We start from the raw sequence: 144,179 nt of genomic DNA, 5'->3' as shown, positions 1-144,179 counted from the left end.
TTGCCACATGACCTCACTATATAGCACATTACAAATATAGTGAACAACATTCAGATCTATCTATCTATCTATCTATCTATCTATCTATCTATCTATCTATCTATCTATCTATCTATCTATCTATCTATCTATCTATCTATCTATCTATCTATCTATCTATCTATCTATCTATCTATCTATCTATCTGTATACGTCTGTCCGTCCATTGATCCATCCATCCTGAACAGGAGTGTTGCATTAAAAATGAAGAAAGACTGGCGGCTGAGGCTACATTGAAGCCGAGGGGGGTTACTAACAGAGATGATGAATGAAAGAGAAGCACACTCTGAGAAGCGTCCGGGGAACTGTTTGAGGGGAAACACTGTCCGTTTGTGGCCTATGATAATACTTTCCATTCAGCAGGGCTCACAGTGAGCTGATTCCTCTGATTGCAGCCTGGCGCCCTGCTGGCGAGGCTCAGCACCCAAATTAAATCCACTCTGTACAGTTATAAATTATGATGCTCTATAAACAACACCCCCACAGGGAACAGAGAGATAGAGGGAGAGAGCATACTTAAAACTGTACCCTTAAGGTGTGAATAGCTTTGCTTTGATATTCCTATATATAGAAGTCATTCAATCGTAAATACAAGAGTATACATTGTTTATTACCTCTGAAAGTTCTCTCAATAGACAAACACTTGAGCATTACAATATTTATGAGGTGAAATAGGCTGGTGACCATTTTATGTTGCAACATGGTGATATATCCTCCTCCACTTCAACTGGATTCCAAAGTTTAGGATTGTTTAACTGAGCCACTGAACCAAAACACTGCAGCTGTGCGTGACCAAGCCGCCTATATTAAAAATGTTTGAAAACACGAAGGGGAAAAGACATCTCTCCTCTTGAAAGTTTACTTTATTTAATGTTTTAATTGCATTGTGCATTGAAATGTATTAAACCAAATCGCAAAAACTCATAGTGTGGTGCAAATATGACTAGGCTAAAACAAATTAGCATTTTAGCACGTCCAAAGTCAATGAGTTTTTGGTTAAATGGCTGAACTAAGGTCTGATAACACAAGCTCAAGATACTTTCACATTTTATTCTACGACATACGATATGTAAGTGATACCCTCCTTAAATATATATAATTTTTGTTATGCTATGTGTCATGTGGCAGTTGCTAACAAGTAGCTAAATGTTACTACAGATTGCTTACAGCATTGTTATGCTTATAATCGTGCTCTTATAAACTATTCTAACTCGTACTTTCTGGGAAAATGTCTCATAGATAAAAACTGAAAGAGTTGTCGTAAGCTTAGACGTTAGACTGCGGTGTAGTTCGTTTATAGTCTACTTTTAGCTTTTTACTTCCGGTGACTGCATTTAGGCTTCAAAATTCATAGAAGTTGTGCTCATCTGTGAAAATTATCTTGATGGACAAAGCGTGCAAAATACGCTCCGTCTTCGCTCCATGAGGAAATTGCGAATAAATATTTATAAATATGCTTTGAAATCTCGCGAAAGTTCTTCTCATGATATATAGGCATATTAAATGCTTTTCCCAAGACATGCTAAGCTTATTACATGGTTATCAGCATTAAAAGTTAAACATCCTTGCCTTTTTTTGCAGTGCACAATTTGTTTGGAAAGAAGAAAATAACTACGTTTTCATCAGTTATTTTATCTGCGGGTCGCTACATTTCTTACAGATTTCTTCTCCTTTGAAATTAAGACAGCACTTTAAGATTACATTTGTTTGAATGTAATGCATTAGTGAGAGAGCGACTGCGTGTGTGAATAAGTGTTAACTGTTTAAAAATGTGTTTTCACCTGATCTCATAAATGTGTGTCTCTACTCTATAGCACGAATTACATTTTTAATTTTTTTTACCATTTTTACGCCAAAAATATTTTTCGCGTACACATGATACGCACTTTTGTGACATGTAATACGCACACACTCCACAGCCCTAATTCCACTCAAGGGGTTTAGTGTTTATCATTTGCACACAAAAACTATTTTTGGCGCATAAATGGCACGAGAAATAAAATTTGTGCTATATATACACACTTTCATGCGATCGCGTTGCAGCATCATATTCAGTTGGCTTGAGAACTATAACCTCCGGCAGCCACTCATGTCCATTATAACCATCAATTTTTTTTTTTCTGATTTGAGTGATCCATCTGTATCATGCTAGCTAAATGTGTTTAACGAGTGAATCCTTTCGACAAATGCAGTTCTATAATGGGCCGTTGGCATGAATTGTACTCGTAATGTAGCAGAAGTGGAGCGCTCTCGGAGCGAATGAAAACTACGACGCTCCGACTTTTTACAAATCCGATCCGCACTCCATTCAAAATCACACTGCTCTGGTCCCACTCCACTCCGCTCACATATTCTGGTACACAAAGCTTTAATTTATTCTACAAAGCTCTAGTTTTTGGCTGACAGTGCCTCTACTGGGGCATGTTCAAACTACACAAAAGTACTATAGAAGAAGTAGGTGGCGAACCCCTCCTGGTGTCAACTCTTTAAAGCAGGCAATGGAGCAGCTGGCATTCTGACAGCAAAAGAACAGAGTAAAACTCAACCTGCGCCTTTAGACAAAGTACCAAATGACAACATCACAACACTTTAACCAGACAGACATGCAAGAAAACAGGAGCTGACAATCTGCAGAAGAAGGTTTCGGGCGAAGCAAGTCCTTGAAAAGCTGAAACATTTCCATCTTCCTGAGACGTACAGTCGAACATTTGCGGGATCAATTCATAGCCATTGTTTCTTGGTGTATTTTCATATGTCAGTTTTTTTTTTTTTTTCACAACTCAATTCGGACTAATGCACAGCTCAAGCAGGTCTGCTGGTTTGTCTAATCCAGCCAAGAGTGCACTGTTGAGCCTTCGGTTTACAAACCAAAGTGCTGAATATTTTGTGCCTGCAGCAATTAACAGGAAATAGAGCAAATGCCTTTTGGTTTAAGGTGTATGAAGAAATGAGAGCAGGAGAGAGGGTAAAAGATCACGCTAGAGAGTGAGAGAGAAGGTTGAAAGCATATGTTCTAATGGTTTAGGAGGTCTGTTCCCTCGCCCTGCCCGAGGATGAGAGCTGTCAGTTCACATAGCTTGTGACGCGCTGCAGAAGTGAGGGCGAACAGAAAGAGGGGGAGGGAAGCAAAATGACTCTGTAGGTGGTTGAATAAGGAGAACAAAACAAAACAATTCTTGAAAAAAGACAAATTCTTGGCCAGTACATTAGAAAGAAATTTATTTACACATTTCGTATTCATCAGAGATGACAATTCACAGATACATTACAGGAATTATTGTGTGCTATATATGGGATGCTAACAATGAGCATCAGACACAATACCTGTGAGAACAGTGATGCTTTTATCCACTGTTACTGTTCAGTCATCTGTGTTTTCGCATCTTTCACTTGGCTGTGCAGGTGTGATGTGGAACCACGGGTCCACACAGAGAGCCTTTGTGAGAAACAATGGACCAGCAGGTCACAGTTTAACTCAGAAGTCTCATACTGCAGCTGCCCCAAGCTAAAACTAGCCATGCATCTAGTTTTAGGGGGGAAACACAAGGAAATAAAAGTACAGGGACTGTAATTATACATTTATTTTATCTTAATTGTTAATATGTTTTGAATATGTTACTAGTATGTACTATACCAGTAATATGTATACTTTGCATAGTATGCACAGTATGTGCAGATGTCCTGACAGGGCATGGAATATAGAACGTTATTGACACAACCTTATTTCTGCAATTAAAAGCAATATTAAATGCACTCACACATAACACATTTGAATTCAAAACTGCTATAATCTGTCATTTAAACTGTAAAGAATTATCTTTAAATTATAATATAAACCACTGTTTTTGGCAAAAACAAGAACCAGACTCAACAATTCAGTAGAATGTACTGGACTTTCCAACAATACATAGAAAGAGATGGCCCCAGTTGTGTATCAACATTGGTAAAAATAGCTTTTTTGCAAGAATAGCTACATTTTTAAGCACATGTTGATCGATTGCAGTGGTTTCTCAACCTTTTTGACCCCAAGGCCCCGCTTTGTCCAATATCCTTTCAAAGCTAGAATGTACCTCTGGTACTGCTGTTGTAATAAAATTAATAAAAGCAAAAAATATGATGACATTTCAAATTTTGACGTTGGTTCAAATTTTTATTTTTAGTGATGAGCATTTTATTAAGTAAATTTAAATAATTTTAAAGTCAGCATAGCACATAGCAATAATATTTTATTGAATATTGCAGCATTTATTATAAATTATATAGACCATTTCACAAGATGTAAACAACACTGGTCCAGAAGCACTTCCTGTTTCGGTTTTTTAACACTACATAAAAGCTGGGATAAAATACAACCAACAGAACATTTAAAACTGAATCAAAAAGTTAAACAAACATCTTTAAGATGTTTTCTTTACATGTGAAATAACGAAAACAGTTACAAACTGAAACAGGAAGTGTTTCTGGACCAGTGCTGTTTACATCTTGTGAAATGGTCTATATGTGTACACCATTATAAAATAAAATAAAAGTGCCCTCTCGCGAAGGCATCTACTCTTTTCTGATGACGTGTTTAAATGATCAAGGGTGGGACAACATGAGATTGCAGCAATAGCAAACAACAATGTTCCAACAATTCAATCAATTATCAAAATTAAGTATAAAAGTCTTTTTTTTCCATTTTGTCTCACTCGAATAAACGTCACAATAGGGAAGAAAATACTATCGTTGCTTCCATTTTTTTACAATACAACACACGCATCTACCTCTCTATTGTAAACAAACACATAATCAGCTCACGTGTGAATACGCAATTACGTTATGTGACAAGAAGCTCGCACTGCCGACTGCCGAAGGCTGTGGATTACAGGTAATAATGTTGTAAATGATGTTCACTTAATTGCACAGACCGATCATTTGCTATATAATACCTCAGCGTAGTGATGGGGATGAGACCGCCTATGCCAAGTCCGAGTCAAGACCGAGTCTTTGAAGGGTCGAGTCCGAGTCAAGACCGAGTCTTTGAAGGGTCGAGTCCGAGTCGAGACCAGGTCCCGTGGTTTTCAAATACATTCGAGTCCAAATCAAGACCGAGTCTTTGAAGGGTCGAGTCCGAGTCCGTTGGTTTTCAAATACAGTCGAGTCCGAGTCAAGACTGAGTCTTTGAAGGGTCGAGTCCGAGTCCGTTGGTTTTCAAATACAGTTGAGTCAGAGTCAAGACTGAGTCTTTGAAGGGTTGTGTCCGAGTCGAGACCAAGCCTTTGGTTTTCAAATACAGTCAAGTCCGAGTCAAGACTAAGTCTTTGAAGGGTCGAGTCTGAGTCGAGACCAAGTCCATTGGTTTTCAAATACAGTCGAGTCCGAGTCAAGACCGAGTCTTTGAAGGGTCGAGTCCAAGTCCGTTGGTTTTCAAATACAGTCGAGTCCGAGTCAAGACTCAGTCTTTGATGGTTCGAGTCCGAGTCCGTTGGTTTTCAAATACAATCGAGTCCGAGTCAAGACCGAGTCTTTGAAGGGTCGAGTCTGAGTCCAGAACAAAGTCAGGTGGTTTTCAAATACATTCCAGTCCGAGTCAAGACCGAGTCTTTAACCCTCTGAGACCTAAGGGTATTTTTACAATAAATTTTCCGTCTGGTGTCATTTACTAAAAAAGCTTGTAAAATATCAACCCTTTGGTGCACAGACAATTGACACACCTCTTTTTTTTCAGGACAAATTGAACTTTCAGCATATTTGTGTTACATTGATGTCACCTGAATGTAAAATAAGTTATGGGACCATAAAGACAAATGAAAAAATAAATCGGAAATGGAATCACTCAATTATTTATTGAAATCACACACAAATAAATAAAAGCTAAGCAATTTTCCTCTGGAAAATAGTTTGTTCATGTCTTTGGAGTCCTGGAGCACAGGAATAAACATTATAACTTGTACAGAACAAAAAATATTGACATTTTTCCAAAAGAAGTCCAGGCGTTTGGGGCCTCATGAAATTCACTGGTGCCAAGCCTCAAAACAGTTCCTATCAACAATCACACAGAGGGCCACATCACAGGTTTTGCATTTCTATTTTATTTATTCTTTTATTTATTATGTTCTTTTTATTCTTTTATAATACATTTATACTACTATAATACTTTTTTACAGTAAATAAATAAATGGCACTTCAGCTGGGTCTATCCTGGTAATCTAGTTCCTCATCTGTCAAAAAGCTCTGTTCTCCTGAAAATCCTTCATCCTGCAATGCACCAAAATAGACCAGCGCTTTATTTACGTCCATTTCGCTGTGTTTCTCTGTGAATCGCGCGTCTCCGTGAGTCTCTCTATCTCTTTACACTATATCAGCGCTTGGTTCATGCGTAATGACGCACACCAATGTTTACAACGGATCAGCCTGTAATTGGTCAAAAACCATCACGTGAAAACATCACGTGATATCCAGGATGTCCGCTAGCATCAAGCTAGCGGCAAAAATGACCGAATATTTATGAATTATGGGCTTCAAGATTATCAAAGTTTGACATAAAGCGTTTGGATTTATTGCTGAAAACCTCTGAAAGGAAGCACAAGTTCCAGGCTGGATAGAAAACCTTCTGTAAAGGCTAGAAAGACCCGAAAGACACCCCCGTGATGGCTAGCTCGTTAGCTTTCTGCTGGAAAAAACGGTAAGAAAATCGATAAATCTGTCATCGAGTTATGTAAACATTTATCGGAGGTGACGTGTGGCATCGTCGACGACGCCGTCGGGCTCAGGGGGTTAAAGGGTCGAGTCCGAGTCGAGACCAAGCCTTTGGTTTTCAAATACAGTCGAGTCCGGGTCAAGACCAAGTCTTTGAAGGGTCGAGTCCGAGTCGAGACCAAGTCTATTGGTTTTCAAATACAGTCGAGTCCGAGTCAAGACCAAGTCTTTGAAGGGTCGAGTCCGAGTCCATTGGTTTTCAAATATAGTCGAGTCCGATTCAAGACTTTGAAGGGTCGAGACCGAGTTAAGACCGAGTCTTTGAAGGGTCGAGACCGAGTCAAGACCGAGTCTTTGAAGGGTCGAGTCCGAGTCGAGACCGAGTCCGTTGGTTTTCAAATACAGTCGAGTCCGAGTCAAGACCAAGTCTTTGAGGAAGCAAGTCCGAGTCGAGATTTTGTCCCGACATATCAGTTTTGATATTCGGTATTTGATATTTGATATTTTGATATAATATGTTTTGCGACAAAGGTCTTCTCAATAATTTTCAGTTTTGTTGTAGGCAACTGTAAAGTTTCATTTTGGGGTGATCTATCCTTTTAAATTTGTAAGGTTAGCACTTTTAGTTTGTTGCTCAACACTGTATAATATATATATGGGCTACTGCAGTAAACAATATGCTAATATTCCATTTTAAACATGATTTTGGGAGGTAAATGTGTTTCTAATGTCCTCTCTGGCCTTTTCAGAACATGTTGTGGTAAATACCTTTTTTTGCATATGAAGAGAGTGATCTTTAAGTTCTCAAATTTATATCTAGCTAAGGAAAACAATTCATTTCATTAACTAATGCCACAGTGTCCTGTACCATCACATTCTGCTCTACTATCACTCAGTTTGTCACATGAAAACCATTGGACATAAACTCTTCTCAGCCTCACTTCACACCTGTGATTTCTTTACAAACTGATCTAATCCAAAAGAGCACTTAAAGAGCTTTCCACACCTTTTGGAACAAGGGTGAAAGAGAAGATGCAACCTCGGCATACAGAGCTCTTGCTTTTAGACAAAGCAGTGTCTTAGAATCTCTGGTGCCAAATATGCAACACATCCTGTGCTCCCCATAGAATTACACAGTATCTCGGTAGTGGTTCCTCTGACTGTGTCTGGCTGGCGTGGTGATAAATGGCCAGTGTTCCTGCTTTCACGCTGCTCCTCATGCGCTCACAACAAACCTCTGTTACAAATGCTGACCCCCTGAACTCTCGGATGGGAAACAGTCTTTGACCGTGAACATAGACCAATCCCCCCACAATCCTCTACATTCTCATCTCCAACTCGCTCACGTTCATTGACTCGCTTTTATCACTGCAAAATCCCTATGTCTGCTTTCATCTTCCAGTCGTCCAGTCTGTGTAAATGAAACATTCCTTCGGTCTAAACCACAGGGGTTGATTAAATTGCATGAAATTAAAAGAGTAAGTTGCTTATTATGTCTGGCAACCATGTCAACATCATGGGAATTATCAGAGTGTCACAGGACGAGGAACGTTTCCATCCTTCCATGTGGTTTATTCTTGTTAGTACTGGTTTAGCTCATGTACTGATACATGCAACGATAAAAGTGCCCGAGCTAAAGAAAAGAAAAACTCTTTCAAGTCAAAGTTCTTAGAAATGTACTCTTCTTCTTTTTGCGTTGGTTTCATATTGTTTTGAATGACTTTTTTACTATTCTCAGGAAAAGTTTCTCTACATGTTGTGACTCTACATTGTCGTGGTGTAACCATCAAGTAACACACATCTTCCTTACCCATTAATTATATGAGTGTAGACATACATATTCTTTGACATAAACAAGCACTGTTTGCAAATAAATAAATTAAAAAATTAAAAAATTTTACAAAAATATTTTTGAGCCATATCATTATGTTTTGTGTGTTGCACCACACCATAACAACCTGAATTAACCTTGCCTTTTCATAAAATATCATATTTTTCTGATATTTTATGAGACTTATTGACACAGTCGTGAGGGGATGCTTAAAATCACGAAAAGCCTTCCTTCCGCTAGAAAAAATAGTCCCTGAGCGTGAACAGCAACAATGTGGCGGAACGGGAGCTTATAGTGCCCTGGATGGGCATCCCACAAATGTCCATCAACTGCAAAATGCTATCCTATCAATATGGGCCAACATTTCTAAAGAATGGTTTCAGCACCTTGTTGAATCAATGCCATGTAGAATTAAGGCAGTTCTGAAGGCGAAAGGGGGTCAAACACAGTATTAGTATGGTTTTCCTAATAATCCTTAAGGTTAGTGTATATATACAGTATATACAGTGATGTGAATAAGTTTGGACACCCATGCTAAAGTTGCCTAAAAAGAGGAATAAAAAATCATCTTTTGGATATTGATCTTAATGCCTTAATTAGAAAAATGAGGAAAACTCCAACCTTTAAGGACACACATTTTCTTTGTGAATGAATATTGTATCATAAATAAATAAATGTTTTTCCTTAAAATACAGGGTGCATAAGTCAGGACACCCCTATGTTAAATTCCCATAGAGTCAGGCAGATTTTTTATTTTTAAAAGCCAATTAATTTCATAGATCCAGGATAATATGCATCCTGATAAAGTTCCCTTGGCTTTTGAAATTAAAATATCCCCACATCATCACACACCATTCACCATGCCTTGAGATTGGCATGGTTTTACTTCAGTTAGCCTAATAGCTGGTTTGATTTGCATTGAAAGATGATCTTATGGAAAGTACCCCATGCCAATCTCTAGGTGTGGTGGAAGGTGTGTGATGATGTGGGTCTATTTTAATTCCAAAGGCCAAGGAACTTTATCAGGATGCATATTATCCTGGATCCATGAAATAATTGGCTTTTAAAAATAAAAATCTGCCTGACTCTATGGGAATTTAACGTAGGGGTGTCCTGACTTATGCACCCTGTATTTTAAGGAAAAACATTTATTTATGTATGATACATTATTCATTCACAAAGAAAATTTGTGTCCTTAAAGGTTGGAGTTTTCCTCATTTTTCTAATTAAGGCATTAAGATCAATATCCAAAAGATGATTTTTTGTATTCCTCTTTTTAGGCAACTTTAGCATGGGTATCCAAACTTATTCACATCACTGTATATATATATATAATGCATGCTCAACATAGAAGATATGTATTCAAGTTATAATATTTATGTGTTTAAAAAGCTAAGTCGGTGTCTACACACTCACACACACACATTCACTCACACACACTGATATTCTTACAGACACCTTCTCCAGACACATTAAGAGGAAGTGAGAAGACCTTGAGGTGGCATGGTGTTAGCGCAGAGTTGTAATGACTGTTCGGCTGTCTACTCTAAAGATGACATCAGTTTGTACAAGTGGGAATGAGTGCATGTATTCACACACACTCAGTGAATGTATTAAAACGGCTTGGCAGGAGTTGACGTTATTGCTGTAATTATACAACAGTGTCACCCCATGAGGTGCTAATGTTTGGAGTAGGATGTCATCTCCATAACAGCCATGCTTAATGCTGCGCTGGGTTTCGCCCAATCACAAATCAACAAAAGCAGTGCTAGGGAAGCTACCTCTCTTACCAAGATACAAGATGCAAGTTAACTACCCTTTAAATACCCATGTCAGTCCACAGATCCTTCCACATTCGAAGGGCACATGAGAGCTGGGTGACTGTTGTGGGCTGTCTGTATTGGTGCCTGAGATGTGCTGCTTTTCTCAACATGCTTTACTTTCCACGTACCTGCCAGTTTAGTGGCCATTTTCAAAGTCTCCAAGAAAATCCATCTTCGGCTGGTAGATGTGTTTTGGAACATTGTACCTATTTGGTTCAAGATGATAGACAATTTTGGACCAGCTACCAGCTGGTCTAATCAGCTTTAAGGGGTCAAGATGTTGGCCTATCTGGTCAACCAGCTTAGACAACCTTAGACCATCTAGAAACCCCATATATAACAATACCAGAAAGCACATGTACTGTATGTTGCACAAACGTTTATTCCTTGTGTGTGTTTGCCAACACTATCTCACGACCAATTCGTACGAATTCGACGCATGATTAAAAAGTGTCTAATTCGTACTAATTTGTACGACCTCACTCGTACTAATTCGTACGATTTGTCTAAACCCACGTGATGGTTAGGTTTAGGGGCGGGGTAAGGGGTAGGTCATTCGTACGAATTCATACGAATTGGCCAATTCGTAAAATATGTACGATTTAGCAAAATCGTATTAATTCGTCCGAGTGAGGTCGTATGAATTGTTACGAATTAGCCACTTTTTAATCATTCGTCGAATTCGTACGACTTGGTCGTGAGATCGGGTTGTGTTTGCTTATCGGCTAAACATCTCTAAACGCTTCTTGTTTTATGCTGGAATGACATTTGGCAGATGTTTTTACAACATTTCTGATGTAGAATCAAATGTGTATGAATCAGCGCTTTTCAAGATGTTTATCAGATGTTTGTTCGTAGTAAATTAATAATTTATAAACTATTGTCAATACATATACAATCAGTGAGTTCTTAGTTCATTGTTACTACAAAGTGTTGTTGTTTAATTAGCTCATATGTTAAGAGTTGGAGAATGCTTTGTTAACAGCTTATTAACCATAAATAGTACTCACTTTAGATTAGGTCATGGAAAATCGTAAAATGTATTTACTTAAGCGCTTTAATCCAGCCACACTATTTGAATATAGTCTATTAATGTATCACTACAGTTATAAACTATTAATAGACTATAAACTAATAGTTTACAAATGAGTTATACACTGATAAAAAAAATGAATTTGTGTGTGATGAAAAAGTGTACTCAATTCTTCTGTGTAGATATCAATGTTATAAAATCAAGTACATTTATTAAACTTTTCTGATACTGGAGTTTCCATAATGCACTGGGGCTTAAATAATTAATTGATTTTTCACCGTTTTCCAGCTATATTTACATTGTTTTATCATTGCCTTTGTTGTTAGGATTAGTAACTTGTCATTTTGTGACATCTGGAGTTTTTTACTCAAGATGATACATTCATACACAAAAACAACCCATCAAATGTTACCGTCATTATGTATTGTGTACCAAATATTGAGTTCTCTGTGTTCAAAGTCTAACTTCTGATATGTAGATATGGTGTCTCAGACAATATCTATTGTGTTATTTACTTAGAAGTTTCTAGGTAAACTATACTTTAAAAGTGTGGTTTAATTCAGTATTACTGTATATTGTTTGATGTGATGTGAAATGTATTGCAAAGGAAACTTTAACTAAATAGATATTACTCAACCTTTTACTGGCCAAAGTAGAGTTACTACTGTTAAGTAGAGTTAACTTAAAGGATTAGTTCACTTTTGAAAAAAACTTTTGCTGATAATTTACTCACCCCCATGTCATCCAAGATGTCCATGTCTTTCTTTCCTCAGTCGAAAAGAAATTAAGGTTTTTGATGAAAACATTCCAGGATTTTTCTCCTTATAATGGACTTCAATGGGAACCAGGTCCAACCGAGGTCCAAACGACAGTTAATTTGTTAATTTAAACAGTTTCAGATGCAGCTTCAAATGTCTTTAAACGACACCAGACGATGAATAAGAGTCTTATCATGCGAAAATATCATTGCAAAAATGTAACTTTTCTAAGGACAAATGCTAGCCTTGTAATATATTGTGAGGCGCGTTTGCAACGTCACGTAATACGTAATTACGTTCAAAAGGTCACGGGGACGTAGCCGGAAGTACAGAATCAAAATCGTCCGACATCGTTGTTTTACCTTTTAATTCCTTTTTTGTAAACGGCGTTTGAGTTAGTTTTCACGTTCAACCTATGCGTTCAACTTGTAAACACTCTGACTCTGTATTTCTGGCTACGTCGCCCGTGACCTTTTGAACGTAATTACGTATTACGTGACGTTGCAAACGCGCCTCACAGAATAGAGCAATAGCATTTGTCCTTGGAAAAGTTACATTTTTGGAATAAGCTTTGAAATAACCGATCGTTTCGCATGATAAGACCCTTATTCATCGTCTGGTGTCGTTTAAAGACATTTGAAGCTGCATCTGTAACTGTTATAACTGTCGTTTGGACCTCGGTTGGACCTGGTTCCCATGGAAGTCCATTATAAGGAGAAAAATCCTGGAATGTTTTCATCAAAAACCTTAATTTCTTTTCGACTGAGGAAAGAAAGACATGGACATCTTGGATGACAAGGGGGTGAGTAAATTATCAGCAAAAGTTTTTTTCAAATGTGAACTAATCCTTTAATTCCATACATGAAATTTACTTTAAAAATATACGTGCAAAACTTGCCAAAGAAAAATTGAGTCAATTTTACATGCCTTGTTACTGTATGCATTTTACGTGCCTTGTTACTGTATGCATATTATAAAGTGTAACCGAAAAATTAAGTTATTAGCATCAACTTTAAGTTAGTTAGTCCTCAACTAAAAAGGCTAATGTTAAAACTAGACACAAGATATTCAACACAATGAATTATTTCAAAGTTGTCTGTAAAGATTATGCAACATGCGTAAGTTAACTGAGAAAAAAAATTAATGTGAGGCAACAGATGCATGCTTTGCAGGGAACAGGGAACAGCCTCAGAACTTTTGATAATGTTCTAAGGTTCTCTCAAAGTTATGAGCAAATGTTCTTCAAGTAATGTTTGTTCAAAGTTACCTTTATTGAGGTTCTCACTGAACGTTTTAGTTCCTTCGCTTGTTTCAGAATATATAGACAACATTCAAATTCTATATATGTTTGCAAAATAGAATGTTCCCTTAACTTTCACATAACCAAGACATTTTTTATTTTTTTTAATGACATTTTGAACGTTCAGAAATCTAGTTTTTATATCTTCATGACAGCCAAAACATTATTATTAGAACATATTTTTGTTAGCTGGGTAGGTGTATATTTAATGTTCTTAGCTTATTGTTTCTTCAGTCTTAACTGTAAGTATTACAAACATGCACTCAGACACAGGATATGTGAAGTTTCCCAGCATAAGCAACCTATAAACCGTAATAATATCTGCATTAGCAGTATTAACTGTTCAATTATTAAAAAAAGGAGGAGGACGGGACCTACGTTTACACCTGGTGTAACTCCCACAAAAATGACTTCACCTTTCTGTCTTGGTCACTGCACATCAGAAGATTCCATAAAACGCTACAAAGGCATGTAATTTTGGGAGAGTTTCAAAGGGAGGTCAGGCTGGTATGTAGGAAAGTGCTTTGCCTAGGCTAAAACAACAGTCTAGCGAGAGCCGCCGTGGTAACATCTGCATCCAATTACACACAACATCCTACCAGAGATCCGCGGTAACGAGAACAACGCAGAAGAGGCTGTGGGTCTGAGAGAGATGTCAAATTCAGGTTAACACACGGTGCAAGAGCTGAGATGCTTCATTAAATGAGATGAGAAGACAATCAGAGGCCAGACATGAGCATAGAAAGTTATTTTTGTCTGCCGTGAAGTGATATGGCCTCCCATGCATGGCCTCTGCATCTGAGACCTGTGCTTGATTAAGGTGGTTCGCTCAGCTTGATGTTTTCTTTTCATCTTTTACGTGCATTATTTGGTTAGACTGGTATTCGGACAAGGATTATGTTCTCAGTTTAAAAGTGCTCACTGTACATGCAGACAGAGTTTTTATGACACTTCTGCTATAACCACACAACAAAGCAAGGACAAGCACACACATTCAAGTTTATTGTGACAACTTCCGGAGAGATTGGCATGGTAATGGATATATAAATGTTAATTGACTTGGTCTTGGCGGAAAATATCTGCTCTTTGATATTGTCAATACATTCACAGACATGCTGCTGTGAGCATGTAAGACACGCTGCTGCTGCAAATTTAACACATGAAATAACCCCCGTATCGCAGATCTATACAGGTGGAGCTGGGGAAGGTGGAGGGTCTCTGAAAGCCTGTTACAGATTAGTATTTGTATTTGAATCATCAGCTCATTGGCCGCTGATGCAACATCAACAGTGTTGGGGAGTAGTTAACTACAAGTAGCGACGCTACTAACTTAACTACATTTTTCAGTAGCTTGGCTGTAGCTCAGTTGCTTTTTAAACAGTAGCTTTTCCAGTAGCTAACTACTTTTTGCAGCAAGTAGCGGTGTAGCGCGAACAAAAGCTACATTGCGTTTGTCGAGCCTGCGCGAATTAGCCCGATGCAAGGATATTCTTCTTCTTGTTAGATTACAAACTCATTTTTTGCCATTACCGCCACCTGTTGTTTAATCACGCGTCTTGCGGCTAACGGTTCACTGACGTAAAGAAGTGAACCGTTATTATGATTATGATGGAGCCAGAGTTGACGGCAGATTTGGATGATGGAGAAACAACTAAAGTTAATTACCCATAGCCTTATTTGTCCAAGTTCAATCGGTATTTTTGAGAAAATGTTCTAAATGCAATTTATGTTGAATGCATATTTTGTTCTTGCAATGTTGTAGGCTATTTGTTGCAATTTTGCACTTTTGACAAACAGTCTGCGATATTTGAGTGTTGTGTGTAATAAAACAATACTCTATGAAATCACAATTGTATTGCATTGTTTTAAACACTAAATATTTTAATTAAAACATTCATCAGACACTTATTCAGTTATTTATAATATATAATTTTATAGCATGTTATAATAATAATATGTAATATAATATTTATAATATGTTGTTCAAAAAGCAAAAGTAGTTTCAACGTAGCTAGCTACTTTTTGATAGTAACTTGTAGTGTAGCTAGCTACTTTTCCAAAAGGGTAACTTGACTGTAGTTTAACTACTTTAACGTACGAGTAGCTTGTAGCTTGTCAAACTACAGTTTCAGAGTAGCTTCCCCAACACTGAACATCAACCACGTAGATAATTATGTGATCGCTACCAAATTTAAGGACCTATCAGCCTGTGCCATGTACTGTAGAGTTTCATGACAAAACTGGCTATTTTATAATACAATATTACCATACTCAATAGTACGCGTTATACACTGAATAAAGCCCACTATTTACAATAGTATGAGAAACAATATGCAATAATAATTTTTTAACAGTAAAAAAAATTTTGGCTAACGTTCTGGCAAAGTTCTCTCAAAGTTATGAACAAACAATCTTCCAGTAACATTAATGGAATGTTTGTTCAATGTTATCTGGTCCTTAATTTTGTTCTCAAATGTTAGCACAAAAAAAAAAGTTATTTATAAATCATTCATAACGCGTTTTATTTATTTATTTGGTAACACTTTATTTTGATAGTCCACTTTAGACATTCTACTAACTATAAGTAACTTGCCGGCTACAAGTAAACTTATTCTTCTAACCCAAAGTCTAACACCTAACCATAACCTAACAGTCTACTGACAGTCTACTATAATATACTAATACTCTAATGACAGTTAGTTGACATGTAGTTAAAAAGTTACTTATAATTAGTAGAACGTCTAAAGTGACTATCAAAATAAAGTGTAACCATTTATTTATTTATTTTCTGATTTTTTTTTTTTTTTGGATGTTCGTCTGATAATTTTTAAATGTTACTAGTTGTTTCAGAACATTTAGAGAACATTCAAAAGTAACAATCAAATTATGTTTAAAGAGTGATAAAAGGTCATTTTTCCTTAACGCTTGCATAAAACATTTTAAAAAAAAACTTTGACATTTTGAGCGTTCAGAGAACATTCAGAAATTATGTTTCAAGAAAAGTTTAAATGATGGTAACAGAGATTAGGGAACACATATTCACTATTAAATAGTTGTTTATTAGCATTACTAGCATCTACATCCCTTAACCCCACCCCCTATACCTAAACATAAGCACTACAAAAATGACCTTACTTTCTATCAAAAAGCAGTAATTAGGAATTTAGGAAGTAGGCCTAGTGAATAGTGAATATGTGTTCCCTAATCTAAACTGTTACCGCAATGACTTTTTAAATGTCATGTGGAGTAAAAATTCTTAAATAATATTTTTGGGCAGTCGCACTATGACATTTCACAACCTGAACTAACCTTTCCTTGTCATAAAAAGGTCAAATTATCTGATATTTAAAGAGACGCATTAATCTTGACACAGCCATCAGTCTACAGGGGTCCTCCCTATGATACCATTTTAGTACATTTTTTGTATAATGGTTTTCTTTTTAAGAAAATAATGCAGAAATTAAAAGAACGTTTACAATAGACGAGGTGTATTCAAGTTATTGTGTATATGAATAGCATTTTTAATGCATTATTGAATAAATAACAGATAAGACAAATGGACCCAAATGTTGTAGGTCAGTCATGCATACAGAAAATGTCATACTGCACTCAGTATGCACTCTGTATACTGCAGAAATACAAATCAACATTATGGTGTTTGTTTCTGTGAAACTAGCCTGTTCTTAAGCATCAGCTGATGCACACTAACAGAAGAGACCTGACACATTTACCAGACATCGCAGCATGTGACAGCTACGGTCACTGTGTGAAGATCCATTAATATAATAAGCATTCACAGAAATCACATGACCAAAAACATTCCGATTCATACTTCCTCGGATTAATCATCATTAAATGTACCATAAACTGTGTTCTGGTAGTTTAACAATAAATTAGTCTTTCCAGTCTTTGAAGTCGAGTAATTAGCCACAGGCTTTTAAAGTGTTTTAAGATTGATGCAGCAAGTCATCTCAGGCAGAACTGCTGGAGCTGCACACTATACACGCAAAAGTACAAGTGCAGAGCAAGAGTCACAACACACGCAAGAGTGTACATGTACATACACACTCAAGTGCACACTGTCTCCCTATGGCAGGGTTGCACTGGTGAAGTGACATTTACCTAATGTGGCTTTGAAGCACAAGAGCTCCGCTCAGCACAACTGATTGTGATGAAGTCTGACTGCTGCTGCCTCTGACACTATTTCTGCTCTATTCACACATGCACAAACACAATACAAACACCCAGAGGGGAAAAAAATTATTGGTGAGAGATTGCTCTTTTATAGCTCAGGAGACACAATGGAGTTGTCTAATGAAGGAATCAACCTTGTTTCAGAAATTTCCTCATTCTGCAAGAGAAAATAATGATTGTAGATACAGTATGCAACATATATTAGTAATGTATACTCTAAATTCTACACTCTAAAATGTATGACTTATATTTTATAAGTACAATTAACTTGGATGTTTAAGTAATTTCAACTTAAAGGGATAGTTCACTTTGAAATTAAATTTTGATATGAAAAATACGGTGGAAACAAAGACACCTACATCTTGGATGCCCTTGAGGTAAGCTAAAACATATCAAAAATTAATTTCAAAGCGAACTATCCCTTTAAGTTGAAATTACTTAAACATCCAAGTTAATTGTACTTATAAAATTGGAGTCATTTCAACTTAAAGGGATAGTTCACTTAATTTCAAAGTGAACTATCCCTTTAAATTACATTAAACTGACTTTAAAAATGAATTGAAGAGTTAAATCATTGTAAAAACATATGTTGTCATAACTTATTGATCATATATATATACAGCATATATATATATATATATATATATATATTTTATTTTTTTTCTTTACAGTATATTTAAATGTAGAAACAGATGTCATAGATGCGGTCAATGGCAGGTTTTCTTACCTTAAATTTTAGACTTTTCCTGTAGTTTTATGGAAAAGAGCAGCCCGGGTTTCAAATGAGGAAACAAAAAAGTAATTCAGGGAGGTGAGTATATGATAATAGAATTTTGGGGTGAATTATCACTTGAATTCTATTTAACCAGCAATATTCAAAATAATCCATACATAAGCACACTATAACAGCAGATAGCAGTAACCACCCACTTTTTAAACCACGAGTTTGGTTCTGTAAATATTTTTTAACAATTATTTATATATAAAGATTTCCATATATATATATATATATATATATATATATATATATGAAGCAATGCCCATCAGATGAAGCATTCATCAAATTATTATAAATTTAAACAATGTACAGCTAATGATCAATTCACATTTATAGTCTGTAACTGACTATAAGTGTCAAATAATGTACATTTGAGGTTTTAATATTCAACTATACTCTTTTAATATAAAAACTATACTGTTGCTTAATGAAAGTGATGTCTCTGAGAAGAAACTGTGATAGGTTATCATAGTAATGCCACTTCTCTGATTGTTTAATGCTTCTGTCTTGAAAGGTTTATACAATATTGTTAAAAATCCCCTTTTCTTTAGGAAAATGAATGGGATTTTTACTTCCCAATACCCAGTTGCCATTCTCTATTTTTAGATCTGACTATGAGAGAAGCAGGATGTTCACTGTGAGAAAAGTTGAAAGTGACGTGAGTAAGGATTTAGTCACAGTCACAGTGTGTGAAATGATGCTGTGTACACTGTATAAAGTGTTGGATGACTCTCACTACGCAATGACACAGGAAGAGGTCATTTATGAGATGAGTAAGGGTTAACAACATCAAACTGTCAAACAGACCAGGATGAGATAGTACAAGATGTTTGTGGTCCGATCGGATGTGTGGGTGTGGAAGTGGGTATTTACAATGTGTTTGTGTACAGTAACACTAACACATGTGCAACTGGGAAGATTAATTTGTGTCGGGGTCACCGCAGAGACAGCGTGGGCCGCCTTGATGCATATTCCTGTGTGAGACGCATTAGTGACTCAGAGATTGGAAGTCCCAGATGGGGGCCATCCCATCCTTCCAATGGCATGAGAATTCCTTTGCTTGGGCAGGGAGTTTGTTTCCTTTGGCCACTGTTATCCCGTACCCAGAGGACCAGCAAATACTCTCAGACTATGACTTCCTTTTCTCTCATATCCCGAAAACAGCCCACCCTCTCAACCTAGTTTTATCTAAACATCCATCTATACCAGATCTCAGTAGTGATTAGGCCTTTCATGTCAAATCATACAGCACCAAACGCAGTGTTTACTGTACGGTGTTTCCACCCCCGACCCAGATCCACTTCACCCCCACAGTGTCATTCAACTATGAAAGGGTAGGAGGAACCACAAATCAGTTCCCCATGTGGTCACAACACCTTCTAATCAACTACTCGGGACTTCAACCTATTTGGCTCATACCAAAGACGTCAGCGGTTGATATATTCATCATGTGAATAGTAAACTGTAAAAAGGAATTCATCATAAAAAGACATTGGTATTGGACCAGTATTGGTCTATAGGGCCATTCATGCAAGACAAGTTCTTGTGTAGGCTACCATCTGTGCTATTTTTAATAGTTGGTCTACATAAATATATAAGATTGTATCTGTTATCTGAGTGCAGTCATAAAGTGTGTATACGATATTATTCAGGTGATAGCTAAAACATAAGGGTGTTTTAAAGATCTAGCATGGTCTAAAGCACACGGTGCAAGCACACTTAGGGCGTGTCCAAATCCACTTTTGCTAGTTTAACGACTGGAAAAATGGTCGGCACGCGCAGCGCATGGATTGAAACGGTTGTCTCTAATTTCTTAATGAGTAATGAGTGTGTTTTGGGCGTAACGGCCAATAAACCAGTCCGAGTCTCATCTCCCATTCCCTTTAAAAGCCAGTTGCACTCGTGTCATGGCGGATTCGCTGTTTACATGGCGGAATTTGCAAGTGTAAAGACTGAATGCTTCTCTGAGGAAAGTTAAAGCACACAAGCAGACCATCTAAGGCACATGTGTCAAACTCAAGGCCCGTTTTGACCGTTATGAATTTTATATCTACAATAACTTTGTTGTAAAATCCTGCTGGTACCTGACTTTTCCTAAAATTGTCTGTATTTTCATTTAAAATGCTTTTCATATAAATTAAGTTACGTAAACGTGAGGCAAAACAAAAAAAAAATGAGCATATTTACCTATTTCGCCCATAGACGGTCATATTGACCGCACTGAATTTTGCGGTATTTTTTTGTTAAATATCCCGCGGTTGATCGTGTTCTCTCTCAACTGTCAACAGAAAGGTCCGTCCAGTCACCTCTGTAGCAGTGTTTGCTATATAATTTCTACATTAGTTGTTGATCAGAAATAAGCAAATAAAACTGGACTACAGTTATCTTACTTACGTTATCTATAGGCTATATAGCATATTGCAAGGCTAAATGAGGAGGCGAATGAGGAGGAACATGACTCGAACCATTTCCTCCTCATCAGAGAGTGATTCAGAGTCAGAGTCCACATCAAGAAAAAAGAGACGGCTGCTATCATCAGACACGGCGGATCCAGATGTTCCATTCATGTCGAATGATCCTGGTGAGCTCTGCTGCCCCGTCCTGCGCTGTTTGTTTTGCTGCATGGGCTGTTCACTAGTTCTGCTAGTCCTATTATTTTTATTAGCATATTGACCGCTTCGCAAATCGTCCCTATCTAACATTTTCGTCATAGTTTTTGTCATTCAAACCTAGTTTTTATTTAGTTATCGTCTCGTTTTCGTCTTTGAAAAAATGTGGTTTACGAAAATAATTATGAAAATTATTCGTCAACACTGTTTTGAATCTAACGGTCAAAATGACCGTTTGTGGCCGTTCTAGTAGTTTTGGAATTCTGGCACTTCTAGTGTTAAAATAAAGTACCATATTTTCCGCACTATAAGGCTCACTTAAAAGCCTTTAATTTTCTCAAAAAACGACAGTGCGCCTTATAATCCGGAGCGCCTTATATATGGATCAATTGGTTAACAACGCTCCGCGTTATTAAATTCGCCCGCGAACTCGCGCTCTTGTCCATCTTATGCCCGCTTTGTCACACGGCCAGTTCAACCTCGTATAAATCAGGTTATGTGTGTAAGTCACGTGACCGCTCACGAGTCCCCCGCGCTGCTGAACCGGATCGTCTCATTCAAAACAGCCAGCTGTTGCTGTCAGCGAGCCGCCGCACATTGAATACTCATAAGAGTCAGGCTGCGAATGTAAGCTATGAGCCCGCCCCAGCGCGCTCACGCTAAACTAAAAAACGCCTCACTTCTGGCGCCGCGGACTCGCTACATTCCCTTTTGCACTTCTAGTCGATGCATACCCAGTCAAACGTTTGACTGCAGTATCTTGTGTGCGCCTTATAATCCGGTGCGCCCTTTATATGAAAAATGTCCTAAAATAGGTCATTCATTGAAGGAGCATGTGTGCTTTATAATTGGTGCGCCTTAAAGTAAGGAATATATGGTACGGTATGAGTTGGACCGATAGTTCTGCCCCTCTCAACTATGACAAAGTTTTGAACAAAGTTGATTTACTTACATGTATGTTGATAACTTGTGTTGATAACTTGTTTAATGATATTTGTCTTTTTTATTCACTTGACAAGTATGATCTTTTCTTAACCTGATAAATTAAATAAATTAGATAAATTTATGTTATAATAACACAGAGCAATGTGCTTGCATATATTTTACATTTATTTGAATGCATTTGCTGTATTTGTACACTTGAATAAATAGTTATCAAATCGAATAATTTAATAATAATAATTTGTTAGTGCTTTTCTAGGTACTTAAAGCGCTTTACATTGAAGGGGGAATCACCTCAACCACCACTAATGTGCAGCATCCACCTAGATGACAAATTCAGAGATGTTATTTAACAATATGTTAAGTAGTAGCTACATTTACACAGTTTTATAGTTACAACGGGCCCTTTGAGGCAACCCATAATGCTGATGTGGCCCGGGGTAAAAATCAGTTTGACGCCCCTGATCTAAGGGAAGCCGGATTCCACCATATGTTTATGTACACAATAATAATCTTTTACATTGTAATCCTTTTATTTTTAAAATTTGGCCTGTTTGTGTGCTGCTGCCCTGTGTGTGTAATAAGCAGAGTGTACGCGCGTTGTGCATCTGCCATAGGCGCATATTACATAACTTTAAATAACATAACAAATACTGCGCCATTGACTTTAGACCAGGTTTTTGTTCACTCTCAGAAAAAAAGGTACGAAAGCTGTCACTGGGGCGGTACCTTTTCAAAAGGTACACTTTTGTACTTAAAGGGTGCATATTGGTACCTTCATGGTACATATTTGTACAATTATGGTACCAATATGCACCCTTTAGGTACAAAAGTGTACCTTTTTGAAAAGGTACCGCCCCAGTGACAGCTTTCGTTTGAAAATGAGGTGTGTTCAGGCATATTGTTGGATTGAAATAGACTGCGCCATTGACGGCACAGTCTATTTCACTCCAACAATGTGCCTGAACACACCTCATTTTCAAACAAGCAAACCTATGGGTGCACAAATGTGCACAAATGCATTTGCTATTTAAACAACGTTGCGCAGGACATGAAAATGATAACAGCGTCAGGCTGAAACTAGCAAAAAACATGTGTGTCGCGCCTGGCGCCGCATTGCACCAAGTGTGTGATAGGCCAGTAAACCTTGACTAGCTTTCTTAGCAATGTTCTCTTCGAAATGTTGTTGAGAATGAAGATGACCTGTGAGAGGACCTGTAAGATTTATGCTATTTGTGACTGCGGCCCCTGTGGCAACACTGACAATGCACTTTATAGTCACAGTAAGAATTTTGTTCTGAAGCATTTAGGAATCCAACAGTGCATAAAAACAACCATCAACATGTCTGTGTTCACTTACTTGCTTAGAGTGTGTTTCAGGCTTTGCTCCATTATCCACTACTCATGTAGGCTACAGTACATTGTAATCTTGAGAGAAGTCCCTACTTGAAACGTTCAGCTTTAGTTTAAACTGGTCTGCTCGTTTTGTTATTGCGATGCTCACATGTTAAGTGTTGACTCGACATCACCTCTGGAGCGAGATAAATATTTAGACAGGGCCTTCTGTCGTGTGTGTGTGCATGACTGTAATGTGGAGAGAAAACGACACATCAGGCTCAGAGTGACATCTGAGAGAGACATGGGACATCTGGTGACCCATGCGCATCCCCAAACAGGGCTGTTAAATCAGGTGACAGCCCGCTCAGCCCAATGCTATGCACAATTCAGAATCAACTCATCCGCATGGCTCGCATTTATTCCACAATTGTTGGTGATCTGTTAACGCATTTCATGGCCTGACAGCTTTAAATAACAAAACATTTATGCTTGTATTTTATTTCACGGGTATATGGGTCTTCTCATTTCAGCTGAATTCGTCTGTTCACTTTCCTTTAAGTATTCGCTTATTACATTTAAAGGGTTAGTTCACCCAAAAATGAAAATTCTGTCAGTATTTACTCACCCTCATGTTGTTCCAACCCCGTAAGACCTTCGTTCATCTTCGGAACACAAATTAAGATATTTACGATATTAAGATCGCTCCTGCATACTAGTCCATAGGCTTCTTGAGGGAATGCCACTTGCTGGCATCGAAAAGTCATCAAAGACATCGTTAAAATAGTCCAAGTGACTACAGTGGCTCAATTTTAACTGTATCAAACGGCGAGAATACTTTTTGTGCGCAAAAACAAACAAAAATAACGACTTCCGTTTGATAAACTTAAGATTGAGCCCCTGTAGTCACTTGGACTATTTTAACGATGTGCTTTAATGACTTTTCGAGGCCAGCAAGTCATTCCCTCAAGAAGCCTATGGACTAGTATGCAGGAGCGATCTTAATATCTTAAATATCTTAATTTGTGTTCCGAAGATGAACGAAGGTCTTACGGGGTTGGAACAATATGAGGGTGAGTAAATACTGACAGAATTTTCATTTTTGGGTGAACTAACCCTTTAAGTATTAAGTCGAAAAGTGACTTAAAGGGGTGGTTGATTATGATTTCACTTTTATAACTTTAGTAAGTGTGTAATGTTGTTGTTTGAGCATAAACAACAATGATGTTCAAAGCAAAGGGAGACATTTTCTTTTAAATGAATTGCTTTAAGGACTCCAACAAATGGCTGGTAAGGAATACATGACATTCCTCCCAGGTTAGTGACATCACAAACCCTCAAATTTATATAAACCCTGCCCCGGGAATGGACAGACAGAATAAGCTAATCAATGGCTAGAAGATATCTCCTGTTCTCATCCCAAGGCGTCATATACTGACGCTTATGCCACTGCGAAATTTGAAATTTTCAGGACAAAAGCTGTTGTAGCTCCACCCCCTCTGCTAGGAGCAGCAGCTCATTTGCATTTAAAGGGACAGACAAAAAAATGGTGCGTTTTTGCTCACCATCAAAGAGTGACCATTTGAACATGCTATATAAAATTATCTGTTGGGTATTTTGAGCTAAAACTTCACATACACACTGCAGATTTTACATCTTGTGAAGAGGGCATTACACCACCCCTTTAAGGGTAATTTCTATCAAATGTTGTGGTCCAATCCTATCCATTAGAAGTGTTATGCCCTCTCATATAGCTGAGGCAAATAAATTTTAAATGCAACTTCCAAAACAATGTTTTGTATTTTTCATAATTAGGTGCTTTGCTTCATCTCTGTAGCCCACGAGAACGGCTTTCACCAGCGGACAAGTCTAAGCATTAATGTTAGTATGAACGAACATTCACAGCTCAGTTCTGTAGCATCAGTGGAGAGTATCGTGCTACCGGCACATGTGACGAAGGCCCACACCTCTTTGCACTGCACGTGTGGCAGACCGAATGAGGTACATCAGGTGGGCTGCATCTGCAACACCATATGCCCTCGTATAGTTCCCTAGGGGCGGCTGACGGCATGCACCCAGCTGCTTCCTCTGTCACCTCAGCTTGCGTACAGTTACGCCACATGATGAGTCTCTGGCCTGCTTGTGTCGGGGCATCTGCAGTCTGTGCTATAAGTGAAATTGCCTGGAGCTTTTCAGGGTGCTAAGTTAATACTATAAGACAGATCAGAGATTTCAGATATACTGAAATGTACAGGGCAAGTAAGTATTCAAATGGGCTTAGATGGATATAAAGAAGGTTAATGGACAAAAATGAAGGGAAATTGAAGTAAAATATAAGAGGAATGGATCTGGCTAAATGAGAAATAGCATGTGAACAAACTTTAGTCAGGATCATCTAATACAGAGATATTCATCTTGGAGACCCACTGTCCAGCAGAGTTTAGATAAGCTAATGAAGCTTTTCAGGATCGCTTGAAAATAACTGGTAGGTGTGTTTAAGCAGGATGGAAATAAACTTTGCAGTATGGGTTTCCAGGAGCAAGCTAGGACTGAAGACATAACAGTCTTTATTTTCATCCTAGAACAGCGGTGTCCATGCTTCTCTTAGAACAGGGGTGTCTAACCCAGACAGCAACATAGTGTCATGTGGATTCCACACAAATGTGCCCCGGATCTAGGCCGACGCTATAGTCCTTTCCCAAATGGCACCCTAAGCACTCCCGGTCTTCCTACGAGTCCGCACTTTCGTCACGTAATGCTGCTTTGATTGTCGGGTTGAAGTCTGCTCATGAGCTTGCATCAGGGCGCATATTGGCTGCAAAGGGGGGCACTTGCGAGCACAATTCTGAAAACTTAAATGACAAATGGGACACTCTACGGTCTCATGGACTTAACGAATATGAGTACGTGGCAGGCATTGTAAGTCCACAAGACCGTAAGTGCATATGAAGTGTTTTGAGTTTTGCTCCAAACCTGATTTTACACACCTGAACCAGCAAATCAATGTCTTTCTAGGCATACTAGAAACTTCTAGGAAGGTGTTTTGAGGCAGGTTAAAGCAAAACCGTGAAGGACTTAGGCCCAACAACCAGGCAGTTTCTGGTCAAGACCTTGATTCGGTGTGTTTAATTGAGGGATAGAGCAAATTTTCTTTCTGGAAGGTAGCCCTTCTGGAGCAGCATTGGACACCCCTTTCCTTAAAGTATAGGACAGCTGGTCCAGACAGTGCCAGTTGTAGTCTGCACAGCTACTAAGTGGCATTTGTGTGTGTGATCCAGATTAAAGGAAAATCAGAAATGAGATCACTTTAATATCTAAAACACACAAAGAAATGAAGAGTAAATGGAAAGTTCTGTCATCATTTACTCGATTTCATGTCATTCCAAACTCATATGGCCCCTGCTTCTCAATTCTTACCAAACTGGTTCCATTCATTCTGTAAATCATTGAAATAAACAATTAATATTAATATAAGCATGTAAATCTGGCACAGCTATCACAATGTATTCTCATCCCAAGGCGTCATATATGAAGCTTTTCCCAAAGCATAAACATCCAACGCACATGGCACCCTTTAGTGTCAATATAACACGCATAGAGTATGGGTAGGTTTAGGTGTGGGGTAGGGTTATGGTTAGACCACTAGGAGGCGCCTTCTTTCCCGTATATATCTGCATCTCATATTGACGCTAAAGTGTGCTATGTGCGTTGGATGTCTACGCTTTGGCAAAAGCGTCGTATATGACGTCTTGGGATGAGAACGGGCTGGCTTTCCACCTGGCTGGCCTCAAAACCAAGCAGCAAAAATGGCTGATTTTAAATTAAATTTATTTTGCAGGCCCTGTCTGCATGACACATCAAAACTCTGCCCATAAACATTCAGCTTGGATTATTTTTTTCCCCCTTTCTGTGGTGAAACAGCACAAAAGGAATGGGTCTTGTTAGTATAAAAAGAACCCAAAAACCCCTTATCCACCAACAAAGTATGTGTATTCATGTCCATTTCCAATATGGCTAAAAAAAAATCACATTATGACATACAAAATGTTCTGAAGTTTTTTTTGCAGACTTGTATAAACTTGCACTAATGCCTAACAATGTAAAACAAAATCTTCTGACAAGAATTGGCTCTGGTACCAGCATATAGCTATATATATATATATATATATATATATATATATATATATATATATATGTATGTATTTTTACATTTATGTCTGATATATGATTTATTACACATAACACCATGCCATATACCTTGACCATGAACACCAGCAGTTCACTCAACTTTCACAGCCCTTTCAGGATAAAGCCCTGGAGATTCCAGACTGCAACCTTTTACTCCAAACAAGAGCAAGACGAAGATGGGCTGGCTCCAGTTTGTTTACTGAAAGCCCCTTCGAGATTCCTCTCGGATACACGATAATGCAATGCGAAACGGAGCTGGCGCGAGAGTCTGTGCTGCCTCAGGCGTTGATTTTATGATTTTCTTGCTGTTTGTTTGTCTTTGTTCAAGGCTAGGATGGGTGTCTGTGGCATGGCCCCTCTCTTGCCTCCTCTCCCAGCCTCGCCTTTCCCGCGCTAAATGATCCTTTCATTTCCTCTCAGACTCGTCTGCCCTGAGGGCTGAGTGATGGGCCCCGTGGCCCTTCGCGCGGCATGTGAAGTTCACAGCTCGTCCTCCATTGGGCAGAACCCCTATCAAAATGAACTTCCTGTCTGAGCCCCACTTACGTGAGATTGCCCAGGGCCGAGGCGGCAGCCTTGACTCAAATATGTGAAGCTTAGCACCAAGCAATCATCTATGCTCACCGGTTCACCAGATGCAGGGTTTAAACTGGGATTTTGGATATTAAAATGTAATGCACTAGATATGACACGGTTTGGTTCAATGGTATGATACTATTTTTAATGCAAGCTGTCCCAAATTCAAACACTGCAAAAAAAATATAATAAGTCTTGACAACTTATATTTCAACATTTAAATTTTAAGTTTAACTCATCGGTAACACTTTATAGTAAAAAAAAAAAGTCTTACAGATAATTCGCAAACTAGTTTATATTTATGCTGTAGTCTCTCTACAATGTTATAATAAATATATAATATTATATTCATATTAATAAATCAATACTGTATATTAGCTAAAGAAATGTCATGGTAATTAAATAAATAAGTATGGTTAAAATTAGCTCATATAAACAGTTAGATAATGCTTTTTATGCTTTCTTAACTTTTGAACTGTAAATAGTACTCGCTTTAAATTAGGTCACGGAAAATGTCGTTAATTAAGTGCTTTAAACCAAACTTTATTAGACATTAATTAATATGAATATAAATGTGCTTAATGTATTTGTATACATGTTAAGGAACACTGAATGTGGGTGGTTTAAAGCATTTAACAAATGACATTTTCCCATTTTCCATGACATAGTCTAAAGCGAGAGCTACAATTAATAATCCCTTGGCAATGAATGTAGAACTCACTATTTGATAGCCTATTAATAACAATGTAGAGACTACAATATATTAATTATGAATTAAATATAATAGTTTGTTAATGCTTTGTATACTGTTTACTTATTGAATTGTTACCAACTCATCAAAATAATTTAAGAAATTTCAACTTTTTTATGTTATATAAGCTTCAGCTTGATTTTATTTTTAAGTCAGATCAGTATAACTTAAGTTGAAATTATTTGTACAGCCAATTCGAATATACTAAAAAAGTCAGTAACTGAACTTTTACAGTGTAGACATCTTAAATAAATCAAGAAAAATATCAGAAATTGTGTATATTTGGTTACATTTTGGGAAGTGCATTGTTTAATTTAATGATTTTTTTTTATTTATTTATTTTTTATTTTTAGTGAATACACTCACTAAATGAAGATGGAATGTAAAAACTGGAGAATTTTGAAAATATAACGGATTGACAAGAAATAATAATAATAAAAATGATGTGTTCAATTTTGTTTAATTGAAGGTGCCTGACCCAACAACCTCTTGCCCCATTCCCCCATCACAACCCCACCTTAATCCCCCTTCCTCTCATCCTCAGAGACCTGACTCCGGAACTGACTTAGGAAGTCCCTTAATGGTTACCAAACTGTGGGGGAACTGCGTACGCTCAGCGAGGACTAAACATATGTTTAGAGGAGACAACATCAGCAATCACCACTTGACCCCAGCTCTCATACTTCTGTTTTCCTCCCCCTCAGATGGGAGAAAGAACTCAGAACGGGTAATATAATCAACCAAAAGCACAAAACCAAAGAGGAGGTGCTGTGAACATGCCCAGTTCCAGATGTGCGGGCAGCCAAGTGTCGAGACAAGACTGAGAAAAAGGAACTTTCAGGATGTCGAGAAGGAATTAAATGGAATTAAAAGGAAATAAAGATGACATGATGCAGGATGAAACTTCAAATGCGATTTTTTTTTAATATCTCAATTATTTCTCCCAAACAACAAAGGAGTGTTTTCTGAATAATAGGACCCTAGTTCTTGTGAGCAATCTACGATTTCAGAAAAGATCTCAACAATGTCTCAAACTGTGCTCATATTTGCCAAAATACCAATATCAACCAAAGGTCAAGAAACATTCTAGTTTATGCTTTGAATATACTATTTAGTGGCCTACAACAACAATAGTCAAATCTGCAGGACACAAAATCTCACTCACTCACATTCAGTAAAGTGATTCCATACAGATGTTCAACCGTGAAGAAGAAAAGCCTGGGAGGGGAAACTGACCAAAGAGTGAGAACAAATTGCTTATGTCTGTTACTTCACATTCAGTGTGTAAATAAGATGTTCAAAGAAAACATTACAAAGTAATACCAAAATATCCCTGAAATCTCCTGCTCCCCCGGGAAGCCGTTTCTCATCGTTTTTCATTAACCTCATGCTGCGTGTCTCCAGAGGCCATTATTTACAACAGATGAAGAAGAGGTGTGGACAAACTCAAATCTCGAATCTCAGTTTTTAAAGTCCCCCAGTGGTGAAAATCAAGTTTGTAATGTTGGTGTTTTTAGCCATGTGCAAATTCATGTCAACACCATTGCTGAGTATTTTCTCCTTAATACTGCAGACAGTCTCAAGTTTGAAATGTTCTCTACATGTCAAATATGTTGTAACCAATCCCATCACCTACTGTATGCTTCAAAAATTCAGTACATTTAGAAATATAACAGGTGAATTCTGTAAATTACTTTAAAGGGTTAGTTCACCCAAAAATGAAAATTCTGTCAGTATTTACTCACCCTCATGTTGTTCCAACCCCGTAAGACCTTCGTTGATCTTCGGAACACAAATTAAGATATTTAAGATATTAAGATCGCTCCTGCATACAGTCCATAGGCTTCTTAAGGGACTGGCTCTTGCTGTCCCCGAAAAGTCATTAAAGACATCGTTAAAATAGTCCAAGTGACTACAGGGGCTCAATCTTAAGTTTAACAAACGACGAGAACACTTTCGTGCGCAAAAAAACAACAAAAATTTATTTTTTAAACTTTATTTAAACTATTCACGTCCTTCTCCATGAGCCTGTAAGTCAGTTAACGTAGTGTGATTGCGTCAACCCGGTCTCATCCCAAGACGTCATATAACTGACGTTTTGGGACGTCTTTTGACCATACGTCAATATTCGCCTTTTTAGGGCCCCCTTAAACGTCGGTAGATGAGGTTATGGGATCCTAACTCTACCCCATACCTAAACCTAACCCTAAACCTAACCCGTCACCTAACTGACGTTAAAGGTAAAGCGTCAGTTGTATGACGGCCCGGGATCGCCATCTACCGACGTTTAAGGGGGCCCTAAAAAGGCGGATATTGACGTATGGTCAAAATACGTCCCAAAACGTCAGTTATATGACTTTTTGGGATGAGACTGTGTTAATTGCGTAGAGCTACGTCACACGTAGGCTCACTATTGGCCGACGCTGGTCATGTGTGTGTGATGCGTGTGACGTACAATAACAGAAGCTTACGCTATTAAACTAGTAACCTGACTCGCTCAGAGGGAGAAATAAACGAATTGTTGAAATAAAGTCGTTATTTTTGTTGTTTTTTTGCGCACAAAAGTGATCTCGTCGTTTGATAAACTTAAGATTGAGCCCCTGTAGTCACTTGGACTATTTTAACGATGTCTTTAATGACTTTTCGAGGACAGCAAGAGCCAGTCCCTCAAGAAGCCTATGGACTGTATGCAGGAGCGATCTTAATATCTTAAATATCTTAATTTGTGTTCCGAAGATGAACGAAGGTCTTACGGGGTTGGAACAACATGAGGGTGAGTAAATACTGACAGAATTTTCATTTTTGGGTGAACTAACCCTTTAAATTGTTCTAAGCGTTTATAAGGATACTGACTTGTAAAAGGCCAGCCCGTTCTCATCCTTTAACGTCATATAGAGCGCTATATGCAAAAACGGCGCTATACTACGCACATGGCACCCTTTATCGTTAATATAACACGCAAACCCAAGACGTTATAAATCCTTTAGCGTGAATATGACACGCACACCCTACCCCACACCTAAACTTAGCCCTCACAGCGCGTGTTATATTAACGATAACGGGTGCCATGTGCGTAGTAGAGCGCCGTTTTGTCATATAGCGTTCTATATGACGTTAAAGGATGAGAATGCGTTGAAAAGGCAAGCTGATCATTAACATTAACATGAACATGGTTTGACAACACATTTGATAACGTTAATCAAGCAAAAGGCTAATCATATTAATTACCGTTGAGTGTCTGACATTGTAAAGAGTGATACATGAAATGCCCTGACGACCCTGTATAATTCACTTTTCCACTTCTTCTGAATCATGGTTACACTAGGGAATACACGGTTGCATTTGTTGACAAGCGATATCCCCGAACACTGCAGAAGGAAGGAGTTCTCACATCTTGGGCGGACTGTCAGCGTTGCGTGTGAAATGTCTTCATTCCAGTTACATTGGCGCAGGGAAACGACCCTCTCATTCACCGGGGTAAACTCCAACACATGGCGGCTGAGCTGGCGGGCTATAAGAAAATCCAAACCAGCCCATTGCCTCTCACCATGGGCAACTCCAGAGTGGTGAAGAGTCAACGCATTCTCATCCTTTAACGTCATATAGAACGCTATATGCAAAAACGGCGCTATACTACGCACATGGCACCCGTTATCGTTAATATAACACGCGCTGTGAGGGCTAAGTTTAGGTGTGGGGTAGGGTCTGCGTGTCATATTCACGGTAAAGGATTTATGACGTCTTGGGTTCACGTGTTATATTAACGATAAAGGGTGCCATGTGCGTAGTATAGCGCCGTTTTTGCATATAGCGTTCTATATGACGTTAAAGGATGAGAACGGGCTGGAAGAGTCCATCCTCTCTCAAGGAGTGTGGTTCCAGAGCCCAAGCCATGCGTAGAGATGATCCCGACTATCTCTAGTCGCACAATCTCATGCTAATCCACGTCCCTAAGGCTAAGGATCCTAAGGATCGTGGATCTACGTATACTAAATGAAGCAAAGGTGTAGAGTGACATTGAAGATCTTTTTGTTTTGGTGGTGATATAAGATGATTTTTAATGGATAAAATTATTGATTATAGGGGGACTTATAAGGCTTGTTCAAGGACGATATCTAAAATGATAGCTACATCATTAAGTTTTAATAATCCTTCTAATTCTATGAATACTAAAAAGATATGCAACTATAACGGCACAGAGTAACAATATTGTTGGAATTACTTTCAGAACAACTTTTTTTTTCAGGTGATGAATGATTAAAAAAATGATAGCCAATCAGAATTTACCTGGCATTTGAAGCAGCATTATGTTATTTTTGAAATTTTGCTCTCGGTTTCCCCCTACAGTTAGTAAACAGTATTGTCTTTTACTACTGTCGTAAAATCTGTCATGGTTACACTAGAGCCCCTTTCACACAGCGAGTTGATCCCAGGAAATTGCCGGGAAATTGCCAGAACGCCTTCTGTATGAACGCAAACATGACCTGGGATTGATTCTGGGATTGATCCCGGGTTGGGGACCTAGTAACATTACAAGAATCAGTCCCGGAACGCGCGCTGTGTGAACAAAAGCCAGGACCAATGCCGTAAAGGGTGTGTCATAGTGATGACGATCGTGCCATCGCGCGACTCTGTTGCTCTTAGAAGAAAGTTTGTGTTCGTCATCAACAAAGAAAGGACGAACAAATACCTGCAAACTGGAGCGAAGCAGAGACCAGGAGCTCCTCACTATCCGCACTGAAGCTGAGATCGTTCACCAGCTTTGTGGAATGGTATGCGCGTGTACATGTTTTCGACACGTCCGTTATACGTCTCATCCTGATGTCATATGTCTTCCCGGGATTTTTACGGGTTGTGTGTGAACACACTCACAGATCCCGGCAAATCACTGGCAGTGTGAATGAACCGAAATCAAACAATCCCAGGACAAATGCTGGGTCACATTATCCGTGTATTTTCTGGAATCTCTGTGTGAAAGGGGCTTAGGGAATACACGGGTGCATTTGTTGACAAGCGATATCCCCGAACTCGGAGTTCTCACATCTTGGGCAGACTGCCAGCGTTGCATGTGAAATGTCTTCATTCCAGGTACATTGGCATATATTTCAGCATGTCACATGACTATAGTTTCATGGGCTTTATTTTTTTCAAACATCAAAAGATTGCGTTTACAAGCCAACGCCTTTATAGTAACATTAGCCAATTGGCTACTCTTTTACATAATGGTTATGCTAATTCAATTCAATGTTTGTTGCTAGATAATAGCCATATCGTCAATATTATAATATCAAGCTAACATGGATGAATCTGCAAATTTGAAAAATCGATTTGCATGATAGCCTGAGGCAAGACACTTTCACCAGAAAAAAAGTAGCAAACATGACTATCAGCCAGCAGACATAGGATAGTTATCCTGACTGATTATTTTGTCCATCTAATCATGTATTATTTACTTGCAAGAATGTAGCCAGTGCATTTGTGTGGACACTATACATTTATTGTCATAGTTATCTGTACAGTTATTATTGTTGGTGATTTGTGTAGCTGCAAATTTTAAAGACGTTGTCATAACTGCACTATTCTACCCACCAAATAAAAATAAATCATGGCAATAAAAATGTGTTTGTTTCAAGCAATGATACAACAGTTTTAAAAGTAGCTCTCCAAACAGTGTACAGCAGGGCACGTCCAAAATAGAGCTTTTCTTCATTTCATGAAATCAGTCAGGCATGTGCTAACAAATGGCTGTGAGTTGACTGAGGAAACATCTCAAAGGAAGAAACATGAGGTGACAATGCGAGTGATAAATTCAATTCAGTGTGGAAAAGGTGTAATCATTTGAGAATAGTTACTCATTGCCAGGTATTACTCAGACCCAGCTGTGCAGCACACACACACACACACACACACACATCTATCTATCATCCTCCCCTCTGTCCACCCTCACAATGTTTAGTCACTCACATCTAGTTACAGATGAATAAAAAAACACCCGCTTAAAAAAACCCTGACGGAAAAAAATTATGGGAGTTTTCGGTTCACTGTCTAAGGTCAGGTATCAGCATTAATATTTGGCTGAAAAATGTCACGTTAACTATTTAATTATAAAACATTACCAAGTTCCCATTTAAGCATGCAAATATCCAGCCCATTCTCACCCCCAAGGCGTCACTTAACTGACGCCTTGGGAAGCATTTGGACATGCTTCAATATCTGACGCTTTAGGCGCCCTTTAGCGTCAGTTAGATGACGCCGTAGGATCGCGTCATGTAAGTGACGCTAAAGGGCGCCTAAAACGTCAAATATTGAAGCATGGTCAAAGGTGACGCCTTGGGGTGAGAATGCGTTGAAATATCTCATGCCTGCTTTACAGCCCATTCTCACCCCCAAAGCGTCACTTAACTGACGCCTTGGGAAGCATTTGGACATGCTTCAATATCTGACGCTTTAGTCAGTAAGATGACGCCCTAGGATCGCGTGTACCCTACCCCCACCCCACACCTAAACCTAACCGCGTCCTCTAACTGACGCTTCCTTTAGCGTCAGTTAGATGACGCCGTAGGATCGCGTCATGTAAGTGACGCTAAAGGGCGCCTAAAACGTCAAATATTGAAGCATGGTCAAAGGTGACGCCTTGGGGTGAGAATGCGTTGTGCTTTATCACTGAACATGTTCAGCAAAATGAACATTCACAAAACATTCCACTGCTAAAGTACAACATGTGATGCATGTGGTTACCTTTAACAAAAAAAGCTTGTTTTATTTTAGTTAAATATATAATTTAATCTCATATACATGTTGTATTTACTAAATATACATTAAGATGCACCAGTAAAAAATATTATGTCATGGTTTATTTTACCTCATGTAAATAATGACCATTTTGGAGTGTGATAGTAATGAACTGTTAAAAAAAGTTAGAAAAAAGTATAATTTTTTTTTCCTGTTGTTTTGATTAATAGTTTCGAAATTATTTTTCTTTAACAGAATCACTTTATGCAACCAAGAAAATAATCATTCATAACTACAAAAAAAAAAAAACGTATAAACATTTTTTTTCCGGAAGCAATTTTGTGAGCCGGGTTAGATTTCCCAGTAGAAATCATCAGCTTGGAGGAAATCATTTAGTCTCAGTAAGTGGCAGACAGCATCCTGATCTCACTGCTCTGGCTCCAGTCTCAGAGCAGCTCCTGAGCGCTCTGCAGTCTCTCAGCCCAGGACTATATAAACACTGCTTTAAGAGGGCAGACATAATCCTTGTGTGGCCTCCTGATTCTTTTTAGTCAGTGGACAGCGTTTCGGAAATCTTTAGAGGGCAAAAGATTCTTGAAAGACAGAAAGAAGAACAGAGAGAAGATAGAAATAATGTGACATCTAAATAAGAGATAACACAAGATGAGCTGAAGCAGGGGAGAATAATATCCATTTCTACAGAACACCCTTAGATCCCCTTATTACTTATCATAATGGCATGTTCTAGGCATAAAGATCAGAAAGAACATATATTTTTATATTTCACTGGCTAATATGGCAGTAATACTGACACCTAGCGTTGTGGAAGAGGCATCATGCAAAAGTTACTGATGCCTTTAAAAACTTAGCTATTTACAGTGGTTCATATTTTTCATATTCTAATTGTCTTCATCTTTGTTTACATCACTTTAAACACTTTTTTCTATTCATTCCTATTCATTTCTGTGTAAAACCGTTTTAAAAATAGAAAAACAAATGCTTCTGAACAGTGTGCTGCAATCATTATACACTCTCAGAAAAAAAGGTACAAAAGCTGTCACTGGGGCTGTACCTTTTCAAAGGGTACACTTTTGTACCCAAAGGCTGCATATTGGTACCTTTGTGGTACATATTAGCACCTAAAATGTACATATTAGCTCCTGAAATGGACATATTAGCACCTAAAATGTACATATCAGCACCTAAAATGAACATATTAACACTTTAAATGTACATATTAACAACTAAAATGTACATATTAGTACCTAAGATGTACATATTAGCCCCTAAATGTACATATTAACACCTAAAATGTACATATTAGCACCTAAAACATACACATTACCACCTAAAATGGACAAAAGTTTACCTTTTGAAAAGGTACAGCCCCAGGGACAGCTTTTGTACCTTTTTTTTTTCTTAGAGTGTAATATATGTGTTTATGTGTTTTTGAACATATTGTTAAAAATAACTGAATTTTTCTCCATTTTTTTTTTTTTTTTCAAACAGTCCCATGTACCCACAGATGATTTTAGGCTGTACGTTGACAACGAGAAGTGGTTGTTTAGGCTCTGGCATGTACATGTACACGTCTATTGCTTATTTAGTAGATTATGTCCGGCTGATTTGATAGTCTGAGCAGATTCATGCAGAGTGTTTGGCTGTTAGAGTGTCCTACGGGAGATGGTCCAGTTTAAGCGTTGTTTTGTGTGTGTGTGTGTGTGTGTGTGTGTGTGTGTCCAATTAAGATATGGGTGGAGTGGACATGGGCTACAAGACATGTAAGACGTGCCATATCTGCATTCAGTGCCAAAACATAAACACATTAAGTTAGTTTGACCTCACAAATCTTCTAGCAGTCGAATCGAGAGTAACACAGAACCACAAATCTCTGTGTCTTCACTCTGAGGAGTTTGTTTTTTGGACTTTGATAGACTGAATCGAATGGACATATGGAGGACGTGACTGTCCGATAGTTGCGGAAAACGGAACCATATTTTTTACTTTCAGAACAGCCCAACAGAACTGACAGAGTCATTTTCGACACCATCCCTCTCCTCTACATTTCCCTCCCTATCCAACAGAAACATGACTACATGTTACATGGCTGAGGCATGTAACATAGCTGGCCTCTACCTTGACGTGTACTGTACTTGCTTTATCAGAAACACATGCTCGCCTTACTTCTTATTTTGTCTTGGCAATTTGACACAAGCGTGGCTCACTCAAAATGCCACTGCCTAGTATAAACAGTGGAGATCACAGAGCTGAAGGCAGGACAATTCATTAAAGCTCCCCCCTTGTTCATTAAATGTAGGGTAGGCAATTTTTTATAAACGCTTTTTGTTATAGGCCTACTGGTTGAAACTCTATTCACATGCTGATAGCTATCAATAATAGAAGTGGTCTAAAGCAAAGCGTGCGAATGCATCTTCTGAGCTGTTCACGTCCTCAGACTCAGATTAAGCGTTTCTATGTCAACACTATCAATGTCGAAATGAATCTGAAGCAGTCAGGCAAGAGCTCTGTACATTGTTTAAATTCATTGGGGGCCAAGCACCGAAGGTGCGGAGGTGCCTATTGTATCTGTTCCCATCTTATTATTATTATTCTTCCGCTCTTGGAGTCTATGGCAGCCCATAGAACCGATTGCGTGAAAGGTGTTTTGGTTTGACATTCTGATAGAGGACAGTCCCAACATCAAATACACCAATGTTGGTGTTTCTAAGTCATTCCTTCTAGCGCCACCACCTGTCCAAAGTTTCACTTTTTTTTGCAATTAACTTTTGAACCGTCCATCATTAAAATATGGCCGCCATCTTGAATTGTCTGAAAAAGCTACTTTTTTCGAACTGGTCCTAGACGTTTTGTCCGATTATCACCAAAATCGAATCGTATCATCTCCAGACCATGCCAACTAAAAGTTATAGATTTCGTTTTGACAGCAAATTTGAGGCATGATGCTAAAAGCACTATTCAGGCTTTATCTTTGCAATGCCTTGACATATTGACACCAAACTTTATATGTGTCATTTTTACTTCACTCTGACCAGATCACATCAGTTTTGTAACTGCGCCACCTATTGGTCGAAAGTGATAATCCGTTAAATAATTTTTATTTACAGTTTCTATGATTTTTCAGCCATTTAGTCTACAATTGAAGAGTTCAGATGCAAAAGCCTCTAAGTGCCATTTGAAATTTTCTTCTAGAATGATCATTTTTATCAAGCTTGTATATTTAAGTTCAGTGATTTCACTTAAATGGCAATGATAATTACCTATTAATTGTTATTTAAGTGAAATTGCTGAACTTAAATATACAAGTTTGATAAAAATCATCATTAAAGAAGAAAATTTCAAATGGCATTTAGAGGCTTTTGCATCTGAACTCTTCAATTGTCTTTAGATATCTTTAATTGCTCATTGTTGCAGTTGGTCTGACACTTTCAGCAATTTTGGCATGTCTTGTCGTCTGATTGTGCTTGGCCCCGGTAATTGCTGCTTGCAGAAATTTGGTAATTTGCATACGTCAAAGTGGTAGTTGCCTGGACTGTCAATGAAGGGACAGAAATCTCTTAAAATCCATTACAATAACACAAATTTGTGTTTAGAAGATGAACGCAAGTCTTGCTTATTTGTAAATAATGACTAAATGTTCATTTTGGGGTGAACTATTCCTTTAAGCCCAATTTAAGTAGGTCAAAACAGCATGCTGAAAAGTTCAGCTAATTTGTATTAAATAAAATATAACTGATTTCAATTTTTATTTCAATTGATATGCAATTAGGTGTCTGAAAATTTATTTTGCACAATTCACACAAGTAGCCTTCATTCTTTATATGTATATTACAGTATTTTGAGGTGAACAGAAGCCAGGACCAGAATGTGTTCAAAACATAGAGTTAACTTTTCCATTTTATATTTACAATATCAATGATAAAATGTTTTAAATACCCTAAATAGCACTACCATTTATTTCTTCCTTTTTTATTTATGTATCATACTACAGGACTAACTAACTATACAAACAATATAATTATTCCACACAATTAATAGAGGTAAAAAAAACTACACAACAATTAGACAGAACAAACTCAGAATGTAGTTTCAAATCGTTTTCGAATATAACATCCCCCTGCACTTCGACAATAGTAGACCCTTCTCCTCCTCATTGTCACCTGCCCATGGTTCTTTATGAGTATGACCAGGCTACTCAGAATGAATACACAAAGACCTGCTCTGTGCCTCACAGGAACAGGTGATTAGATATCATCTTTCCTTACTGCCGACCCATCTGCACAAATAAACGCTCACAGGAAACGACCTGTCGCCCCAAAAACATGCAAGAATGATACTGGCCTGGAGGAAGAGATCGTGGATGGGTTGTATCTGGTAGGAGTTAAGGTTGACTCAACACACTGTTGTATACTTGGATACACAATACTAATGGTATGTCATTTAAAAAATGTGATATTCTTTTTCTGTTAATAGCTCCATAACTGCTAAAGGCTATAACGATATTTCACAAAGATTGGTCTCTTAGAAGAGTTTATTTCAGACCTTATAGGTTAGCCTAGCAGGCCATAATTTATGTCCATTACATTAAGATGAACGGTTTACGATTCCATTTTAAGTTCAAATCATTTCTGGCTGTAAATAAAAGTTAGCTTTCTAAAAGGATCCATTGTGTGCTTGCTGAATGAGCTTAATGTCATAAGTATTTTTGGAAAGAGACACAACATGGCCACACTCCAAACAATCTTTATCTAATAAGATTCTCAATGCATGTTTTAGGTAATAATGGTGCAAGCAAATTTTGCCGCTGATTTTTTATAATTAATGCATTAATTGCATTACAAGTGTTTCATAATGAAACCTGTAATAAAATCATGTTAGAAAGAGAAATGGAGAATTCCATTGCATAACACAATGCTGTCCCATACCTTTTTAAAACACTGAACATGCTCGTAAAAATCTTGTTACATGGTCATTGTTGCTGACCCATAAAATGTCTCACTTAAGGTGGAGAAGAATGCTCCGTCCAACAGATTCCATATGGCAGTGTACCTTCTTTCACCTGAATATTACAATGAAAGGACTTCAAAGAATGAAATGGTCCTACCATGGTATAACAAACAGATGCCAATGCTACCATCTTAAAAAATAATAATAAAAAAATAATAAAAAATGTGTTGCTAGCACATAGTTAGCACAATGCTATTGTGTTTAGCACATTGCTATCATGATTTAACAACAGGGTTTTTTCCAAAAAAAATTCTATTTTCTCCATTTGTCTCCTGATAGAGTTTGGATTCCTTGCCACTGTTGGCTCTGGCTTGCTTATTTATGGACACTTATTATTATACATAATATTATTTATTTGACTGCACTGACACTATTAGATTAGAACTGAGTTGGATGATGGCATCACTGTTTCTGCAGAACTGCTTTACAGATGAAATGAACTAATTTAAAAACTGAATCAACACTGAACTGACTTCAGCTAAACGATGACAATGTTTTCTTTTAGAGCTGCTGTACAGCCGAAATGGACTGTTTGCATCATTGAATCATTTTCCTGTTATCACTGTAAATCTGCTTTGAAACGATCTGCATTCTACATATTTGATCAGGTTTTAACATGTTGTTAGCATTCTAGCATGTTTTAGCTCATTGCTAGCATGTTTTAGTTTGAGGGTTTTTTATTAGTTAGATTTTTACATTTAAAAATAGGGGTGAAATTCAATGCAAAATTGATTCTAGGCTGCTGAGTTGTTGCCATGGTGTTGCTATGTGGTTGCTAACCGGGGTTACTAGGAGGTTGCCCCAATTCAGAATAGTATTTACTGTATGAGCGGGATGATTAGTTGTGTCTAAATTATGCTTTAATGTTTTGTAAAATTGTAAGTTAAATCACTCAAAAAAGAATCAGCTCATTAGCACAACAATCCTCACAATTTGAGGATATATGGTGTGAGACAAGTTAAAGGGTTAGTTCACCCAAAAATGAAAATTAAGTCATTAATTACTCACCCCCATGCTGTACCAACCCCGTAAGACCTTCGTTCATCTTCGGAACTCAAATAAAGATATTTTTGATTGAATCTGAGAGCTGTATCACTCTTCCATTGGATTCCTAAGGGACTGGCTCTTGACGGCCCATAAAGTCATTAAAGAAAATGTTTAAATGTTCCATGTGCCTACAGAGGCTCAATTATAAGTTTATCAAGGGACAAGACTACTTTTTGTGCGAAAAAAACATAAATAACGGCTTTATTTGACCATTCCATTACTTCCTTATTGGCGCATGCGCGAGAACTGAGACGAGGACGATCTCCTTCGACTTGTTACCGGCTGCTCACCGCTTAGGAGTTTTACCGCCCCCTACCGTAAAAGATGATGTGCTGATATAGCTGGAAGCGCAAAACTTTCTGTTTACAAGCAGAGGAAGATGCGCGCTGTACATACGCTTTTCAATTAGCGTATTTTCCGCACTACAAGGTGCACTTAAAAGCCTTTAATCTTCTCAAAAAACGACAGTGTGCCTTATTATCATCTTATACGGTAGGGGGCTGTAAAACTCCTAAGCGATGAGAAGCCGGTAACAAGAAGTGGTCGAATGAGAACGTCCTCGTCTCAGTTCTCGCGCATGCGCCAATAAGGAAGTAATGGAATAGTCGAATAAAGCCGTTATTTATGTTTTTTTTCGCACAAAAAGTAGTCTCGTCGCTTGATAAACTTATAATTGAGCCGCTGTAGGCACATGGAACATTTAAACATTTTCTTTAATGACTTAATGGGCCGTCAAGAGCCAGTCCCTTAGGCAGTCTATGACTGATCTAGCTCTCAGATTTAATCAAAAATATCTTTATTTGTGTTCCAAAGATGAACGAAGGTCTTACGGGGTAAACAGGTTCAGAGCATAAACACGAACAGGTTCAGAGCATAAACACGTCTTGTGGAAGGCGCTCATGCTGAAGTGTTGGTGTTAAGTACCTCTGGGGGTAATTCACCTAGAACCTTCCGTGTCCCGTCCATGGATGCGGGTACCATAAGTCAGAAGATCCTTCCTCAGAGGAATGGGCCAGGGAGCGACTGTCACAAGGTGTATGAGTTCTGGGAACCAAGTCCGGGTGGGCCAATAGGGAGCCACCAGAAGGACCTACTCCTTGTCCTCCCTGACGTTGTACAGTGTCAGTGCAAGTAGGCTCACTGAGGGAAGTGCATCTGTGCCGAGTGTTCCCTCGGTCAAGGAGTAAAAAAGCTGGCAGTGCAAGGTCTCTGAGGAGGCAAATAGGTCTACCTGAGCCTCTCCGAACTCTCTCCAAACCAGCTGAACCACCTGGGGGTGGAGTCACCATTCTCTCGGAAGTACAGCTCGTGACAGCTCGTCGGTCACACGGTCGAGCACGCCGGGGACATACATGTCTCGAAGCGACCTCAGATGCTTCTGACTCCAGAGGAGGAGATGGTGGGCGAGTTGCAACATGCGACGGGAGCGTAGACCACCTCGTCGGTTGATGTACGCAATGGTCGAAGTGTTGTCCATACAGACCAAGGGGACTCCTGCCCGCAGCAACAAAGTATCTGACTACGGGCTGATGGTTTGGCGGCACGCCGGTGTGATTTCCACCCGGTGAGTGCCCTAATGCCACGCCCATCTCGGGACTCGGCCGTGAAGCCAGTGCTGAAGCGGTCTCATATGAAGCAGGCCAATCCGATGGCATGTGTCTGATGGCCTCAGTCTGCTTCTGTACAGCCAAAAACTGTTGGGCGAAGTTCTCGACCACGTCGCCAAAGAGGCCGGTCTGGGACACGGTGGAGTTAAGAAACCTGAGCTTGTCGGTCTCCCGCATGTCAGCCAGACACAGCCAGAGATGGCATTCCTGGACCACTAGCATGAACATTGCATGACCCACTGACAGCACGGTAACCTTTGTCGCACGAAACACGAGGTCCGTTGCGATGCGAAGTTCCTGGAGGACTTGTTGATCATGACCACCCTCGTGCAGGACCTTCAGTGCCTTGGCCAGTGTACATGGCAGAGGCAGCTTTCCCACAGGCCTTGTAAGGCTTGCCGGTTAGATCCAACAAGTACTTACAGGCCCGGGAATAAAGACACGGTTCTCCACGCCACGCGTGTGTCCCTTAGCTGCCCCGCCATAAAGGGTGGTGAGGGAGGATGGGCCACCGAAACGGTTTCTGGTAGTGAAAGGATCTTTCCATGTCCTTATGAGCTCCCCATGCACCTCCGGGAAGAAGGGCACTGGAGTGGGTTGCTGAGAACCAGCGCGTGCCACTCCGAGATACCAATCACTACTCGCGGTAGTCCTCAGGTCACCCACATCACTGCCCGTAGCAACCCTCTGGGAATGACCTACTTTCTAAACTATCTGTGTATGCTCTTTTAGGAACTGCTCTCACAAGTGCTGAGGCACACTGGGCAACAGCTACCACAATCACAGACAGGAATGTGGACCCGTCTGTGCGCGCTCTCTCAAAACAGCTTTTGCGCGCTCTGTGCGGCGCACCTTACGAGCCATTAGAACAGCTTTTACTTGCTCGGAAGAGAGAGAGAAAAAGGCTGTTCACACTGTTGCACCATAACACCCGCACTGCCGTGAAGAGAAGTCCTCGTAGAAGGCTTGTAGTTTAATTTAAAAAGAGTGTTTTCTCCGAAGTGCAATCCCAGCTGCTGCTCGTTTTTATATGCGCAGCTGATTCAAATGATTGCACGACAATGTGTATTGCTTGTTTTAGTTTCCCTCAAAGTAGATTGCCTCTCTAGCGAGATTCCTATTGGTCAGTCATGACCTAAGTTGTAGTGACTGACCGAACTGGTGTTTTGGAAAATACTACGCCTAATTGTTGTGCTATCTATTGTTTCAGAGGGCAATGGGTTTGTTCAAAAAGGTTGCTTCTAGAGGTATTAGGTCTTAAGTGACTTCACATCCTGTTTCATCATCTACTGCCATTTTGAGACCATTTCATGCGTGCTGTAAATCCATGAATCATTCCATGTGTTGAAGCAATTTGCAGTTTTTCTCCCAGAAGCCCTTTGAAAGCAGAAAGAGCTGAGCGGGATTATAAATCTCACTGGCTGCCCGGGACATGCCAAATGCCCTGACGGTCATCTGAAGAGCCAAAGCCCTCAGGAAACAGGCCCTGCTCTTCCTCTGAGAGGTCGTGAAGCTTCTCCTGAGACATGTGATAAACAGAAGTTGACACGCAAGGCATGGAAGCACCTGTATCACACCCCTGGATCCATGGAGAAAATGTGGAACTTAACAAGTCAGATGTGAAAATGCAGAATGGCCAGAAGAAAAAGGAGGAGGAATCCAACAAACAGAAAGCTTAGGAGCAAAATTACAGGGAAGGGAGCTAATGTAGGGAAAGTGGCGACAGGGTTTCTCTCAGGTGCAAAGGGCACAGGATTAGTCTCCTATCAGAGCTGATAAATAAAAGCTGCTCTTGTGAAAGGGCCTCTGTAGGACTGAATATGAGCACTGTATCAAACAATAAGCCATTTTAATGAAGCGAGGCTGGCTAATAACAGGCCTGGGGTCAGTCTCCTCCAACCATATCCATTACCAGAGAAGCCACCCTCAACCCCCAGAGGAAGGGGAAGCCTCCAGGCGCTGCTATCAGACACAAGCACACAGAAAGGCAGCTGGGGGGGACACCTTTTCACCTCTGAGAGACAGGGGTCTTTGTACCTGTAAAGAGCCACTTCCATGTTCTTTGCTCAGCACTCACCTCTTGATCAGTATCTGCTGGCTAATTAAAGGCTAATAATAAATGAGAAAGACAATACGTTTCCATATGTTTTTCCGCATATTTGTTATTTTTTTGTGATTTGGTAACATTTTTAATCTTGTTTTGTAACAATATATAATGTTTTGAATGTTATCATGTGATTGAATAATTGAACTTCAGGTTTTTGAGTTTTTGAGCACACACAGAAGTGGTACAAAGCAGTATGTTTTTATACTGCATATTCAGCAGATATTATTCAAATGAAGCTATGTGATATTAAAAAAGGAAGCCTCATGCTGGGTAAGATGTAACAAGAAGATGGTAAGAACAGCAACTTGACTTTAATACTGATGAAAAATTAAGCCAAATGAAATTTGGTTGATGTTGTGTGATGCCAAATGATGCTTATATGTGTGTGTGTGGATCTTTGAAATAATAACACGCCGATAACATTTCCTAACTTACCAAAGCCCATTTTTATTTGCATTTAGAATGTGTTAATATTCATTACCCTGTATACCCTCCTTCATTACGTGAGACCACAAAGTGCATGTGTTACTGCATTAAGACAATCAGAACATTAATTAGATCATTATTATTGTGTGTGACTATCTATAACTTTTGTTCCTTTGCTTGTGCTTTCGGTGGCCTCTGTGGAAATGTCTGTCTGAGAGCTTCATTGATCGAGTGAAATTGAGATACTCCAACTTCACTCAGATTAAAACCAGACTATTTACTACAGAGACACAAAAACACACACATATACAGTACTCAATTACAATGAGTGGCACAGGCCACCATGTGACAGCTAAGTCCTTTCTTAACCTATCAGAAAGAGGTTTGGCGCTCAGAACATATGCACCGCCTGTTAGTTGTGCTATTTCTACAGGAGATAATGTCATGTGGCGCCTCTATAGATTTAAACCAAAACAAATCCCTCTCAGACAATGTGCCTTTTACTGGAGACAATGAAATCAGAGGCACATCTGCCATCACAAGACTGTTTGTATCATCCAGTGTAAAGGGCAGAGCTCTAACCCACACTTTGGCCCGAGAAATCAATTTTGGAAAGAAAGAATTAAGGAGAAGAGAAGAGAAGAGAAGAGAAGAGAAGAGAAGAGAAGAGAAGAGAAGAGAAGAGAAGAGAAAAATCTGAAATAATAGAGGAATAAAGTGAAATAAAATCATAAATAGGTATTTAGGTATGGGACAGGAGAGGAATGAAAGAAACAGTGGTCCTCAGTCTCAGCCACCTCAGAGACAATGAAGTAAGACAGTGTGATGTGTTCAGATAAGAGGAGGCGCCGTGCTGGTTGGGGCTCTGGCTGATGAGTAATCACACTCAGACTGATAAGTGACAGAAAGCAGCAGAGCACACACACACACACACACATTTATGAAAAAAACAACAACCTAGAATGCATGAAATAGTTAATTAAGCAGTCACATATCATTCAATCATCTACGTGTCTACAGTATAAGTGTTTATGTATCTATCTATTCAGTAATTGAATGTCACGTAACTTGTCAAGAACAGGGTTATATTTAATCTGTTGCCTATCAGATATCAGTATATAATATATAGTGATGCATTATTGCAATATGACAGTTTTCACCAAAATATAAAGAAGCGCAACTTACATCAACTTTGATAATAATAAGATATGTTTCTTGAGCTCCAAATAAACATATTAGAATGGTCTTCTGATGGATCATGTGACATCGGAGACTAGTCAAATAATTGTTGCCTTGGTGAGCACAAGAGATTTCTTGCAAAACATTGTATAACAGTGTTATAATTCTAAGTTCAACTGTATATCAGAGTATTTAACCAGTATTTGTTGTAAAGTAATGCAAGAAAAAAAAATTGTTTTTTTTTTCTGATTTTGGAGTGAATTTCTATTTTCTACTTCCACTGGTGTCTAAATGATTACACGGTATATTGACTTGACATTAAAAAATCGCATGCACAATAAGATGATCTCCATTCCCACCATAATCACACATTCAGCTTTCACTAACCTGTGTTCAGTTACATAACCACAGTCTGCAATCATTGTTTTGTCTCTGCATCAACAGCTTTGTGCCCGAACAAGCAATACACAAAGATTACTATTCATTCCACATCTTACAACAAATAACAGCTAAAACTTTGACCTTTTGTGTAGCAAAAGGAGACTGTTGTGAACCCTTTTTGGAAATACAGGAGGTATGACCCACTAGATAAGATGTTATCTAATATCTTTAATCAAATTTTCTAGGCTATACACAAGTCGAATCAGCAGAGGAACCAACTGTACAGTACGCCATCATGTGCCAAGCATGATTGGGTTATCCGCCTAACATGATAACAAGATAAAAACAATTCAGACTTCTTCTAGAGGATCCATTTGCTAGTACTAAAAATTCATATAGTTTGTGCATTATATGATGGTCAGAAAGTTTACTTTTCAAAGTAATATTGCATTACTTGTTATGAAAAATAATGAATGTTACACAAAAGTAACATTCTGAGATACTTTTGCATAATTTTGTCTTACCATTTGTTGAATTGTTTTTGTTTTGTTTTGTTTTTTTGTTTTGTTTTGGGTTTTGTTGCTGTGGACAAGTGTTTATCCTACCAACATAGTTTGCATGAATTAGACAGGCTGTACTACATGTAATGATGAGATGTCGTAATGTCATGAAAATGGCATGTCATGACAAAATGTATGGCAGCTGTAATTGCAAACTGCAAAGCAATCCACCTCTGCAATCGCTGTAAAAAATGAAAATCTGTAAATAATGTGACACAGTGTTATATCAAAATTTTAGTAATCACTCGCCACTTGAAAAGTACCTTGGAGTTTACGGTGTGAATTCAACTACTAACCTATGTAAGTAAAGTAATTGTAGTAGAGCATGTTACTTGAAAAAGTCAAATATAAGGTGTACGTTTAACAAGTAATGCTTTACTCACTACTTGGGAAAACTAATCTGATGTAACTTATTTGAAAATGTTAAAAAGTAAACAGGATTTTATGGTGTAAATATCAAGTAACTAATGAAATACGGATTGTGATTATGTGACACATTACTTATTTGGAAAAGGTATTGAGTGCTGATAATTTACCAGTGATTTAAAGATTTTCCTATGGGTTTTAATAATGGGGTTTTTCTATTTGTTGAGTGAAATAAGGTCTGTGGTAAACATAAGTTAACATTTTGCTCTCCAATGTAAATTACACACGCCCATATCGAAAACGTGAATTCCCAATCTAGGGAACTCAACACCGAGTCAGATGATGCAATGGTGTCCCGCAGGACACGGTGTCTGAGTCACGTGTAACAACTATAGCCAATCATGGCGGGTGCTCCCATCATATAAAAAGGGCACCTGAAAACACATTATTAATTTCAATGTCTTCAAGAAGCCCCTTGTCTGTGTGCTGTGTGAAGATATCAGTGTGTGAAAGAGAACAAAGCATGGTGAGCGGACAGTTTAAACGCTGTATGCCAATGCAACCCGGTCTCATCCCAAGACGTCATATAACTGACGTTTTGGGACGTCTTTTGACCATACGTCAATATTCGCCTTTTTAGGGCCCCCTTAAACGTCGGTAGATGAGGTTATGGGATCCTAACTCTACCCCAGACCTAAACTTAACCCTAAACCTAACCCGTCACCTAACTGACGTTAAAGGTAAAGCGTCAGTTGTATGACGGCCCGGGATCGCCATCTACCGACGTTTAAGGGGGCCCTAAAAAGGCGGATATTGACGTATGGTCAAAAAACGTCCCAAGACGTCAGTTATATGACTTTTTGGGATGAGACTGTGTTAGCCAATGGTCACGATACTTGTGTTGTCTGTCTAAGAGTGGAGTATGCAAGTTCAGAAGATCTCAGCCGCAGCTGCTTGAGGAGCGTGAGCAAGTTCCCCTCGCTTCCCCTCCCAGCTCCATTGTCCTCATGCCTGAAACAGTAACACAGTCTCATCCCAAGAAGTCATATAACTGACGTCGTGGGACGTCTTTTGACCATACGTCAATATCCGCCTTTTTAGGGCCCCCTTAAACGTCGGTAGATGACGATCCCGGGCCGTCATACAACTGACGCTTTACCTTCAACGTCAGTTAGGTGACGGGGTAGGTTTAGGGTTAGGTTTAGGTCTGGGGTAGAGTTAGGATCCGATAACGTCATCTACCGACGTTTAAGGGGGCCCTAAAAAGGCGGATATTGACGTATGGTCAAAGTTATATGACGTCTTGGGATGAGACTGCGCTGGAAACAGAAGTCCACCCCGCTGTTTCTTCCGTGGAATATGAGGACTCATTGCTCGCTCCTGATTTTGACAATTCAGAAAGTATGGAGTCAGACGCGTGTACAAAAATCGTTTTCCTAGTAAAGATTATGATTGGTGCTGCAGACTGAGTTTGCAATGGTCCGCCTCGAAGAGGGAGATCGTAAGCAGCCGCTTAGATGAGCGATATCTATGCAGTCATAAATGCACTGCTCTGGTGAGCCTTCCATTTCTTCCGAATCTGCACACTGAGGTGTCAGGTTTGTGGGAACATCCATTCTCTGCTGCCATGGCCCATTCTGCTTCGAATGATTCTAATGTAGAGGGGCTGAGTGATTGGGGTTATGGGAGGATATGCCTTTGTGGCTTGTAAGAGCTTGGACTTTTTTTTCCTGAAAAATTCTGCCTTCTTGCCGTCACCAGCCCCTTTTACAACAAGACAACCCATTCTCACCCCAAGGCGTCACCTTTGACCATGCTTCAATATTTGACGCTTTAGGCACCCTTTAGCGTTAGGTACATGACGCGATCCTACGGCGTCATCTAACTGACGCTAAAGGAAAGCGTCAATTAGATGACGAGGTTAGGTTTAGGTCTGGGGTGGGGGTAGGGTTACACGCGATCCTAGGGCGTCATCTAACTTACACTAAAGGGCGCCTAAAGCGTCAAATATTGAAGCATGGTCAAAATGGATCCCAAGGCGTCAGTTAGGTGACGCCTTGGGGGTGAGAATGGGCTGGACAAGACCCTGAAGTCACTGTTCTGGATTGGGGCGAATTACCATCACCCCATAGACCTCCCAGACACCTCTGGACTTAACTGGAGGGACACCATCATCCGGTGTCTGGAGAGTGTCTGTCCCCGGTTCAGATCACAGCCAGACCCAGGGCCTGTTTCACCACCTGCGACCACAGAAAAATCGTGTGAGCCCCCACAGACACAGAGCTACCACCCGTCGCAACATGTCAGCCAGAGCCAGAGCCCAAGGACAAGTGGACAGTGCTGACCCTCGCCCCGGAAGAGGAGCCCCACGGTGAGTCTGACCATGGGTGTGAGACCACAACAGGTGTTTAGGTGGATTTTGAGACCGAGGACTGGCTGACTGACTTCAACATGGAGGTATAGTCCCCCACCCCATTTCTGATTTTTTGCTGTTCCAAAACTGCACCATGGACTGTTTGAAATTGTTATCTGTTCCTTCTGAACCTTCATCGCTGTTTTAAACACCACAAACATCTGCATGGGCAATGTTGTGTTACCTTCACCCTGTCTAGCCTTCATCTGCCTCCGTCACCACCCTGCTCAGTCAGTACTCCAGCCCCACCTCTGCTACAGGTTATCAGCTTTACGCCAATGCAATGCCAAGCACTCACGTCATGCCTCAGGTCCTACAACCATCCAGTGATCCAGTGGCTCTGCCTCAGATCGTTTCACTCCGTCTCTGCCCTTTTGACTCTACCTTGGTCAGTCATCACACCACCTCCGCCACAGACTTGCGGATAATCTGCTACGCTCCATTCCTCCACCCCTACAGCTCCAGCGAGCTCCTCCTTGCCCTCGGGTATGCCTCAGACCTCAATCACACAGGCATCGCCCCAGTCCTCGGGCACTCTGGCTCCTCAGATGATCGCCGCCGCAGCAACGCCTAGGCCTTCTGTGCCAGTGATGTCGCTCTTCTCCATCGGCTCTCTGTCTGCGTCCAGGGATCCATTAGCTCCGCCATTGTCGGTCATCCCCAAGTTGACGTCAGCCTCTATTTCACCTTGGCTCCTCCCTCAACTCCTCCGTGGGCTGTCGTCTCTGGGCTCTGGGTCTCTTTGTTCATCTGTCATTCTATCGCCACCCACTATTACCATCCCTTCGTCTGCTCCTCTTACCATCCCACCACCATCTCCACGCCCTCCTCCTAAGCTTCTTCACCTCTGCAACAACAGCACTACATTTCCCATCATCCTCTCTGGGTACCACCTGTGCACACTCAACATCACCACACCTGTCTGCCATAAGCCTCGTCAGTTCCTCCATAAAGGCCAGCACCAAACACACCATCTTGGTTTGGTCTTGTCGTTCAACACTGAACCTCAAAGTACCTGTGGATTACTAACTTGTGCATCGAACTGACACGTCCTTTCGTCTGCCAGTCTTCAGTCCACCAAGCACTTCTCATCTCTAACTGCAACAGATAAAGCTTATAATTTACATGCCAGTATCCCCGTCACGTTCTGCAATCCAGAGACTCGCCTGCTAACTCCTGTGTGGTGTTCAATAAACTCTATTCAGAACTATTTACCCTTAATCTGCATTCTTCTGTTCCATGACAACAAGTTTCTTGAAACACATATGACACATGGAGCGAAATGAGTGTTGTTGGGAGGGCTGTGGGCTTATGGGTGACCGGCAATCGTCCCCTGTGAACTCTCTGTGAGGGTAATCCACTTCAGATGCTGTTTTGTGACCGACTACCCAATCTCACACATACACATTTTGTCCAATCCTCCTTGTTTTTGTTCCACTGAGCTAATGGATAGTCTTCATCAAATGGAAGATTTGTGCTCCCTTCTTATGATTCCCACAGTAAAGCCTCTAACATCTCCAACTTACACGCTAAATAGGTCATACACTACTGCTCCTGTTGTGTTGGCTCAGTGAGCAGACGCTAATGGGGCTTTGAGTGAGAGGGCCGAGCGTGAGATGCCCAGGGCTTTTGTACTAACTTCATCATTTTGAGAATTACTTGCTGTGAGTATTAACACACATTCTCTGTGGAGCAGATAAGAATGAAATAAACACTGAAACAAAATTATCATGCTAAGCTCTTTTTTTTTTTTTTTTTTTTTACATTTTTTTCATCTATCTCATGATTAGATCAGAAAGCAGGTTGGCAGCATATGGATTTCCTAGTTGTATAACATTCTTAACAAAAATGTGAAATTCAGCCCAGGGAAGCTGTTCAGTTGTATTTTTACTGTTTACATTTATTTGCTGTTTTTTGTCTGTTTGTTTTTTTTCCCCATTAACACTATGTATTAGTGATTTCACAGCAGCTGTGCCATTAATACAGACAAGATGTTGAATGACTCTTGTTTTTGGACATGTACATTCATTGCACTAACCTTGTGTAATAATGAAGCGTATTTGGCTATTTTAATGCATGTTAGTTATTATGTCCTTACTTATGATTTAAAAAAAAAAATAGGGCTGTGCAAAAATTAATTGCGATTAATCGCATCCAAAATAAAAGTCTGTGTTTACATAATATATTTGTGTGTGCTGTATATAATTATTTTGTATATATAAACACACACACACATGCATGTATATATTTAAATATACACAAATATATTATGTAAACAGACTTTTATTTTGGATGTGATTAATCGCAATTAATTTTTGCACAGCCCTAAAAAAATAAATAAATCAAGAACATAAATTTAACAAACAAAAGTATGGTTATTCAAATAAATAAAAAAAACTTAGAAGTTGTCTAACAATGAGAATTTGGGTCAGTATCTACAATACAGTATACTTATTTCTTCATTACATAATATACTTGATAACATATATTACATTATGAAAATCATATTAGTTTTGGATTCATATCATAATATGACAAATAAGTGAACATTGGGATGTATAATAAATAATTTCCCATACCATGTCCCCGGAGCATTCACTTCTAAAACAAAAACTCAAAAAAAGAAAGAAAGAAAAAAGAAAAACTATTATTTCCTTTATCCAATTGAATACATTAAAACAAAACAAAAAAATGCTTTCCTGTAAATATGGTTTTAATTGGTAATCAACTTATAGGTTTATCCTGTGTCCTTAATTTCACTTTCCGTATTGGTAGCTTTTCGTAAAATCCTTTAACTAACAAAAACGGGTCCTTAATGACATCATCCTTCAACTGACATCATTTTGATGGGAAAACAACAGCACAACCTTTAAGCATTAGCAATGGATTTGATGAACTCTGTTATGTTTATTTCCATTTATTACATCCTTTTTCATTTTTGTGCGGTTGTGTAAACCATCAAGTTAGAATTAATTAAGGTGAAGTGCCTGATATTGAGCAGAGTATATTTCTGAAAGCCTGGACTTAAAATGACAAACCAACCAAGCAAGCTTTGCTTTGAATTTGGTTATTGTTTTGTTTTTGTGGGATTTTTTATTTATTAGGGCCCAAGCCCTGAAAGGGCGAAGGCCCTATTGTTTTCCTAAGGATTATTAGGGCCCAAGCCCTGAAAGGGCGAAGGCCCTATTGTTTTCCTTAGGATTATTATTATTATTAGGGCCCAAGCCCTGAAAGGGCGAAGGCCCTATTGTTTTCCTTAGGATTATTAGGGCCCAAGCCCTGAAAGGGCGAAGGCCCTATTGTTTTCCTAAGGATTATTTATTATTAGGGCCCAAGCCCTGAAGGGGCGAAGGCCCTATTGTTTTCCTTGGGATTATTTATTATTCTTCTTCTTCTTTTTATTTTTCTGCTACCTTTTGGGCATTTTTGGGGCCCTTAACATGCTCGAAAACTCTTGAAACTTTGCACACGGGTCAGAACCCGCGGCCATCAGAGCCGGGCTGAAGATGGTACCCGGGCGTGGCAGGGCGGCTCGTCAGCGCCCCCTGGAACGGGGTCCGAACACTTGGTCCATAACTCAAACACGCTTGTATGTAATAATATGAAACTCGGTACACATGTTGATCTCATCGTTTCATCTATACCTCGCGCTCTTACTTTTTACCCCAGCTCAACAGGAAGTCGGCTATTGAGGTTTGTTTGTAAAACGCTCGCAATGGAATGTCAAATACTCCTCCTAGAGCTTTGATCCAAATTCGACTAAAACTCAGTCAGCGTGAAGTCAAGACATTGAGGATGAAAGTTTGCGAGGGGATTTTTGATATCTCGAACGGTTTGTCCGTGGCGAGGAAACGAAATCATGGCGAGAAACGTGAAACAGGAAGTGTGTTATAACTTCAGCATACATTAACTGATCTTGATGAAACTTCAGCAGTGTGTTCGCTGTAAGAGGACGATCACATGGATGTGACTATTGTGAGTCAAAGTTATAGCGCCACCAACTGGCAGCAGGAAGTGTGTCACTTTCAAAATGCTTTGATATCACCCTTTTATTTTTACCCGATTTGCTTCAAACTTCATCTGTATAATGTAAACATACGATAGATGTAGACCTGTGAATGGATTCTTGATATCTTTGAAACTGTTGCCGTGGCGACGCATCAAACTTTACCCTTCTTTTAGGATGCTTTTAGGATGCTTTTGAGACCCTTAGCATGCTTCAAAATGCATGAAACTCGACAGACACATCACATTTATTAGCCAGTAGACATGTGCAAAGTTTCAGAAACGGGCGTGGTGAGGGCTCAGTAGCGCCACCTTTTGACAAAAGTGGGGTTGTTAGTTTTAACTAGAGTTACAAAAATTGGTATGTATATTGTACTCCTCGAGCCGGACAACTTTCTAATTTACACTTATTAGCTAGGACCCACAGAAACTCAGATATTTTTGTTTGAATATGGTCACTCTGAGCCTACATGTCTCTGTGTCTTTGGCTGGCTGGCTGGCTGTCTGTGTGTGTGAGTGTGCAGGGGGAGGGGGCTTAACCATTTCACTGCTGTGTGTATGACCTGCATAAAGAAAATACATTTCTCAAGCCTGGTATTTTTTAAATAAGTTTTTATTTTTATTTTTTATAAGTAAAGGCATATAACTAGTTTAATTGTAGTGCATTGACAATAGTTTTATATAATTAGTTTATTAATCAGATTAACTTGGTCAATAAACTTGGTCTGAAAATTTGGTCCATAAATCAAACACACTTGCATGTAATAATATGAAACTCGGTACACATATAGATCTCATCGTTTCATATATAGCCTACTTCACACTCTTACTTTTTACCCCAGCCCAACAGGAAGACGGCTATTTAGGGTTGTGTTTAAAACACATGCAATGGAATTTCAAGTATTGCTCCTAGAGCACTGAACCAAATTCGACAAAACTCGATCAGCGTGAAGTCAAGACATTAAGGATGAAAAGGTGCCAATGGATTTTTTATATCTCGAACGGTTTGGCCGTGGCGAGGAAACGAAATTATGGCGAGAAACATGAAACAGGATGTGTGTTATAACTTCAGCATACATTAACTGATCTTGATGAAACTTCAGCAGTGTTTTCGCTGTAAGAGACCGATCACATGGATGTGACTATTGTGAGTCAAAGTTATAGCGCCACCAACTGGCAGCAGGAAGTGTGTCACTTTCAAAATGCTTTGAAACCACTCTCTTATTTTTAACCGATTTGCTTCAAACTTCATCTGTATAATGTAAATACACGGCAGATGCAGACCTGTGAAAGAATTTTTGATATCTTTGATACTGTTGCCGTGGCAACGAATCAAACTTTAACATTCTTTTTTGATGCTTTTGGGACTCTTAGCATGCTTGAAATTGCTTGAAACTCAACAGATACATCACATTTATTAGCCAGTAGACATGTGCAACTATGGCAAAATATTAAAGTAATGTCAAAAAAGTAAACACTAAAAGCCTCATATCTTCTAAAAATGTAATTATACATCATTTGTTTCTAAATTAAATTATACAAATATTATAACTTCCCCAATTTTTCCTTTTTTTCATTTAAGAATTATGTTTACATTCAAAAACAGCCAGAATTGTAGTAAAATTCATAAAAAAATAATAATCTGAGTCATACGTAGTGCTATACTGCCCTCTTGTGTTCAATATCAGGTAGGCCTATTGTGTATATTCCCACCGGTTAATCAACGTGTGACTCCGCTGGGACTTGGGAGCTTTTAAATCGCTTACTTACAACCGAAAGTCGAAATACGGATGTCCGCACAAGACATTAATGGTGTGGAGTAGAGCGAGCATTTTAAATAAATTCCTATTAAGTAGGATTGAACTAAACAGAAAGAATGTTCACTCTGTTCTGCTGGTTCCTCGCTGGTGGATCATATGATTACTTTGTCATAATCTATGACAAAAATGCTATTATAAACCATATTAATAATAGATAATACACATTGCTCTTATTTTTGAAAAATACATTCATGAAAAACAAGATAACAAAAATCATAAAAACATATAGCCATGGCTGCTATACATGTTTGAAATGCATAGGACAGATGTTTAATGACGCAGCAACATATAATTGAAAGGCAATTAATAATCTGTCATTACGTCACTGCATTATGATATTACGGCTCCAATACGGTGCAGCACAAAGCACTTATGTGCATCCCGAGCGGAGAATGATGTGCTTGAAGCCACATGAAGTTACAGCGCAGTGAGTCCGTATTGAAAAGTTCAAAGCACAAAGGAAATACATATTTATGAACAGTGTATTATACATTATCTATCTATGCAATAGTTTATTGAGCCTTTTCTTTTAAAGGTTTTAAATTTCAGTTACTGTGTGCGTGAAGAACAATTATAGTGCTCTGACTCTAGTGTTGTGATCTAACCGACAGCGTCCGACACCCGGTAGAAAGTAATACGATTAAGTTACAGCAATAAAGTCCAGCAAGAAAAAGTTTCTTCATTCGAAAATATAGACCTTTAGACCTTTATCTTAAAGATCCAGTATAATAGGATTAACATTCAATCATCTTGAAGATCGTTTCATCATTGACTGTAACCGAATGTGACGTGCTGTTTGAATGCTGAATGGAGAATGACTGACAGGCGCAGAGAGGGAAAAGTTTGTGTTCTTGAATTTAATGACTTAAATATTAATTTCTATATCACATAGCTTCAGAACACTAATAATACAGTACACAAAAACTTTATGGTACTTTAGAAAGTTTTTGTGCCTTTGTGCCTAACATAGAATAGTATATGCACAATATAGAATTTGAATCAGCCTCGTCAAAGATGGCAGTGTCAGAGCCGATACCGATCCTGAGTATCTAATCGGCGCACTTCTTTTCAACAGTCAAATTGAAATTGAAATTGCTTGAAACTCAACAGATACATCACATTTATTAGCCAGTAGACATGTGCAAAGTTTCAGAAACGGGCATGGTGCAAGGACTAAATAGCGCCACCTTTTGACAAAAGTGGGGTTGTTAGTTTTATCTACAGTTACAAAAATCGGTATATACATTGTACTCCTCAAGCCAGACAACTTTCTAATACATAGTCATTAGCTCGGACCAAGAGGAAGTCAGATATTTTGGTTTGAATATGGTGAGCCTCTCTCTGAGCCTACGTCCCTGTATGGCAAGCCCTTTTAACATTTAAAAGCTAAGTTTGCCTGTCCGGAATTAACATTGTAGATATCATCAACGTCTTTCTGTCTATTCGTAATTACATCTTGGATAGTTTGTATTATCATTTAAGATATCTGTAACATAATTGTGACTAGTTGAAATGACAGAGTATGGCAAGCCGTTTTAACATTTAATCATAAAAGGGCCAAAGCCTTCGGCACCGCCACCCGGGTGCATTTAGGTAACTAAAGGAACCGGGGTTGCGGTGCCACCGGCTTGGGCCCGCCATCGCTGCTCGCAGCTATATTTATTATTTTGTAACCTTTTGGGCATTTTTGGGGCCCTTAACGTGCTCGAAAACTCTTGAAACTTTGCACATGGGTCAGAACCCGCGGCCATCAGAGCCGGCCTGAAGCTTGTACCCGGGCGTGGCAGGGCGGCTCGTCAGCGCCCCCTGGAACGGGGTACGAACACTTGGTCCATAACTCAAACACGTTTGTATGTAATAATATGAAACTCTGTGCACATGTTGATCTCATAGTTTCATCTATACCTCGCGCTTTTACTTTTTACCCCAGCCCAACAGGAAGTCGGCTATTGAGGTTTGTTTGTAAAACGCTCGCAATGGAATGTTAAATACTCCTCCTAGAGCTTTGATCCAAATTCGACAAAACTCGGTCAGCATGAAGTCAAGACATTGAGGATGAAAGTTTGCGAGGGGATTTTTGATATCTCGAACGGTTTGGCCGTGGCGAGGAAACGAAATCATGGCGAGAAACGTGAACCAGGAAGTGTGTTATAACTTCAGCATACATTAACTGATCTTGATGAAACTTCAGCAGTGTGTTCGCTGTAAGAGGACGATCACATGGATGTGACTATTGTGAGTCAAAGTTATAGCGCCACCAACTGGCAGCAGGAAGTGTGTCACTTTCAAAATGCTTTGATATCACCCTTTTATTTTTACCCGATTTGCTTCAAACGTCATCTGTATAATGTAAACATACGGCAGATGTAGACCTGTGAATGGATTCTTGATATCTTTGAAACTGTTGCCGTGGCGACGCATCAAACGTTACCATTCTTTTAGGATGCTTTTGAGACCCTTAGCATGCTTGAAATTGCATGAAACTCGACAGACACATCACATTTATTAGCCAGTAGACACGTGCAAAGTTTCAGAAACGGGCGTGGTGAGGGCTCAGTAGCGCCACCTTTTGACAAAAGTGGGGTTGTTAGTTTTATCTACAGTTACAAAAATCGGTATGTATATTGTACTCCTCGAGCCGGACAACTTTCTAATTGACACTCATTAGCTAGGACCCACAGAAAGTCAGATATGTTTGTTTGAATGTGGTCTTGCTCAATCTGAGCCTGCTGTCTTTGCCTGTCTGTGAATGTGTGTGTGTTTGTAGGGGGAGGGGTATTAACCATTTCACTCCTGTGTGTATGGCCTGCATAAAAAATAAATGCCTTAAGCCTGGTATTTTTTTAAATAAGTTTTTTATTTTTTTATAAGTAAAGGCATATAACCAGTTTAATTGTAGTGCATTAATAGTTTTATATAATTAGTTTATTAATTAAATTAACTTGGTCCATAAACTTGATCTAAAAATTTGGTCCATAAATCAAACACACTTGCATGTAATAATATGACTTGAGTGTTAATCACATCATGTTTTCAGTTTGAATATAAAATATATAAATTATGTAAAAAAAAATAAAGTTGATCCAGCTGGAGCGCAGGCTGAGAATAGCGCTGTCATGACTGGATCAGAGATCATCAGTCATGCCTTCTCATACCTTACGCGCACACCACGCCCACTTACATCAGATCACATCAACATGTCAGCCGGAGGGATAACGAGGGTCGTCGTCGCTTTTGGATTCAAGAATTTCTTACAACAAGATGGCAAAAGAACAGCGCTTTGCAAGACATGCAACGTTAAGATCGCGGACAGTCAGATGACAACCTCCAATTTCGTTCGTCATTTGAAGAGCCATATTCTGCCCAGTAAGTGCTTGTCAATTTGTTAATGTTATCTGGTTAGCTCGTTCGTAGTTAGCTAGCTAATGTAAGTTAAAGGAGAACTCCGGCGCAAAATTACACATTGTTACCTAGTCAACCGTTATCTGAGATTTGTTTTCATGACTGCCGAATGTAAATAGCCTAGTTTTATCTATAAAAACAGTTTAGCCTATAAGTGACGTCCGACATTCTGCATATTGTGTTATTTTGTTAAGCCCCACTAAAGGCATAAAAAACTGTAAAGCACAATCAAGTTTTCACACTATATTCCAAGACTTCTAAAGTCATTCAATAGCTTAATGTGTGGTAAAATTAATATTTTAGTCTCTAAGTTAAAGTTAACGGAAAGTCATCTCGCCTCAGTCATTCTCCATGCATCAGCATTAGCGCGTCGCGTTCGGTTGCGACAGTAACACGACGACACTCTCTTCAAGATCAATGTTCCCAATATTATACTTTATTTGTAGATAAGGCATAAAGGTCTATGATTTGCATAAAATGACTATCTTGCTGGAGTGGAGTTTATTGCCCTTTAGAATACACTAAGCATTAGTGCTGCACGATTAATTATATCGCAGTCGTAATAGCGATCTCAAACCTATGCAATTATATAACGCAAAATGCCGCGATTTTAAATGAAATAAACAAAGTAGGGCTATTAGCGCAGCATCTCTTCTTTTTTGTCATCCTTTGACTAGTGTTACAAGATCCCCCTCTTATTGGTTCAAATGCCTTTTCGCATTTTGCACGACAAGAAGTGAAAAGCTGCCTGTGAGTGCCCTAGATTAGAATAGATGAGACTCGCATAATGCGCATGCACTGACCGTGTGCCAGCCCAGAATAAACAGTTCTCTTTCGAGCTTGAACGAACAATAGCACACACAATTATGCCAAAATGTGAGAGTTGTGAGTTGTGCTATGAGGCGCGTGTGAGATCCGCGTCTCGGCAACGGGTGCTCTTAAAGGGCCAGCAGCGAATAAAGCGTTCTTTCAGTAAAGTTAAAAGAACAAAGGGAAATTAGAAAATTACTCACTGATCTTGAGTAAAGAACTTTTGTAGCTTTAATAAGGATTATTATATATATAATTTATGATTCAGGCAGCGCAGACTGTTTGATAACTTTATTCAATTTCTGTACCTGTTAAGACAGGAAGGGCACAGGTAAATATGTTTTTTATTATGGGTTTATGTGGGGATTGTTTGAAGTTCACTTAATTTAAAAGCTGTTATATATTTTTTTTAAGCCTAATAATTTTTTAAAAAGTTGATGGCTTTCAATTGATGGAATCACTGTAATGTTGGTTTGGTTGATGGTTTATTGATCATTATAGGTGTTATCAATCATTTATTGTTGTTGTTGTTGTTTTTAGTTTGAGTTGAGAAATAAACATTAATCTGTGTGTGCATTTTACTTTAGAACCAAGCAAGTTGGACTCATGAAACCATTTTATTATATCGGAGTCGCAAATCGCAATTGCAATATTGGCTCAATAATGGCAATATAACATTTTCCCAAATCGTGCAGCCCTACTAAGCATAGATTATAGATACCATCCCTTCGCTATGTTCTTTTCAATGTGAAGCGTTGCGTGCTGTGACTTGGTGTTGCTTCAAGTGCATCATTCTGCACACGGGATGCGCATGATTGCTTATAATACTTTGGGGAGACAAGGGGGCGTGGCCTAAGGGAATATCACTCGTGATGTTAAGTGATGTTACCCCGCCATCGCTGATACAACCTTTAGCAGTCATGTTTTTGCTTCTTGAGAGAGAGAGAAAGTGTGTGTGTGCGTGTGTGTGAGCAGTGGCGGTTCTAGGCGGGGGCCTGGGGGGGCCAGTGCCCCTGCGACAACAAGCTTGGACCCCCTTGTGGCCCCCCTAAATGTGGAGTCAGTGTGAAATATTTTTTTTATAGTGTGTCACGCATTGAGCATGACAGTCACTCGTTTCAGTCTTTTGTCTCACACTCCCGTCACACATTGTATTTCTCATGCGGAAAAACTATTAATAATATATTTAATATACGCAATTTCTCTGGCCGCGCCGCTCTCACGTGAGAATCAAGCGCGTCTCGCCTGGAGTTCAGCAGTCGACCCTGCTACGCATCAGCCAATCAAAAAAAGAGAAGTGCTACTTAATAGCCAATCAGAAAAGGGCACTATTGTATCTGGGTAAAATTTAACGCAACAACCAATGAAAAAAAGCATATCCTGGAATTGTTCATATGATTCTGTTACAACATCTTCCGAAAGTTTCTTCACCCGTCCCACAGATGAAACTAATCACTGGAGCTCCGAACATCACTTGGAGCACGGAGTAAGTCATGATCTCCTGTTTTAATGTTACAACAAATTCACAACTTGTTTGACAAAAACTATGACAACTTGACTGATGTAAGATGAATCTTTCCCGTAGCGTAAGCTAGCTTACGCAATGCTCGTTCCCTCATCTAGAGAGAACCGAGGTTACGTTAGGTAATCGATTCGTTTCCCATTTAATTAGTATCAGTCTGTAACTTAGACAACAGTTTTACAGCCTGTTCACTGACAACACCTGCTCAGAACAAGTAGTCTAGGCCTAGTCATCTTATTACACGAATCACGATGACTGACATATTGTCACATTATAAACATCTCTCTCTCCAAATAGGCTTAATAATTTTATTAGCACTAGATAAATTAAAGTGTATTGCATAGTCGATATTATAGGTCACTTTTAAAATCATGTCATATTTTATAATTATATCCTGGCCAAGGATGCATTAATTATTGCTTCTGTCTTTCAAAGATGTCAGGAAAAAAACAATTATAAAAAAGCTCATTCACCCTGAGAGGAAAGCCCCCTAAAAAGGCCAGTTTAGAGGATAATTTGCTGATCTTTTTGCAAAAAAAAAAAAAAAACCCACAAAAATCGTAGATTAATTTGTAAAAATTATATATATATATATATATATATATATATATATATATATATATATACATACTGTATATTCAATGTAAAAAAATAAAATGGAAATTCAAATACAGACTGATATATGTAATGCAAATGTAAAAATATAATGCAAATGCAAATTGTTGGATAATTATAAACATGGTATTTTGCTTATTTATGCATTCAGTGCAGTGCAGAAAATGATAAGGTCTAAATGTAACTGGCCCCTCTAACAGTACAACTGGCCCCAGCTTGGCCCCCCCAGTTGAAATGGTCTAGAACCGCCACTGTGTGTGTGTGTGTGAGAGAGAGAGAGAGAGAGAGAGAGAGAGAGAGAGAGAGAGAGAGAGAGAGAGAGAGAGAGAGAGAGAGAGAGAGAGAGAGAGAGAGAGAGGAGAAATGTAACAAAGTTTAATATTGTTTGTAAACTGTGTTTGAGAGAGAGGAAGGTGTTCAGAGAGTCTGTAGGATGTTAAGCTGTTATTTGTTTTATGGACTCAATGTTGAAAATTTAAAACATTTCAAACACACTGTTGGCAGAAGTGAAAAATAAATAATTTTATGAAGTTACAATTTTGTTTGATTCCATGGTGTATTTTACTGAACATGAGTATTTACAATGCAAATTATTGTAATTTACTGGCAAATACTTATCTTGTCTTTTCATTTTATTAAGATCAGATTCTGCATGTAAAATTAAAATAATAAGGTGACTTGACTTGCACTTGACTTAACCTACTACAAGACTTGACTTGACTTGACATAGCCTGTGACTTGACTTGACTTGCCCCCCCCCCCCCCCCTTTTAAATGTATAGTTTGCTTTAAATAAAAGTAAGATAAATTGGTAAACTACAAATTGGTAATTGAAGCTGAATGAATTTAAAATTAATGTGCTATATTTCAATACATTTGCTTTCCTTAATATTGTAAAACACTAACCTCATTTATATGTGTGTGTGTGTGTGTGTGTTTGTATGTATATATATTTTGCAAAGCCCTCACTGATGCAAGCTCTTCTGCACACTTCTCTTCGACAGTCAATGCGGAGGTTAAGTTTTTGCACGTCGTGCAGAATAACCCTCTTTATATATATATATATATATATACTTAAAAAAGCGGGGGTTAAGTTTTTGCACGTCGTGCAGAATAACACTAAAGGCACCATATATATACTTAAAAGTGGGGTTGTTAGTTTTATCTACAGTTACAAAAATCGCTATATACATTGTACTCCTCAAGCCGTACAACTTTCTAATACATAGTCATTAGCTCGGACCAAGAGGAAGTCAGATATTTTGGTCTGAATATGGTGAGCCTCTCTCTGAGCCTACGTCCCTGTATGGCAAGCCCTTTTAACATTTAAAAGCTAAGTTTGCCTGTCCGGAATTAACATTGTAGATATCAACAAAGTCTTTCTGTCTAGTCGTTACACTTTGGATAGTTTGTATTATCATTTAAGATATCTGTAACATAATTGTGACTAGTCGAAATGACAGAGTATGGCAAGCCGTTTTAACATTTAATCATGAAAGGGCCAAAGCCTTCGGCACCGCCACCCGGGTGCCTTTAGGTAACTAAAGGAACCGGGGTTGCGGTGCCTCCGGCTTGGGCCCGCCATCGCTGCTCGCAGCTATATTTATTATTAGGGCCCAAGCCCTGAAGGGGCGAAGGCCCTATTGTTTTCCTTGGGATTATTTATTATTCTTCTTCTTCTTTTTATTTTTCTGCTACCTTTTGGGCATTTTTGGGGCCCTTAACATGCTCGAAAACTCTTGAAACTTTGCACACGGGTCAGAACCCGCGGCCATCAGAGCCGGGCTGAAGATGGTACCCGGGCGTGGCAGGGCGGCTCGTCAGCGCCCCCTGGAACGGGGTCCGAACACTTGGTCCATAACTCAAACACGCTTGTATGTAATAATATGAAACTTGGTACACATGTTGATCTCATCGTTTCATCTATACCTCGCGCTCTTACTTTTTACCCCAGCTCAACAGGAAGTCGGCTATTGAGGTTTGTTTGTAAAACGCTCGCAATGGAATGTCAAATACTCCTCCTAGAGCTTTGATCCAAATTCGACTAAAACTCAGTCAGCGTGAAGTCAAGACATTGAGGATGAAAGTTTGCGAGGGGATTTTTGATATCTCGAACGGTTTGTCCGTGGCGAGGAAACGAAATCATGGCGAGAAACGTGAAACAGGAAGTGTGTTATAACTTCAGCATACATTAACTGATCTTGATGAAACTTCATCAGTGTGTTCGCTGTAAGAGGACGATCACATGGATGTGACTATTGTGAGTCAAAGTTATAGCGCCACCAACTGGCAGCAGGAAGTGTGTCACTTTCAAAATGCTTTGATATCAACCTTTTATTTTTACCCGATTTGCTTCAAACTTCATCTGTATAATGTAAACATACGATAGATGTAGACCTGTGAATGGATTCTTGATATCTTTGAAACTGTTGCCGTGGCGACGCATCAAACTTTACCCTTCTTTTAGGATGCTTTTAGGATGCTTTTGAGACCCTTAGCATGCTTCAAAATGCATGAAACTCGACAGACACATCACATTTATTAGCCAGTAGACATGTGCAAAGTTTCAGAAACGGGCGTGGTGAGGGCTCAGTAGCGCCACCTTTTGACAAAAGTGGGGTTGTTAGTTTTAACTAGAGTTACAAAAATTGGTATGTATATTGTACTCCTCGAGCCGGACAACTTTCTAATTTACACTTATTAGCTAGGACCCACAGAAACTCAGATATTTTTGTTTGAATATGGTCACTCTGAGCCTACATGTCTCTGTGTCTTTGGCTGGCTGGCTGGCTGTCTGTGTGTGTGTGAGTGTGCAGGGGGAGGGGGCTTAACCATTTCACTGCTGTGTGTATGACCTGCATAAAGAAAATACATTTCTCAAGCCTGGTATTTTTTAAATAAGTTTTTATTTTTATTTTTTATAAGTAAAGACATATAACTAGTTTAATTGTAGTGCATTGACAATAGTTTTATATAATTAGTTTATTAATCAGATTAACTTGGTCAATAAACTTGGTCTGAAAATTTGGTCCATAAATCAAACACACTTGCATGTAATAATATGAAACTTGGTACACATATAGATCTCATCGTTTCATATATAGCCTACTTCACACTCTTACTTTTTACCCCAGCCCAACAGGAAGACGGCTATTTAGGGTTGTGTTTAAAACACATGCAATGGAATTTAAAGTATTGCTCCTAGAGCACTGAACCAAATTCGACAAAACTCGATCAGCGTGAAGTCAAGACATTAAGAATGAAAAGGTGCCAAGGAATTTTTTATATCTCGAACGGTTTGGCCGTGGCGAGGAAACGAAATTATGGCGAGAAACATGAAACAGGATGTGTGTTATAACTTCAGCATACATTAACTGATCTTGATGAAACTTCAGCAGTGTTTTCGCTGTAAGAGACCGATCACATGGATGTGACTATTGTGAGTCAAAATTATAGCGCCACCAACTGGCAGCAGGAAGTGTGTCACTTTCAAAATGCTTTGAAACCAATCTCTTATTTTTAACCGATTTGCTTCAAACTTCATCTGTATAATGTAAATACACGGCAGATGTAGACCTGTGAATGAATTTTTGATATCTTTGATACTGTTGCCGTGGCAACGAATCGAACTTTAACATTCTTTTTTGATGCTTTTGGGACTCTTAGCATGCTTGAAATTGCTTGAAACTCAACAGATACATCACATTTATTAGCCAGTAGACATGTGCAACTATGGCAAAAGATTAAAGTAATGTCAAAAAAGTAAACACTAAAAGCCTCATATCTTCTAAAAATGTAATTATACATCATTTGTTTCTAAATTAAATTATACAAATATTATAACTTCCCCAATTTTTCCTTTTTTTCATTTAAGAATTATGTTTACGTTCAAAAACAGCCATAATTGTTGTAAAATTCATAAAAAAATAATAATCTGAGTCATACGTAGTGCTATACTGCCCTCTTGTGTTCAATATCAGGTAGGCCTATTGTGTATATTCCCACCGGTTAATCAACGTGTGACTCCGCTGGGACTTGGGAGCTTTTAAATCGCTTACTTAAAATCGAAAGTCGAAATACGGATGTCCGCACAAGACATTAATGGTGTGGAGTAGAGCGAGCATTTTAAATAAATTCCTATTAAGTAGGATTGAACTAAACAGAAAGAATGTTCACTCTGTTCTGCTGGTTCCTCGCTGGTGGATCATATGATTACTTTGTCATAATCTATGACAAAAATGCTATTATAAACCATATTAATAATAGATAATACACATTGCTCTTATTTTTGAAAAATACATTCATGAAAAACAAGATAACAAAAATCATAAAAAAAATATAGCCATGGCTGCTATAAATGTTTGAAATGCATAGGACAGATGTTTAATGACGCAGCAACATATAATTGAAAGGCAATTAATAATCTGTCATTACGTCACTGCATTATGATATTACGGCTCCGATACGGTGCAGCACAAAGCACTTATGTGCATCCCGAGCGGAGAATGATGTGCTTGAAGCCACATGAAGTTACAGCGCAGTGAATCCGTATTGAAAAGTTCAAAGCACAAAGGAAATACATATTTATGAACAGTGTATTATACATTATCTATCTATGCAATAGTTTATTGAGCCTTCTCTTTTAAAGGTTTTAAATTTCAGTTACTGTGTGCGTGAAGAACAATTATAGTGCTCTGACTCTAGTGTTGTGATCTAACCGACAGCGTCCGACACCCGGTAGAAAGTAACACGGTTAAGTTACAGCAATAAAGTCCAGCAAGAAAAAGTTTCTTCATTCGAAAATATAGACATTTAGACCTTTATCTTAAAGATCCAGTATAATAGGATTAACATTCAATCATCTTGAAGATCGTTTCATCATTGACTGTAACCGAATGTGACGTGCTGTTTGAATGCTGAATGGAGAATGACTGACAGGCGCAGAGAGGGAAAAGTTTGTGTTCTTGAATTTAATGACTTAAATATTAATTTCTATATCACATAATAGCTTCAGAACACTAATAATACAGTACACAAAAACTTTATGGTACTTTAGAAAGTTTTTGTGCCTTTGTGCCTAACATAGAATAGTATATATGCACAATATAGAATTTGAATCAGCCTCGTCAAAGATGGCAGTGTCAGAGCCGATACCGATCCTGAGTATCTAATCGGCGCACTTCTTTTCAACAGTCAAATTGAAATTGAAATTGAAATTGCTTGAAACTCAACAGATACATCACATTTATTAGCCAGTAGACATGTGCAACGTTTCAGAAACGGGCATAGTGCAAGGACTAAATAGCGCCACCTTTTGACAAAAGTGGGGTTGTTAGTTTTATCTACAGTTACAAAAATCGCTATATACATTGTACTCCTCAAGCCGGACAACTTTCTAATACATAGTCATTAGCTCGGACCAAGAGGAAGTCAGATATTTTGGTTTGAATATGGTGAGCCTCTCTCTGAGCCTACATCCCTGTATGGCAAGCCCTTTTAACATTTAAAAGCTAAGTTTGCCTGTCCGGAATTAACATTGTAGATATCAACAACGTCTTTCTGTCTATTCGTAATTACATTTTGGATAGTTTGTATTATCATTTAAGATATCTGTAACATAATTGTGACTAGTCGAAATGACAGAGTATGGCAAGCCGTTTTAACATTTAATCATAAAAGGGCCAAAGCCTTCGGCACCGCCACCCGGGTGCATTTAGGTAACTAAAGGAACCGGGGTTGCGGTGCCACCGGCTTGGGCCCGCCATCGCTGCTCGCAGCTATATTTAGGGCCCAAGCCCTGAAAGGGCGAAGGCCCTATTGTTTTCCTTAGGATTATTATTATTATTATTATTATTATTATTTATACGACTATTCGGGCACTTTTGGGGCCCTTAACATGCTCAAAAACTCTTGAAACTTTGCACAAGGGTCAGAACCCGCGGCCATCAGGGCCGGGCTGAAGATGGTACCCGGGCGTGGCAGGGGGGCTAGACAGCGCCCCCTGGAACGGGGTCCGAACACTTGGTCCATAAATCAAACACGCTTGCATGTAATAATATGAAACTCGGTACACATGTTGATCTCATCGTTTCATCTATACCTCGTGCTTTTACTTTTTACCCCAGCCCAACAGGAAGTCGGCTATTTAGGGTTGTTCGTAAAACACTCGCAATGGAATTTTTAATACTCCTCCTAGAGCTTTGATCCAAATTCGACGAAACTCGGTCAGCGTGAAGTCAAGACATTGAGGATGAAAGTTTGCGAGGGGATTTTTGATATCTCGAACGGTTTGGCCGTGGTGAGGAAACAAAATTATGGCGAGAAACATGAAACAGGAAGTGTATCATAACTTCAGCACACATCAACCGATCTTGATGAAACTTCAGCAGTGTGTTCGATGTAAGAGGTCGATCACATGGATGTGACTATTGTGAGTCAAAGTTATAGCGCCACCAACTGGCAGCAGGAAGTGTGTCATTTTCAAAATGCTTTGAAATCACCCTCTAATTTTAACTCGATTTGCTTCAAACTTCATCTGTATAATGCAAATACATGGCAGATGAAGACCTGTAAATGGATTCTTGATATCTTTGAAACTGTTGCCGTGGCAACGCATCAAACTTTACCATTCTTTTAGGATGCTTTTGAGACTCTTAGCATGCTTCAAATTGCATGAAACTCGACAGACACATCACATTTATTAGCCAGTAGACATGTGCAACGTTTCAGAAACGGGCGTGGTGAGGGCTCAGTAGCGCCACCTTTTGACAAAAGTGGGGTTGTTAGTTTTATCTACAGTTACAAAAATCAGTATGTATATTGTACTCCTCGAGCCGGACAACTTTCTAATTGACACTCATTAGCTAGGACCCACAGAAAGTCAGATATGTTTGTTTGAATGTAGAGAAAATCTCAGAATTTTGCCAGTCTCTCAGTGTCTCTCTGTGTGAGTGAGAGGAGGGGCGCCTGTCAGGTTAATTTTAACCCTTTATTTGCTGTGTGCAACTTCTCTGGCATTTTCGGGGGCCTTAACATCCTCTAAAACTCTTGAAACTTTGCACACGGGTCAGAACCCATGGCCATCAGGGCCGGGCTGAAGCTGGTAACCGGGCGTGGCAGGGCAGCTCGACAGCGCCCCCTGGACTGGGATTCAAAAATTTGTCCATAAATCAAACACACTTGCATGAATTAATATGAAACTCGGTACAATTAAAGATCACATCAGGCCAAACAACTTTCGTGCTCTAAGTTTTATGACAGTTCAAATGGAAGTTATTTATGAATTATGAATTATGGGTTGTTTGAATAATTGTCCTAGGAGAAATACATCAAATCACAAGGCATGTGTTTACCAATCACAACCAAACTCGGTGTGCATGAAGTCAAGACATTGAGGATGCTCAATTCCGGACGGATTTTTGATATCTCGAACGGTCTGGCCGTGGCGAGGAAATGAATTTTATGACTAAAAAATGACACATAAAGTGTGTTATAACTTTGCTCAATTTACCTACAGTTACAAAACTTACCACGTATATTGTTCTCGTCAAGCCGATCAACTTTCCAATTTAAAGTCATTCGCTCTGAGCAACAGAAAGTCAGATATTGTAGTTTGAATGGATTTATTTCCCCTGCGATTCTCTCTCTCTCTCTCTCTCTCTCTCTCTCTCTCTCTCTCTCTCTCTCTCTCTCTCTCTCTCTGTGTGTGTGTGTGTGTGTGTGTGTGGGTGTGTGTGTCTGTGTGGGGAGGGGAGGGCTGTTGTCTGTGTTTATGTGTGTGTGTGTGTGGCTGGCTGCGATTTTTCCTACAAGTCCTTGTCTCTAAGTCCTTGTCTTTTTGCATAACAATTTTGCATAACAATATTTTTAAATGACAAAATAGGCATATAACCCCCATCTTTTAAATGTATAGTTTGCTTTAAATAAAAGTAAGATTGTATTTGTAATTGAAGTTGAATGAATTTAAAATTCATGTGCTATATTTCAATATATTTGTTTTCCTTAAGATTTTAAAACACTAACTTCATTCTTATCTGAATTACAAATATTTGTTTCTGTATAAAATAATACTCTGACTAAAAACACATTTGATGTTTTTTTTTTTTTTTGGATTTTTATTTACATGTATTTATGTGTGTGTGTGTGTGTGGTGTGTGTGTGTGTGTGTGTATATAAAGTGCAGGGTTTTTTTTAGATAAAGTAGAATTTCTATAACTATGTGTTGAACTAATAAATCACTCTTGTGTGTGTAAAACACAATCTACTTAATACAGACAACTTCATTATAAAGATAAATAACTAATCCAAAAAATATATGATTATAATCTATGACAAAAAAAGCCATTACAAACTATATTAATGGAAAATACACATTGCTCTTTGTATTGTTGTAAAATATTCATGAAAAACAAGATAACAAAAATCAAAAAGATAAATTATTTTAGATATAGCCATGTTTTAAATGTATAGCAGAGATGTTAATTGAGGCAGCAACATACAAACTTTCTAGAACAACATGGACCTGAATAGCTGGTATTTATGGAGGACAGTGAAGAGGAAGAGGGTGCAAATCAAACAGCTCATTCTCAGACTACACAGCAAACAGCTTAAGTTTTTAGTGCTTTGTTTGAGGTTTTTAGTGCTCTGTCCTATCTATTATCAACATATAATAGATAGAACAGAACAAGAAAGGCAATTAATAATCTGTCATTGCGTCACTGCATTATGATATGAAAGGCTCAGTACAGTGTGGCACAAAACGCTTATGCGCATCCCGAGTGGAGAATGATGCGCTTAAAGCCACATGGAGTTACAGCGCACAGCGCATCGAGTCCGCATTGATGCAAGCTCTACAATACACTTCTTTTTGATAGTCAAAGCGGGGGTTACGTTTTTACACGTCGTACAGAATAACCCTAAAGGCACCAAGGTGGCGGTGCCACCGGCTTTATATTAAATATAAATATAGCTGTGAGCAGCGATAAAGCGCCAAAGCCGGCGGTACCACCATCCCGGTGCCTTTGGGTAACTAAAGGCATCGGGGTTGCGGTGCCACCGGCTTGGGCCCGCAATCGCTGCTCGCAGCTATATTTCTTCTTCTTCTTTTTATTTTTCTGCTACCTTTTGGGCATTTTTGGGGCCCTTAACATGCTCGAAAACTCTTGAAACTTTGCACACGGGTCAGAACCCGCGGCCATCAGAGCCGGGCTGAAGATGGTACCCGGGCGTGGCAGGGCGGCTCGTCAGCGCCCCCTGGAACGGGGTCCGAACACTTGGTCCATAACTCAAACACGCTTGTATGTAATAATATGAAACTCGGTACACATGTTGATCTCATCGTTTCATCTATACCTCGCGCTCTTACTTTTTACCCCAGCTCAACAGGAAGTCGGCTATTGAGGTTTGTTTGTAAAACGCTCGCAATGGAATGTCAAATACTCCTCCTAGAGCTTTGATCCAAATTCGACTAAAACTCAGTCAGCGTGAAGTCAAGACATTGAGGATGAAAGTTTGCGAGGGGATTTTTGATATCTCGAACGGTTTGTCCGTGGCGAGGAAACGAAATCATGGCGAGAAACGTGAAACAGGAAGTGTGTTATAACTTCAGCATACATTAACTGATCTTGATGAAACTTCAGCAGTGTGTTCGCTGTAAGAGGACGATCACATGGATGTGACTATTGTGAGTCAAAGTTATAGCGCCACCAACTGGCAGCAGGAAGTGTGTCACTTTCAAAATGCTTTGATATCACCCTTTTATTTTTACCCGATTTGCTTCAAACTTCATCTGTATAATGTAAACATACGATAGATGTAGACCTGTGAATGGATTCTTGATATCTTTGAAACTGTTGCCGTGGCGACGCATCAAACTTTACCCTTCTTTTAGGATGCTTTTAGGATGCTTTTGAGACCCTTAGCATGCTTCAAAATGCATGAAACTCGACAGACACATCACATTTATTAGCCAGTAGACATGTGCAAAGTTTCAGAAACGGGCGTGGTGAGGGCTCAGTAGCGCCACCTTTTGACAAAAGTGGGGTTGTTAGTTTTAACTAGAGTTACAAAAATTGGTATGTATATTGTACTCCTCGAGCCGGACAACTTTCTAATTTACACTTATTAGCTAGGACCCACAGAAACTCAGATATTTTTGTTTGAATATGGTCACTCTGAGCCTACATGTCTCTGTGTCTTTGGCTGGCTGGCTGGCTGTCTGTGTGTGTGTGAGTGTGCAGGGGGAGGGGGCTTAACCATTTCACTGCTGTGTGTATGACCTGCATAAAGAAAATACATTTCTCAAGCCTGGTATTTTTTAAATAAGTTTTTATTTTTATTTTTTATAAGTAAAGACATATAACTAGTTTAATTGTAGTGCATTGACAATAGTTTTATATAATTAGTTTATTAATCAGATTAACTTGGTCAATAAACTTGGTCTGAAAATTTGGTCCATAAATCAAACACACTTGCATGTAATAATATGAAACTTGGTACACATATAGATCTCATCGTTTCATATATAGCCTACTTCACACTCTTACTTTTTACCCCAGCCCAACAGGAAGACGGCTATTTAGGGTTGTGTTTAAAACACATGCAATGGAATTTAAAGTATTGCTCCTAGAGCACTGAACCAAATTCGACAAAACTCGATCAGCGTGAAGTCAAGACATTAAGAATGAAAAGGTGCCAAGGAATTTTTTATATCTCGAACGGTTTGGCCGTGGCGAGGAAACGAAATTATGGCGAGAAACATGAAACAGGATGTGTGTTATAACTTCAGCATACATTAACTGATCTTGATGAAACTTCAGCAGTGTTTTCGCTGTAAGAGACCGATCACATGGATGTGACTATTGTGAGTCAAAATTATAGCGCCACCAACTGGCAGCAGGAAGTGTGTCACTTTCAAAATGCTTTGAAACCAATCTCTTATTTTTAACCGATTTGCTTCAAACTTCATCTGTATAATGTAAATACACGGCAGATGTAGACCTGTGAATGAATTTTTGATATCTTTGATACTGTTGCCGTGGCAACGAATCGAACTTTAACATTCTTTTTTGATGCTTTTGGGACTCTTAGCATGCTTGAAATTGCTTGAAACTCAACAGATACATCACATTTATTAGCCAGTAGACATGTGCAACTATGGCAAAAGATTAAAGTAATGTCAAAAAAGTAAACACTAAAAGCCTCATATCTTCTAAAAATGTAATTATACATCATTTGTTTCTAAATTAAATTATACAAATATTATAACTTCCCCAATTTTTCCTTTTTTTCATTTAAGAATTATGTTTACGTTCAAAAACAGCCATAATTGTTGTAAAATTCATAAAAAAATAATAATCTGAGTCATACGTAGTGCTATACTGCCCTCTTGTGTTCAATATCAGGTAGGCCTATTGTGTATATTCCCACCGGTTAATCAACGTGTGACTCCGCTGGGACTTGGGAGCTTTTAAATCGCTTACTTAAAATCGAAAGTCGAAATACGGATGTCCGCACAAGACATTAATGGTGTGGAGTAGAGCGAGCATTTTAAATAAATTCCTATTAAGTAGGATTGAACTAAACAGAAAGAATGTTCACTCTGTTCTGCTGGTTCCTCGCTGGTGGATCATATGATTACTTTGTCATAATCTATGACAAAAATGCTATTATAAACCATATTAATAATAGATAATACACATTGCTCTTATTTTTGAAAAATACATTCATGAAAAACAAGATAACAAAAATCATAAAAAAAAATATAGCCATGGCTGCTATAAATGTTTGAAATGCATAGGACAGATGTTTAATGACACAGCAACATATAATTGAAAGGCAATTAATAATCTGTCATTACGTCACTGCATTATGATATTACGGCTCCGATACGGTGCAGCACAAAGCACTTATGTGCATCCCGAGCGGAGAATGATGTGCTTGAAGCCACATGAAGTTACAGCGCAGTGAATCCGTATTGAAAAGTTCAAAGCACAAAGGAAATACATATTTATGAACAGTGTATTATACATTATCTATCTATGCAATAGTTTATTGAGCCTTCTCTTTTAAAGGTTTTAAATTTCAGTTACTGTGTGCGTGAAGAACAATTATAGTGCTCTGACTCTAGTGTTGTGATCTAACCGACAGCGTCCGACACCCGGTAGAAAGTAACACGGTTAAGTTACAGCAATAAAGTCCAGCAAGAAAAAGTTTCTTCATTCGAAAATATAGACATTTAGACCTTTATCTTAAAGATCCAGTATAATAGGATTAACATTCAATCATCTTGAAGATCGTTTCATCATTGACTGTAACCGAATGTGACGTGCTGTTTGAATGCTGAATGGAGAATGACTGACAGGCGCAGAGAGGGAAAAGTTTGTGTTCTTGAATTTAATGACTTAAATATTAATTTCTATATCACATAATAGCTTCAGAACACTAATAATACAGTACACAAAAACTTTATGGTACTTTAGAAAGTTTTTGTGCCTTTGTGCCTAACATAGAATAGTATATATGCACAATATAGAATTTGAATCAGCCTCGTCAAAGATGGCAGTGTCAGAGCCGATACCGATCCTGAGTATCTAATCGGCGCACTTCTTTTCAACAGTCAAATTGAAATTGAAATTGAAATTGCTTGAAACTCAACAGATACATCACATTTATTAGCCAGTAGACATGTGCAACGTTTCAGAAACGGGCATAGTGCAAGGACTAAATAGCGCCACCTTTTGACAAAAGTGGGGTTGTTAGTTTTATCTACAGTTACAAAAATCGCTATATACATTGTACTCCTCAAGCCGGACAACTTTCTAATACATAGTCATTAGCTCGGACCAAGAGGAAGTCAGATATTTTGGTTTGAATATGGTGAGCCTCTCTCTGAGCCTACATCCCTGTATGGCAAGCCCTTTTAACATTTAAAAGCTAAGTTTGCCTGTCCGGAATTAACATTGTAGATATCAACAACGTCTTTCTGTCTATTCGTAATTACATTTTGGATAGTTTGTATTATCATTTAAGATATCTGTAACATAATTGTGACTAGTCGAAATGACAGAGTATGGCAAGCCGTTTTAACATTTAATCATAAAAGGGCCAAAGCCTTCGGCACCGCCACCCGGGTGCATTTAGGTAACTAAAGGAACCGGGGTTGCGGTGCCACCGGCTTGGGCCCGCCATCGCTGCTCGCAGCTATATTTATTATTATTATTATTATTATTATTTATACGACTATTCGGGCACTTTTGGGGCCCTTAACATGCTCAAAAACTCTTGAAACTTTGCACACGGGTCAGAACCCGCGGCCATCAGGGCCGGGCTGAAGATGGTACCCGGGCGTGGCAGGGGGGCTAGACAGCGCCCCCTGGAACGGGGTCCGAAAACTTGGTCCATAACTCAAACACGCTTGTATGTAATAATATGAATCTCGGTACACATGTTGATCTCATCGTTCATATATACCTCATACTATTACTTTTTAGCCCAGCCCAACAGGAAGTCGGTTATTTAGGGTTGTTCATAAAACACTCGCAATGGAATTTGAAGTACTCCTCCTAGAGAATTCAAACACACGGCACGAAACTCGGTCAGCATGAAGTCAAGGCATTGAGGATGAAAGTTTGCGAGGGGATTTTTGATATCTCGAACGGTTTGGCCGTGGCGAGGAAACGAAATTATGGCGAGAATCGTGAAACAGGAAGTGTGTTATAACTTCAGCATACATTAACTGATCTTGATGAAACTTCAGCAGATTGTTCGCTGTAAGAGGACGATCACATGGATGTGAATATTGTGAGTCAAAGTTATAGCGCCACCAACTGGCAGCAGGAAGTGTGTCACTTTCAAAATGCTTTAAAATCACCCTCTTATTTTTACCCGATTTGCTTCAAACTTAATCTGTATAATGTAAATACACGGCAGATGAAGACCTGTGAATGGATTCTTGATATCTTTGATACTGTTGCCGTGGCAACGCATCAAACTTTAAAATTCTTTTTTTTGATGATTTTGAGACTCTTAGCGGCTTTTGGGGCCCTTAACGGGTTTGAAAACTCTTGAAACTTTGCACACAGGTCAGATCCCACAGCCATCAGAGCCGGGCTGAAGATGGTACCTGGGTGTGGCAGGGGGGCTAGACAGCGCCCCCTGGAAGGGGGTCCGAACACTTGGTCCATAAATCAAACACGCTTGAATGTAATAATATGAAACTCGGTACACATGTTGATCTCATCGTTTCATCTATACCTCACACTCTTACTTTTTACCCCAGCCCAACAGGAAGTCGGCTATTGAGGTTTGTTTGTAAAACGCTCGCAATGGAATGTGCAATACTCCTCCTAGAGAATTCAAACACACGGCACGAAACTCGGTCAGCATGAAGTCAAGGCATTGAGGATGAAAGTTTGCGAGGGGATTTTTGATATCTCGAACGGTTTGGCCGTGGCGAGGAAACGAAATTATGGCGAGAAACGTGAAACAGGAAGTGTGTTATAACTTCAGCATACATTAACTGATCTTGATGAAACTTCAGCAGTGTGTTCGCTGTAAGAGGACGATCACATGGATGTGACTATTGTGAGTCAAAGTTATAGCGCCACCAACTGGCAGCAGGAAGTGTGTCACTTTCAAAATGCTTTGAAATCACCCTTTTATTTTTACCCGATTTGCTTCAAACTTAATCTGTATAATGTAAATATACGGCAGATGTAGACCTGTGAATGGATTCTTGATATCTTTTAAACTGTTGCCGTGGCAACGCATCAAACTTTACCATTCTTTTAGGATGCTTTTGAGACCCTTAGCATGCTTGAAATTGCATGAAACTTGACAGACACATCACATTTATTAGCCAGTAGACATGTGCAAAGTTTCAGAAACGGGCGTGGTGAGGGCTCAGTAGCACCACCTTTTGACAAAAGTGGGGTTGTTAGTTTTAACTAGAGTTACAAAAATCGGTATGTATATTGTACTCCTCGAGCCGGACAACTTTCTAATTGATACTCATTAGCTAGGACCCACAGAAAGTCAGATATCTTTGTTTGAATGTAGAGAAAATCTTAGAATTTTGCCAGTCTCTCAGTGTCTCTCTGTGTGAGTGAGAGGAGGGGCGCCTGTCAGGTTAATTTCAACCCTTTATTTGCTGTGTGCGACTTCTCTGGCATTTTCGGGGGCCTTAACATCCTCTAAAACTCTTGAAACTTTGCACACGGGTCAGAACCCATGGCCATCAGGGCCGGGCTGAAGCTGGTCATCGGGCGTGGCAGGGCGGCTCGACAGCGCCCCCTGGACTGGGATTCGAACATTTGTCCATAAATCAAACACACTTGCGTGAATTAATATGAAACTCGGTACAATTATAGATCACATCAGGCCAAACAACTTTCGTGCTCTAAGTTTTATGACAGTTCAAATGGAAGTTATTTATGAATTATGAATTATGGGTTGTTTGAATAATTGTCCTAGGAGAAATACATCAAATCACAATGCATGTGTTTACCAATCACAACCAAACTCGGTGTGCATGAAGTCAAGACATTGAGGATGCTCAATTCCGGACGGATTTTTGATATCTCGAACGGTCTGGCCGTGGCGAGGAAATTAATTTTATGACTAAAAAAGGACACATAAAGTGTGTTATAACTTTGCTCAATTTACCTACAGTTACAAAACTTACCACGTATATTGTTCTCGTCAAGCCGATCAACTTTCCAATTTAAAGTCATTCGCTCTGAGCAACAGAAAGTCAGATATTGTAGTTTGAATGGATTTATTTCCCCTGCGATTCTCTCTCTCTCTCTCTCTCTCTCTCTCTCTCTCTCTGTGTGTGTGTGTGTGTGTGTGTGTGTGTATGGGTGTGTGTGTGTGGGGAAGGGGGGGCTGTTGTCTGTGTTTATGTGTGTGTGTGTGGCTGGCTGTGATTTTTCCTACAAGTCTTTGTCTCTAAGTCCTTGTCTTTTTGCATAACAATTTTGCATAACAATTTTTTTAAATGACAAAATAGGCATATAACCCCCATCTTTTAAATGTATAGATTGCTTTAAATAAAAGTAAGATTGTATTTGTAATTGAAGTTGAATGAATTTAAAATTCATGTGCTATATTTCAATATATTTGTTTTCCTTAAGATTTTAAAACACTAACTTCATTCTTATCTGAATTACAAATATTTGTTTCTGTATAAAATAATACTCTGACTAAAAACACATTTGATGGTTTTTTTTTTGGTATTTTTATTTACATGTATTTATGTGTGTGTGTGTGTGTGTGTGTGTGTGTGTGTGTGTGTGTGTGTGTGTGTGTGTGTGTGTGTGTGTGTTTATAAAGTGCAGGGTTTTTTTTAGATAAAGTAGAATTTCTATAACTATGTGTTGAACTAATAAATCACTCTTGTGTGTGTTAAACACAATCTACTTAATACAGACAACTTCATTATAAAGATAAATAACAAATCCAAAAAATATATGATTATAATCTATGACAAAAAAAGCCATTACAAACTATATTATTGGAAAATACACATTGCTCTTTGTATTGTTGTAAAATATTCATGAAAAACAAGATAACAAAAATCAAAAAGATAAATTATTTTAGATATAGCCATGTTTTAAATGTATAGCAGAGATGTTAATTGAGGCAGCAACATACAAACTTTCTAGAACAACATGGACCTGAATAGCTGGTTTTTATGGAGGACAGTGAAGAGGAAGAGGGTGCAAATCAAACAGCTCATTCTCAGACTACACAGCAAACAGCTTAAGTTTTTAGTGCTTTGTTTGAGGTTTTTAGTGCTCTGTCCTATCTATTATCAACATATAATAGATGGAACAGAACAAGAAAGGCAATTAATAATCTGTCATTGCGTCACTGCATTATGATATGAAAGGCTCAGTACAGTGTGGCACAAAACGCTTATGCGCATCCCGAGTGGAGAATGATGCGCTTAAAGCCACATGGAGTTACAGCGCACAGCGCATCGAGTCCGCATTGATGCAAGCTCTACAATACACTTCTTTTTGATAGTCAAAGCGGGGGTTACGTTTTTACACGTCGTACAGAATAACCCTAAAGGCACCAAGGTGGCGGTGCCACCGGCTTTATATTAAATATAAATATAGCTGTGAGCAGCGATAAAGGGCCAAAGCCGGCGGTACCACCATCCCGGTGCCTTTGGGTAGCTAAAGGCATCGGGGTTGCGGTGCCACCGGCTTGGGCCCGCAATCGCTGCTCGCAGCTATATTTAGGGCCCAAGCCCTGAAAGGGCGAAGGCCCTATTGTTTTCCTTAGGATTATTATTATTATTATTATTATTATTATTATTATTATTTATACGACTATTCGGGCACTTTTGGGGCCCTAAACATGCTCAAAAACTCTTGAAACTTAGCACACGGGTCAGAACCCGCGGCCATCAGGGCCGGGCTGAAGATGGTACCCGGGCGTGGCAGGGGGACTAGACAGCGCCCCCTGGAACGGGGTCCGAAAACTTGGTCCATAACTCAAACACGCTTGTATGTAATAATATGAAACTCGGTACACATGTTGATCTCATCGTTCATATATACCTCATACTATTACTTTTTACCCCAGCCCAACAGGAAGTCGGTTATTTAGGGTTGTTCATAAAACACTCGCAATGGAATTTGAAGTACTACTCCTAGAGAATTCAAACACACGGCACGAAACTCGGTCAGCATGAAGTCAAGGCATTGACGATGAAAGTTTGCGAGGGGATTTTTGATATCTCGAACGGTTTGGCCGTGGCGAGGAAACGAAATTATGGCGAGAAACGTGAAACAGGAAGTGTGTTATAACTTCAGCATACATTAACTGATCTTGATGAAACTTCAGCAGTGTGTTCGCTGTAAGAGGACGATCACATGGATGTGACTATTGTGAGTCAAAGTTATAGCGCCACCAACTGGTAGCAGGAAGTGTGTCACTTTCAAAATGCTTTGAACTCACCCTTTTATTTTTACCCGATGTGCTTCAAACTTAATCTGTATAATGTAAATACATAGCAGATGAAGACCTGTGAATGGATTCTTGATATCTTTGATACTGTTGCCGTGGCAACGCATCAAACTTTAAAATTCTTTTTTTTTATGATTTTGAGACTCTTAGCGGCTTTTGGGGCCCTTAACGGGTTTGAAAACTCTTGAAACTTTGCACACAGGTCAGATCCCACAGCCATCAGAGCCGGGCTGAAGATGGTACCTGGGTGTGGCAGGGGGGCTAGACAGCGCCCCCTGGAACGGGTTCCGAACACTTGGTCCATAAATCAAACACGCTTGCATGTAATAATATGAAACTCGGTACACATGTTGATCTCATCGTTTCATCTATACCTCACGCTCTTACTTTTTACCCCAGCTAAACAGGAAGTCGGCTATTGAGGTTTGTTTGTAAAACGCTCGCAGTGGAATGTGCAATACTCCTCCTAGAGAATTCAAACACACGGCACGAAACTCGGTCAGCATGAAGTCAAGGCATTGAGGATGAAAGTTTGCGAGGGGATTTTTGATATCTCGAACGGTTTGGCCGTGGCGAGGAAACAAAATTATGGCGAGAAACGTGAAACAGGAAGTGTGTTATAACTTCAGCATACATTAACTGATCTTGATGAAACTTCAGCAGTGTGTTCACTGTAAGAGGCTGATTACATGGATGTGACTATTGTGAGTCAAAGTTATAGCGCCACCAACTGGCAGCAGGAAGTGTGTCACTTTCAAAATGCTTTGATATCACCCTCTTATTTTTAACCGATTTGCTTCAAACTTCATCTGTATAATGTAAAAATACAGCAGATGTAGACCTGTGAATGGATTCTTGATATCTTTGATACTGTTGCTGTGGCAACAAATCAAACTTTAACATTCTTTTTTGATACTTTTGGGACTCTTAGCATGCTTGAAATTGCTTGAAACAGATAGATACAGATAGCTCGACAGATACATCACATTTATTAGCCAGTAGGCATGTGCAACTTTGGCAAAAGATTAAAGTAATGTCAAAAAAGTAAACACTAAAAGCCTCATATCTTCTAAAAATGTAATTATACATCATTTGTTTCTAAATTAAATTATACAAATATTATAATTAAAGCAGTTTTTCCCTTTTTTCATTTAAGAATTATGTTTACGTTCAAAAACAGCCAGGTTGTAAAATTCAGAAGAAGAAAAAATAACCTGAGTCATACGTAGTGCTATACTGCCCTCTTGTGTTCAATATCAGTTAGGCCTATTGTGTATATTCCCACCGGTTAATCAACGTGTGACTCCGCTGGGACTCGGGAACTTTTAAATCGCTTACTTAAAACCGAAAGTCAAAATACAGATATCCGCACAAGACATTAATGTTGTGGAGTAGAGCAAGCATTTTAAATAAATTCCTATTAAGTAGGATTGAACTAAACAGAATGAACGTTCACTCTGTTCTGCTGGTTCCTCGCTGTTGGCGCGCACAGTTATGAATGCTTGTGCAGCCATGAGTTTTAGTTTAATTTTAAAATTAGCGCAATTTCGGGATTTGTATTATTTGAATTTATTTTTAAAAAACACAATGTTGAGTTTTATTGTAACACTGTTTAATCGCGCCCACGGTTATATTTTGTATATTATATATAATTATAATGTATTTCTGTATAAAATAATACTACAATAAAAAACACATTTGTGACCGACCTGATCCAGCAAAATTAGTCACAGTGACCCAAATTTAAAAAATTGAGATTTTGATATTAGTGAAAAGAGGACACTGTAAGCTTTCAAATGATACCTTGGTCATACCTTGAATGGTTGTAAAGATATACAGATTTGAATTCTGGTCGTCTGCCCTTTTTTTCCAATTGAAAACCTAAGAAAATCGCTTTTAAAATTTTTTTTGCCCGTTTTTTTTTTTTTTGATATCTTTCAAAATCCATAGCATTTTAAGGGATAAACTATTTATTTTATATAGCTTAATTTGACCAAATAGATTAACATATATAAATGCAATTTAACGAGGCTGAAACTCAACTTATTTTTAATTTTTTTGAAATAAATAATTAAAAAGTCACTTTTACAAAAATGTTCTAAAATCAGAAAGATTGAAGAGGAGTCAGAGAGAAATTCAGTTTTCATACGGATTAGCCCACATAAGCAGAGAGCAGTCTGTCTTCTTTCATTTTGAATGGTTGTCTTTAAAAGTAGACATTTCAATATATATGTCTGTGACGATACCTTATACGCTGACTTTCGGTTCATGAGACAAGCTTCAGTTCACGTGCCGCGCGTCTCAGCGTCGTGATTAGGCCTATTGTCTGCAATTTATTTCTTATTATTAAATCCTAGTAATTGGTTGATGAAACATTGATTTAAATTAAGATAATTATTTTAAAACGAAATTTACTTTAAAGAAAGGCTTTGTGCTTGCATGTTTAAGCTATGTGAAAGTTTTAGTGCTGCTTCCAGAGAACGGTCACGTTCGGATTGTTTTTCCTCATAAATGCGAACACGGAAAATAAAATAAAGATTTTATGTTCTGGAGAGAGTCAACCCTTCTTCATCCGGTGAGTATTACTTTTGGTTTGTGCAGTGTGGTTCACATAGGCCAATTTATTAAAATATTTAATTATCTGGGAATTGGATCTCCTCCATAATGCTGAAATTGCCCAATTTAAAAAAAATTAGTAATAATTTAAGTTTTGTGGTGTAAGTCTACGTATTTTATAATGTTAACTTCAAATAATACTAATAGTAATTTAAAGATGTTGTAGCTAGCATTGGGTCTGGACGTGAAGGATAACTTCGGGAGTTGAAGGGACGTGTCGGTGTCGGGATTCTGTCTTCTCACACCGCGACACAGGTTCGTGGATCTGAGTGTCGCGATCGTTACAGCCTTACATAGGCTATATTCTTCTTGCAGATAAATATACTCACGCAGTTTAGGTTAGAAGCCTCCAGTGAGTTCAACGTTTCAGGGGATACCCGGGAAATGCTCAGAGGTGACGAGGGGAGTTGAGAAGAGCAATGTTTATTTCAGCGAATTTAAAGCTTTGACAACTTTAATCGTTATTTAAATACCTTTACTCAATTATCTCGACTACGAAACCCTGTGAGATTATTTTTGAATGTCTGTTCTTTGAAATTAGCAAAAAAAAAAATATATATATATATTTTTTTTTTGTTATTTCATGGTTTTTCCATATAATCGGCCCATATCTTAAAATGGAAGGTTGCAACTTCCGACTCATTTCGCCAGAGCGGGTCACATTTGATTTTTATTTTTTAAACAATGTAATGTGTAACCTAAAAATAAACAGATTATTTGATAAATGGTATATTTAAATCTGCATATTGTAGCCTAATATCTGCAGGGCAGCCTAGTCTTAATAAATGTATGCTTCATTTTTCATTAGTAAATTTGATCAATAAATTCAATAATTTAGAATAATAAGACACTATAGGGCTGTTACCCTAGGTAAGGCTGATCAAATTAAATCGGTTACACAATAATGTTACGAGATTGGTTTAACAGGAGTCAATTAAAAATCGCTGTAAAGAACGATACTTTTAAACATAACCCTAAATCACCATAAGGTGTCGCCAGATGACCGTCTTAATGAACGAGTCATGGATTCAAAATGCTGAATCATTCAGTAATGAGAAAACACATTGCTTTGAGATGCGCGATGGGTCGCTGTGATCTTTGTTTAACTATTTTCTCTGCTGAAACAGAAAAAAGTCAATATTGCATCTAAAAAGTCAATATTGCATCTAAAATGTAAGTGACTTGACTTGTGTGTGTGACTATGTTTGTTGTAGTGATAAGAGTTGCACCCTTGTTAAAGTTTAAGGCCTTGTGTTTTTGGATATATATCTTTCTTTCTTTTTTTTTCTTCTTTTTTTACAAAATATGCATATAACCCATATATTTTAGATTTATTATTTGCTTTAAATTAAATTAAGATTGTATTTTTGATAATTGAACCTGAATGAATTTAAAAATGAATGTGCTATATTTCAGATCATATTTGTTTTTTCTTAAAATTTGAACTAACTTTATTCTCAGCTGAATTATAAATATTTTATTTCTGTATGAATTAAAAACACATTTGATTTTTCTTTTTTAATCAATGTAGAATGTGTAACTGAAATATAAACAGATTAGGGCTCTGTTCGAGGACAAGTAACTAAAACCAATGCGACATGATGAATGTTTGTTTCCCAAACCATCTCAGAGTAACAGCTTACTTTTCTTTCTTACTATATTCTTTCTTACTATAAACTGTGCTGAAGAGCTTGCATCAGTCAAAGCAGGGTTACATTTTGCATGTCGTGCACAATAAACCTAAAGGCACCAGGGTGGCGGTGCCACCGGCTTCATATATATATGTATATACAGTATATATATATATATATATATATAGCTAGCTGTGATCCGCGATGAAGGGCCAAAGCCAGTGGCATGGCCACCCTGGTGCTTTTAGGTAACTAAGGAACCGGGGTTGCGGTGCCACCGGCTTGGGCCCTTCATCGCTGCTCGCAGCTATATTTATTATTATTATTATTATTTATACGACTATTCGGGCACTTTTGGGGCCCTTAACATGCTCAAAAACTCTTGAAACTTTGCACACGGGTCAGAACCCGCGGCCATCAGGGCCGGGCTGAAGATGGTACCCGGGCGTGGCAGGGGGGCTAGACAGCGCCCCCTGGAACGGGGTCCGAACACTTGGTCCATAAATCAAACACGCTTGCATGTAATAATATGAAACTCTGTACACATTTTGATCTCATCGTTTCATCTATACCTCGTGCTTTTACTTTTTACCCCAGCCCAACAGGAAGTCGGCTATTTAGGGTTGTTCGTAAAACACTCGCAATGGAATTTTTAATACTCCTCCTAGAGCTTTGATCCAAATTCGACGAAACTCGGTCAGCGTGAAGTCAAGACATTGAGGATGAAAGTTTGCGAGGGGATTTTTGATATCTCGAACGGTTTGGCCGTGGCGAGGAAACGAAATTATGGCGAGAAACATGAAACAGGAAGTGTGTTATAACTTCAGCATACATTAACTGATCTTGATGAAACTTCAGCAGTGTGTTCGCTGTAAGAGGACGATCACATGGATGTGACTATTGTGAGTCAAAGTTATAGCGCCACCAACTGGCAGCAGGAAGTGTGTCACTTTCAAAATGCTTTGAAATCACCCTTTTATTTTTACCCGATTTGCTTCAAACTTTATCTGTATAATGTAAATATACAGCAGATGTAGACCTGTGAATGGATTCTTGATATCTTTTAAACTGTTGCCGTGGCAACGCATCAAACTTTACCATTCTTTAAGGATGCTTTTGAGACCCTTAGCATGCTTCAAATCGCATGAAACTCGACAGACACATCACATTTATTAGCCAGTAGACATGTGCAAAGTTTCAGAAACGGGCGTGGTGAGGGCTCAGTAGCACCACCTTTTGACAAAAGTGGGGTTGTTAGTTTTAACTAGAGTTACAAAAATCGGTATGTATATTGTACTCCTCGAGCCGGACAACTTTCTAATTGACACTCATTAGCTAGGACCCACAGAAAGTCAGATATCTTTGTTTGAATGTAGAGAAAATCTTAGAATTTTGCCAGTCTCTCAGTGTCTCTCTGTGTGAGTGAGAGGAGGGGCGCCTGTCAGGTTAATTTTAACCCTTTATTTGCTGTGTGCGACTTCTCTGGCATTTTCGGGGGCCTTAACATCCTCTAAAACTCTTGAAACTTTGCACACGGGTCAGAATCCATGGCCTTCAGGGCCGGGCTGAAGCTGGTCATCGGGCGTGGCAGGGCGGCTCGACAGCGCCCCCTGGACTGGGATTCGAACATTTGTCCATAAATCAAACACACTTGCGTGAATTAATATGAAACTCGGTACAATTATAGATCACATCAGGCCAAACAACTTTCGTGCTCTAAGTTTTACGACAATTAAAATGGAAGTTGAGAATTATGGGTTGTTTGAATAGTTGTCCTAGGAGAAATACATCAAATTACAACGCATGTGTTTACCAATCACAACCAAACTCGGTGTGCAAGAAGTCAAGACATTGAGGATGAAAGTTTGCGAGGGGATTTTTGATATCTCAAACGGTTTGGCCGTGGCGAGGAAACGAAATTATGGCGAGAAACGTGAAACAGGAAGTGTGTTATAACTTCAGCATACATTAACATATCTTGATGAAACTTCATCAGTGTGTTCGCTGTAAGAGGACGATCACATGGATGTCACTATTTCGAGTCAAAGTTATAGCGCCACCAACTGGCAGCAGGAAGTGTGTCACTTTCAAAATGCTTTGAAATCAACCTCTTATTTTTACCCGATTTGCTTCAAACTTCATCTGTATAATGTAAATACATGGCAGATGAAGACCTGTGAATGGATTCTTGATATCTTTGATACTGTTGCCGTGGCAACGCATCAAACTTTAAAATTCTTTTTTTTTTGATGATTTTGAGACTCTTAATGGCTTTTGAGGCCCTTAACGGGTTTGAAAACTCTTGAAACTTTGCACACAGGTCATATCCCACAGCCATCAGGCCCGGGCTGAAGATGGTACCTAGGCGTGGCAGGGGGGGCTAGACAGCGCCCCCTGGAACGGGGTCCGAAAACTTGGTCCATAAATCAAACACGCTTGCATGTAATAATATGAATGAAAAACTTAATCTGTATAATGTAAACAAATGAAAAACTTAATCTGTATAATGATGAAAAACAGATCAAAAACTTCATCTGTATAATGTAAACATACGGTAGATGTAGACCTGTGAATGGATTCTTGATATCTTTTAAACTGTTGCCGTGGCAAAGCTTCAAACTTTGAAATTATTTTAGGATGCTTTTGAGACTCTTAGCATGCTTGAAATTGCATGAAACTCAACAGACACATCACATTTATTAGCCAGTAGACATGTGCATAGTTTCAGAAACGGGCGTGGTGCAGGGACTAAATAGGGACTAAATAGGACTAAATAATTTTTGACAAAAGTGGGGTTGTTATTTTTATCTACAGTTACAAAAATCGTTATATACATTGTACTCCTCAAGCCAGACAACTTTCTAATTCATAGTCATTAGCTCAGACCAAGAGGAAGTCAGATATTTTGGTTTGAATATGGTGAGACTCTCTCTGAGCCTACGTCCGTGTATGGCAAGCCCTTTTAACATTTAAAAGCTAAGTTTGCCTATCCGGAAATTAACATTGTAGATATCAACAATGTCTTTCTGTCTAGTCGTAATTACATTTTGGATAGTTTGTAATATCATTTAAGATATCTGTAACATAATTGTGACTAGTCAAAATGACAGACTATGGCAAGCCGTTTTAACATTTAATCATGAAAGGGCCAAAGCCTTCGGCACCGCCACCCCGGTGCCTTTAGGTAACTAAAGGAGCCGGGGTTGCGGTGCCACCGGCTTGGGCCCGCCATCGCTGCTCGCAGCTATATTTATTAGGGCCCAAGCCCTGAAAGGGCGAAGGCCCTATTGTTTTCCTTGCGATTATTTTTCTTCTCTATTATTATTATAATAATTATTATTTTACTACCTTTTGGGCACTTTTGGGGCCCTTAACGTGCTCGAAAACTCTTGAAACTTTGCACACGGGTCAGAACCCGCGGCCATCAGAGCCGGGCTGAAGCTGGTACCTGGGCGTGGCAGGGGGGCTCGTCAGCGCCCCCTGGAACGGGGTCCGAACACTCGGTCCATAACTCAAACACGCTTGCATGTAATAATATGAAACTCGGTACACATGTTGATCTCATCGTTTCATCTATACCTCGCGCTCTTACTTTTTACCCCAGCCCAACAGGAAGTCGGCTATTGAGGTTTGTTTGTAAAACGCTCGCAATGGTATTTGAAATACTCCTCCTAGAGCTTTGATCCACATTCGACGAAACTCGGTCAGCGTGAAGTCAAGACATTGAGGATGAAAGTTTGCGAGGGGATTTTTGATATCTCGAACGGTTTGTCCGTGGCGAGGAAACGAAATCATGGCGAGAAACGTGAAACAGGAAGTGTGTTATAACTTCAGCATACATTAACTGATCTTGATGAAACTTCAGCAGTGTGCTCGCTGTAAGAGGACGATCACATGGATGTGACTATTGTGAGTAAAAGTTATAGCGCCACCAACTGGCAGCAGGAAGTGTGTCACTTTCAAAATGCTTTGAAATCACCCTTTTATTTTTACCCGATTTGCTTCAAACTTCATCTGTATAATGTAAACATACGGCAGATGTAGACCTGTGAATGGATTCTTGATATCTTTGAAACTGTTGCCGTGGCGACGCATCAAACTTTGCCCTTCTTTTAGGATGCTTTTAGGATGCTTTTGAGACCCTTAGCATGCTTCAAATTGCATGAAACTCGACAGACACATCACATTTATTAGCCAGTAGACATGTGCAAAGTTGCAGAAACGGGCGTGGTGAGGGCTCAGTAGCGCCACCTTTTGACAAAAGTGGGGTGGTTAGTTTTAACTAGAGTTACAAAAATTGGTATGTATATTGTACTCCTCGAGCCGGACAACTTTCTAATTGACACTTATTAGCTAGGACCCACAGAAACTCAGATATTTTTGTTTGAATATGGCCACTCTGAGCCTTTGGCTGGCTGGCTGGCTGTCTGTGTGTGTGTGTGTGTGTGTGCAGGGGGAGGGGGCTTAACCATTTCACTGCTGTGTGTATGACCTGCATAAAGAAAATACATTTCTCAAGCCTGGTATTTTTTAAATAAGTTTTTATTTTTATTTTTTATAAGTAAAGGCATATAACTAGTTTAATTGTAGTGAATTGACAATAGTTTTATATAATTAGTTTATTAATCAGATTAACTTGGTCAATAAACTTGGTCTGAAAATTTGGTCCATAAATCAAACACACTTGCATGTAATAATATGAAACTTGGTACACATATAGATCTCATCGTTTCATATATACTTCACACTCTTACTTTTTACCCCAGCCCAACAGGAAGTTGGCTATTTAGGGTTGTGTTTAAAACACATGCAATGTAATTTAAATTATTGCTCCTAGAGCACTGAACCAAATTCGACGAAACTCGATCAGCGTGAAGTCAAGACATTAAGGATGAAAAAGTGCCACGGGATTTTTGATATCTCGAACGGTTTGGCCGTGGCGAGGAAACGAAATTATGGCGAGAAACATGGAACAGGATGTGTGTTATAACTTCAGCATACATTAACTGATCTTGACGAAACTTCAGCAGTGTTTTCGCTGTAAGAGACCGATCACATGGATGTGACTATTGTGAGTCAAAGTTATAGCGCCACCAACTGGCAGCAGGAAGTGTGTCACTTTCAAAATGCCGTGGCAACGAAACAAACTTTAACATTATTTTTTGATGCTTTTGGGACTCTTAGCTTGCTTGAAATTGCTTGAAACTCAACAGATACATCACATTTATTAGCCAATAGACATGTGCAACTATGGCAAAAGATTAAAGTAATGTCAAAAAAGTAAACACTAAAAGCCTCATATCTTCTAAAAATGTAATTATACATCATTTGTTTCTAAATTAAATTATACAAATATTATAACTTCCCCAATTTTTCCTTTTTTTTCATTTAAGAATTGTGTTTACGTTCAAAAACAGCCAGAATTGTTGTAAAATTCATAAAAAAATAATAATCTGAGTCATACGTAGTGCTATACTGCCCTCTTGTGTTCAATATCAGGTAGGCCTATTGTGTATATTCCCACCGGTTAATCAACGTGTGACTCCGCTGGGACTTGGGAGCTTTTAAATCGCTTACTTAAAACCGAAAGTCAAAATACGGATGTCCGCACAAGACATTAATGGTGTGGAGTAGAGCGAGCATTTTAAATAAATTCCTATTAAGTAGGATTGAACTAAACAGAAAGAATGTTCACTCTGTTCTGCTGGTTCCTCGCTGGTGGATCATATGATTACTTTGTCATAATCTATGACAAAAATGCTATTATAAACCATATTAATAATAGATAATACACATTGCTCTTATTTTTGAAAAATACATTCATGAAAAACAAGATAACAAAAATCATTAAAAAAAAATATAGCCATGGCTGCTATAAAGCAACATATAATTGAAAGGCAATTAATAATCTGTCATTACGTCACTGCATTATGATATTACGGCTCCAATACGGTGCAGCACAAAGCACTTATGTGCATCCCGAGCGGAGAATGATGTGCTTGAAGCCACATGAAGTTACAGCGCATTGAGTCCGTATTGAAAAGTTCAAAGCACAAAGGAAATACATATTTATGAACAGTGTATTATACATTATCTATCTATGCAATAGTTTATTGAGCCTTTTCTTTTAAAGGTTTTAAATTTCAGTTACTGTGTGCGTGAAGAACAATTATAGTGCTCTGACTCTAGTGTTGTGATCTAACCGACAGCGTCCGACACCCGGTAGAAAGTAACACGATTAAGTTACAGCAATAAAGTCCAGCAAGAAAAAGTTTCTTCATTCGAAAATATAGACCTTTAGACCTTTATCTTAAAGATCCAGTATAATAGGATTAACATTGAATCATTGAAGATCGTTTCATCATTGACTGTAACCGAATGTGACGTGCTGTTTGAATGCTGAATGGAGAATGACTGACAGGCGCAGAGAGGGAAAAGTTTGTGTTCTTGAATTTAATGACTTAAATATTAATTTCTATATCACATAATAGCTTCAGAACACTAATAATACAGTACACAAAAACTTTATGGTACTTTAGAAAGTTTTTGTGCCTTTGTGCCTAACAGAATAGTATATGCACAATATAGAATTTGAATCAGCCTCGTCAAAGATGGCAGTGTCAGAGCCGATACCGATCCTGAGTATCTAATCGGCGCACTTCTTTTCAACAGTCAAATTGAAATTGAAATTGCTTGAAACTCAACAGATACATCACATTTATTAGCCAGTAGACGTGCAAAGTTTCAGAAACGGGCAATGTGCAAGGACTAAATAGCGCCACCTTTTGACAAAAGTGGGGTTGTTAGTTTTATCTACAGTTACAAAAATCGGTATATACATTGTACTCCTCAAGCCGGACAACTTTCTAATACATAGTCATTAGCTCGGACCAAGAGGAAGTCAGATATTTTGGTTTGAATATGGTGAGCCTCTCTCTGAGCCTACGTCCCTGTATGGCAAGCCCTTTTAACATTTAAAAGCTAAGTTTGCCTGTCCGGAATTAACATTGTAGATATCAACAACGTCTTTCTGTCTATTCGTAATTACATTTTGGATAGTTTGTATTATCATTTAAGACATCTGTAACATAATTGTGACTAGTCGAAATGACAGAGTATGGCAAGCCGTTTTAACATTTAATCATGAAAGGGCCAAAGCCTTCGGCACCGCCACCCCGGTGCCTTTAGGTAACTAAAGGAACCGGGGTTGCGGTGCCACCGGCTTGGGCCCGCCATCGCTGCTCGCAGCTATATTTATTATTAGGGCCCAAGCCCTGAAAGGGCGAAGGCCCTATTGTTTTCCTAACGATTATTATTAGGGCCCAAGCCCTGAAAGGGCGAAGGCCCTATTGTTTTCCTTAGGATTATTAGGGCCCAAGCCCTGAAAGGGCGAAGGCCCTATTGTTTTCCTAAGGATTATTTATTATTATTATTTTGTAACCTTTTGGGCATTTTTGGGGCCCTTAACGTGCTCGAAAACTCTTGAAACTTTGCACACGGGTCAGAACCCGCGGCCATCAGAGCCGGGCTGAAGCTGGTACCCGGGCGTGGCAGGGCGGCTCGTCAGCGCCCCCTGGAACGGGGTCCGAACACTCGGTCCATAACTCAAACACGTTTGTATGTAATAATATGAAACTCTGTGCACATGTTGATCTCATAGTTTCATCTATACCTCGCGCTTTTACTTTTTACCCCAGCCCAACAGGAAGTCGGCTATTGAGGTTTGTTTGTAAAACGCTCGCAATGGAATGTTAAATACTCCTCCTAGAGCTTTGATCCATATTCGACAAAACTCGGTCAGCATGAAGTCAAGACATTGAGGATGAAAGTTTGCGAGGGGATTTTTGATATCTCGAACGGTTTGGCCGTGGCGAGGAAACGAAATCATGGCGAGAAACGTGAACCAGGAAGTGTGTTATAACTTCAGCATACATTAACTGATCTTGATGAAACTTCAGCAGTGTGTTCGCTGTAAGAGGACGATCACATGGATGTGACTATTGTGAGTCAAAGTTATAGCGCCACCAACTGGCAGCAGGAAGTGTGTCACTTTCAAAATGCTTTGATATCACCCTTTTATTTTTACCCGATTTGCTTCAAACGTCATCTGTATAATGTAAACATACGGCAGATGTAGACCTGTGAATGGATTCTTGATATCTTTGAAACTGTTGCCGTGGCGACGCATCAAACGTTACCATTCTTTTAGGATGCTTTTGAGACCCTTAGCATGCTTGAAATTGCATGAAACTCGACAGACACATCACATTTAATAGCCAGTAGACACGTGTAAAGTTTCAGAAACGGGCGTGGTGAGGGCTCAGTAGCGCCACCTTTTGACAAAAGTGGGGTTGTTAGTTTTATCTACAGTTACAAAAATCGGTATGTATATTGTACTCCTCGAGCCGGACAACTTTCTAATTGACACTCATTAGCTAGGACCCACAGAAAGTCAGATATGTTTGTTTGAATGTGGTCTTGCTCAATCTGTGGTCTTGCTCTCTGTCTTTGCCTGTCTGTGTATATGTGTGTGTGTTTGTAGGGGGAGGGGTCTTAACCATTTCACTCCTGTGTGTATGGCCTGCATAAAAAATAAATGCCTTAAGCCTGGTATTTTTTAAAAAAGTGTTTTATTTTTTATAAGTAAAGGCATATAACCAGTGCATTAATAGTTTTATATAATTAGTTTATTAATTAAATTAACTTGGTCCATAAACTTGATCTGAAATTTTGGTCCATAAATCAAACACACTTGCATGTAATAATATGACTTGAGTGTTAATCACATCATGTTTTCAGTTTGAATATAAAATATATAAATTATGTAAAAAAAAAAAAAATAAAGTTGATCCAGCTGGAGCGCAGGCTGAGAATAGCGCTGTCATGACTGGATCAGAGATCATCAGTCATGCCCTCTCATACCTTACGCGCACACCACGCCCACTTACATCAGATCACATCAACATGTCAGCCGGAGGGATAACGAGGGTCGTCGTCGCTTTTGGATTCAAGAATTTCTTACAACAAGATGGCAAAAGAACAGCGCTTTGCAAGACATGCAACGTTAAGATCGCGGACAGTCAGATGACAACCTCCAATTTCGTCCGTCATTTGAAGAGCCATATTCTGCCCAGTAAGTGCTTGTCAATTTGTTAATGTTATCTGGTTAGCTCGTTCGTAGTTAGCTAGCTAATGTAAGTTAAAGGAGAACTCCGGCGCAAAATTACACATTGTTACCTATAGTCAACCGTTATCTGAGATTTGTTTTCATGACTGCCGAATGTAAATAGTTTTATCTATAAAAACAGTTTAGCCCAGTGGTTCTCAAAGTGGGGTCCGTGAGCTAATGCCAGGGGGTCCGCGAAATAATTTATAACAACCTAACGTTTTTTTCCGTGCTATGAGTCATGTTTTCTTTATCATCTGAAAACATGCTGTTTATTCCTAAGTTACTTATAATGCATTTAACATCAAAGAATACAAATTAAACACTTAAGTTTTCTATAGATAGATAATCTATGTCTGTGCGTCAAGTAGACTAGGCTATTCGCTATTGATTTTGCGCGACGTGCGCCAGAAGAAGACAGAGAGACGGCATGAACCCGCATCCGGTTGTTTTCTGTATTTTTAAAAGGCAAGACATTTTGTAGTCATTTATAATGTAGCCTATACACAAATAAAAAAAATGGACACTTTACCGTTTCGGATGATGCACTCTTGTCTTATCTATGACCATAAATAAGAGTATTCCTGTTTCCACTGCTGAGGAAAAATTCCCACGTAATCGCGCGCCGGCGTCTCGCGTGCGCGCACAATAGTCAGTTCTAGCACTGCTACTGTAGATTTGACATTAGAAGTCTGATCATTATCAAAATAAAAGTGCATAATGACAGGGCCGTACCCACAATTGAGGTTGCAAGGATGCACATCGCGATGATAACTGACCTTCTCGTCTGAGGTGCTTCAGCAGACTAACAACGACATCTCAATGTCAAAATGTTTGAGTCGGAGTGAACTCAAAGTTCCCCGCACGACGTATCAGTCAACGGTCATAAAGTACGGGATAAAATGTAGGCCTACATTAACATAAACTAAACAGCTGTTTTAGATAAAAGTTTTAAAAAACGACCGAAACAATCAGTTTGCAAAGTATTAATCAAGCTCAAGTTTAACAAGGAAAACGCAGGTCAAGAGAAACATACTGTGCCCATGAGATTAATATTATGGATTCATATATTTAACATATACTATATGTTTTTTTTTAGCTAATTGCAGTAGCTCAAATTAACAACGCACGCACCTTTTAAACATAATGCCATTATCATTGTATTTATAGGCTTTATTTGTGTGCAGAATAGGCCTAATCATTGAAACATTTCTCCTTTAAGGCCATTCCTGTTTGGAATATGTGATTGTGTTTCGTGACATCTTGACAAAAAAAAAGTATGCCACTGCCCACTGACATGCTTCTAAATCTATATCCAATTGTGGGGCCTTAAAAACACATTAAAATGCACATGTAGATCAAGAACATCAAAAATTCCTAAGTGAGGGATCCTAAGTGATTCCTAGTAAGATCACTTTTGGGACCTCAGTAGGCTATTTAGAAATTCCTGCATAGTACCCTGGGTGGAGACCATTCATTTTGTGCAAGAATATTTCATTAGCCGCTCAGACATTAACTTTGTGCTTAATAACGGTTATAAATATAAGGGGGGTCCTTGGAAATCTTTTTCCCCTGAAAGGGGTCCCTGGCACCAAAATGTTTGAGAACCCCTGGTTTAGCCTATAAGTGACGTCCGACATTCTGCATATTGTGTTATTAAGCCCCACTAAAGGCATAAAAAACTGTAAAGCACAATCAAGTTTTCACACTATATTCCAAGACTTCTAAAGTCATTCAATAGCTTAATGTGTGGTAAAATTAATATTTTAGTCTCTAAGTTAAAGTTAACGGAAAGTCATCTCGCCTCAGTCATTCTCCATGCATCAGCATTCACACAGCGCGTCGCGTTCGGTTGCGACAGTAACACGACGACACTCTCTTCAAGATCAATGTTCCCAATATTATACTTTATTTGTAGATAAGGCATAAAGGTCTCTGATTTGCATAAAATGACTATCTTGCTGGAGTGGAGTTTATTGCCCTTTAGAATACACTAAGCATTAGTGCTGCACGATTAATTATATCGCAGTCGTAATAGCAATCTCAAACCTATGCAATTATATAACGCAAAATGCCGCGATTTTATATGAAATAAACAAAGTAGGGCTATTAGCGCAGCATCTCTTCTTTTTTGTCATCCTTTGACTAGTGTTACAAGATCCCCCTCTTATTGGTTCAAATGCCTTTTCGCATTTTGCACGACAAGAAGTGAAAAGCTGCCTGTGAGTGCCCTAGATTAGATGATACGCATAATGCGCATGCACTGACCGTGTGCCAGCCCAGAATAAACAGTTCTCTTTCGAGCTTGAACGAACAATAGCACACACAATTATGCCAAAATGTGGTTTTGTCTAGTATCTTCATAACATAAGAAAAGTCTATGGATGAAAAGAGTTGTGCTATGAGGCGCGTGTGAGATCCGCGTCTCGGCAACGGGTGCTCTTAAAGAGCCAGCAGCGAATAAAGCGTTCTTTCAGTAAAGTTAAAAGAACAAAGGGAAATTAGAAAATTACTCACTGATCTTGAGTAAAGAACTTTTGTAGCTTTAATAAGGATTATTATATATATATAATTTATGATTCAGGCAGCGCAGACTGTTTGATAACTTTATTCAATTTCTGTACCTGTTAAGACAGGAAGGGCACAGGTAAATATGTTTTTTATTATGGGTTTATGTGGGGATTGTTTGAAGTTCACTTAATTTTAAAGCTGTTATATATTTTTTTAAGCCTAATAATTTTTTAAAAAGTTGATGGCTTTCAATTGATGGAATCACTGTAATGTTGGTTTGGTTGATGGTTTATTGATCATTATAGGTGTTATCAATCATTTATTGTTGTTGTTGTTTTTAGTTTGAGTTGAGAAATAAACATTAATCTGTGCATTTTACTTTAGAACCAAGCAAGTTGGACTCATGAAACCATTTTATTATATCGGAGTCGCAAATCGCAATTGCAATATTGGCTCAATAATGGCAATATGACATTTTCCCAAATCGTGCAGCCCTACTAAGCATAGATTATAGATACCATCCCTTCGCTATGTTCTTTTCAATGTGAAGCGTTGCGTGCTGTGACTTGGTGTTGCTTCAAGTGCATCATTCTGCACACGGGATGCGCATGATTGCTTATAATACTTTGGGGAGACAAGGGGGCGTGGCCTAAGGGAATATCACTCGTGATGTTAAGTGATGTTACCCCGCCATCGCTGATACAACCTTTAGCAGTCATGTTTTTGCTTATTGAGAGAGAGAGAAAGTGTGTGTGTGTGTGTGTGTGTGTGTGAGCAGTGGCGGTTCTAGGCGGGGGCCTGGGGGGGCCAGTGCCCCTGCGACAACAAGCTTGGACCCCCTTGTGGCCCCCCTAAATGTGGAGTCAGTGTGAAATATTTTTTTTATAGTGTGTCACGCATTGAGCATGACAGTCACTCGTTTCAGTCTTTTGTCTCACACTCCCGTCACACATTGTATTTCTCATGCGGAAAAACTATTAATAATATATTTAATATACGCAATTTCTCTGGCCGCGCCGCTCTCACGTGAGAATCAAGCGCGTCTCGCCTGGAGTTCAGCAGTCGACCCTGCTACGCATCAGCCAATCAAAAAAAGAGAAGAGCTACTTAATAGCCAATCAGAAAAGGGCACTATTGTATCTGGGTAAAATTTAACGCAACAACCAATGAAAAAAAGCATATCCTGGAATTGTTCATATGATTCTGTTACAACATCTTCCGAAAGTTTCTTCACCCGTCCCACAGATGAAACTAATCACTGGAGCTCCGAACATCACTTGGAGCACGGAGTAAGTCATGATCTCCTGTTTTAATGTTACAACAAATTCACAACTTGTTTGACAAAAACTATGACAACTTGACTGATGTAAGATGAATCTTTCCCGCAGCGTAAGCTAGCTTACGCAATGCTCGTTCCCTCATCTAGAGAGAACCGAGGTTACGTTAGGTAATCGATTCGTTTCCCATTTAATTAGTATCAGTCTGTAACTTAGACAACAGTTTTACAGCCTGTTCACTGACAACACCTGCTCAGAACAAGTAGTCTAGGCCTAGTCATCTTATTACACGAATCACGATGACTGACATATTGTCACATTATAAACATCTCTCTCTCCAAATAGGCTTAATAATTTTATTAGCACTAGATAAATTAAAGTGTAATGCATAGTCGATTTTAAAACATCTCTCTCTCCAAATAGGCTTAATAATTGTATTAGCACTAGATAAATTAAAGTGTATTGCATAGTCGATTTTATAGGTCACTTTTAAAATCATGTCATATTTTATAATTATATCCTGGCCAAGGATGCATTAATTATTGCTTCTGTCTTTCAAAGATGTCAGGAAAAAAACAATTATAAAAAAGCTCATTCACCCTGAGAGGAAAGCCCCCTAAAAAGGCCAGTTTAGAGGATAATTTGCTGATCTTTTTGCAAAAAAAAAAAAAAAAAAACACAAAAATCGTAGATTAATTTGTAAAAATGATATATATATATACATACTGTATATTCAATGTAAAAAAATAAAATGGAAATTCAAATACAGACTGATATATGTAATGCAAATGTAAAAATATAATGGAAATGCAAATTGTTGGATAATTATAAACATGGTATTTTGCTTATTTATGCCTTCAGTGCAGTGCAGAAAATGATAAGGTCTAAATGTAACTGGCCCCTCTAACAGTACAACTGGCCCCAGCTTGGCCCCCCCAGTTGAAATGGTCTAGAACCGCCACTGTGTGTGAGAGAGAGAGAGAGAGAGAGAGAGAGAGAGAGAGAGAGAGAGAGAGAGAGAGAGAGAGAGAGAGAGAGAGAGAGAGAAATGTAACAAAGTTTAATATTGTTTGTAAACTGTGTTTGAGAGAGAGGAAGGTGTTCAGAGAGTCTGTAGGATGTTAAGCTGTTATTTGTTTTATGGACTCAATGTTGAAAATTTAAAACATTTCAAACACACTGTTGGCAGAAGTGAAAAATAAATAATTTTATGAAGTTACAATTTTGTTTGATTCCATGGTGTATTTTACTGAACATGAGTATTTACAATGCAAATTATTGTAATTTACTGGCAAATACTTATCTTGTCTTTTCATTTTATTAAGATCAGATTCTGCATGTAAAATTAAAATAATAAGGTGACTTGACTTGCACTTGACTTAACCTACTACAAGACTTGACTTGACTTGACATAGCCTGTGACTTGACTTGACTTGACTTGCCCCCCCAAAAAAAAATACTTGGGACTTACTTGAGACTTGACGGTTAAGACTTCAGACTTACTTGAGACTTGCGTGACCTGCGCCCATCTCTGCTCTAAGTTTTAAGACAGTTCAAATGGAAGTTGGGAATTATGTGTTGTTTGAATAAATCTCCTAGGAGAAATACATCAAATTACAACGCATGTGTTTACCAATCACCACCATACTCGGTGTGCATGAAGTCAAGACATTGAGGATGCTCAATTCCGGACGGATGTTTGATTTCTCGAACGGTTTGGCCGTGGCGAGGAAATGAATTTTATGACTGAAAAAGGACACATAAAATGTGTTATAACTTTGCTCGTTTTACCTACAGTTACAAAACTTGCCACGTATATTGTTCTTGTCAAGCCGATCAACTTTCTATTTAACAGTAAGAAGCTCAGACCAAAAGAAAGTCAGATATTGTAGTTTTGGATGTGTATCTTGTCTCTATCAGTGTCTGTGTGTGGGGGGGGGGGGTTGCTGGTGTCTTTGTGTGTGTGTGTGTGTGTGTGTGTGCGTGTGCGTGTGTGGGGAGGGGAGGGCTGTTGTCTGTGTTTATATGTGTGTGTGTGTGTGTGTGGTTGGCTGTGATTTTTCCTGCAAGTCCTTGTCTCTAAGTCCTTGTCTGTTAGCACAACAATTTTGTATTTTTTAAATGACAAAATATGCATATAACCCCCATCTTTTAAATGTATAGTTTTCTTTAAATAAAAGTAAGATTGTATTTGTAATTGAAGCTGAAAGAGTTTAAAATTCATGTCCTATATTTCAATGTATTTGTTTTCCTAAAAATTTTAAAACACTAACCTCATTCTCAGTCAAAGCGGGAGCTACATTTTTGCACGTCATGCAGAATAACCCTAAAGGCACCAAGGTGGCGGTGCCACCGGCTTTATATATATATATAGCTGCGAGCAGCGATGAAGGGCCAAAGCTGGCGGTACCGCCACCCCAGTGCCGTTTGAAGCAACTCGGGGTTTGACAAAAGTGGGGTTTAGGTAACTAAAGGCACCGGGGTTGCGTTGCCACCGGCTTGGGCCCGCAATCGCTGCTCGCAGCTATATTTATTATTATTATTATTATTATTATTATTTATACGACTATTTGGGCACTTTTGGGGCCCTTAACATGCTCAAAAACTCTTGAAACTTAGCACACGGGTCAGAACCCGCGGCCATCAGGGCCGGGCTGAAGATGGTACCCGGGCGTGGCAGGGGGACTAGACAGCGCCCCCTGGAACGGGGTCCGAAAACTTGGTCCATAAATCAAACACGCTTGCATGTAATAATATGAAACTCGGTGCACATATAGATCTCATCGTACATATATACCTCATACTATTACTTTTTACCCCAGCCCAACAGGAAGTCGGTTATTTAGGGTTGTTCATAAAACACTCGCAATGGAATTTGAAGTACTACTCCTAGAGAATTCAAACACACGGCACGAAACTCGGTCAGCATGAAGTCAAGGCATTGACGATGAAAGTTTGCGAGGGGATTTTTGATATCTCGAACGGTTTGGCCATGGCGAGGAAACGAAATTATGGCGAGAAACGTGAAACAGGAAGTGTGTCAGAACTTCAGCATACATTAACTGATCTTGATGAAACTTCAGCAGTGTGTTCGCTGTAAGAGGACGATCACATGGATGTGACTATTGTGAGTCAAAGTTATAGTGCCACCAACTGGTAGCAGGAAGTGTGTCACTTTCAAAATGCTTTGAACTCACCCTTTTATTTTTACCCGATGTGCTTCAAAATTAATCTGTATAATGTAAATACATAGCTGATGAAGACCTGTGAATGGATTCTTGATATCTTTGATACTGTTGCCGTGGCAACGCATCAAACTTTAAAATTCTTTTTTTTTATGATTTTGAGACTCTTAGCGGCTTTTGGGGCCCTTAACGGGTTTGAAAACTCTTGAAACTTTGCACACAGGTCAGATCCCACAGCCATCAGAGCCGGGCTGAAGCTGGTACCTGGGTGTGGCAGGGGGGCTAGACAGCGCCCCCTGGAACGGGGTCCGAACACTTGGTCCATAAATCAAACACGCTTGCATGTAATAATATGAAACTCGGTACACATGTTGATCTCATCGTTTCATCTATACCTCACGCTCTTACTTTTTACCCCAGCCAAACAGGAAGTCGGCTATTGAGGTTTGTTTGTAAAACGCTCGCAATGGAATGTGCAATACTCCTCCTAGAGAATTCAAACACACGGCACGAAACTCGGTCAGCATGAAGTCAAGGCATTGAGGATGAAAGTTTGCGAGGGGATTTTTGATATCTCGAACGGTTTGGCCGTGGCGAGGAAACAAAATTATGGCGAGAAACGTGAAACAGGAAGTGTGTTATAACTTCAGCATACATTAACTGATCTTGATGAAACTTCAGCAGTGTGTTCACTGTAAGAGGCTGATTACATGGATGTGACTATTGTGAGTCAAAGTTATAGCGCCACCAACTGGCAGCAGGAAGTGTGTCACTTTCAAAATGCTTTGATATCACCCTCTTATTTTTAACCGATTTGCTTCAAACTTCATCTGTATAATGTAAAAATACAGCAGATGTAGACCTGTGAATGGATTCTTGATATCTTTGATACTGTTGCTGTGGCAACAAATCAAACTTTAACATTCTTTTTTGATACTTTTGGGACTCTTAGCATGCTTGAAATTGCTTGAAACTCAACAGATACATCACATTTATCACAGTAGACATGTGCAACTATGGCAAAAGATTAAAGTAATGTCAAAAAAGTAAACACTAAAAGCCTCATATCTTCTAAAAATGTAATTATACATCATTTGTTTCTAAATTAAATTATACAAATATTATAACTTCCCCAATTTTTCCTTTTTTTTCATTTAAGAATTATGTTTACGTTCAAAAACAGCCAGAATTGTTGTAAAATTCATAAAAAAAATAATAATCTGAGTCATACGTAGTGCTATACTGCCCTCTTGTGTTCAATATCAGGTAGGCCTATTGTGTATATTCCCACCGGTTAATCAACGTGTGACTCCGCTGGGACTTGGGAGCTTTTAAATCGCTTACTTAAAACCGAAAGTCGAAATACGGATGTCCGCACAAGACATTAATGGTGTGGAGTAGAGCGAGCATTTTAAATAAATTCCTATTAAGTAGGATTGAACTAAACAGAAAGAATGTTCACTCTGTTCTGCTGGTTCCTCGCTGGTGGATCATATGATTACTTTGTCATAATCTATGACAAAAATGCTATTATAAACCATATTAATAATAGATAATACACATTGCTCTTATTTTTGAAAAATACATTCATGAAAAACAAGATAACAAAAATCATACAAAAATATAGCCATGGCTGCTATAAATGTTTGAAATGCATAGGACAGATGTTTAATGACGCAGCAACATATAATTGAAAGGCAATTAATAATCTGTCATTACGTCACTGCATTATGATATTACGGCTCCAATACGGTGCAGCACAAAGCACTTATGTGCATCCCGAGCGGAGAATGATGTGCTTGAAGCCACATGAAGTTACAGCGCAGTGAGTCCATATTGAAAAGTTCAAAGCACAAAGGAAATACATATTTATGAACAGTGTATTATACATTATCTATCTATGCAATAGTTTATTGAGCCTTTTCTTTTAAAGGTTTTAAATTTCAGTTACTGTGTGCGTGAAGAACAATTATAGTGCTCTGACTCTAGTGTTGTGATCTAACCGACAGCGTCCGACACCCGGTAGAAAGTAACACGGTTAAGTTACAGCAATAAAGTCCAGCAAGAAAAAGTTTCTTCATTCGAAAATATAGACCTTTAGACCTTTATCTTAAAGATCCAGTATAATAGGATTAACATTCAATCATCTTGAAGATCGTTTCATCATTGACTGTAACCGAATGTGACGTGCTGTTTGAATGCGGAATGGAGAATGACTGACAGGCGCAGAGAGGGAAAAGTTTGTGTTCTTGAATTTAATGACTTAAATATTAATTTCTATATCACATAATAGCTTCAGAACACTAATAATACAGTACACAAAAACTTTATGGTACTTTAGAAAGTTTTTGTGCCTTTGTGCCTAACATAGAATAGTATATATGCACAATATAGAATTTGAATCAGCCTCGTCAAAGATGGCAGTGTCAGAGCCGATACCGATCCTGAGTATCTAATCGGCGCACTTCTTTTCAACAGTCAAATTGAAATTGAAATTGCTTGAAACTCAACAGATACATCACATTTATTAGCCAGTAGACATGTGCAAAGTTTCAGAAACGGGCATAGTGCAAGGACTAAATAGCGCCACCTTTTGACAAAAGTGGGGTTGTTAGTTTTATCTACAGTTACAAAAATCACTATATACATTGTACTCCTCAAGCCGGACAACTTTCTAATACATAGTCATTAGCTCGGACCAAGAGGAAGTCAGATATTTTGGTTTGAATATGGTGAGCCTCTCTCTGAGTCTACGTCCCTGTATGACAAGCCCTTTTAACATTTAAAAGCTAAGTTTGCCTGTCCGGAATTAACATTGTAGATATCAACAACGTCTTTCTGTCTATTCGTAATTACATTTTGGATAGTTTGTATTATCATTTAAGATATCTGTAACATAATTGTGACTAGTCGAAATGACAGAGTATGGCAAGCCGTTTTAACATTTAATCATAAAAGGGCCAAAGCCTTCGGCACCGCCACCCGGGTGCATTTAGGTAACTAAAGGAACCGGGGTGGCGGTGCCACCGGCTTGGGCCCGCCATCGCTGCTCGCAGCTATATTTAGGGCCCAAGCCCTGAAAGGGCGAAGGCCCTATTGTTTTCCTAACGATTATTATTATTAGGGCCCAAGCCCTGAAAGGGCGAAGGCCCTATTGTTTTCCTAAGGATTATTTATTATTATTATTTTGTAACCTTTTGGGCATTTTTGGGGCCCTTAACGTGCTCGAAAACTCTTGAAACTTTGCACATGGGTCAGAACCCGCGGCCATCAGAGCCGGCCTGAAGCTTGTACCCGGGCGTGGCAGGGCGGCTCGTCAGCGCCCCCTGGAACGGGGTACGAACACTTGGTCCATAACTCAAACACGTTTGTATGTAATAATATGAAACTCTGTGCACATGTTGATCTCATAGTTTCATCTATACCTCGCGCTTTTACTTTTTACCCCAGCCCAACAGGAAGTCGGCTATTGAGGTTTGTTTGTAAAACGCTCGCAATGGAATGTTAAATACTCCTCCTAGAGCTTTGATCCAAATTCGACAAAACTCGGTCAGCATGAAGTCAAGACATTGAGGATGAAAGTTTGCGAGGGGATTTTTGATATCTCGAACGGTTTGGCCGTGGCGAGGAAACGAAATCATGGCGAGAAACGTGAACCAGGAAGTGTGTTATAACTTCAGCATACATTAACTGATCTTGATGAAACTTCAGCAGTGTGTTCGCTGTAAGAGGACGATCACATGGATGTGACTATTGTGAGTCAAAGTTATAGCGCCACCAACTGGCAGCAGGAAGTGTGTCACTTTCAAAATGCTTTGATATCACCCTTTTATTTTTACCCGATTTGCTTCAAACGTCATCTGTATAATGTAAACATACGGCAGATGTAGACCTGTGAATGGATTCTTGATATCTTTGAAACTGTTGCCGTGGCGACGCATCAAACGTTACCATTCTTTTAGGATGCTTTTGAGACCCTTAGCATGCTTGAAATTGCATGAAACTCGACAGACACATCACATTTATTAGCCAGTAGACACGTGCAAAGTTTCAGAAACGGGCGTGGTGAGGGCTCAGTAGCGCCACCTTTTGACAAAAGTGGGGTTGTTAGTTTTATCTACAGTTACAAAAATCGGTATGTATATTGTACTCCTCGAGCCGGACAACTTTCTAATTGACACTCATTAGCTAGGACCCACAGAAAGTCAGATATGTTTGTTTGAATGTGGTCTTGCTCAATCTGAGCCTGCTGTCTTTGCCTGTCTGTGAATGTGTGTGTGTTTGTAGGGGGAGGGGTATTAACCATTTCACTCCTGTGTGTATGGCCTGCATAAAAAATAAATGCCTTAAGCCTGGTATTTTTTTAAATAAGTTTTTTATTTTTTTATAAGTAAAGGCATATAACCAGTTTAATTGTAGTGCATTAATAGTTTTATATAATTAGTTTATTAATTAAATTAACTTGGTCCATAAACTTGATCTAAAAATTTGGTCCATAAATCAAACACACTTGCATGTAATAATATGACTTGAGTGTTAATCACATCATGTTTTCAGTTTGAATATAAAATATATAAATTATGTAAAAAAAAATAAAGTTGATCCAGCTGGAGCGCAGGCTGAGAATAGCGCTGTCATGACTGGATCAGAGATCATCAGTCATGCCTTCTCATACCTTACGCGCACACCACGCCCACTTACATCAGATCACATCAACATGTCAGCCGGAGGGATAACGAGGGTCGTCGTCGCTTTTGGATTCAAGAATTTCTTACAACAAGATGGCAAAAGAACAGCGCTTTGCAAGACATGCAACGTTAAGATCGCGGACAGTCAGATGACAACCTCCAATTTCGTTCGTCATTTGAAGAGCCATATTCTGCCCAGTAAGTGCTTGTCAATTTGTTAATGTTATCTGGTTAGCTCGTTCGTAGTTAGCTAGCTAATGTAAGTTAAAGGAGAACTCCGGCGCAAAATTACACATTGTTACCTAGTCAACCGTTATCTGAGATTTGTTTTCATGACTGCCGAATGTAAATAGCCTAGTTTTATCTATAAAAACAGTTTAGCCTATAAGTGACGTCCGACATTCTGCATATTGTGTTATTTTGTTAAGCCCCACTAAAGGCATAAAAAACTGTAAAGCACAATCAAGTTTTCACACTATATTCCAAGACTTCTAAAGTCATTCAATAGCTTAATGTGTGGTAAAATTAATATTTTAGTCTCTAAGTTAAAGTTAACGGAAAGTCATCTCGCCTCAGTCATTCTCCATGCATCAGCATTAGCGCGTCGCGTTCGGTTGCGACAGTAACACGACGACACTCTCTTCAAGATCAATGTTCCCAATATTATACTTTATTTGTAGATAAGGCATAAAGGTCTATGATTTGCATAAAATGACTATCTTGCTGGAGTGGAGTTTATTGCCCTTTAGAATACACTAAGCATTAGTGCTGCACGATTAATTATATCGCAGTCGTAATAGCGATCTCAAACCTATGCAATTATATAACGCAAAATGCCGCGATTTTAAATGAAATAAACAAAGTAGGGCTATTAGCGCAGCATCTCTTCTTTTTTGTCATCCTTTGACTAGTGTTACAAGATCCCCCTCTTATTGGTTCAAATGCCTTTTCGCATTTTGCACGACAAGAAGTGAAAAGCTGCCTGTGAGTGCCCTAGATTAGAATAGATGAGACTCGCATAATGCGCATGCACTGACCGTGTGCCAGCCCAGAATAAACAGTTCTCTTTCGAGCTTGAACGAACAATAGCACACACAATTATGCCAAAATGTGAGAGTTGTGAGTTGTGCTATGAGGCGCGTGTGAGATCCGCGTCTCGGCAACGGGTGCTCTTAAAGGGCCAGCAGCGAATAAAGCGTTCTTTCAGTAAAGTTAAAAGAACAAAGGGAAATTAGAAAATTACTCACTGATCTTGAGTAAAGAACTTTTGTAGCTTTAATAAGGATTATTATATATATAATTTATGATTCAGGCAGCGCAGACTGTTTGATAACTTTATTCAATTTCTGTACCTGTTAAGACAGGAAGGGCACAGGTAAATATGTTTTTTATTATGGGTTTATGTGGGGATTGTTTGAAGTTCACTTAATTTAAAAGCTGTTATATATTTTTTTTAAGCCTAATAATTTTTTAAAAAGTTGATGGCTTTCAATTGATGGAATCACTGTAATGTTGGTTTGGTTGATGGTTTATTGATCATTATAGGTGTTATCAATCATTTATTGTTGTTGTTGTTGTTTTTAGTTTGAGTTGAGAAATAAACATTAATCTGTGTGTGCATTTTACTTTAGAACCAAGCAAGTTGGACTCATGAAACCATTTTATTATATCGGAGTCGCAAATCGCAATTGCAATATTGGCTCAATAATGGCAATATAACATTTTCCCAAATCGTGCAGCCCTACTAAGCATAGATTATAGATACCATCCCTTCGCTATGTTCTTTTCAATGTGAAGCGTTGCGTGCTGTGACTTGGTGTTGCTTCAAGTGCATCATTCTGCACACGGGATGCGCATGATTGCTTATAATACTTTGGGGAGACAAGGGGGCGTGGCCTAAGGGAATATCACTCGTGATGTTAAGTGATGTTACCCCGCCATCGCTGATACAACCTTTAGCAGTCATGTTTTTGCTTCTTGAGAGAGAGAGAAAGTGTGTGTGTGCGTGTGTGTGAGCAGTGGCGGTTCTAGGCGGGGGCCTGGGGGGGCCAGTGCCCCTGCGACAACAAGCTTGGACCCCCTTGTGGCCCCCCTAAATGTGGAGTCAGTGTGAAATATTTTTTTTTATAGTGTGTCACGCATTGAGCATGACAGTCACTCGTTTCAGTCTTTTGTCTCACACTCCCGTCACACATTGTATTTCTCATGCGGAAAAACTATTAATAATATATTTAATATACGCAATTTCTCTGGCCGCGCCGCTCTCACGTGAGAATCAAGCGCGTCTCGCCTGGAGTTCAGCAGTCGACCCTGCTACGCATCAGCCAATCAAAAAAAGAGAAGTGCTACTTAATAGCCAATCAGAAAAGGGCACTATTGTATCTGGGTAAAATTTAACGCAACAACCAATGAAAAAAAGCATATCCTGGAATTGTTCATATGATTCTGTTACAACATCTTCCGAAAGTTTCTTCACCCGTCCCACAGATGAAACTAATCACTGGAGCTCCGAACATCACTTGGAGCACGGAGTAAGTCATGATCTCCTGTTTTAATGTTACAACAAATTCACAACTTGTTTGACAAAAACTATGACAACTTGACTGATGTAAGATGAATCTTTCCCGTAGCGTAAGCTAGCTTACGCAATGCTCGTTCCCTCATCTAGAGAGAACCGAGGTTACGTTAGGTAATCGATTCGTTTCCCATTTAATTAGTATCAGTCTGTAACTTAGACAACAGTTTTACAGCCTGTTCACTGACAACACCTGCTCAGAACAAGTAGTCTAGGCCTAGTCATCTTATTACACGAATCACGATGACTGACATATTGTCACATTATAAACATCTCTCTCTCCAAATAGGCTTAATAATTTTATTAGCACTAGATAAATTAAAGTGTATTGCATAGTCGATATTATAGGTCACTTTTAAAATCATGTCATATTTTATAATTATATCCTGGCCAAGGATGCATTAATTATTGCTTCTGTCTTTCAAAGATGTCAGGAAAAAAACAATTATAAAAAAGCTCATTCACCCTGAGAGGAAAGCCCCCTAAAAAGGCCAGTTTAGAGGATAATTTGCTGATCTTTTTGCAAAAAAAAAAAAAAAAACCCACAAAAATCGTAGATTAATTTGTAAAAATTATATATATATATATATATATATATATATATACATACTGTATATTCAATGTAAAAAAATAAAATGGAAATTCAAATACAGACTGATATATGTAATGCAAATGTAAAAATATAATGCAAATGCAAATTGTTGGATAATTATAAACATGGTATTTTGCTTATTTATGCATTCAGTGCAGTGCAGAAAATGATAAGGTCTAAATGTAACTGGCCCCTCTAACAGTACAACTGGCCCCAGCTTGGCCCCCCCAGTTGAAATGGTCTAGAACCGCCACTGTGTGTGTGTGTGTGAGAGAGAGAGAGAGAGAGAGAGAGAGAGAGAGAGAGAGAGAGAGAGAGAGAGAGAGAGAGAGAGAGAGGAGAAATGTAACAAAGTTTAATATTGTTTGTAAACTGTGTTTGAGAGAGAGGAAGGTGTTCAGAGAGTCTGTAGGATGTTAAGCTGTTATTTGTTTTATGGACTCAATGTTGAAAATTTAAAACATTTCAAACACACTGTTGGCAGAAGTGAAAAATAAATAATTTTATGAAGTTACAATTTTGTTTGATTCCATGGTGTATTTTACTGAACATGAGTATTTACAATGCAAATTATTGTAATTTACTGGCAAATACTTATCTTGTCTTTTCATTTTATTAAGATCAGATTCTGCATGTAAAATTAAAATAATAAGGTGACTTGACTTGCACTTGACTTAACCTACTACAAGACTTGACTTGACTTGACATAGCCTGTGACTTGACTTGACTTGCCCCCCCCCCCCTTTTAAATGTATAGTTTGCTTTAAATAAAAGTAAGATAAATTGGTAAACTACAAATTGGTAATTGAAGCTGAATGAATTTAAAATTAATGTGCTATATTTCAATACATTTGCTTTCCTTAATATTGTAAAACACTAACCTCATTTATATGTGTGTGTGTGTGTGTGTGTTTGTATGTATATATATTTTGCAAAGCCCTCACTGATGCAAGCTCTTCTGCACACTTCTCTTCGACAGTCAATGCGGAGGTTAAGTTTTTGCACGTCGTGCAGAATAACCCTCTTTATATATATATATATATATATATATATATATATATACTTAAAAAAGCGGGGGTTAAGTTTTTGCACGTCGTGCAGAATAACACTAAAGGCACCATATATATACTTAAAAGTGGGGTTGTTAGTTTTATCTACAGTTACAAAAATCGCTATATACATTGTACTCCTCAAGCCGTACAACTTTCTAATACATAGTCATTAGCTCGGACCAAGAGGAAGTCAGATATTTTGGTCTGAATATGGTGAGCCTCTCTCTGAGCCTACGTCCCTGTATGGCAAGCCCTTTTAACATTTAAAAGCTAAGTTTGCCTGTCCGGAATTAACATTGTAGATATCAACAAAGTCTTTCTGTCTAGTCGTTACACTTTGGATAGTTTGTATTATCATTTAAGATATCTGTAACATAATTGTGACTAGTCGAAATGACAGAGTATGGCAAGCCGTTTTAACATTTAATCATGAAAGGGCCAAAGCCTTCGGCACCGCCACCCGGGTGCCTTTAGGTAACTAAAGGAACCGGGGTTGCGGTGCCTCCGGCTTGGGCCCGCCATCGCTGCTCGCAGCTATATTTATTATTATTATTTATACGACTATTTGGGCACTTTTGGGGCCCTTAACATGCTCAAAAACTCTTGAAACTTTGCACACGGGTCAGAATCCGCGGCCATCAGGGCTGGGCTGAAGATGGTACCCGGGCGTGGCAGGGGGGCTAGACAGCGCCCCCTGGAACGGGGTCCGAAAACTTGGTCCATAACTCAAACACGCTTGCATGTAATAATATGAAACTCGGTACACATGTTGATCTCATCGTTCATATATACCTCAAACTATTACTTTTTACCCCAGCCCAACAGGAAGTCGGTTATTTAGGGTTGTTCATAAAACACTCGCAATGGAATTTGAAGTACTCCTCCTAGAGAATTCAAACACACGGCACGAAACTCGGTCAGCATGAAGTCAAGGCATTGAGGATGAAAGTTTGCGAGGGGATTTTTGATATCTCGAACGGTTTGGCCGTGGCGAGGAAACGAACTTATGGCGATAATCGTGAAACAGGAAGTGTGTCAGAACTTCAGCATACATTAACTGATCTTGATGAAACTTCAGCAGTTTGTTTGCTGTAAGAGGACGATCACATGGATGTGAATATTGTGAGTCAAAGTTATAGCGCCACCAACTGGCAGCAGGAAGTGTGTCACTTTCAAAATGCTTTGAAATCACCCTCTTATTTTTACCCGATTTGCTTCAAACTTAATCTGTATAATGTAAATACATAGCAGATGAAGACCTGTGAATGGATTCTTGATATCTTTGATACTGTTGCCGTGGCAACGCATCAAACTTTAAAATTCTTTTTTTTTGATGATTTTGAGACTCTTAGCGGCTTTTGGGGCCCTTAACGGGTTTGAAAACTCTTGAAACTTTGCACACAGGTCAGATCCCACAGCCATCAGAGCCGGGCTGAAGATGGTACCTGGGTGTGGCAGGGGGGCTAGACAGCGCCCCCTGGAACGGGGTCCGAACACTTGGTCCATAACTCAAACACGCTTGCATGTAATAATATGAAACTCGGTACACATGTTGATCTCGTCGTTCATATATACCTCACACTCTTACTTTTTACCCCAGCCCAACAGGAAGTCGGCTATTGAGGTTTGTTTGTAAAACGCTCGCAATGGAATGTGCAATACTCCTCCTAGAGAATTCAAACACACGGCACGAAACTCGGTCAGCATGAAGTCAAGGCATTGAGGATGAAAGTTTGCGAGGGGATTTTTGATATCTCGAACGGTTTGGCCGTGGCGAGGAAACGAAATTAAGGCGAGAAACGTGAAACAGGAAGTGTGTTATAACTTCAGCATACATTAACTGATCTTGATGAAACTTCAGCAGTGTGTTCGCTGTAAGAGGACGATCACATGGATGTGACTATTGTGAGTCAAAGTTATAGCGCCACCAACTGGCAGCAGGAAGTGTGTCACTTTCAAAATGCTTTGAAATCACCCTTTTATTTTTACCCGATTTGCTTCAAACTTAATCTGTATAATGTAAATATACGGCAGATGTAGACCTGTGAATGGATTCTTGATATCTTTTAAACTGTTGCCGTGGCAACGCATCAAACTTTACCATTCTTTTAGGATGCTTTTGAGACCCTTAGCATGCTTCAAATCGCATGAAACTCGACAGACACATCACATTTATTAGCCAGTAGACATGTGCAAAGTTTCAGAAACGGGTGTGGTGAGGGCTCAGTAGCACCACCTTTTGACAAAAGTGGGGTTGTTAGTTTTAACTAGAGTTACAAAAATCGGTATGTATATTGTACTCCTCGAGCCGGACAACTTTCTAATTGACACTCATTAGCTAGGACCCACAGAAAGTCAGATATCTTTGTTTGAATGTAGAGAAAATCTTAGAATTTTGCCAGTCTCTCAGTGTCTCTCTGTGTGAGTGAGAGGAGGGGCACCTGTCAGGTTAATTTTAACCCTTTATTTGCTGTGTGCGACTTCTCTGGCATTTTCGGGGGCCTTAACATCCTCTAAAACTCTTGAAACTTTGCACACGGGTCAGAACCCATGGCCATCAGGGCCGGGCTGAAGCTGGTCATCGGGTGTGGCAGGGCGGCTCGACAGCGCCCCCTGGACTGGGATTCGAACATTTGTCCATAAATCATACACACTTGCGTGAATTAATATGAAACTCGGTACAATTATATATCACATCAGGCCAAACAACTTTCGTGCTCTAAGTTTTACGACAATTAAAATGGAAGTTGAGAATTATGGGTTGTTTGAATAGTTGTCCTAGGAGAAATGCATAAAATTACAACGCATGTGTTTACCAATAACAACCAAACTCGGTGTGCAAGAAGTCAAGACATTGAGGATGAAAGTTTGTGAGGGGATTTTTGATATCTCAAACGGTTTGGCCGTGGCGAGGAAACGAAATTATGGCGAGAAACGTGAAACAGGAAGTGTGTTATAACTTCAGCATACATTAACATATCTTGATGAAACTTCATCAGTGTGTTCGCTGTAAGAGGACGATCACATGGATGTGACTATTTCGAGTCAAAGTTATAGCGCCACCAACTGGCAGCAGGAAGTGTGTCACTTTCAAAATGCTTTGAAATCAACCTCCTATTTTTACCCGATTTGCTTCAAACTTCATCTGTATAATGTAAATACATGGCAGATGAAGACCTGTGAATGGATTCTTGATATCTTTGATACTGTTGCCGTGGCAACGCATCAAACTTTAAAATTCTTTTTTTTTTGATGATTTTGAGACTCTTAATGGCTTTTGAGGCCCTTATCGGGTTTGAAAACTCTTGAAACTTTGCACACAGGTCATATCCCACAGCCATCAGGCCCGGGCTGAAGATGGTACCTAGGCGTGGCAGGGGGGCTAGACAGCGCCCCATGGAACGGGGTCCGAAAACTTGGTCCATAAATCAAACACGCTTGTATGTAATAATATGAATGAAAAACTTCATCTGTATAATGATGAAAAACAGATGAAAAACTTCATCTGTATAATGTAAACATACGGTAGATGTAGACCTGGGAATGGATTCTTGATATCTTTTAAACTGTTGCCGTGGCAAAGCTTCAAACTTTGAAATTATCTTAGGATGCTTTTGAGACTCTTAGCATGCTTGAAATTGCATGAAACTCAACAGACACATCACATTTATTAGCCAGTAGACATGTGCAAAGTTTCAGAAACGGGCATGGTGCAGGGACTAAATAGCGCCACCTTTTGACAAAAGTGGGGTTGTTATTTTTATCTACAGTTACAAAAATCGTTATATACATTGTACTCCTCAAGCCAGACAACTTTCTAATTCATAGTCATTAGCTCAGACCAAGAGGAAGTCAGATATTTTGGTTTGAATATGGTGAGACTCTCTCTGAGCCTACGTCCGTGTATGGCAAGCCCTTTTAACATTTAAAAGCTAAGTTTGCCTATCCGGAAATTAACATTGTAGATATCAACAATGTCTTTCTGTCTATTCGTAATTACATTTTGGATAGTTTGTATTATCATTTAAGATATCTGTAACATAATTGTGACTAGTCAAAATGACAGACTATGGCAAGCCGTCTTAACATTTAATCATGAAAGGGCCAAAGCCTTCGGCACCGCCACCCCGGTGCCTTTAGGTAACTAAAGGAGCCAGGGGTTGCGGTGCCACCGGCTTGGGCCCGCCATCGCTGCTCGCAGCTATATTTATTATTATTATTATTATTTATACGACTATTTGGGCACTTTTGGGGCCCTTAACATGCTCAAAAACTCTTGAAACTTTGCACACGGGTCAGAATCCGCGGCCATCAGGGCCGGGCTGAAGATGGTACCCGGGCGTGGCAGGGGGGCTAGACAGCGCCCCCTGGAACGGGGTCCGAAAACTTGGTCCATAAATCAAACACGCTTGCATGTAATAATATGAAACTCGGTGCACATATAGATCTCATTGTTCATATATACCTCAAACTATTACTTTTTACCCCAGCCCAACAGGAAGTCGGTTATTTAGGGTTGTTCATAAAACACTCGCAATGGAATTTGAAGTACTCCTCCTAGAGAATTCAAACACACGGCACGAAACTCGGTCAGCATGAAGTCAAGGCATTGAGGATGAAAGTTTGCGAGGGGATTTTTGATATCTCGAACGGTTTGGCCGTGGCGAGGAAACGAAATTATGGCAAGAATCGTGAAACAGGAAGTGTGTCAGAACTTCAGCATACATTAACTGATCTTGATGAAACTTCAGCAGTTTGTTTGCTGTAAGAGGACAATCACATGGATGTGAATATTGTGAGTCAAAGTTATAGCGCCACCAACTGGCAGCAGGAAGTGTGTCACTTTCAAAATGCTTTGAAATCACCCTCTTATTTTTACCCGATTTGCTTCAAACTTAATCTGTATAATGTAAATACATAGCAGATGAAGACCTGTGAATGGATTCTTGATATCTTTGATACTGTTGCCGTGGCAACGCATCAAACTTTAAAATTCTTTTTTTTGATGATTTTGAGACTCTTAGCGGCTTTTGGGGCCCTTAACGGGTTTGAAAACTCTTGAAACTTTGCACACAGGTCAGATCCCACAGCCATCAGAGCCGGACTGAAGATGGTACCTGGGTGTGGCAGGGGGGCTAGACAGCGCCCCCTGGAACGGAGTCCGAACACTTGGTCCATAAATCAAACACGCTTGAATGTAATAATATGAAACTCGGTACACATGTTGATCTCATCGTTTCATCTATACCTCACACTCTTACTTTTTACCCCAGCCCAACAGGAAGTCGGCTATTGAGGTTTGTTTGTAAAACGCTCGCAATGGAATGTGCAATACTCCTCCTAGAGAATTCAAACACACGGCACGAAACTCGGTCAGCATGAAGTCAAGGCATTGAGGATGAAAGCTTGTGTGGGGATTTTTGATATCTCAAACGGTTTGGCCGTGGCGAGGAAACGAAATCATGGCGAGAAACGTGAAACAGGAAGTTTGTTATAACTTCAGCATACATTAACTGATCTTGATGAAACTTCAGCAGTATGTTCGCTGTAAGAGGACGATCACATGGATGTGACTATTGTGAGTCAAAGTTATAGCGCCACCAACTGGCAGCAGGAAGTGTGTCACTTTCAAAATGCTTTGAAACCACTCTCTTATTTTTAACCGATTTGCTTCAAACTTCATCTGTATAATGTAAATACACGGCAGATGTAGACCTGTGAATGAATTTTTGATATCTTTGATACTGTTGCCGTGGCAACGAATCAAACTTTAACATTCTTTTTTGATGCTTTTGGGACTCTTAGCATGCTTGAAATTGCTTGAAACTCAACAGATACATCACATTTATTAGCCAATAGACATGTGCAACTATGGCAAAAGATTAAAGTAATGTCAAAAAAGCAAACACTAAAAGCCTCATATCTTCTAAAAATGTAATTATACATCATTTGTTTCTAAATTAAATTATACAAATATTATAACTTCCCCAATTTTTCCTTTTTTTCATTTAAGAATTGTGTTTACGTTCAAAAACAGCCAGAATTGTTGTAAAATTCATAAAAATAATTCATTCATTCAAAAATAATAATCTGAGTCATACGTAGTGCTATACTGCCCTCTTGTGTTCAATATCAGGTAGGCCTATTGTGTATATTCCCACCGGTTAATCAACGTGTGACTCCGCTGGGACTTGGGAGCTTTTAAATCGCTTACTTAAAACCGAAAGTCAAAATACGGATGTCCGCACAAGACATTAATGGTGTGGAGTAGAGCGAGCATTTTAAATAAATTCCTATTAAGTAGGATTGAACTAAACAGAAAGAATGTTCACTCTGTTCTGCTGGTTCCTCGCTGGTGGATCATATGATTACTTTGTCATAATATATGACAAAAATGCTATTATAAACCATATTAATAATAGATAATACACATTGCTCTTATTTTTGAAAAATACATTCATGAAAAACAAGATAACAAAAATCATAAAAAAAATATGGCCATGGCTGCTATAAATGTTTGAAATGCATAGGACAGATGTTTAATGACGCAGCAACATATAATTGAAAGGCAATTAATAATCTGTCATTACGTCACTGCATTATGATATTACGGCTCCAATACGGTGCAGGACAAAGCACTTATGTGCATCCCGAGCGGAGAATGATGTGCTTGAAGCCACATGAAGTTACAGCGCATTGAGTCCATATTGAAAAGTTCAAAGCACAAAGGAAATAAATATTTATGAACAGTGTATTATACATTATCTATCTATGCAATAGTTTATTGAGCCTTTTCTTTTAAAGGTTTTAAATTTCAGTTACTGTGTGCGTGAAGAACAATTATAGTGCTCTGACTCTAGTGTTGTGATCTAACCGACAGCGTCCGACACCCGGTAGAAAGTAACACGATTAAGTTACAGCAATAAAGTCCAGCAAGAAAAAGTTTCTTCATTCGAAAATATAGACCTTTAGACCTTTATCTTAAAGATCCAGTATAATAGGATTAACATTCAATCATCTTGAAGATCGTTTCATCATTGACTGTAACCGAATGTGACGTGCTGTTTGAATGCTGAATGGAGAATGACTGACAGGCGCACAGAGGGAAAAGTTTGTGTTCTTGAATTTAATTATTTAAATATTAATTTCTATATCACACAATAGCTTCAGAACACTAATAATACAGTACACAAAAACTTTATGGTACTTTAGAAAGTTTTTGTGCCTTTGTGCCTAACATAGAATAGTATATGCACAATATAGAATTTGAATCAGCCTCGTCAAAGATGGCAGTGTCAGAGCCGATACCGATCCTGAGTATCTAATCGGCGCACTTCTTTTCAACAGTCAAATTGAAATTGAAATTGAAATTGCTTGAAACTCAACAGATACATCAAATTTATTAGCCAGTAGACATTTGCAAAGTTTCAGAAACGGGCATGGTGCAAGGACTAAATAGCGCCACCTTTTGACAAAAGTGGGGTTGTTAGTTTTATCTACAGTTACAAAAATCGGTATATACATTGTACTCCTCAAGCCGGACAACTTTCTAATACATAGTCATTAGCTCGGACCAAGAGGAAGTCAGATATTTTGGTTTGAATATGGTGAGCCTGTCTCTGAGCCTACGTCCCTGTATGGCAAGCCCTTTTAACATTTAAAAGCTAAGTTTGCCTGTCCGGAATTAACATTGTAGATATCAACAACGTCTTTCTGTCTATTCGCAATTACATTTTGGATAGTTTGTATTATCATTTAAGATATCTGTAACATAATTGTGACTAGTCGAAATGACAGAGTATGGCAAGCCGTTTTAACATTTAATCATAAAAGGGCCAAAGCCTTCGGCACCGCCACCCGGGTGCCTTTAGGTAACTAAAGGAACCGGGGTTGCGGTGCCACCGGCTTGGGCCCGCCATCGCTGCTCGCAGCTATATTTTATTTTTTTTTTTTGGAAAGTTGCAGACTTCAAAGGGTAGAGTAGAATTTGTAAATTTGTAAAAACAAAGATAATTAAAGAATGACCTAAAAATGTGGTCTTGTTGCATGATGTTATCTGAGTGTACAAACTGTTTAAAGCAAACATCAGCCAGGAACTCATCATCATGGGAACTAACAAACACAGTTCTGTGAAAACTACTATTGGGGATAGTTGAAATTTTAGTACAAAGTTTTGCCCAGACAAAATCTCTGAAAATTGTTTCAAGACTAATGCAATATACAAAACCCATTTAAAAGATAATCAAATGCACAAGGCATTGATAAAGCTACTTGTTTTGAGTTTACGAGGAGTCCAGCATAAACACGGGCTGTTAAAACTGAGCTGTTATAAACACAATAATTAAAAAAATCCATAACTGTTTAATACAGTACATTGCCAAAAAAAATTATGTAAGTGATTATTTAAATGTGTTTTCTAGGTGGAGATGTAGTATCCAGATGGTAAAAAAAAGAAAAGAAAATTTAATTGCTCAATCGTAGCTCACTCAAAGCATACTGTTTTATGTCGACTTTGCCTCAGATGTTTCTCCTAAAAATTATTGATATAAAGTTAGATGTATTAAAAAAGTGAATCGTTGCCCAGCACTAATATATATGGTTGCACTTTATTTCGATAGTCCACTTTAGACTTATTCTACTAGCTAACTTTTCAAACTAAATATCAACAATTTAAATCAAATTATTGTGGCTCACATGGAAGAATTTGATGAAAATAGTTTTAAGTTTTCACTGCTTGTTTTCACTTTTAGCCCCTTTCATGCATCCTTATTATTTTTAATATTGTCGGTCCATCAAAAAAGAACTTTATCAGCTCAGGTAAAGCTGCTGCTTTGATTTCTCATGTGAGAGGAAACTCTGTCCCCTTTTCCTGTCAGAGCTCATTGAGTCCTTAGCATTTCACTCTATCATTAACTGTCTTAATGATCTCTTTTCACTGGAGCAGCACTGAAGCTGCTGATGTATCAGTCTAGCTCAGATTTCACTGTGTTCCGCTCACTCACCTGTTTCACAATCAAGCCATCTCTTGATGGTCCACTGAGATCCAGGGATTCCATTTAAATAGGTAAAGCTCATAACTGTAGGATTTATTTTTGTTATAACTATGTAATTACAATAATATAATGCTATAATAATTATGTTATTGTAACATAGGGTTTTATTGATAATATAGTAGCCTACACATTAGCTCTTTTCAAATAGGTCCTTCCCACGCATTTCATTCCTACATGATTGTTTGTTTCTGATGGTACTTGCACAATTTAGGGATATTAGGCATTAATGATGCTTCTCTGTGCTAATTGGTTTCAAATGTTGCCTAAATAAATATACATTTACCCGTTAGCGTGTTTATATTGTGCACACAGCTGCCATTTGTCATGTGAAACCTTATACATAAAGACCAATCATTATTTCAGTAGTGGGCAGATACTAAAATTTAGAAAATGCTTGGGTTTAGGCTAGAGATATACATTTTGGCCTTTTGAACATTTTCCATAGAGATTGTACCCTACATTAAAGAATTATCAATCGTCTGGTCAATGAACAGTAGTCTCACAAAGAATCTGCACACTACAGTATTTCATATTTTCTGTGCTGATTCTTGTGGAAATTAACTGTTGTATAATCTAAAATATATCCAAATTGTAATATTTCGCTTGATCTAACATTATTAAACAAAGGACAATACAAATAATTCTTATAATAAAGCTAGCAAAGTGCTGTAAAGGAGACTTCTAAGATGGTAAAGCATTGGACATGATCTGTAAAAACTGTATTATATGTAAATAAACTGCTATGCTGTATATTCATGAAATGCTTATGTGTGGTTAAGCAAATAAGGTTCTCTAAACTCACATATGGGTTACATTACCTCAGAGAGTGATAAATGTGCACCTTTGACTTCATACTGAAAGGTCCTATCTCTTCTCTCCACAGACGTCAGATATATTAAAGTAAATGAAAAGATATTAGTTGACTGTGGATGCTAACATCAGTCCTTGTGAAACCTGACCTGAAAAAGACTGAGCTATGTGATATGCCACCATATGGATCTGATCTCAAAACGGTAGCAGTCAATATCTAGCCCTGATATTCACAAGTTTCCTACGCCCCATGAGGCCTTGCGTCAAAAATGGGCGTGTCTTCCGGTTCGAAGAAAACAAAGCGCGACTTGACATTCTTGACACTCGTTCATTCAACAGTTGACAGTCATTCAAGTTATAGCGATCCAAACTAGCTAACGATGTGGGAACGAACACAACCTCAACGAAATTCAGTCTCATCCCAAAAAGTCATATAACTGACGTTTTGGGACGTCTTTTGACCATACGTCAATATTCGCCTTTTTAGGGCCCCCTTAAACGTCGGTAGATGAGGTTATGGGATCCTAACTCTACCCCAGACCTAAACCTAACCCTAAACCTAACCCGTCACCTAACTGACGTTAAAGGTAAAGCGTCAGTTGTATGACGGCCCGGGATCGCCATCTACCGACGTTTAAGGGGGCCCTAAAAAGGCGGATATTGACGTATGGTCAAAATACGTCCCAAGACGTCAGTTATGTGACTTTTTGGGATGAGAATGTGTTGGAAATAACAGTACCTTTACCCTCTGCAGTAGTTGGTTGGGAGTAATATAATAACATTATTAATAATCAATATTAATAGTTGTACATAAAACATAAATGTATTTGTTTAAAGTTTAAAAAAGTTTTGTTAATTTATAAAAGAATATATATATATATATATATATAGTATGATATATATACATTTGAAATTTTCTTCTAGAATGGTCATTTTTATCAAACTTGTATATTTAAGTTCAGTAATTTCACTTAAATGGCAATTAATAGGTAATCTTCATTGCCATTTAAGTGAAATTACTGAACTTAAACAAGCTTGATAAAAATGATCATTTTAGAAGAAAATTTCAAATGGCACTTGGAGGCTTTTGCATCTGAACTCTTCATATATATGTATATATATATTATATATATATATCATATAATGAACAAAACATGTAAGAATCACAAACATTTGAAGTTTCTGCAATAAGCCAAAAGACATTTTATTTTGCAGGGGGCACAACAGAATGCTAGGGGGTCCTCCTTAAGGTATTAAATATATAAATAAACCATGACATATATTGGTAAACACTGTACTAGTATATAGACGGTCACAAATCTAGCAACATGGAGTAAAAGCCACAAAACTCCAATTGTGATTTCATGGAGTCTCCACAGCTGGATGTCTGCATCAAATCCATAAAACTCAAATGATAAGGACAACTGGCGGCTGACCACAGTCGAAAGCTGTCTTGTGCGGATACACTCTAATTATCATGTGACAGGATAAAAACCTCACAACTTTCGATGTCCCTTTAAACTGTCAGCAAGCCGCAAATTAGCTCACGTACCAGCCACTCCAGCCCTCCCAACGTACTGTAACCCCAGCCCTATGGAGGAAGAGCAAAGAGTCCAACGCGACATGCTATTGTTTATTAGTGTTGGATGGCGCATTAGGGAAGTTTGGACACGTGTGCCTGCAGCGGTGGAGGTGAAGACGGAGGGAAACGTCTGTGAGGAAGAGGATCTAAACAGACTCCTCTGCTGAATGTTTGGATAATAAACACCATCTTTGTTAGGGTCAAATTAAGATTATAAATCATGTCAGGCCGAGGCACGTGTTATAGAGGATGTTCACATAAAGAAGTAAATCCAGTCTAATATTACACTGTTAGGCCTGTATCACAATGCACATGTAAGCGACCAACCCGATCTCACGACCAAGTCGTACGAATTCGACGAATGATTAAAAAGTGGCTAATTCATAACAATTCATACGACCTCACTCGTACGAATTAATACGATTTTGCTAAATCGTACATATTTTACGAATTGGCCAATTCGTATGAATTCATACGAATGACCTACCCCTGACCCCGCCCCTAAACATAACCATCACGTGGGTTTAGACAAATCGTACGAATTAGTACGAGTGAGGTCGTATGAATTGTTACGAATTAGCCACTTTTTAATCATGCGTCGAATTCGTACGAATTGGTCGTGAGATAGTGTTGAAGCGACACATTTATTTCAGCGCCCATTTTATGATTTTACAGTAATCACAGTCCCTGTATTTTGATTAATGTCATAGGTCGCTATTGCTAGCTCTCCAAATATGTGTTTTTGAAAAAAAAAAAAAAGTGTTTGAAAAAAAAACTGGAAGGGCTCGAAGTTCCACACCCACATGAAAAACAATTAAAGTACATTTGCCATACTTTCAAAAAGAGTAGTTACAATGGACATAATATACTTTAAAAGAAAGTGTGAACTGCATGATAAGTTTTCTGACACTTAATTGTATGTTTTTTGCAATTAAATATAAAAAATGTATTAGTTTAAATTCATACTAAATGCAACTGACTGAACTTTGGATTGCTTTTTCAACACATCAAAATAAGTGTTCTAAATCATGACAAAAGACTTAAAACATGGTTTAAAATGCACTTTAAAATAAAACTTTGAAAGTGAAGTGAAAACTAAAAGTGTGATAAAACATAATAATGAATTGTAATTCTATTTAAGTCCACTTAAATGGCCTTTTATTTCATAAATAATATATTATATGCATGTTCATTTTCTTCAAACTTTTAAACTTGTAAGAATTGAAATACTATACAAGTGCACATTCAATAATTCTATTACAAAATTGTATTACAATATTTGCAATTGCAATATTTACAATTGTATCAATAATTGTATAAACAAAATTGTATTACAATATTTACAATATACTTTATAATGTTATTTCAGGAGCCCAGGTATTTCAGGCGGCAAGGGCGTGAAGTTTTTTTTTTTTTTTTTTTTTTTTCAAGAATCTATCTGAAAAATAAAAAATAAAACATTTAATTATGTAATTTTGGTTATCAAAGATGATAAAATTATTGACTGCAAGGGGACTTTAACTGTCTACGTGGAAATAAAGCCATCATGACCATAGATATATATATATATATACTGTATATAGATGACACATTGCTGTAACATTGCACATTGCACGTCACTCACTGTTAGAATCAATGATGCCACAACATTGTGCAGCATCTTGTTGTGGAACCGCAAGGATTTCACGAGTTCACACTTACAAATAAGTCATATAGAATAAATGGTATGCATATTTGGCATGCTGTCTGAGGAAAGGGCTCCGGGCACGGTATTTGGCCCGAACCCAGAGTACTCCCCCTGTATTCCTGGCTCTGGAAAAAACAAGCCAAGAGTGAGGTGTCGGGGTGGTTGAGGGATGGTGAAAAACTGTCAAGGAATGTAGGTGAGTGACCTATATACTTCTTCTCATGAACTTGTTCAGTGAAACATCATTTGATAACCATTTACAGGTGAGAATTTTTTTTTTTTAAATCAATATTACAAGTTTTTAACCTTTCAATGTCATGTTAACGCCCTCATCTTCTTGTGTTATGTTAGTTTAGCAAAATGATCTGCTAAAGTCTATAACAGATACAGATAATCTTACATGCATCCAACTACGGTTGCAGATGCACAGTCAATTAGCTCTCGTAAATTAGATGCATGCTGGTTTGTAGGGACATCGACTTTACATTTTCACACCCCTAAAAATGACGCAGAACCAAATGAACTGTGATTGGTTGCATTAAATGTCAGTCTAACGTTCTCTTGGGCGGTCCTTGGCCAATGAAAGCTGCGATGGAGTCCAGACCTTCTACCGTTAGTCTCGAGTAGACTTAAGTCTAATTTGGGTTAGAAGAACTGTTGACAATAACATGTTAGAAACATAAAAATCACTGCAATAATTATGCAATCTCAAGAATTTGCATATTTAAATCGGAATAGCGACTTTTTTTGGCCGGGCAGACATGACTCATCACAAAGAAGAACACAGACAGCAGAAACGTTGTCGGGCTGAAAGCTAAGAGCAGGTCTGCTGGTTTATGTGAGCCGTGTGAAACAGACGAGCATTAGCACAAGCATTATCCACACCAGCTGGAGATACCAATCAAACACTGAAACATCGGCACAGGAAGTTTGGGGTTCACAAAGTGCAGCATGCTGCTTCCTTTTCTCTCCCAATTTCCTAAAATTACATTCTCATATCAAAGCGGAACAGATACAGGGCAGATAGGAAAGCTGGAGTAGCCATGCTTGATGTGAAGGAGAACACTCTTTAAATAATAAACTCCCCCGCTAGCCTGCTGAGAACAACAAAAAAAGGAAGGAGAGTGTCTCGAGATTCAAGGGGATGCTATAAAACTGCTCCCCGCCTGGAGCAAGGCCGAGGCTTTTGGGAAACCGAATGAGATTACCAGCACATTTCGGAGGGGGGTCAGATAAAGGCCATTTTAGGGAGTTCATTTAATCCATAAATTACTAATAGAACTTTGCTTTATAATAGCACCCTGCAAATACCTGCGGTAGTCTGTTTTCAATAAGCAAAGGGAGAAAAATATGATACAAGAGCAGGTCAGCACGGGTGAAAAAGTATTCACAGCATCAGAACCACCGCCTGTAATCTGACTGGTGTCTAACTGTTTTTTTTTGTTTTTTTTTTCCACGTCCTGTGTTGGTTTTGGACTGAAGACCATAGGAAATAAATCCAGTAATAATATGATTTAAATGTACTATTTTATAGAAAATATGAAGCCTATATTGTCCAATTTGAAATTGAATGTGTTGAAGTATCTGCGGTATGAAGAGTCTACTAAAAGTGTAGGCTATGGACTGAAAAAAAAAACGGAAATGAAAAATGAAAGCTAAAAAAAAAAAACTCTGAAGTTTGGAACAGTACAGCATAGTGACATCTGCATGAACTAATATTTCTACCTCATTCACAACGTTCCAAAACCACCAACAGCTCTTTCCATAAAATCTGAAGTTCAAATGAACCACAGGCAATTACTCTGTCAATTTGGTAAAGTGTGAAAGGAATTGTAAAGAGAACAGTCCAAATGATGACCGCTTCCTCTAGTCTGTTTGTGGTGCTCAGTTTGAGAAATATAATTATACATTAACCATCATTTTCTGTTTGTGTTCCAAAAACCTTATTATAACTCAGAAAACTCTCAACTCTATTGTCAATTTGATACAGAAAATACACTTTATTAAATGACCTCCATGAAAAACATTATTACCTATGATTTTGGCCTTTCAAAGACACCAGGTGCAAAACTAAAGAAATTCTTAGATTCATTCAGCAAGTGCACTTTAGCCATTTTTTTTTTATCAGTACATTTCTGCCAATTTGATTGGATTGATTGTATTTTCCACAATGAGGCTTTGCTGGGGCTAAATAGACCTCAAACAGAAAGGATCTTTTTACATGGCAAAACTCATTTGCGAAAAGTGCCTTATTTTGAGGGGAAAATTCTTTTTAATCATCTACTGGGATATGTTTAGGTCAAAGAAATTGTTTAATAGAACGTGATGCATAACAGAAGGCAAACTTACTGCACCCCAATATGCCTATTCCTATATATATATATATATATATATATATACTGTGTGTGTGTATATGAAGAGTTCAGATGCAAAAGTGCCATTTGAAATTTTGTTCTAGAATGATCATTTTTATCAAGCTTGTATATTTAAGTTCAGTGATTTCACTTAAATGGCAATGATAATTACCTATTAATTGTTATTTAAGTGAAATTACTGAACTTAAATATACAAGTTTGATAAAAATCATCATTAAAGAAGAAAATTTCAAATGGCATTTAGAGGCTTTATACTGTATTATATATATATATATATATATATATATATTAAAACATTTTTTTGCATCGTTGATTGAACCAAATGACTCGAAAAAATATTTGTTCATTTTGATGAATGACTACAGGAGAGTCATGAACGCGCATCCCAGAACAGAGCAAGGCAACATTTAAGAGCTTATAAAACTTAAACTTTGTTGTTAATTTTTTAAATGACAGATCGTTTCGCTAAATAGGCTAAGACCCTTATTCATCGTCTGGTGTCGTTTAAAACCGTTTGAAGCTGCACTGAAACATTAATTTCGACCTTGAACCGTTGGGTCCCCATTAAAGTGCATTATATGAAGAAAAATCCTGGAATGTTTTCATCAAAAACCTTAATTTCTTTTCGACTGAAGAGGAAAGACATGGACATCTTGGATGACATGGGCATGAGTAAATTATCAGCAAAAGTTTTTTTTAAAAGTGAACAACTCCTTTAAAATGACTAAGTAAATAAACACCAAAAAATTAAGTAATGTGGAATTGTGAAGTTCACATAACTTAATTTTTTCAATTAAGCATTAAGTTTATTTACTTAATAATTTTATGGGAACGAGTTTACTATTTTTTTAAGTAAGTGACCTGAACACGTTTTTACTATCCCATGAGTCACAGGAGAGAAGTAATGAATTGCAGTGAAGTGACGTAACTATCGCTGGCAAGTCATGTGACTTGGGAGATGAATTAAATCCAAATTTCATTCATTCTACAATATTCTATATAGAAACATTTTTTGTCAAACCAACAGTATGCGATTTTGAATGCAGCATCAGTATTTTTTTTTTTTTTTTTTTTTATGCTGCTTGATATGGCAGTCAGCTAACTGATACTTTGTGGTGTGAATATCACCTCTCCAAAGTTACTGATCCCAGTCAGCTATGATTTATTTATTCCACAAGCAAAAAAAAAAATGCATTATGGTCTCTGGGACCCCAGCATAAGGAAGGTGAAGTCAATATGAACCGAAAATGAGGGTTAAGCTGGCAAGAGGAGCCAGTTCCAGACAGTGAGAAAGATGAGAATGTGTCCTCAGGAGGATATGCCCTGTGACTCTTTTTTCCTGTATTTATCCTGGACCGTCAGAGATAGTGATAGAGTTGTAAACTGTTTACGGTTTGCATCTCTCATCCTCCTCAGAAGAATAGTGGGTGAGCTTTTCCTGCGCAAAACGTCACTCATAAACAAACCTCTTACACAAGCATTGTGTCCTCACTATTTCAACACGTATTTACAGTCGCAGATGTATAGACAAATAAACAAGCGTTGTCTGTATAAACACACCTCTTTTTCTCATCATAATGCCTCTTTGAGAACAATTTAATAACTTAATATGTCTATATTGTACGCCACCCCAATGCATATACTTGTGTGAGTGGCCTGTGAGCATCAATCTGTCCCTTTTTTTATGCACACAAACATTAGCTCACTGTAAACTAAATATCTGGGATAATGTAGGCACCAGAACCCAGCTCACCGCCTCATTTGTTTACAGAGGCCCGTTTGATAGTCAACACAGACTTATACACATGCACATGGCCACACACACTCATGTACACAGGTGGGGTTTCGTGCCTGCACAGACTGTTGCATTCTGTGCTTTACATGTGATAGAATAAATAAACAGCAGCAGGCAGAAGGACTATAGCTGTGCCTCTGGGCTTCCTGCCATTCTAGGAGACAGAAGACACTGCTGTGATTTTACATGGTGATGGTATATGGAGCAATGTCTATGTTGATGGGCTAAAAATCTGACTCATTGCTTTATGCATTATTTATTTAACATTTTACACCTAAAATTGATTGCGATATAATGACAATATAAAGGACACAACTTATTTAAAACATCATAAAGCATTTCACAGACGAAACATTGACTAAATAAAACATTGTTTTCTGTTTTTGGGGCACATTTGTGTATCAGGTGATAAACAGTGATATCCTGAACAGAACAAAGCTGTTTGTGGATCTGCATCCAGAACATGAACCATCTGTTTGACAATAAATGAATGAATGAAATTGCACGTTAAAAATAAATAAGAACACAAATGGTCTCAAATTAACACAATCTATTTGCATATTATATTATGATAAATTAAAGTAAATTAAATTATACTTCGTTCTTTCTCGTCATGAATATATTGCCTTTTATGTAATTTTGGTCTATTCTTTTCAAATGAAGTCTTGAATTTACATTTCAATAAACACTTTATAATAACTACACGCTAATAATCATTAGTTAAGCATGAGTAAACCATTAATTCATCATTCATAAAGCATTAATAGACATTATTAAGCAGTTCATAAATACAGCTATAAATGCTTTCTTCTTGATTTAAAAGCATATCTATAATTTGTTTAATAATTGTATTTTCATCCTTTATTAATGATCAATTTATCATTTCTAAATGAAGAATTGCATTTTTTATTAACCAGTTATTTAAGAGTTTTCAGTGGTTCATACGATTACTTAGAGCGAGTAAGTAAATGATTAATAAACCATTGAAATGTACAGAATACATTTTATTATTCAGACATATAGTGATGGTAACTTAATGTGTTAATAAATGCTTTATTAACATGTATTAATGCTGTAATTAAGGGTTAATTTGGGTAGTTATAAAGCATTTAGTAGAGGTCAGTTGACTATGTTCATGAGCTCATCTAAAGTGAGGACTTGCCTTGTAAAGCATTTTTAAAGGCTGTTAAATATTTCTATGTTCTGTATCACTGCGTTGTGTTTGTTACATTTTACTGTTTAGAAGATTGACGAGTCTTTAAATCGCCTTTATAAATGCTTTACAAAGCATGAATAGTCCTCACTTTAGATTAGGTCACAAAAATAGTTAACTAACCACTACTAAATGCTTTATAACTACCTGTATTTACTACATTTACTTACACTTTCTAAGTGATCTTATGAATGACTAACAACTCTTAAACAACTGGTTTGTAAATAATGCTATACTTCATTTAGAAATTATTAATTGATCATTAACAAAGTATGAAAATACAATCATTAAACGCATTATAGATATGCTTATAAATCAAGAAAAAAACATGTATAGCTGTATTTATAAACTGCATATTAATGTCTATTAATGTTTTATAAATGATGTATTAACTGTTTACTCATGCTTAACTAATGATTAATAGTGTGCAGTTATTATAAAGTGTTACCGTATCCTATGGAATTATTTATAAAATTAGTTTTTTAGACAATTGCCATTTCAATTTCTTTTTGCCAAAAGAATTGTAATTTTACATGTTGCCTTTGATAATTTCAGTTTATTGCACATTCATAATCAATACCTCAATACATAAACCTACACTCTAAAAAATGCTGGGTTGTTTTAACCCAATTTTGGGTCAAATATGGACAAACCCGAAATGTTGGGTTAAAAATGTAATGTAAAAATTTAACCCAACGGCTGGGTTAGTCCATATTTGACCCAAAGTTGGGTTAAAACAACCCAGCATTTTTTAGAGTGTACCTACACTCTAAAAAATGCTGGGTTGTTTTAACCCAATTTTGGGTCAAATATGGACAAACCATTGGGTTTCATTTTTAAAATGACATTTTTAACCCAACATTCGGGTTTGCCCGTAATTGACCCAAAATTGGGTTAAAAAAACAGCATTTTTTAGAGTGTATAGAAATATTAACTGGTATGCAAGACATCTAGTCCCTGATACAGCTTTTCTTAAAATAACAGCTTTCCTCAAATACATTTGAACACAAAATCTTGAAGTGTGAACTTGCTGGGAATTAATATGGATGGATGTATTAGCATGCATATTACACTCTAAAAAATGCTGGGTTGTTTTAACCCAATTTTGGGTCAAATATGGACAACCCCGAAATGTTGGGTTAAAAATGTAATGTAAAAATTTAACCCAACGGCTGGGTTAGTCCATATTTGACCCAAAGTTGGGTTAAAACAACCCAGCATTTTTTAGAGTGTATAAGCCATCGTAGGGTTCATTGCTTCAGACTGCTCTGAAATAAAGACTTGACATTTAATGCTGGTTAGACAAAGGGATTGAGGTGATTCAGATGACCAAAGTTAAGACATGAACACTTCTGACAGCAACGTGAAGAAAGAGAAGAATTTCATCATTTTTAGAGCTTCTTCAATGCTTCAGAGATGAGCACATGGGATGGGGTGACCGTGATCACGGCTGCACATCATGAATGGCCCAGACTGGAGCACACTTCCAGATGTGCTGGCCGGGGGCCCTGATGGGTCTCGCTGTAACCTCAGGCCAAGCTCAAGCGAGGCTGGGGGTGGCGGGGTGCACACATTCCAGCATGTTCCACTGCTGCCTTGGGACCGCTCCTGGAAGTGTTACACAGACCCCGATGTGTGAGCAGGAAGCAAGCATGTCAGACCTCTGATTATTAAACATCCGACTGTCCGGGATCAGCCGGAACAGAGTTATCACTAGACAGCCATGATTATCTGAACAAGTCAAAGAAAACACACACACACACATACACAAGCACAGACAACTCTTATAGTCACATATCTGAAAGTAGCCTGAAATTCCAACCCGGTCTCACCCCAAGACGTCATATAACTGACGTTTTGGGACGTCTTTTGACCATACGTCAATATTCGCCTTTTTAGGGCCCCCTTAAACGTCGGTAGATGAGGTTATGGGATCCTAACTCTACCCCATACCTAAACCTAACCCTAAACCTAACCCGTCACCTAACTGACGTTAAAGGTAAAGCGTCAGTTGTATGACGGCCCGGGATCGCCATCTACCGACGTTTAAGGGGGCCCTAAAAAGGCTGATATTGACGTATGGTCAAAATACGTCCCAAAACGTCAGTTATATGACTTTTTGGGATGAGACTGTGTTAGAAATTCTGACACATTATTATAATTCATCTTCTCAATCACGGTACAACCGTTGAGCTAAAACAACAAAGATGAGGAACAGAGAATGAGTGTGTATGAATGAATAAATGAACATAAAAAGTGTTATCTCAAACAGTACAACCATTAATTTATACATTTTTCCATACAAAAAAAATCAATCTGCAAACCAAAAAGTAAATGTAAACTTCCTTTTAGGCTGCTCTACACTGTAAAAAGTGGCAACCTGCAATTGAAACTGCAATTGTAGATTTGATGTATTTTCTAAAACAATCATTTTGGGCTGGACATATTGAAGTAGTCAATATTTGCCAACAGTCTTTAGATGCGTCACAGCTGCTTGCTGGTTAGTTGCATATGGAATTAGTGGGATGGGCATTCTCGTACTAGAAAGCATTTGATTGGATAAACATCTGTGTAGTGCAACATGAGTCATGGGACATTTTTGGTCAATTTTCCCAGAAAGATCTGCTAAAAGTTAATTTCGACAACATTGCATATAAATTATCTCAAAGCTTTCTTGGTCTTTGAATATTCTTGGCTCTTCAACAAACTGTTGGTGATGTTCCTAGCGTTTCTTGGAATAATAGCATCTGCTCAGTGAATAAATGTTAGAACTGTTTGTACTAAAAACTGAATAGTACAAAATCTATCCTAATTAAGTACAAACTTCACTGAGCAACAAAGTCAGAGTGCATTTGCAATTAAAACTCGCTTTCATCACACGTTTCAGGATAAGTTTCAGTTTAACATTTGGTGTGTTCTAGACCTAGCCTTTCATTGAAAGTGCATTGAATAAATTATGATCAAACATATTCTATGATACTTTCCTGGTCCTTTTATGGTACAAGTAAGACAGAACAGCTATCATATGTCTTGGAACAACATGAGGATAAATAAATGATGATAAAAAGTGTCATGTTTTGATGAACTTGTGAACTTTAATTACAATTAAATGTGAAAACAGTGTGAGATTTTTTTGGGCAAAGTAGTCAACTTTAACCTATATAATTTTAGTTTATAATTCAGTACATTTTACAGATGACAGGGGCTGGGACTTATCCGGTGGACACAGCTGTGGTTTTGTGTGGACACACCTGGGCACTTCTGGACCTGCCGTTCTAAACAGCTCTTAATTGGAACAATTGAAGTGAAATGTGAGTCGTCCATGTGAGAGGAGCAGGAAGTAACATCATAAGAGGAACACATGAGCCAGCCATGCTGTGACAAAAGGGCCACTGTCCATTTTTTTTTTTTTTTTTTTACTTAAATCATTAGAATAATTATCTGCAAAAAAAAAAAAAAAAAAAAAAAACGGTTTGTCCAAATATGCTGTTTTCTATTGATATTGACTATAAACTGTTTTTCTATAGTTTTCTATAGAAAAACACATTTTTACAAAAACTCCAAAAATGTACTTATACATACACTTTCAGTTTTCATCTGAAAAAGGGGGTAATTCCTTTCATACAAATTATGATAACGGGGGCAGATAATCTATGAATAAAGACTTATTTTGGTATGGCTCTTTGAAGAAAAAAAAATATATATGTTATGTTATGCTCAAAACACTTTTCCCAACCTGGTGCAATGCTGAGTGCTCAGGTATGACTCCCATGAAGTCATGATAAAAGATCTCAAAGACTTGTAGAAGCAAACAAAAACAGAATGGTTTGTTAAGCAAATATGCAAATTTGCTACAGTAAACGTTATTGGTTAGGTTTAGTGTAGAGGGTATGTCATTTTGAATGCAATAGAAGCATTAACCTTTTAGCACTGGTTATTAGGTATTTCATTTCTGAACTGCTGTGAAACGTACAACAACCAATGTAATAAAACATTGCCAGATTTACATTCATCTGTTTCGGATAAAACTCAAACACTCACTGGACATTTCACTATGAAAGTGTCATAAAACATGCAAGAAACAATGTGATGTCATTTGTCAAGGTATTATAAGTGGTATCAACACTATCTCACGACCAATTCGTACGAATTCGACGCATGATTAAAAAGTGGCTAATTCGTACTAATTCGTACGACCTCACTCGTACTAATTCGTACGATTTGTCTAAACCCACGTGATGGTTAGGTTTAGGGGCGGGGTAAGGGGTAGGTCATTCGTACGAATTCATACGAATTGGCCAATTCGTAAAATATGTACGATTTAGCAAAATCGTATGAATTCGTACGAGTGAGGTCGTATGAATTGTTACGAATTAGCCACTTTTTAATCATTCGTCGAATTCGTACGACTTGGTCGTGAGATCGGGTTGTGGTATTTAGCCACATTGTTGAGTGATTGTTAGGATACTCTAGTCTAGGTGATTTAAAGGGCACTGCTTAGATGTTCTGGGTTGTTGCTTGAGCCATTGGTCTTCTAGGTCGTTGTTAGAGCATTGCTATGGCATTGCAATGGTTCCAAGCAGCCCATTCTCATCCCAAGACGTCATCTAACTGACGCTTTTGACCAGACGTCAACATCCAACGTTTTAGGGTACCCTTTAACGTCAGTTAGATGATGCTATCTAATCCTATTCCTAACCCTTCCCCAGACCTAAACGTGCGTCATCTAACTGACGCTAAAGGTAAAGCGTCAGTTAGATGACGCTCTAGGATCGTCATCTAACTGACGTTAAAGGGTACCCTAAAACGTCAGATGTTGATGTATGGTCAAAAGCGTCAGTTAGATGACGTCTTGGGATGAGAATGTGTTTTTCCAAGATGTTCTATGTGGATTCTAGGCTGTTGCTATGTGATTGCCAGGAAGTTCTGGCTGTTTGTTAAGAGAACTGGAGATCTTTAGGCTCTGTCGGTTTCACCTTCATGTTTAGAGTTTGCATGATAAAGCCTGTTGCTATGCGATTGCCAGGAAGTTCTGGATGTTTGACGCTATGCAGAGGTTTTTTTTGGTCTAATCAATTTAAGTTTGGTTTTTCCATTTACTCAGTGTTAATTTCGAGGGAATTAGTGCTGTGTCAGAAGTAACAACGCTATGGGAACACCTCTTGAAGCGCGTGTGAAATTAATCCAATGGCATGCGGGACGTCATCTCGTAGCATGTGCTAGAGAAGCCAGTTTAGTTGTTTCTTTTATAGCTTCGAAACAAGTCTCATGCTTGTCCGGACAGTCAACACATTGGTGATCTCCAACATAAACCATCAGGGGACCCTTGTCGCACCCACTTTACAAAGTAGCACACCAGATTCTCATGTGGGCCCAGGACAAGTCTATATCCCTGGGAACTTATATCAGGGAACAGATATCCAGTTGAGCAATGGGGCTGAGATGTCCCTCACACATCTACAGTAGTTCTGCTGGATGCCATGGTACAGGCGTGGCTGAAGCTATGTTTGTATTATTATCCCCTCCTCACTCTGCTCCCAGGAGTTCTAAAGAGAGTTCAGGAGGGACCTCCTGTCCCAGGAAGGGGACATGATCCTTCACCCCTTCACCTCTGTGGAAACTGTGGGTTTGGCCACTGCTGGGGACCAAATTCTGAATGCCAAGGTTTTCGAGGCCATTATAAACTCTAAAGCTACCTCCATGAGCGTTTTGTATGCGTTGAAGTGGAGAGTTTTTACTTTGTGGAGTAGGAATAGCCAGTTGGGTCCAGTTAACTGCCTGATTCGTACAGTGCTGGAGATCCTTCAGGACAGATTTTCTTCAGGGCTATCCCCCTCCACTCTTAAGGTCTACATGGTGGCAACAGCTACCTTTGGGTGGTGAGTCATTGAGTATCTCTAAACCCATTGGTATCTCGTTGCCTTCGTGGCGCTTTGAGACTGCAAGCCATGCAAGAGTTCTGGCTTGGGATATGGCCATGGTCCATAGTCTGTCCACAGCACTCTTCGAGCCTATTGAGTCTGACTCAGAAAAATATCTGACTCTTAAAACAGAGTCTTCCTTTTGGCTATCTCAGAAGAGAATTGTAGATCTTTTGGCTCTGTCGGTTTCACCTTCATGTTTAGAGTTTGCATTATAAAGCCTTTTTTGCACCCTAAACTGGTTCTTAAAGGTTTCGACCAATGTCGCATGGTCTATAATGTTGCAAGCCTTTTGTCCTCCTGCACATCAGACATCAGACCAGAAGAAGCTGAATCAAACGCCTCATTGCATTACATTGGAGGAATCTAGAACCACCTAGCATAAAAAGGTGGCTCAGGGAGATGGTACTGAATATGTCAATGGAGAAAATAACATATATTATTAAAGGAAAGGGTAAGACTTTTGAGGATGTTTGGAATCCCTTTAGATAATTCATAGAGAAAGAGGATAGTGACCTGTTTAAAGAGACAATTGAAGATATGTGAGTTTATAGGATATATTTGTATTTGGAGGCCTTAATAGTTTGTACGTTTTTTTTTTGTTTTTTTTTTTTGTTTGTTTTTTTTATTTATTTTTTTATTAATTTTTTTTTTTATGTTCATTAATCTTGAAGATGCGAATCCTGTACAAATTGAGATATGCTAAGTTGTAATGATGCGAAAGACATCAATATGTGTCTATACTGTATTTTGTATTTTTGTTCTGGGTGTGTGTGTGTTTTATATGTTGGTAAAAAAGTTAATAAATATATTGAAAGAAAAAAAAGAAGAAGCTGAATCTGTTGTGTCCAGTCAGAGAGCTGGACGCTTATGTCCACAGAGCTGCATTTGTGGAGGAAATCCGATCAGCTGCTCATGTCTTATGTGCTTGCAGGATTCTCATCCTTTAGCGTCACATAGAACGCTATATGAAAAAACGGCGCTATACTACACACATGGCACCCTTTATCGTTAATATTACACGCGAACCCAAGGCGTCATAAATCCTTTAGCGTAATATGAGACTACCCTACCCCACACCTAAACCTACCCATCACGGCACGTGTTATATTAACGATAACGGATGCCATGTGCGTAGTATAGCTTCGTTTTGCCATATAGCGCCACCTATATGACGCTAAAGGATGAGAATGCGTTGAGGATTCACACTGGACAGGCACTTGTCAGTACTGCGGAGTGGTTATTCTCGTTCCCACAGTGTCATTACATCTGACGCATTATAAGTACCATCATGATTCCCTGAGAATGAAGCGAGATGCCGCGTTGCCCTGTCATGCTTCCTGCATGCCTGTGATCGACTTGCTTTAGACAATCAGAAGCTGACATTGTTTGGTCCGGCTGTGATTTCCTGGTCTTCACATTACAAACTACAGGATGATGTCTCGCTATGCCATTGGACTCATTTCACAGGGTTGTTCAAGCCACAAACATGCAGAGGTGTTCTAATAGCATCTCTACTTCTGACGCAGCATCTCATTCGCTTCTCATGGAAATGATAGATTTTAGTGTAGATTCTATAAAGAAGAATGTAACGCCACATCATTGATTCATACAAATGGGTCTGGCCAATCACTGCTTGATACTTGGAGTATATAAGCACTGAACTCTCTGTTTTACAACTGTTCAACTGTTTCATATTCTTGGCCCAGACTTGTTGGATGTTTTCCCATGATGTGAAGTGTCCAATTAGGTTGCTATGTTCCATTCTTAGCCTGCTTATTATTTCTTATTATTTCCAAGTAATTCCTTTATTTCTTAAAATACCTACTCTGCATCATATTAAGTATAAAAGTGCCCCTTTTACTGCATTATCCCACTTTTTTTTATTTATTTTCCTCCCTGCTATGCTTTTTCCTTCTGATTTTAATAACTTAAAATTGATTTCAACATGTTCTTTTTTTTTGGTTACTCTTTCGTTGCCCTGGATACCTGAATAGGATCCACATGAATGAGGCTTTTTTCCCTCTTCTAACTATTCTTGAATAGGTAAACAAGGTTTCATTTGGCAGATTCTTATGGTTTCTGACTGTGCCTGAATTAATGCTTGCAAGACCAGCTATAGAGTCACTGCATACTAAAAAGTTATTAGGCTATCCTTTAAATAGTCAGATGCTCTTTTGTTAAGAGCCACTTGGTAACTGGGGACAGAAATTCCTAATCCTGTTGCATTTGTTTCTAAAGCTTTTGATCCATCTGTGAAAATCTGAATATAGTCCTTGTATTTAAGATCCATATAGTACTAATCTATAATATCGGATATAATATCTGATTTTGTCTAATTGTCAGTAATTCTATCTATACAATATTTTTAATCTAACTGTACTGACGCTGTTGTATGAGAAATGAACTGAGCTGGATGACATCATTTTTTGCAGAACTGCTTTATAGACCAAATTAACTATAATTTAAGAATTATCTTTACATAGGAACCAAATCAACACAATATGGTTATTACCATAAAGCTGCTATAAAGCGCTAGGCTATATAAATAAAGCTGACTAGACTTGACTACATTTGGATACTCTAGCACCCAGACTGGTTTAATGGGCTGTACAGTTTCTCAAAATTATTTTTCATATTTTTACACATTTTTCTATAAATTATCAGGGGCTTGGTCTCGTCCGGTAAACAGACTGGCAAGCCACCTCCTCCTGTGGGCACAGGACAGAGCGATACATGTGCCCGGGTCCATGAACCCGGGTACTAGACATTCAGTCCTGGAAAGGACCATCTCCGGGGAAATGAAAAATCCACTCTGCCCGATATTTTTCTCAAAGGAAAAGGCCCTCTCTGTGCCTTTATGTTTTCCCTCCGGTAGCTCTGCACCCTCAGGTCATCAAACGAATCAGGGAAGACAGATCCTCGGTTTTACCTTGGTTTTACCTGGCACTGATCACATTGCCCAGCTGTAGCCTGCTGGTCTATTTAAACTGTCTTTCCCATCCCTCTTTGCGAGGTCTTTTTTTTTTTTAAACTACGGTTGACATTTCTGAGCGTTTATTCTTTTTTTGCCTGACTGTTGTGACCCTGTTTGAATGTTTATGATTTGCTGCTGCCTGCCTTTTGGATTATCTGCATTGTCTCTGTTGTGTGACTGTTCTCCACCTACCCTGACTTACTGCCTGTTTAAATTACTGTGTTTGCTGATGACCTTTGCCTGTTTGATCACAATCTTATTAATAAAAGCCTGCTTATGGATCCCACTTCAAGTGATGCATCGTTAGTGACACCAAGGTTGCGTTAGTAACTATAACGGTGTTATACATTTCAATTGCTTAATTAAAGGCTCATGAAACATGAGATTTTAACAGTGAGAACAGAGGCTCATGAGATTTTAACAGAGGTATGTGTGTTGAACACCATTGAAGACAATGTTAGTATCTGTTAGATTTAATAGTAGGGGGATATGGTTATTTTTATTTTTTTGTCTTCCGGGTTTAAAATTTTCATCGTGTCCACGTCACAGGCTGTGAGGTGGCAGTGTACTGTGTGTGCTTTGATGACTCATCGGTGTCTCTTAATTATTCATGAAACTGAGTTTTCTTATTTCTATTCGTGACACCACTTGGATCTTTCCAATGACAGACACGTCAAACTGTGATATCGTGCTGTAAATGACCAAAAGATCCAGTGCGTTGCACATCTTTCCCTGTGATGCTGCCAGGGCTAGACTCTAAACTACACATCTAAACTGTGTGTGTGTAGCACGCATTTTTGTTGCGAGAGAGAGCTTCGAGAACTGGAGACTTCGGCCTTGTTCACCAATCCAAGTTGCACCTTGCGAGTGATGTGGTACCAAGTCCCAAGGACTTTTATAGTGTGTGTGTGTGTGTGTGTGTCTAAAATGTAACCCTGACCATTTTAGTTGCATTAATTTTGTTAAACCTCTGTGGTCGACAAACGCACCGGTGCGTTTTGCTGGATTCTGGATTTTTTTTTTTCAAAGCAGAAAAAAATGACTTAAAATACTCTGTCATTTATGGTATAAAGTAAGTAAAATAAACTGTTAAATGTCTATTTTTTTATGACATTTGAAATCGAAAACAATTTCACACAACTTTTTGAAATCAAAACAATTTCACTTACAATTGAAACAAAACATTGTACTTTTATAAAATAAAGAAAATAAACAGGGTGTCCTTTCTGCCTCTTCGTCTCCATGAACTTTTTTTTCCAGAGCACGTTTCTAAACTTAAAGGAGAACTCCGGCGCAAAATGAACCTTTGGTCTAATTACACATTGCTACCTAGTCAACCGTTATCTGAGATTTGTTTTCATGATTGCCGAACGTAAATAGTTTTATCTCTAAAAACAGTTTAGCCTATAACGCTAGTATAACGCTAGTATATAGGGCTTAGAGTAATGACAAATAAAAATCGCTTGTTATTACCACTAACAAGGCTCAAAATAGCCCCACACTAACACGGTAGCATAATAAGGGTCCCTACATTCAAAGCGAAGCATTGAGAACTTTGTCAGTGTCCATATAGTTTAATAAGAAGATATTTCATACTTACAGTCAACTTCGCAAATACAGGAAGAAGCCATCTTTGAAAAATGGTCTCTACCAGTCGATCTACGAACGCCGATCCAAGTGCGCTGAACTGTGCAGAATCTCATATGGTCCATTGTTTCTGGAAGAAACACAAACACGAACCATTTTCTTCTCTTCAATATGTACATGTTCACGCTCACCTTATTCACATCTCACCAGCGCACTTGGATCGGCATTCGTAGATCGGCTGGTAGAGACTGTACAGTATATATATATATATATATATATATATATATACTGTATATATACTGTATATATATATATATATATATATTATAATGACATAATTGGACATGTACATGTTTTAAATAGAATTAGGATTACTGTAGGCTAATATATGTAGCAGGGCATTCAGTTACTTTTGAAAGGACAAAAATAAAATGTCAGTGTATTTCATTAGACTTTAATTTTGCCAGCTATAAAAAAAAATCTAGCATTTCCTCATGTTTTACCACTGATTTTTAGTGACAGTTGATATGCATGGGCCACTGGCTGATGACAGTAATCCTGCCCTCCCCTCTCCCCTGCCATGCCATGCCACACCCACTCCCCTCCCTTCTTCTCACAGCCATCCACAAGATTAAGATGGTCATTGAATGTATTTTTAGTATAGGCTAGATATGTGACATTTGTTTACAAGCTGTTTTGTTGCTGTCTTTCCGTGGCTGAAACACTGATTGAGTAATTACGCGTGACATAATACGGATTTCGGTAAGTTGTACCATATCTTTTAACATACCTTCTGATGTTCATTCATGTTTTATTTCATGCTAACTAGTGGTAAAGTGGAAGAGATGATCCACTTACGGTCACTCCCTGCTTCTGCTTCGCTCAATCTGAGGTGGCAACAGTGATCTGTCATGCCACATTAAAGCTCGCCAAAACCATATTTATTGCTTGATTTTCATAATAAAATTGACATAATTTGAAATGTGAGACTCTATTTCATGCTAAAAGTAACAAAGCACAAAGCTTATTGTGATTTATTGGATGGGAGGCAATAGGATATTGGATCGTAATAGAGACCTAAACTAATAATAAAAAAGATTTTTCTACATTAATTACCTGAATTAAACATTCTTGTTTTTAAACAGTTGTCATCTCATGAAAAGAAACAATTGTCAAATCTAAACATGTCCAAATTGCTTTTGTCGCATAAAAGAAAATATATAAACAGGCCTTAAACTAACAAGGTCTAGCAGAAGAATAAAAAATAATCAGAGTGAGTGAGGAAGACAAACAAAAGAAAAAGCCCAGAGACAGAAAGGAAGTTTATTAAGGCAAGAGAGAGCATGAGAGTGGCAGAGTTTAGATCATTAGTCTACCAGGCTGGTTTTCATTATTACTGTGCAATGCCAGCCTTCTAGTTAATTGCACGGCACCCATTTAAGACCTCTGCCTTCAATCACAGGAGCATACTAATATACACACACACACTCACAAAACCCTAAAGCCCAGGTCATGAGGACCCTTCATGTCAGAAAGCCCTCTCCGCCCAGCCTATCCATTGGTGAAGGCACCTTTTATAAGGCTGAGGGAGAGAGGAGAAAGGAATCCACGGGAAGCAGACTGAAAAGCCATAATGGTACTTCAGATGGATTGAGAGGAGGAGACGAGGAAGGAAAAATCTTAATGAATCTAGCATCCTCCTCTCCCAGAAAGACCCTAAACCCAATATTTTGTTCCCTCTGAAGGTGATTTAGACAATATTACCGGCTAAAATGAAAAAGTGGTTGTCACTTACAGTATATAAAAAAAAGAGTACCATGGTATTAATATGTTTTTTGAAACTCCCTGATGGTATTTTTAGATGTATATATATATATATATATATATATATAACTGATATAAAACATCTGATGTAAAACAATTGGACATCTGAAATTTGATGTGCGTGTACCACACCACAACAGTGTTTATGGTGGGTACTTAAGTCTTTATACAACAGTAACTCTAGGTCAGGTCGACCGTTTCAAATTCCCTGAGCTACCATTACTATATCACCCACTTCCAGATTAAAGTCAAGTCAAGTCACCTTTATTTATATAACTCTTTTTACAATACATGTTGTACAGTGATAACAGGAAAATAATGCAACAAATGCATTTTTCAACTCCATCATGTGACAGAATGGAGGAAAAGAAAACTTGAAAGAAACCAGGCTTAGTCGGGGGGCCAGTTCTCCTCTGGCCAATGAACGAACAGTGTATGATTATGATTCAGGCAGCATTACAGGTTAGAAGTCAGATTGGGTTTATCCAGTTCCCTCAGGTCAGACTGATCTCATGAAATAGCGTGTGTATGAGACGCCAATTCGTATTTCCATTTTTGGCGTGCTATCAAGACGCATAATAGCCTTTCAGCGTGTTTATGAACGCCGTTGACTTAACGTTATATAAATATATGACTTACCTCAACCCCGTCCCTAAACCTAACCGTCACTGGGGTTAATGGCATTTATGACTGTTCCCTTACCATCCTAGGTAAAAAAAAAGATATGACTTACCTCAACCCCATCCCTAAACTTAACCGTCACTGGGGTTAATGGCATTTATGACTGGAGATTTGACTGCGTGTTCGGACACACGGAATGACGCGGACGTTAATGGCGTAGACATATACGCATACACGCGGATACACGTGGATAGCACAAAATGCGTGGAGATAACATGCCACCTGACTCGAAAGTGGCGTATATGTTTACGCAAAAGTCATGATGTCATGTTGCTCAGGTTGAAGGTCATCATTGCGGTATGGACACGGGTTTGTTGAGGATCAGTCCTACATGGCTGTCATTTCGATGAGGAAAAGTCTAGTTGACACAATCTCTGCAGAAACTTCAGGGATCCATTGTGGTCCTGTGTAGGTGCAGGGCCACAATCTGATTTGGATTCAGCCAGATCCGGCTGACTTTATAATGTGTTGTGGTCATGTGAAGGTGCAGGTCCACCATCGGATCTGGATACGGCCTGGATCCGGCTGACAACAATAAACCTCGGGATCAACAGAGAGACTAATATTAGCATAGATGCCATTTTCAAGTGTTCCCAGTTCCGACTGTCCTAGTTTATGCAGCCAAACAATCATTTAACTGATTTGATGTGTATGCCAGGTCAAGGATATGTGTTTTAAAACTGACAAAGTTTAGGTGCTAAATAGGAAAAGGATCTACCACTTGCAGTGGATTTTGATAGTCTAGGTATTATTAACTGGCCAGAATTTTGAGAAATCAAAATAGACTTGAAGGATTATAATGCATTAAGAGCTCGCTCAAGTACTGGGGAGCTAACCCGTTTAGTGCTTTGTCAGTATTCAGCTAGATTTTAAAATGTATACTATGTTTAATAGGGAGCCAATGGAGTGTTGACATACCCGGGCTAATATGGTCATACATCCTGGTTCTGGTTTTGGACCAGCTATAATTTGTTTATTAAGCGTGCAGAGCAACCACCTAGTAACTAACTAACTTTTCCGCATTTGGCATTTAGAGCATAAGTCATAATTTAGATATATTTTTAGAAGTAAGAATGCGGTTTTTAAGATGCTACAAAAGTAGCTTTCAAATGACAGATTGGTTTCAGATACTTGACAGAGCAGCCAACAAGTGTTAGACTGTATTCTAGGTTACTGCATGCAGAGGTTTATTTGTCCAATAATTAGAAACTGAGACTCGAAGAAATATAGAGCTAAGTATCATCAGCATAACAATGAAAACTAACGCCATGCTTCCTAATGATATATCCCAAGGGTAGCATTACAGAGTGACATATTACAGAGTACTCCATACTGAACTTGTGATCACTATGACATCTCTTAATTTACTTCTACAAACTGATAATGGTCAGATAAGTATGATTTAAACCATGCTAATGCAATTCCACTAATACCCAAGTAATGTTTGAGTCTATTCAAAAGAATGTTGTGGTCAATGGTATGCAGCACTTGTCACGGTTGTGCTGCATATGAAGGCATGAAGATCGATGAAAGGTTCACATAGTATTTCATAGTAGCCACAGGATAATTCAAATGAAGAAGACCAAGTATAACACAACCATCTATGAACTAGTCAAGACAAAGGTGAACTGAAAACGCAGTACTTAAATACACAGAGAAAAGAGGTGACTAATGAGAATGTCACAGCTGACAGTGATGACAAATCAAAATAGAAACTATGACGACAAACCAGTGGTGGGAAAGAACAACTTCTAATGTTTACTTAATTACTACCCGGGTAGACTAAACTAAAATGCTTTTCTGATTAAGTGTTTGTTCTGCGTGGTGACGGGGGTGGATTGGAATCCTTTGTGTTCTAATCTTCTTGGTTACAGGTTAAGGAACCATTGGCATTATTGGAGATTGACTGAGTCGTTGTTCTGGACATGCTGGCGCCTATCCAAATCTGTCAACTGGAAGGGTCCTGCCTAACTTCAGAGTCCGAGTGTCAGCTACCTAATCGATGGAGATATGCTTCCGTCTAACAGTATACGTGTGGATAATTACTATGTTTATCTATTTCTTAGCCAATCAGAAACTGCATCCTGAAGCAAGGATGCAGCTCAGACCTTGGTATAGGGTATAACTGCTAGGGCTGGGGTAAACGATTATTAACTAAACGATTAGTTGGGCGATTATCGATTAGTCGACTAATCTAATGACTAATTGGACGACTAATATAAAGAATATTTTTCTGCTGCTCAATTAATAAAAAAAAACAATGTATCTCAAATAAATACTATCATGCTGAGATACTATAAGCTGGCTAACGTTAGTCTAATGTTATGTATTTGAACACCATCATTATAACTCTACAACCGCCAAAACCGTGTTATTGAAATATTTTTTTTTACAAACAGTATTTATCACAGAGAATGTTTAAATATTAATATCAGCTGAGGAGGGAAACGGATCGGGAGGCGGAGTTAGTGGTGCGATCGGAGGCTGCTACTGATGGAGATGATGAATCGGGAGAGGTTTCTGCACCTACTAATCAGAGCGCGTGCTGCTG

This window comes from Pimephales promelas, chromosome 4, assembly GCF_988280905.1.
Source record: "Pimephales promelas chromosome 4, fPimPro1.hap1.1, whole genome shotgun sequence".
Lineage (NCBI taxonomy): Eukaryota > Metazoa > Chordata > Actinopteri > Cypriniformes > Leuciscidae > Pimephales > Pimephales promelas.
The sequence above is the reverse complement of the archived record's forward strand: the minus strand, read 5'-3'. Positions refer to the sequence as shown.